The 144179-nt window shown below is 46.6% G+C and overlaps 1 protein-coding gene across 3 annotated transcripts; it reads right to left on the bottom strand.

Annotated features, from left to right (window-relative positions):
- Positions 1–80758: 80758 nt before the first annotated feature.
- Positions 80759–124422, bottom strand: SLC6A1 (solute carrier family 6 member 1). 3 transcript variants are annotated; one of them, XM_059390335.1, is made up of 16 exons: positions 124404–124422; positions 100971–101033; positions 99436–99765; positions 98916–99047; positions 98224–98324; positions 97233–97342; positions 95454–95586; positions 92084–92218; positions 91758–91861; positions 91341–91465; positions 89907–90019; positions 89380–89511; positions 87862–87964; positions 86103–86203; positions 85115–85282; positions 80759–83149 (listed from the first exon to the last, which is right to left on the bottom strand). In XM_059390335.1, the coding sequence occupies exons 3-16, from the start codon at positions 99671–99673 to the stop codon at positions 83045–83047; spliced, it is 1800 nt and encodes a 599-aa protein (XP_059246318.1). In that variant the 5' UTR covers positions 99674–99765; positions 100971–101033; positions 124404–124422; the 3' UTR covers positions 80759–83044. The 3 variants fall into 3 exon arrangements, with proteins under 3 accessions (XP_059246318.1, XP_059246317.1, XP_059246319.1); XM_059390334.1 differs by lacking the exon at positions 124404–124422 and adding an exon at positions 124041–124252; XM_059390336.1 differs by lacking the exons at positions 100971–101033; positions 124404–124422 and adding an exon at positions 124041–124252.
- Positions 124423–144179: the final 19757 nt, after the last annotated feature.

The raw sequence follows: 144179 nt of genomic DNA, 5'->3' as shown, positions 1-144179 counted from the left end.
GGTAAACCAGCTATCACATTGTAAGGACACTCAAGGAGTTCTGTGGAAAGAGGGACCAAGGCCCCCACACTTCCCAACAGCCAGTACCAGGTTGGGAACATATAAGCAAGTTACTTGGAACTGGATTCTTAAGCTCAGTCAAGCCTTCAGATGACTAAAGCTTCTGCTTCATGAGAGACCTTGAGATAAAACTGCCCATTCAAGGTAATCCTGAATTCTTCACCCACTAAAACCATGAGAGAACAAATGATTATTGATGTTTCAAGTCACTAAGTGGGCAATTTGTTTTACGGTAAAAAGTAACTAATCTATCATATTCTTCTTTATCATTGACATTTACTGATAGCTTACCATGTGGTTTTTCATTTGAACCCTCCCAGTCATGCTATGAGATGACAAGACAAGAAAACTGAGGTGTAGGGCAATGAAATCTCTCTGTGCAGAGCCCTTGAGCTTAAGGGCTTAATGGTCAGGTCTGAGAGTCAGAAACTCAGTGTGTATGACTCAAGGCAAATGCAGCTCTAGGATCCCAGGAAGGAGAGATGAATTTTGGATTCTGGTTTCTGGTAGTTTCTCATAGTTAGGGAGAACACTCCAAAAGCAGCAGACACATTCCCTTCCCTTGAGTACCTGACTACAGGAGGTCAGATGCTAATGAATAGCATAGGGTGTTCTGTTGCTGAGAAACACACATGTTTACACAATAGTGATGAGAAATGATAACCCTTCATAGGGTCTGGCACTTTGCATATATAAGGCTTCATACCTGCAGAAATCCATAGACTCCCACCTGGCAAGTAAAGCATGGATTTATGGACTGAATGTGTCTCCCCTCTCTCGAATTCTTATGTTGAAACCTTAACCCTCAATATATGGTAGGTATTTGGAGGTGGAGACTTTGGGAGGTAATTTGGGATAGATGTGATAATGAGAGTGGGACCTCATGATAGAATTAGTGGCCTTATAAGATCAGGCACCATGGAGAACTTTCTCTTCCTCCCTCATTCCTTTCTCCTTCTCCTTCTCCTCCTTCTTCTTCTTCCTCTTCTCTCCTTCTCTTTCCCTCTCTTTCCCTCTCTTCCCTCTCTCTCTCCCCCTCCTTCTTTCTTCCCATGGACACACATAGAGAAAAGGCCACAGCAAGAAGGTGGCTGTTTATAAGCCAAGAAGAGAGCTCTCACCAGAACCCAACTACCTGGTACCCTGATCTCAGACTTCCAGTATCCAGAAGTGTGAAAAAATAAATTTATGTAGTCTAAGTCACACAGTTCATGGTATATCACAGCAGTCTAAACAGGCTAAGACACATGGCAATGTACATTTTACAGATGGGGACACTGAAGCACTGGAAAAGTTATAGGACTCTCAAAGTGTCACATGGGCTTCAAGTGGCAGAGCCAAGGTTAAAGCCTGGCCATTGGGTGTCCTTACAAGTGCAAAGGACTGTCAGGGTTTCCTCTAAGGGAAGTTCTAGGAAGAGGTGAGCAGGGAGCACGGTTCTGAAAAAGGGGGGGGTGGCCTGGTGGAGAGAATGGGGCATGGAGGACCTAAAGGGGCGGGGTGAGCCCTTGGGAGGCTCCTTAGGGGTATGAAGACAAAAAGGGAACATAGATGGAATGGAAAGAATGAGCAAGCCTGGGTGTGTGGAAGAGGCTTGGCTGAAGGAATTCCAGTGGTAGGTACAATTGCAGCAGGAGGTTTTTGCAGAGTGAGAGATCTTGGAGCTGGGGCCAAAGTCAACCATGGTGCCTAAAATGGGAAGAAGAGCTTATTTTGCTTCTTGGGTGGATTTATATTCATAATATTTTGCAACTATCACCACTATTTGTCATTACCTCAGAAGACAATTCTGTATCTTCCAATTCGCCCTCCCTCATTCCTTGGCAACCACTAATCTATCTTCTGTCTCCATAGATTTCCCTGTTCTGCACTTTTAGATAAATGGAATCAACCCTACCACATGCTGCTGAATGTGACTGTCTTCTTTCACTTAGCCGAAGTTTATCTATGGTTCTCAGGGTTTATCTATGTTGTGGCAGTATTTAATTCCTTTCGGAGGCTGAATAATATTCCATTATAGGGATATTCCACATTTTTGTTTATCCATTCATTAGTTGATGGACACTGGGTTGTTACCTCTTTTTGGCTGTTATGAATAGTGCTGCTATGAACATTCTTGTCCAGTTTTTGTGTGAATATGTTTTTTGTTCTCTTGGGTATATATCTGGAAATGGAACACCTGGATCATATGGTAATTCTATGCTTAACTTTTGAGGAACCATCAAACTGCTTTCCAGAGCAGCTGCACTATTCTACCCTCCCAACTGCAATGTTTGAGGGTTCCAAAGTCTCCATATCCTTGCCAGCACTTGTTGTCTTGTGTTTTATATGCCATCCTAGTGAGGGTGAAATGATATCTCATTGTGGTTTTGATTTGCATTTCTCTAATGACTAATGATATTGAGAATCTTTTCATATGCTTATTAGCCATTTGTATAACTTCTTTGGAAAAATGTCTATTCAGATCCCTTGTCCATTTTGTAATTGAGTTGTTTGCCTTTAGTATTGTTTTGTGAGAATTCTATATAGACTCTAGATACTAGACCAATATTGGATATATGATTTGTAAATATTTCTTCCCATTCTCTGGGGATCGCCTTTTTCTTTCCTCCCATTCTCTGATGGGTAGGGCTCTTCTGGGGCTGGTAGGGACCTGACCCCTGGTGCCAGAGCACTGAACACTCTCCCACTGTGGAAACAAATGCTTCCTCAGAGGTCTTACCCAAGAGAACATGTTAGTACCTCTGTACGTTTACAGTGAGTGCCCCACATGCCAGGCACTCAGGGCATAAATCTGAAAATAACATGTCCCTTCCCCCTTGAGCTGCCTGTCTCCATGAATAATACCTACCATCACCCAGACTTTCAAGGGAAAACTCCAGCGCCCCCTCAGGCCACCAGCCAATTTGCCACTATAGCTCTCACTTCCCCCTCTTCTCTCCTCCCCCCACACCCCTGAGGATTTCAGTCATTCCATAATTGTCTGTAGACCTCCCTGCTTTCTTCTTCCAGTCCATTCTCTCTTCCCTCAGTGCAGAAGTAGAGTGACTCTTCTTAAGTAAGTATCCCATCATGGTTCTCCCCTCACCAACTTCTCAATGGCTAAAGTCAAGAGAGAAGACCCACGCTTAGGCAGGGGCATTTCGCTTAGACTGCTCTCTCTACCCTCTTTCTTGAAGTGACTCAGCCAGACTGAACCTTCTCCCAATTTCCCAACTTGCCCCGCCTCCACGCTGTGCAGAAATCACTCACTCTGACATAAAGAGATGGCAGTGGGGAACTCCGAAATAGGTCATGGGTTGGGCAGCAACAGGTCAGGGAGGAGCTGGTTTGTGTGGGGAAGGGGGAGGGGAAGGCTGCAGGGGAAGGGAAGGGAACCTCACTCACACATGTGTAGTGATGCGCTTGGACTTAGACATGCAGGCGGGCTCAGTGGACTCACCTGAGTCTCTGGGGTGTGTGAGAGCCTGAGTCAGCCCTAGGTATTGGGAGGCAGATTCCATTGCCCACCACCCCTACCACTGGCCCTCTCAGATGCCTCAAACCACAGCACTGAAAAAGCCTTAGAGATTCTGTGGCCCACCACTCATCCCTTTGCCTCTACTAAAACCCCATTCTTCCCACCTCAAAAATGGAAATGATAACACCTTCTGGGCTGTTATGAAGCTCAAAGAACATGTGTGCTTGGAAAGCACATCTAGACTCTTCCACTAACTTTTAGAACACATGGGGAAACTGAGGCCCAAAGAGACAAATTGGTAGCTTTCAACCTTGACTGTGGTAGAGGATCACTACGAGAATTTGTTGAGAATAAGGATCCCTGGATCTTACTGCAGTTTCTGGAAGGTGTTCTGTTATCTGTATTTTTTAACAGGTGACTCTGCTGGGAACCAGAGGAGTAGCTGACTACTCTGAGAATACACAGAAAGGTGTGAGAGGGCAAGGGGGCCCCATCTTCTGAGGAGGTCTGGTTGTCTTCCCAGAATTCTGAGATGTGCCTCTGGTGAGAGGTCACTGAGGTCCCAGCTGTGTGTGATTGACCACCTTACTTTCCCAGACTGACAGCCAAAAGCTGGCTTCCCTGATGCCAAGCTTCTGGAAATAATTTCTCCTTGCTGGATTTGGCTGTTAAGGATGTTCTGGGGAGAGAAGTCTCTTGGGGTGCAGACCCTAATGAGATGGGAAGGGGAGGTCTGGGGAGGGAGGGAAATAGGAAGCTCCATCATACAATGAATAGAACTGAAACCAAAATAAACAGAAGACAAGTTTGTCTTGGGTCAAGGTGGAACTGTGGTGAGGAGGGGGCTGGCTAAGGCTTCAGTGGTCACCTCCTTGCCTGTCTCGGGCTCCTGGCACCTTCCTGGTTCCCTGTTCGCTCTTTCCATCTAAACGTGTTCTCTGGACAGGATCTGAACCTCATCCACACTCAAGTGCAGTTGTCTAATAATACAAATCCAAAACATTGTAATGCTTCTTTCTTTTCTCTCTCTTTCCTTCCTTCCTCCCTCCTCCACCCCTTCCATGGTCTGCTTTCTAATTTTGACTCTGGTCTTGAGCTCTTAATTTGAATTGCTTTCCCCAGGTCTCTATTTCTTCATTTATGATTTGTGTTTTCCATACTCACTCGACAAAGCTACAACTCTGGTCATGTCCACTCTCAGCCAACGCCGCATCCACCCCATGCAACTGCAGCTTAACAACTGCTTCGACTGTGATCACCTTAAAATTCATGACCTTGAACATCAAGAGGGCCCTTGGTGCTGCCTGGCTATTAGGCTCTACCTACCTACCCATTGGCTCTCCAGCTCTGCTAGACTACTGCTCCACTCCTCTGCTCCCCTAAACCCTTAGTGTCCCACACCCCACACACTCCACTGCCTCTTCACCAACAAAATCAAAGCCCTCAGAATGTCCACATACCCAGCATGTGCTGACCCTCCCCTGTACTCAGGCTTCCTAATGCTGCCACAGGTGAATGGCCTGTCCTTGTGCACTGGACTCCAGCCCCATTCATCTGCCCTCTTTTTCCACAGCATCATTTTTATTTTTAAATTTTATTTATTTATTTATGTTGGTGGGTTTTTTTCCCCCCATAGGATTTTTTAAATTATTAGGCTCAATTAGCCAGCATATAGTAAGTACATCATTAGTTTTGATGTAGCATTCAACAATTCATTAGTTGTGTGTAACACCCAGTGTTCATCACCACATGTACCCTCCTTAATACCCATCACCCGTTTTCCCCATCCCTCCATCCCCCTCCCTTCTGTAACCCTCATTTTCATTCATGGAGTCCAGAATCTCTCATGATTTGTCACCCTCTCTGATTTCTTCCCACTCAGTTTTCCCTCCCTTCCCATGTGGTTCTCTGTGCTATTCCTTATGTTCCACATATGAGTGAAATCATATGATCATTGTCTTTCTCTGCTTGACTTATTTCACTTAGCATAATCCCCTACAGCTCCATCCATGTTGATCCACAGCATCATTTTTATCTCTTCTGGATCATTCTCATCAGCATACAAACATGCCATTAATTTCCCCCATCCTTTAAAACAACAAAAATCTGGCCACTACTTGCAAGAGTAAAACTGACCCACTTTCTTACACCATATACAAAAATAAGTTCAAAATGGACTAACAACTGGAATGTAACACCCCAAACCATACAGTTCCTAGAAGAAAACATAGGCAGTAATCTCCTTGACATTGGTCTTAGCAACATTCTTTTGGATCTGCCTTCTCACACGAGAGGGAAAAAAAACAAAAATAAATGAGTGAGACTATGCTCAGTGAATTAGGTCAAAGGTAAAAGACAAATATGGTATGATTTCACTTATATGCAGAATCTAAGAAACACAACAAACGGGGGGAGAAGTCAAGATGGCGGAGAAGTAGCAGGCTGAGACAACATCAGGTAGCAGGAGATCAGCTAGATAGCTTATCTAACCATTGCGAACACCTACAAATCCAACAGGAAATCGAAGAGAAGAAGAGCAACAATTCTAGAAACAGAAAATCGATCACTTTCTGAAAGGTAGGACCTGCGGAGCAGTGACTCCAAAGCGACGGGAAGATACACCGCGGCAGGAGGGGCTGGCTCCCGGCAAGCGGCAGAGCAACAGAGCACAAAATCAGGACTTTTAAAAGTCTGCTCCATGGAGGGACATTGCTCCAGAGGCTAAATTGGGGGGGAGACCACACGGGGTCAGCATAACCCCAGGTCCCGCGGGGTAACAGAAGGCCCAGGGATGTCTGAGTGTCACAGAGCTCACAGATATTAGAGCGGGGAAGCATGCTACAGTGATAAAGCTGAGAAGTGAGCTCTCAGCTCGGCGTTTCCTTGAGCCAGTCGCAGGCTGGGTGAGCTCAGAGTGCGGCCGGAGGCCACGGAGACGGAAGTGACCGGGCACTTTTCTCCAAGTGCGAGCAACTGAGCGCTTTCCTCCAAGCACGACCAGAGACCAGGGAGACGAGGGTGGTTGGGCACTTTTCTCTGAGGGCGCACTGAGGAGCAGGACCCCGAGCTCTCGGCTCTTCCATGCTGGAGATTGGGAGGCCTCCATCTTCATTCCCGTCCTCCAGAACTCTATGGAAAGCGCTCAGGGGACAAAAGCTCCTGAAAGCAAACCCCACCGGATTACTTAGCCCAATCCCTGGTAAGGGCGGTGCAACTCTGCCTGGGGCAAAGACACTTGAGAATCACTACAACAGGCCCCTCCCCCAGAAGATCAACAAGAAACCCAGCCAAGACCAACTTCACTCACCAAGAAGAACAGAGGAATTCCAGAGGAGGAGAAAGCAAATCTTATCTGGACAAAATGACAAGCCAGAAAAAGTCACCACACACACACAAACACACAAAAGGCACACACAAAAAGCTGGGGACCTAATCAATACAGACATTGGTAATATGACAGATCCAGAGTTCAGAATGACAATTCTCAAGGTTCTAGCTGGGCTCGAAAAAGGCATAGAAGATATTAGAGAAACACTCTCTGGAGAGAATAAAAGCCCTTTCTGGAGAAATAAAAGAACTAAAATCTAACCAAGTTGAAATAGAAAAAGCTATTAATGAGGTGCAATCAAAAATGGAAGCTCTTACTGCTAGGATAAATGAGGCAGAAGAAAGAATTAGTGATATAAAAGACCAAATGACAGAGAATAAAGAAGCTGAGCAAAAGAGAGACAAATTACTGGACCACGAGGAGAGAATTTGAGAGATAAGTGACACCATAAGATGACACAACATTAGAATAATTGGGATTCCAGAAGAAGAATAAAGGGAGAGGGGAGCAGAAGGTATATTGGAAAGAATTATTGTAGAGAATTTCCCTAATATGGCAAAGGAAACAAACATCAAAATCCAGGAGATGCTAAGAACGCCCCTCAAAATCAATAAAAATAGGTCCACACCTGGTCACCTGATAGTAAAATTTACAAGTCTTAGCAAAAAAGAGAAAATCCTGAAAACAGCCTGGGAAAAGAAGTCTGTAACATACAAGGGTAAAAACATTAGATTGGCAGTGGACCTATCCACAGAGACCTGGCAGGCCAGAAAGAACAGGCATGATATATTCAGAGCACTAAACGAGAAAAACATGCAGCCAAGAATACTATATCCAGCTAGGCTATCACTGAAAATAGAAGGAGAGAGAAAAAGCTTCCAGGACAAACAAAAACTGAAAGAATTTGCAAACACCAAACCAGCTCTACAGGAAGTATTGAAAGGGGTCCTCTAAGCAAAGATAGACCCTAAAAGTAGATCAGAAAGAAACAGAGACAATATACAGTAACAGTCACCTTACAGGCAATACAATGACACTAAATTCATATCTCTCAATAGTTACCCTGAATGTAAATGGGCTAAATGCCCCAATCAAAAGACACAGGGTATCAGAATGGATAAAGAAACAAAACCCATCAATATGCTGCCTACAAGAAACTCATTTAAGACCCGAAGACACCTCCAGATTTAAAGTGAGGGGGTGAAAAACAATGTACCATGCTAATGGACATCAGAAGAAAGCTGGGGTGGCAATCCTTATATCAGATCAATTAGATTTTAAGCCAAAGACTATAATAAGAGATGAGGAAGGACACTATATCATACTCAAAAGGTCTGTCCAACAAGAACATCTAACAATTGTAAATATCTATGCCCCTAACTAGGAGCAGCCAACTATATAAATCAATTAATAACAAAATCAAAGAAATACATTGACAATAATACAATAATAGTAGGGGACTTTAACACTCCCCCCACTGAAATGGACATATCATCTGAGCAACAAATCAACAAGGAATTAAAGGCCTTAAATGACACACTGGACCAGATGGACATCACAGATATATTTAGAGCATTCCATCCCAAAGCAACAGAATATACATTCTTCTCTAGTGCACATGGAACAGTCTCCAGAATAGACCACATCCTGGGTCATAAATCAGGTCTCAACTGGTATCAAAAGATGGGGATCATTCCCTGAATATATTCAGACCACAATGCTCTGAAGCTAGAACTCAATCACAAGAGAAAATTTGGAAAGAACCCAAATACATGGACAGCATCCTTCTAAAAAATCCTTCTAAAAAATGAATGGGTCAACCAGGAAATTAGAAAAGAATTGAAAAAATTCATGGAAATAAATGATAATGAAAAGACAATGGTTCAAAATCTGTGGGACACAACAAAGGCAGTCCTGAGAGGAAAATATATAGCGGTACAAACCTTTCTCAAGAAACAAGAAAGGTCTCAAGTACACAACCGAACCCTACACCTAAAGGAGCTGGAGAAAGAACAACAAAGAAAGCCTAAACCCAGCAGGAGAAGAGAAATTATAAAGATAAGAGCAGAAATCAATGAAATAGAAACTGAAATAACAATAGAACAAATCAACAAAACTAGGAGCTGGTTCTTTGAAAGAATCAATAAGATTGATAAACCCCTGGCCAGACTTACCAAAAAGAAAAGAGAAAGGACCCAAACAAATAAAATCATGAATGAAAGAGGAGAGATCACAACCAACACCAAAGAAATACAAACAATTATAAGAACACACTATGAGCAACTCTATGCCAACAAATTCGACAATCTGGAAGAAATGGATACATTTCTAGAGACATATAAACTACAACTGAACCAGGAAGAAATAGAAAACCTGAACAGACCCATAACCAGTAAGGATTTTGAAACAGTCATCAAAAATCTCCAAACAAACGAAAGCCCAGGGCCAGACAGCTTCCCAGGGGAATTCTACCAAACATTTAAAGAAGAATTAATTCCTATTCTCCTGAAACTGTTTCAAAAAATAGAAATGGAAGGAAAACTTCCACACTCATTTTATGAGGCCAGCATCACCTTGATCCCCAAACCAGACAAGGATCCCATCAAAAGAGAGAATTACAGACCAATATCCTCGATGAACACAGATGCGAAAATTCTCACTGAAATACTGGCCAATAGGATCCAACAGTACATTAAAAGGATTATTCACCACGACCAAGTGGGATTTATTCCAAGGCTGCAAGGTTGGTTCAACATCCGCAAATCAATCAATGTAATACAATACATTAATAAAAGAAAGAATAAGAACCAGATGATAGCTCTCAAAAGATGCTGAAAAAGCATTTGACAAAGTGCAGCATCCCTTCCTGATTAAAACTCTTTGAAGTGTAGGGATAAAGGGCACATACCTCAATATTATCAAAGCCATCTATGAAAAACCCACTGCAAATATCATTCTCAATGGAGTAAAACTGAAGGCTTTTCCGCTAAGGTCAGGAACATGGCAAGGATGTCTGTTATCACCACTGCTATTCAATATAGTTAGAAGTCCTAGCCTCAGCAATCAGACAACAAAAAGAAATTAAAGGCATCCAAATCGGCAAAGTAGAAGTCAAACTATCACTCTTTGCAGATGATATGATACTATATGTGGAAAACCCAAAAGGCTCCACTCCAAAACTGCTAGAATTTGTACAGGAATTCAGTAAAGTGTCAGGATATAAAGTCAATGCACAGAAATGAGTTGCATTTCTTTATACTGACAGAAGAAAGAGAAATTAAGGAATCAGTCCCATTTACAATTGTACCCAAAACCATAAGATACCTAGCAATAAACCTAACCAAAGAGGCAAAGAATCTATACTTGGAAAACTATAAGTACTCATGAAAGAAACTGAGGAAGACAAAGAAATGGAAAAATGTTCCATGCTCATTGATTAGAAGAACAAATATTGTGAAAATGTCTATTCTACCTAAAGCAATCTACACATTTAAGGCAATCCCTATCAAAATCCCATCCATTGTTTTCAAAGAAATAGAACAAACAATCCTAAAATTTATATGGAACCAGAAAAGACCTTGAATAGCCAAAGGAATATTGAAAAAGAAAGCCAAAGTTGGTGGCATCACAATTCCAGACTTCAAGCTCTATTACAAAGCTGTCATCATCAAGACAGTATGGTACTGGCACAAAAACAGACACATAGATCAATGGAACAGAATAAAGAGCCCAGAAATAGACCCTCAACTCCATGGTCAACTAATCTTTGACAAAGCAGGAAGGAATGTCCAATGGAAAAAAGATAGCCTCTTCAACAAATCGTGCTGGGAAAATTGGACAGCCACATGCGAAAAAATGAAATTGGACTATTTCCTTACACCACACGTGAAATGACAGATGCTGGCAAGGATGCGGAGAGAGGGGAACCCTCCTACATTGTTAGTGGGAATGCAAGTTGGTGCAACCACTCTGGAAAACATGTGAAGTTTCCTCAAAAAACTGAAAATAGAGGTACCCTATGACCCAGTGATTGCATTACTGGGTATATATATCCTAAAGATACAAACGTGGTACTCTGAAGGGGCACATGCACCAGAAAGTTTATAGCAGCAATGTCCACAATAGCCAAACTATGGAAAGAACCTAGATGTCCATCAACAGATGAATGGATAAAGAAGATGTGGTATATATACACAATGGAATACTATTCAGCCATCAAAAGAAATGAAATCTTGCCATTTGCGACGATGTGGATGGAACTAGAGCGTATCATGCTTAGCAAAATAAATCAATCAGAGAAAGACAACTATCATATGATCTCCCTGATATGAGGAAGTGGAGATGCAGTGTGGAGGGGTTGGGGGGGTAGGAAAAGAAAAAATGAAAGGTAGGATTGGGAGGGAGACAAACCATAAAAGACTCAATCTCAAAAAACAGACTGAGGGTTTCTGGGGGGGAGGGGGGACGGGAGAGGGTGGTGGGGATATGGACATTAGGGAGGGTATGTGCTATGATGAGTGCTGTGAAATGTGTAAACCTGGCAATTCACAGACCTGTACCCCTGGGGATAAAAATACATTATATGTTTATTTTTAAAAAAGAAAGAAAGAAACACAACAAACAAAACAAAACAGGAATAGACTTACAGTTACAGAGAAGGAATGGTGGTTACCAGAGGGGAGGGTGTGGGAGGGATGAGTGAAATAGGTGATAGGGATTAAGAGGTCCAAAATTCTACTTATAAAACTATAATGCACAACATAGGGAATATAGTCAATAATATTGTAATGACTTTTTATGGTGACAGGTAGTAACCAGACCTATGTTGGTGATCATGTTGTAATGTATAAAAATATCCAATCACTATCTTGTACACTTGAAACTAATATAATACTGCATGTTAACTATAATTTAATAAAAAAAAGAGTGATGCCATCACTACTAAAAACCTTGACTCTTCTTCCCCCTTGATGATCCCTCCATGTCTCCCTGTTTGGATTCCTTACTGCTGTATAGCAATCCTCCCTGAACTTAATAACTTTCAAACAACAACCAGGTTCTCATGTCTCCATACCATGGGGTGACAGGGCTCCACTGGGCAGCTCTTCTGTTTCCTGTGGTATCAGCTGCAGCTGGAGGCTCCTAGAGGCTCCCCTGGGCTGGGAAGTCTGGAGGCCTGTGCTTGGTGCTGGCTGGTAGCTGGAGCCTGATCTGGCCTGTTGAGTGCAGGGCCTCCCTGCTCCCCTCCACATGGCCTGCCCTGTGGTTTGGGTCTCTTATAGCATCCACCTAGGTTCCAGCAGTGCAGAAGCTGCTGGGCTCTCTTAAGAATTAGGCCTAGAACAGAAGCAGTGTGGCTTCTGCCACATTTTGTGGGGTAAAGTCAGTCCTAGGGACAGCTGAGATGCAAGGGAAGGGACTATACAAAGACCTGAATAATAGGAGACAAGGTCCCTGGGGCCACCGAGCAACAAAATGCCACAATATCCTTTGCAACAAAACTCCTCAAAGAAACTGCCCAAGCTCAATCCTTTTGACCTCTCCCTCCCATTCTTGGTAAACCATTCTGACCAGGGGCCATTCCTGCTGCTCCATGGGTGCCCCTTTTGTCAAGGTGGCTAGTGGCCTCCTCGTGGCAAAATCCATGCTCATTTCTCAGTTCTCATCTCTCACATGGGTAACCACAGTTGACTGCTCCCTTCTCTCTTGTCTGATTTCTGGGACACTGTGTGGTCTCGGTCCTCCCTCTGGTCTCTCCTCCTTCTCCTTCTCTTCCTTCTCTCTTCTCTACTCCTTCACTGGTTCTCTTCTCTCCCCTACATCTTAATGCTGAGAAGAGCTGAGGCTTGGTCTTTGATCCTCTTCTCTTCCCCATCTGTATCACTGTCTTAGTAACTTTGCCCAATGTCATCGCTTTCAATACCATTTATATGTAAGTGATCACGCTTATGTCTCCAGCCAAGACTTCTCTTGAATTCCAAGCACAGAGACTGCCTGTTTGACATTTCCGCCAGATACCCAATGCAGAGCTAAACCCCTCATGTCCAAAACTCAGCTACTGATTGTGCCCCCTCCCAAAACCTTGAGCTGACCCCAGCTCTCCCCATTTAGGTGGGTGGCAACTCCTGACTTGCAGTTACTCAGGCCAAAAAGCCCAGCATCAAAACTGATTCCTCTCTTCCTCTGACACCCATATCCAAGTCGCCATGAAATCCTTCTGGATCTAGCTTCAGAGTATACCTAGACCCTGTCCACCCCTTATCCCTTCTACTGTCCGCACTCTGGTGTGAGCACCATCTCCTCTTAGGAGGAGACTTCTCATAGCTCTTTCTGCTTTGATTTCAACCTCCAATGGTCTATTCATTTAGGATTTTTCTGAGGGATCCTTTTAAAATCTAAGCCAGGTCACATCCATCCTCCTGTGGCTCCCATGTCCCTCAGCAAAAACACCAAAATTCTCACCATCACCTACAAGGTCCTATGTGCCCTAGCCACCCCGTGACCTTTGACCCCCCTACGCTCCCCTCCACTCAGTTTGCTCCAGGTGCTTGGCCTCTGATATTATACCTTAAACTCAGAGACACACTCTCATCCAAAACCTCTGCACAGGTCCTCTCCCTCACCTGGAACACTCTCCCCCTAGATCCCTTCAGGACTCCCTTTTTTACCTCATTCAGGCCTTCTACATGAGTCCTTACCTCATCTCCCTGTTTAAAATGGCATTCCATTCCTGCCTCTTTGGCTTTTCCCATCTTTTCCAACCTCTCTTTCCCTACTGTCTTCTCTCATCAATAGCTCTTAGCCCTCTAACATATCTATATAATTTACTCATTTGTTATGTTTATTGTTTATTGTCTGTTTCATGGTGCTAAAATGGAAAGGTCACAAGGGGAAGAATCTTTGTCTCTTGTTCACAGATGTATCCTATTGTCTAGAGTAATGCCAGGCAGAGAGATTGCTAAAATTTTAGTTTTTAATTTTACTGTAATTATCTTGAAACCTTTTGCGTATCTCAAATCCTTTGGGACACAAGGAAGGGTGTAGACAAATCTATTCTTGCATTCACCTCCCCATCCAACCATCTATCTATCCATCTATCCATCAATCCATCCATCCGTCCATCCAATCTACTGCCTATCCATTTGCTCATATCCATTTATCTGCTTATCACCATCCATTCATGTCTGTCCACCTGTCTGTTTATCTATCCATTCATCCCATCCAACATATTTCTGAAACAATCTTTCGACAAACATTTTTAAAGTATTGACTTTGGGCCAAGCACTATGCTGGGCTCTAGAGTCAAATCCATGACAGTAAGATTCTGACCCCTGAGGTGTCAGTAAGGAGATAACTGTTACAGAATGTTTGCCTAAGAAAAAACCCACAACCACAGGGCCTCAAGTCTTACTGTAAAGAATGACACCATAAAGGACAGCTGGCAAATTTCTTGGGTGCAGGTGGACTGGGGCAAGGGAAGAGGGAGGTTGCTGGCTCTTCTCCTGACTCTTGGGGTCTGCTTCTCAGAGGACCTGGACTGGCATCCTATTGCAATAAGACCATGAGTTGGGAAACTGGTTCCAAGGCTCCTCTTCCCACCAGGAAACTCTCCTCCCCCTGGGCCTACCCCCAGCAGGTACAGGTCTGGGATCTCTGTATTCTACTTCCTTCCATGTCCCCAACCCCCAGTGTCTTCATCTGTGAAAGGAGATAGCAACACTCGCTTGAAAGAATTAACTAATGCATGTGGGAAACTTTCTGTATCTGTGGTACTTAATCTGGGCTGCACATTTTACCCCTCAGGAAGCTGATGCCCAGGCTCCACCTCCATACTATGAAATCTGAACCTTCTGGAGTAGGGCCCAGGCATCAGCATTTTAATCATTTGGTGGTGGGGCCTGGGAATTACTATTTTTAAGAAGCTTCCAGGGGATTCTGATGTGCAGCCAAATACTGCACATTAGTGTAGTACACAAGTACACAAGTACTGTGTACTGCTGGAGCAAGAGCCATTTAATCAATGCCCTTTGTCTATTTAATTGATTTTGAATATTACAGCTGGAGAAAAGCAAATTTAATTAGAGGAGACAAGACACAAAGATGCTGAAGACAATGTGTGGACACTTTCAAGGGCCTCACAAGTTGCACATTTCTTCTTATCTTACCCTTGTTTTTGATTTAGCTTATGTCATGGGAAAAACTATGTTCATAAAGCTTTATTTTTGGAGGAGTGAGTTAAACAAAGTAAGAGATGGAGAGATACTCTCAAAGGCTGAGACCCAGAGAGAAGAGAAAGAGAGAGGAAGAGGGAGGGAGAGAGAGGGGTAGAGAGAGAGGAAAGAAGGCAGAGGGAGAGGGGAAGAAGATGGAGAAAGGGAGGGAGAGGAAGAGGGAAGGAGAGGGAGGGAGATATTTTCTTGAGCTAACTGGCCAAGAGTAAGTGGAGAAACAGCAAAGAAAAATCTGTGGAAGCACAAAAGCACTGACCAGAGATTATATTCCCCAGTGCCCAACATGAGCGAGGAGAAAGTATGCTGGGCAGGCCCTCCTCTCCTTCCAGGGGAAGGGTGGGGGTGTGTCTTGATAAGAAGAAGAGCCTTGGACCCAGGTTCCCACCTCATGTTTTTATTGCGATGGTACACCAGTTCAGGTCCTCTGAGAAGCAGACCCCAAGACAAGAGGCATGCAAGGGATATGGGGGCAAGCCACTTGTGAGGAATAATCAAGGAGAAGAGGAGCAGAGGAGACAGGAAACCCTCTGATCCAAGTGCAGTTGGACACTCATGAAAGCTGAGCGAGAAGAGTGGTGCTGAGAAAGCCGAGGGCAGAGGGATGGGGAGCCTCAGGAGAAAGACTGGCTGTTAGAGAGGGTCACCATTGGGAGGGAAGCCCCAGCTCTGGTATCCCCACTGTGCTCACGAGTGGGAGCCAACTGGGACAGCAGCTGGAGGCAGTCAGCCAACAGCATGCATCCCAGCAGGGAGACTTAAAGGGGCAGCTCTGTGGCCCCCACAGACACCCAACAATGGAAACATTCATTCATCCAAGCAATGTTATTAAGCTCATGATAAACATAAAGACAGCATGGCTATGACAGTGAACCAGGCAGGCATGTTCTTGCCCTCCAGGAGCTTTACAACACAGCTGGAGAGACAGCATTACACAGTGAAGTAGTCAGAATTAAGAGATGTTAGAAGGGTCCAAAATGAATGGATGGCTACTTGATTTACCATCTAAATCTAGACACTTTGGAAAGCGAACATAAGGGCTGTTAATAATTATGTCTAGACAAATGGCATGAACTGGGACTATTCTGGGCAAACTGGGATATATGGTAATTCCAACATAGAGAAGCACCATCAAGCCAGGGAATCAGGGAAGACTACCTTGAGAAAGGGATGCTGGAGCTAGGATCTGAAAGACATGTAGAGGTTGACCAGTGGTTTGGGCTGCCATTATATGTGATCAGAGCCTGGTGATGCCCCCTGTATGGTTGGCACCATAGGTGCCAGTTCATCCTTTGCTGATTGATTTCTCAGTCTTAGGGACTCCCATGTCGGGGATGTCTCCATAGCCTGGAAGAGCACTGCCTGGGATTCTTCTGATGGCACTGAAATGGAAACAAGGGCACCTAAAAGAATCTGTCAGTGGCTCTCCTTCTGCCTTTGATTATGTTATTCTGGAAAGAGAATAAGGAAATCTGTTGACATTTGATTATAACCAATTTTTTCCTTTTAAGATATTATTTTAATATAAATTAAATATATATTTAATAATTTAATATAAATTAAGTATCAAAAATTTTTAAATGATTCAAAATTTTTTATTTTATTTTTTGATTTAACATTAAATCTAAATTATAATTTAACAAATACACAGTATTTGAATTATATATTATATATTAATTGAGTCTATATTAATACATTAATTAATTGCATGGCTAATATATTAATTAATTTATAATGATTGATAATAATATATAATTATATATTAATTAATATATAATATATTATTAGTTTCAGAAGAAGAGGTCAGGATTCATCAGTCTTATCTAACACCCAGGGCTCATTACATCACAAGCCCTCTTTAATGCCCCTTTTAATCTCCCAGCTACCCCATCCCCCACGCACTTCCCTCCAACAACCCTCATTTTATTTCCTACGATTAGGAGTCTCTTATGGCTTGTCTCCCTCTCTAGTTTCATCTTGTTTTATTTTTTCCTCTCTTTCCCGTGATCCTCTGTTTTGTTTCTTAAATTCCACATATGAGTGAGATCATATTTTCTCTGACTGACTTATTTCGCTTAGCAGGATACCGTCTAGTTCCATCCACATTATTGCAAATGGCAAGATTTCATTTTCTGAAGGCTGAGTAGTATTCCATTATTTTTGTTAAATACTTTAATTATTAGAGAGGGAGAGAACATGAGCATGAGTAGCAGGGAGAGTCAAAGGGAGAGAGAGAAGCGGGCCCCTCACTGAGCAGGGAGCCCAACAGGGGACTTAATTTCAGAATCCTGGGATCATGAGCTAACTGAAGGCAGATTAACCAACTGAGCTGCTTAGATGCCCTCATTTTTACCTTTTTTGAAACATCAATAAAACTGTTTTCCACTTATCTTTCTTAAAATTGTTGTAAAATACATAAAAAAATTTTCCATTTTAATCATTTTTAGTGTACAGTTCCATGACACTGAGTACTTCCACTGTTGTACAACTAGCCCCACCATCCACCTCTAGAACTTGTTCATCTCCCCAAACTGAAACTCTTGTTAAACACTCATTCCCCAGTCCCCTCCCCCAACCCTGGCAGCCACCATCCTACTTTCCATCTCTATGAACTTTATTCCTCTAGGGAAGTCACAGAGGTTAAGTCATACAGTATTTGTCCTTTTGTGACTGGCTTAATTCAGTTAGCACAATGTCTGTCCTTGGATGCATCCATTTTGTGTCAGGATTTCCTTCCTTTTAAAGGCTGAATAATATTCCATTGTATGAATTTACCACATTTTATTTAACCATTCTCATATCAAGGGACACATGAATTGTTTTCACCTTCTGGATACTGTGAATAATGCTGCCATGAACATGTGTGTAGAAGTATCTCTTCAAGTCCTTGCTTTCAATTATTAGGGTATACACCCGAAAGTGGAGTTGCTAGGTCATAGGGTAATTCTATGTTTAATTTTTTCAGGCATTACCTGTTTTCCACAACATTTACACTATGTCACATTCCCACCAACAATCTATAAGCCTTCCAATTTCTCCACATCCTCTCCAACATTTGTTAATTTCTCTTTTAATTTTTTACAGGGACTTAAAATTTTGAGATCATTATAGATTTACATGCAGCTTTAGGAAATACTGTGGAGAGACCTCAGATACTCTTCCCGCAATTTCTCCCAATGATAACACCTTTCACAAGTATAGCTGAATATCACAGCAAGGATACTGATGTTGATACAATCCGCTGACCTTGTTCAGATGTCAATTTTATATGCACTCATGTATGTGTATGTGCGTGTGTGTATAGAAGCAGTTTTTTGCAAATTTATCCTCTGTGTACATTCATGTGACCCTCTCTCTGTAGTCAAAATACAGAACAGTTCCATCACCAGGATCTACAATAGGGATTTAAAAAAACCTTTTGTTTTGGAAAAGTTAAAACTACACAAAAGTAGAGAGCATAGTGTAACTGACACCATATGCCATCAGCAAACTTCAGTAACTCCCAATTTACAGCTGCTTCCATTTCCTCTGTAGCCTTGCCCCTTCGCATATTATTCTGCAGCAAATCCCAGGCTTCTCATCACCTCAACTGCAAACATATCAGACTAAGTTTAAGAGAAAAATGCATCACTTTTAGGTAGAACCATAATACTACCCTTATGCTCTATCCCCTGCCCTTAGCCAGCAATAATCCCCGAAAGGGATTCCCAGGGAATTGGCTGATACTGTAGCTTCTCCAAGCTACATCTTAGGAAAGGGCACATGTTGGCCACGAATAAGTTGCCAAAGGTTAACAGACAATATAGTAACAAGTTCTTTTTCTCCCAGACCCCACAACCAATCCATCACTCTACCTCCAAAACAGAATCAATATCCAATCCCATGTCTCCACCTCCGCTCCTGTCACTGTCCCGGCCTGCACCGTCTCTCACCTGGGCTGCCGCACAGCCTCCTCTCTGCTCTTGCTGCCTCCACCTCTGTCCCCTACAGCCTCATCTCTGCACTGAGCCAGAGGACCTGTCAAGATGGAAGGGAGAGCATGCCCCTCCTCGGCTCAGCACCCTCCAAGGGCTTCTCATCTCATTCAAAAGCCTAGACAGTCGCTCCCATGCAACCTCCCATTACCTGCTGATTTCACCTGCTCCCCTCACTCTGCTAGAGCTAGAGGCCAGTCTGCTGTGGCATAGATGCCCCAGGCACACTCCCACCACAGGGCCTTTGATCATGCTCTTCCTTCTGCCTGGAATACTCTTTTCCACATATGCCCTCAAACTTACTCCCTTCAGGTCTCTGATTTAATGTCATTGTGTAGCTTCTGTTTGCATGCCTGGATCGACTCAACACGTATTTCTACCCTGCTCTGTCTCCTGGGTATTTACTCTAGGGACTAAACAACAGAGCCTTCACCTTCTGGCTTCCACTGGGTTTGGTCTATGGAGGGCACCTCAAGAAGGAGTGAGGTCAGTTATTTATTCCCTGCACTCCCAGGTAACTGCTGCAGGCAGGCTATGGCCCTGACAGGTGGCCTCTCTACACAGCCTCTGTCTTCTGTCATGTGGCCTGCCTTGCCAGCCTCAGGGTCACTGTCCCTGTGGTTTCTCTCCATCCTGTCCACATCATTATGAATACTTTCTCTGCTAACTCTCATCCAATGATCCACTTCAGTGTGCCAGCTGTTCCCTGCTGGGATGCTGTTAGTGTGGTAATCTTGGTGAGCTTATCCCTGGCACCCAGTATAAAATTGCACCCTCCCACTTGTCCACACCCCCACTGTAGTCTCTGTTTTATGTTCCTCAGCATTTCTCACCATCTACTGTAGCACATATTGTACTTACCTATGTTGTTTATTATCTATCTCCCCCAACTGAAACCGTTGTGTCCTGTTGCGCAGGGTGCGCACTGCACAGTTCCAGAAGTCACTATTTACACAGACTGCAATGTGATAGGACAATGGCTCCTCCTAGAGTTGTGCAGTAGGATGGCTCTGTCCCCCATCAGAATATAAGCTCTGACTTTCCCCCTCCACCATTCTATCTCAAGTGCTTAGAAGAGTGCTCAGCACATAGAAGTTCTCGCGAAATTGTCATTAATGACTCTTAATCTCTTTTACTTTCCTCGAGAAGTGTAAGTGCAAGCATGCTTATAGGGTGGTGTCAGGAGGTCTCAGTGAGTTTTCTAAGGGTTTTCCTTGATACATTGTCTTGCAACTGCAAGGACCTGAGAATAGGAAGCATGTTCACCTTCTATATTACCTACTATTGTGTGTGCTCTTGGTGCCCTTCCCAGTTCTCCTGAGAATTGCCCTCAGCCAGATGGAAGCCCTCTTGCTTGGGAGGTCCGGCCTTCCACACCTGGGAGTGTCTGCAGCCAGGGACTGACACAGATACAAAATCCTGCCCCTTGCCTCAAGGTGGGACCAGCTCAGTGATGCACATTTGCAGGGCCCGGGTGAAGCCAGCCTCCCTGGGATGTCGTGTCCTCACCCAGTTCCCACCCCACATGTACATAACCACCCTGACTGGGGCTCCCCTTCCTGAGCACCTGCCCTAAGATGCCTGGGTGCTCTCAGTATGCCCTAAGTATGCCATGTGTAGCATACTGCCTAGCACACAGCAGGGGTCCCATCACTATTGTTAAGTGAATGAATAATAAATCCGTATGGGTTGGCTTCCCAGCCCTGCCATTCACTAGCTACATAACCTTGGCTAAGGCAGTCCTGATATTGAGCCTCAGTTTCCCCAAAGGCCAGGTAAGCTAGTCTCATTCACAGAGATGACCCTGCACGCTGTGAGGGATAAATACTAGTTAGGGAAGACAAACCCTCACCCTGCCCTGCTCAGCTATTTCACTCCTCCCTGAATGTTAAATCTCATCTGGCCAGCTTCCTCGTTAGCTCCTGGTAGGGAGGCTTTCTTTTTCCTGGCCTCTTTTCTCCAGGGGACAGGGCTCACAAGCGCTCTGTGGATGCTCTTTGCTTGATTGAAAGTGCTTTGGGAAACAGGAGGAACTTGGGGAAAGAAAGCGATTAGAATAGACCATTAGGTATTAACACCACCCACCATCAGTGCTGTGGCCAGACTGACTTCCTTTGAGTCTGCTGAGCTGGAGTTAATTAGCTTTTGGATTTCTGAGCTGTGGGGTGTCGCTTTAATCATCTGCCACCTGGCCCCAGCTCAGCCCTGGTGGGAGAGAGGCCTTTAGAAGCATGAAATGAAGGGAGGCCAGTCTTGCAGAATGAGAGCCCCCAGAGCTGAAACTGTGCTCCAGCAACTGGACTGACCACTTGCTTGTCCCATTTGAGGGAACTGAGGCCTGAAGAGGCTGGACTGAACCTCAGCAGGCAGAAGAGCTGGGATTCAAGCTCAGGTTTCCTGTGTTATGGCTTGGGGTTTTATCCGATTGTAAGCCCTCCCTTCGTTTCACAGGTACTTCCCTAGCACCTCATCAGGGTGGGACACTGGGATTTCACAGATGAGGAAAGCAGAGCTAGTCCTTCCCCTTCTGGGGGCTTATGCTGTAGTAGCTGCCATCAATGGGCAAGTGAGCAGATATGGTGATAATGACAAATGGTGAAAAGGGCCACGAAAGAGACCAACAGTACAACGAAAGGGAGTACTACGCCCTACAAAGGGCAGCCGGGAAAACCTCTCTAAGGGGCTGACTTACATTCCCTAAGATGATAAGAAGTTTTTCTTTATAGAATGGCAGCTAATAAATAAAGATAAAATAATAGCATGCACCTACCCTAATTTTGCAACCCCCAAAGGATTAATGGACCATGCTTTGAACATCAGTGGCCACAAGCATCACAAAAAGGACGGCCAGCAGACACTAAGGCTTCCTGACAAAGAACATGGCATCACCCTGAAATTGCCAGAAAATTGGACCTAAATCTGATCAAATCCTTAGCACAGAACTATTCAGCGAAATACACACAAATGCAAGTCACTTAGGTCACATATGCCATTTTAAATTTTCTAGAAAGCATGCTGAAAAAGAGGTGAAATCAATTTTAGTAGATCTTACTTAACCCAATATATCTGACACATTATCATCTCAATATACAATCAATACAAAAAAATGATCGATGAAACTCGTTTTCATCCTTCTTTCATACCCAGTCTTTGACATCTGGTGTGTGTCGTGTGCATACAGCACATCTCAGCTCAGAGGAGCCACAATTCAAAGGCTCCGTGGCCACACGCGCCTGGCAGCTACTGTCCCAAACACCACAGCTCCGCTCAACAACCGGTTTCCAGGAAATTCAGAAGAGTGAGGACTGTGTGAACACCACCACCCTGATGCAGTCAGCCAAGTCAACAAACTCTGATTTTCTGGAAAACTCTACAGAAAAAGCAATCTAGCTTTTTTTTTTTTTTTTTTTGTAAGAAATACATTTTAAAGGGGGAAAATTAATGGAGAGAGGACCCATAAATTAAGGGTCGTCAGAGTCATACATATCAACCAATCACCATATGTGAACCTTATGGGATCCTGGCGGAAGCAATCTGTAAAATATTTTATAGTGTTTATGAGAAAATTGGATATCTAAACACTGAATATTTGGTGGCTCTTAAGAGTTGTTATTTGTTCTAGGTGTGATAATGGTGTTGTGGTTATTATTCTTTTAGAGTGTCATTATCTTTTAGAGAGACATACTGAAATATTTATGGAGGTACTTTGAAATAATATGAAGTCTGGAATTTGCTTCAGAATAATGTGGGAAGGGAGAGAATAATGGGGGTGGGGTGAAAAGAAACAGGATTGATAATGGGGGTGCCGGGTGAAAGACACTTGGGTCTTCTTAACTATTCTGCCTACTTTATAGAAGTCTGACACTTTGCATTGTAGAAAAAAAAATGTTCTAAGGAAGTTGGCATCATGTTGCAAAGGGATATAGGTAGCAGAGGCCACAAAACAAGACTGTTTGAGGGCAGGGATGTCTGCCTTATTCATCAGTGTCTCCCAGCATCTCACACAGAGATGACACATGGTAGGTACTTAGTATGTTCATCCTTTTTGCAGTTATTTCTGTCCTTAGAGCTCTTCAGTTATATCCCACTGGGGTATACAGTCAAATCATTCTGTCCTTCATCATAATTCTTCTCTGTGTGATTACATCAGCAATGCTTTCTTTTTTTTTTTTTTTTTGCTTTCTTTTTTTTAAGTCTTGTTTTATTTAGTTTTTTACTTTTGGTGATTTTTTTTTACACTTTCATTTTATAATCATGTAAAATATTTGGATGTTTTCCAAGTCAAGTCTACAAAACAAGGCATATTCAAGGGAGTCTGACTCCTGACAATTTTCTTTTGAGGATTTACGTCCACCCTTTGATATAGCTTACAGGAATAAAAGCAGGGACCCTCCTCCGGCCTGAAAGTTTGGCCCATGACCCACCAACAAGCTCACTGATCATCTGTCTTTGCAATAGAAAACTCTGACAAAAGGACAAAAACATGAAGGTAGTTGGATTTGACTCATCAGGTGGTGGCCCCCTGATCAGACTGCCCTTGTTATAGTCTCACTGCAGAGGTCCTAGCATCCTAGCCCTCTGACATTGGTTCCTGCCTCCACCCTAGTCAAGTTCTTCAGCCTTCACTCAGTTCTAAGCCCCTGGTATGAATCCACTAAGTTCCCTTTGTTTCCATTAGTCTGAGTCCCTTTCTACTGTTTGCATCCTAAGAACCCTAAGCACAGATCTCCAGCAACACATGGCATAGTTAAGTACTTAATCCAGATTCTGATAAGACATGCCCCAAGTGAGAGCCCAGAACCATCTGAGGGGTGAAGTGAGCTTGGAGAACGCCCTGAATCAGGCAAAGCTGGAGAAGTGGAAGTGGCAGCCAGGACACCTATGCTGAGGCTAAGCTGGGTTACTGATGTTCCTGAGGATCGCATACCCAGTAGTATCAGCCAAAGGGTCCTGGAGCTTGGGCTTAGGAATGTACTCCCTGAATCCTTCTCTGCCACCCCTCCCCAGCTTATACTTCTCTGACGTCACCAGAGAAAGGGCTGTAATTTTCACTGTAGCTCACCCTTGTTAGCTATTCAGAGGATAGACCTTTGAGGCTGAGGGTTTTTTGTTTGTTTGTTTTTTGGTTTTTTTTTTGTTTTTTGTTTTTTTTTTTTTTGCTGTATTGAGTTGTCCTGACCCTACTCCTGGCAGGCTGACCAAAGTCCCTGGAGGAGCTGGGCCAGATGTAGGACAATATGGAGCAGGGGGAACTGGAGAGAACTTGAAGGGTTCTGCTACTAGGTTCTCACGATTGTCACCAGAGGCTCAGCATCACCAGACCTCCTTATTTCTCATGAGAACTTAAAAATAAGACTTTTATGTTAAATGTTCTTATTTTTAAAATACACTGTGGAAAGAGCCAAGATGCCCTTCAACAGACAAATGGATAAAGAAGATATGGTCCAGATATACAATGGAGTATTATGCCTCCTTCAGAAAGGATGAATACCCAACTTTTGTATCAACATGAATGGGACTGGAGGAGATTATGCTGAGTGAAGTAAGTCAAGCAGAGAGAATTAATTATCATATGGTTTCACTTACTTGTGGAGGATAAGAAATAACATGGAGGACATTAGGAGTAGGAAAGGAAAAGTGAATTGGGGGAAATCAGAGGAGGAGATGAACCATGAGAGACTGTGGGCTCTGAGAAACAAACTTAGGGTTTTGGAGGGGAGAGGGTGGGGGGTTAGGTGAGCCTGGTGGTGGATATTAAGGACGGCACGTACTGCATGGAGCACTGGGTGTGGTGCATATACAATGAATCTTGGAACACTTAAAAAATAAAATTAAATAAAAAAATAAAATACTCTAAAAATGTATCAATGGGATGAATTCCTCCCATGCGCCATCAGTTGGAAACTCCTGGTCTACCACCTACCTTGTGGGCCTTCCTTTCTGTATGGTCATCATCTGCCTGTCTGTCTGCCTCTCCCATAAGTCACAAGTCTCGAGAAGGCCAAGGTTCTCTTATTTCCAGCTGAATCCCACATGCCTCACTCACTCCTTGGCATTCGGCAGAGTTCAATATGCGTGGGTGGACAGATGGATGGATGGAAGGACAGATGGGAGGGAGGTCACACAATTCATGGAGGACAACAATCCCAAGAAAAGCATCAGTACCACACCAGGCAGGGGGAGGGAGAGAGGAAGAGAGGTGACTTGGCTTCTTAGCTAGGATGTGGCTGCACCACTAGCCATTAGCAAGCTCCTCCGTCCAGGGCCACAGGGGCCAGAGCAGTCCCTTTTTGGAGCTGCCAGATTCTATTCTTAAAATAGTGCTTCCAAAGCACTCACTCCAGGCACAATGAAGACCTGCCTTCCTGTGTCCACAAAGCTTACTGCCTGTGGTTACTCAGCACTGAGGGCCCAAGCGCTATGACTCCCATGCCTTCCCCCCTGCCTGGCCTCTGAGCACCTCGGTGCCCTTTGCCCCAGGAGGGAAGCAGCCTGCCTTGCCCTCTGTCAGCCTTAGGGCATAGAAGACAAGGCTGTCAGGCCAGAATGGGGAAGGGAGGTGGGGCTTCCCTGAGTGTGCCCTCCCTTCACTTCCTGCCGGCTTCTTTTGAGGAGCTTCTTCCTCCCCTGCTCCACCGCCCACTTGGCTGTGAGGACACAGAAAGGCTCTTCAGTTGCTATAACAACACCTACCACCTTCCTCTGCACTTAAGCTGGGTTATTTAGTCCCTGTTGGATAATGGATCTGCCTGTAGAGTGACGGGTTCCCCTTAAACTGGCCAGCCACTGGCTCAGGTTTTGGCCTCAGAGTTGGGTCTGAAGCATTATTACTATTAGCAGGGGTGTTGTTGTTTCAGGTGGGCAATTTTTGAGTGCTCACTGCATGCCACTATAATAATGAAGCCTTCACAAGCACTATCTCATTTAATCCTCACAGTGATGTTATTGACATGGGAACATAGCTTTTGATTAATGGCTCAGGGAAAAGCCAGTATGGTTAAATAAGAGTGGGAACCCTGTGACTGGGCTGCCTAGGTTTGAACCCAGCCTGCCAGTTGCTAACCATGTGGGCAAACCAGTCCCTTTGTGCCTCAGTTTCCCCATCTGTAAAAAGAGCTAATCGTGTGGCCTGGAATAGTGTTTGTCTGTTGCAGGTGCTGGTCTTTGTCACCGCAGATGGGCACCCTGAGACAAGCGTACCAGCAGAAATTGTTAGGTGAGATCTGAGGCAGGGAGGAAGAAATGAGGGAGAAGAAGGAGGCAGCAGGGAAAGTGTGCTCTGGTAAGTGACCAGTATGGGCAGCTGGAGAAGAAGGTTGCTGGGAGCCAGTGTAGACACACGGCTCCAAGTTACCCCATCTCAAGGTGGATGGAGTTGGGGGTTTATCCACTAATGCCACCAGCCATAGGTTGAAGGCTGCCCCTGGGTAGGTGTGAGTTCCCCAGCACTTCTGTCCTACTGTATAGGCTCTGCAAGATCACTCTGGCATCTCAGGAAAGCTTGTAGCCAGGGGCTACAGGTGCCGGCAGTGGGGAGCTGGGCTGGACACGCACCAACAGCACCCAAATATCTGCTCCATAGCTCACAAATGTGTGTTGAATGAAGGAATAAAAGAACCATGGAAGGCAGAACAGCCCCCCAAAATGTCAGTGGCCTAATTCCAGGAACCTGTGGATATGCTACATTACCTAGCAGAAGGACTTTGCAGGTGTGATTGAACTTACAGATGTTAAAATAGGGAGATTATCTGGGAGACCCAATCTAATTACATGAGCTAATAAAAGCAGAGAACTTTTCCAAGCTGGAGTGAGAGTGAGGCAGCAGAAAGAGAAGCTGGAGAGATCCAAAGCATGGGACAGACTAGACTCACCTGAGAAGAAGTGCTGGCAGCCCTTAGGACAGAGGCTGGCTCCCAGCTGACAGCTAGCAAGGGAACAGGGACCTCAGTCTACAGCCACAGGATCTGGACCCTGCCTACAACCCGACTCCACTTCAAAGCTGGTTCCCCCACTTAGCCTCCAGCTAAGGGCCTGGGCTGGCCTACAATCTCTACTGCAGCCTTTTGAGACTCTAAGTACATACCCAGCTGAACCCCTTACACTTCTGAGCTACAGACTGAGATAATGATTGTGTGTTATTCTATGCCACTGGATTGTGGTAATTCATTACAAAGGCCCTGGGAAATCAGTATAGATACTGAGGCTCAGAATGGGCAAATAACTTGCTCAATGCTATACAGTCCATAAATGAGAGCTGAAAAGTCATTTACCATCAATACCCAGGTACCTGACCTCTAGGTAATGCTACCTCCTGCTCTTTGAGGGGCAGGAGAAGGGAGGGCACCCCTGAGAAAGGCTGTGGAAAGGGGGAGAACATGTTTAAGAGCACAGATTCTGGGCTGGACATATTTGTATTGAAGTCTGTTCTGTAACTAATTAGCTGGGTCATTTTGGGCGGCAAAATTACATTACCTCTCTAGCCTTAATTTCTTCACCTGTAAAATGTAGGTGATAATGGCACCTTCCTGGTGGGGTGTATCATGAGGATTAGAGGAGATTTGTTGATAAAGGGTTGTCTGTGATGCCAGGCCCATGGGGAGTGCTAGATAAATATTTGCCTAGTGTGGTCATATATACTCAGTATTCATTCTGCGTCAGGTGCCTTAGTGGAACCCCAGTGCACACAACCATTGTGGTTAGTATCGCTGTTCCCATTTTACAAATGAGGCAAAAGGCTCCTATATCCTTTTATTTTTTTACTGTGTGCATTTTGATTTATGAAATTAAAGGAAGTAAGGATGGGAATTCCACTTTCACTGATTAAAAAAGTCAAGAGCCAGGTGGAAAGAAGGCAAACACATGAGTGAACCCTCATGTTCACCCTGATGTTTAGCCTAGAGGCACTTTCCAGATCATAATGTATGATGGTTGCAGACAGCAGTTTGAATCTGCTGAAGTAGCTGACACTTGCAGAACAGAGTGCCGGGTGGGTGGGGATTTATACAGGGGAGGATGGCAGTGGGAAAAGTCCATGTGGGGGTTTCTGATAGGTCCTTGGCCAAGGGCTGGAATGCACATGTACAGGGAGACTCTGAGAGGCCCAGCAGAGAATGAAGACACTGGTTGGTCACATGATGGAGTTCCATCCCAATCTGAGTTGACAGTCATCACTGAGTATCTTGGACATTCAGCTGACAGCTCAGAAAGGCCACACCTTAAGAGTAAAGATCAAGCTTTGGGGCTGTGTCCTAGTATAAAAGACAGAAAAAAATATACAGCCCTAATGGCAAGCTAAAGAAAGCTAGTGATATTATGTAAATACCAGACAAAACTAACTTTAAGATAAGGAGAGCAATCAGGGATAAGGAGAGACTTTTCATAAGGACAAGAAAGCCAATTCAATTCAATGTAATTTTGCTTCCCAAAGTGACCCAGCTAATTAGTTACAGAACAGACTTCAATCCAAAAGAATTTGGATAGAATTTCATAATAAATAAAGCAAAACCCCATAGTTTAAGGGAAGAATAAACAAATCTATCATCATGTTTGGCAAGGTTAAAAACTCTCAGTAATTGAAGAAAAAATAAACAAAAATCAGTAAGGATATAGAAACTTCAAACACTATCAATCACCTTGATCTAGTTGACATTTTAAGAGCACTACCCCAAATAATTGCAGAATACCTTTTTTTTAAGGTACTTGAAATGTTCACTAAGATGGAACATAAACAGGGCCATAAATCTCAATAAAATTCAAAAGCTTGATACATTTTAAAAGACTGAAATCATATAAAGTATGTTCTCTGCTCACACTGGAATGAGATTAGAAAATCACCACAGCTGTAAATACCTATAAAAAAAGGAGAAAGATGTCGAATCAATAACCCAGATTTAATTAGCAACCTTAAGAAACTACAAAAGGAGCAAACTGAACTAAAACCAAGCAAAAGGAAAAAAAATAATAAAGATCATGGTGGAAATGAATGAAAAGAGTACAGAAAAAATAGAGAAAATTAATACAACCAAAAGTTATGTCTTTGAAAAGATAAACAAAATTGACAAACCTTTGGTTAGATGACCAGAAGCAGAAGAGAGAGGATTCAAATTACTAAGATCAGGAATGAAAGAGGGGGCATTACTACCAACCTTACAGAATAAAAAATTGCCAGTGTTAACTTTGATACCAGAAGCCAGAAAAAAAAAAACATAAGAAAACCACAGACCGGGACGCCTGGGTGGCTCAGTGGGTTAAGCCGCTGCCTTCGGCTCAGGTCATGATTCCAGGGTCCTGGGATCAAGTCCCACATCGGGCTCTCTGCTCAGCAGGGGACCTGCTTCCCTTCCTCTCTCTCTGCCTGCCTCTCTGCCTACTTGTGATTTCCCTCTGTCAAATAAATAAATAAAATCTTTAAAAAAAACAAAAAAAGAAAACCACAGACCAACCATTGCATCTTTGTGAATAAATATGCAAAATCCTCAACAAAATACAAGTAAATCAAATCCAGCAACATATAAGGATTATACACTATGACAAAGGTGGATTTATCCCAGAAAGGCAAGGACAGTTCAACATCTAAAAATCATTTAATCATATTAACAGAACAATAAATAAAAATCACATGGTCATCTCAATAGTTGCAGAAAAAACATTTGACAAAACCCAAACGTTCTCATGATGAAAAAAATTTCTCAACCCATGAGGAATAAAAACGAACATTCTCAGCCTGAAAAAGGACACCTATGAAGAAGCAACATCTAATAGCTTACATATTAGTGAAATACTGAAAGCTTTTACTCCAAGATCATGAATGAGACAAGTGTATGTACTCTCATCTTTTCCATTTACTATTGTACCATAGGTTCTAGCCAGGAAAATTAGGCAAGAAAAAGAAAAGTCTCCACATAGGAAAGAAATAAACTGTCAATTTTCAGAAAACATAGTCAAGAATATGGAAAATCCTAAAGGAAGAACACCAGAAAGAAGGTAGAGAAGAAGGAAAAGAGGAAAAGGAGGAAAAAGAAATCACAAAGGAAGAAGGAAGAAAGGAACAACTATTAGAGCCAATAGCTGAGTGCAGGAAGGTTGCAGAATGCAAGACAAACGTACAAAAATCAACTCTATTTCTATGTACTAGCAACAATAACCCAAAAATGAAATAAAAAAAACAATTCCATTTACAATCAAAAGATTAAAATGCTTAGGAATAAATTTCAAAAAAGAGGTGAGAGACTTTTACATGGAAAACTATGAAGTACTTTGAAAGCAACTAAAAGAGACCTAAATAAATGGAAAGGCATTTGTGTTCATGGGTAAGACAGTATTGTTAAGACAGCAATAGTACCCACACTTAGCTACAGACATAATGCATTCTCTATTAAAATTAGAGTTATCCTTTCTCTTTTATAAGCTGATCCTAAAATTCATGTGGGAATACAAGAGAGCCAGAATAGCTAAAACAATCTTCAAAAATAACTACAAAGGGGGATAAATCATACTTCCCAATTTTAAAACTTACTTCATACTTCCAGTAATCAAGACTGTGCTACTGGCATGAGGATAGATATGTCCATCTGGAATGGAATTGAGAGTTGAGAAATAAGCCCCTGCATTTATGACTGATTTCTGACAGAGTGCCAAGACAGGTAAAGAATTGTCATTTCAACAAAATGTAGTAGTAAAACAGGATATCCACATACAAGTTGAATCAGAGACTCCAGTGTATAAAGAGCCAAAGCTACAAAACCCTTGGAGGAAACATGGGTGTTATTTTTGTTGGATTAGACAATGGTTTCTTAGCTATGACATGAAAAACACAAGCAACAAAATTTAAAAAATAGATCAAGTGGACTTCATCAAAATTAAACACTTTTGTGCTTTAAACAACACCATCAAGGAAGTGAAAAAGACAATCCACAGAATAGGAGAAAATATTTACAAATCATATCTCTGATAAAGGTCTAATATTCAGAACACATACAGAACACTTAAAACTCAACAATAAAAAGACAACCCAAGGGCACCTGCGTGGCTCAGTCAGTTGAGTGTCTGACTCTTGATTTTGGCTCAGGCCATGGTCTCAGGGTCCTCCGATCCAGTCCTACATCCAGCTCCATGCTTGGCAGGGAACCTGTTTGAGATTCTCTTTCTCCCTCTCTCATTGTGTGCACATGCTCTATATCTCTCTCAAATAAATAAATAAATCTTAACCAAAAAAATGACAAATAACCTAATTTAAAAACAGACAAAGGATCTGAATAGATAGTTCTCCAAAGAAGATGCACAAGTGCCAAATAAACACATGAAGCTTAACATCATTACTCATTTGGAAATGCAAACCCCAAATATACAGATGTAGTGAAAAGAAGAGCCCATATGGACCCCAATGTTCACAGCAGCACTGTCCACAATAGCCAAATTGTGAAAAGAGCTGAGATGCCCTTCAACAGACGAATGGATAAAGAAGATGTGGTCCATACACACAATGGAATATTACTCAGCCATCAGAAAGGATGAATACCCAACTTTGCATCAACATGGATGGAACTATAGGAGATTATGCTGAGTGAAGTAAGTCAAGAAGATTAAGTCAAACCATTATCATATGGCTTCACTTACTTGTGGAACATAAGGAATAACATGGAGGACATTAGGAGAAGGAAAGGAAAAGTGAATTAGGGGAGATTGGAGGGGGAGGTGAACCACGAGAGACTGTGGACTCTGAGAAATAAACTGAGGGTTTTAGAGAAGGGGGAGTGGGGGAATGGGTGAGCCTGGTGGTGTGCATTAAGGAGGGCACATATTGCATGAAGCACTGGGTGTTTTACATAAACAATGAATTTTGGAACATTGCATCAAAAACTAATGATGCATTTTATGGTGACTAACACAACACAGTAAAAAAAAAAAAGGCAAATCAAAATCACAATGAGGTATCACTTCACACCTACTATGATGACTAGAATAATTAAAAAAAAACACCAATAACAAGTGTTAGTTAGCAAGGATATGTAGCCCCTGGACCCTTGCTAGTGGGAATGTAAGAATATGCAAACTGCTGTAGAAAACAGGTTGGCAGTTCCTCCGAGTTAAACATGGAGTTATCATATGACCCAACAATATCATTCCTAGGTATATTTCCAAGAGAACTGGAAACATATGTTCACACAAAAATTGTGCACAAATGTTCACAGCACAATTATTCATAAGATCCAAAGGGTAGAAACAACCCAAACGTCCACCAACTGATGAATGGATAAACAAATACGGTCTATCCACACCAAGGAATGTTATTCAGCCATGAAAAAGAATGAAGATATAAACATGGATGAATCTTGAAAACATTGTGCCAAGTAAAAGAAGCCAAACAAACGAGGGAACATACTGTATGATTCCATATATACATGTAATTTCCAGAATGGGCAAATTCATAGGGTCAGACAGTAAGTAGATTAATGGTTGCCAGATGCTGCTGGGGGAGGGGAATGGAAAGTGACTGCTAACTGGTACAGGGTTCCCTTTGGGGTGATGAGATGTTCTGGAATTAAATAGTGGAGGTGGTTGCACAACCTTATGAATACACTAAAATCATTGAACTGTATATTTGTTCTTTGTTACATAGTTTAATAAAATAATTAAAAGAGTATACACTTAGCATCTGCAGGTAACACAAACCTCCACTAGTTTAACCAGTAAGAAAGGTTACTGACTCAGGAAGCTTGCAGTCCAAAGGGAGAAGGACCCCTCCAGATAGACTGATTCAGTAGCTGAATGTTGGTGTCAAGGACTCAGATTTTGGTACATCTCTCTGGTCTTGTAGTGCTCAGTGCGAGATTTTTTTTCAAACTTGTAGCAAGCAATTTCAAGTGACTCCAGGCATCACATCTGACAAAGCAAAGTCCTGAGGCAAAAAAGAGAGCTCATCTTCTTAAGATTTTCTCTTCAGAAAGAGGAAAATTTCCTCCAAAGCCCCCAAGATATATGCCCTCACATCTTATGGCCAGAAGTAGATCGTGTGTCCATCCTAAGCCAGTTGCTACAATCAGGAACAGTATTACTTTCAAGCCACTGAGGACCAGCCTGGATCTTGGGGTGCTATCAACCTTCCCTGCAGCAAATGGCTGAGTGGGGGAAGAATGAGAACTGGACAGAGAAAGAATTAGGAAGGAAGAGGGAAATAGATGCTGGATGAGAAGCCAACGGTTATCTCAATAGAAGATGACTGATTTAACTTTTATAAATTTGATTACATAGTATTAGAATATTCAATCAATGAGCTAGAAAAAAGTACGTGCACAATATGAAATCCAGTGTTCTCCATGGAGATTTAAGATGTAATAGTACTAACCAAGGATACAGCATGACTTCCATCCTCTCTGCCAGAGTTTCCCCAGACAGGTTCCATCTTCTAATAACTGGACATCCCCTAACATGTTATGTGTATCTCAACACAAATAAATCAATTTCTAATTGTTCCTAAGACAGGATGAGCTGTAGAGTATTTCTTTTCAATTTATAAATACAAATTATTAACAAAAATAAATAATAAAAAAAAGCTTTTTTGAAAATAGGCAAAAGACTTGAACAGATGCTTCACAGAATAATTTATCCTAATGGCCAATGAGCATGTGAAAAAGTGCTGAACTTCATAAGTCATCAGGGAAATGCCACTTCTAAAATTAAGAGCACTGAAATGCCAAATGTTTATGAGGACATAAAGCAGTTCAAGATGTCGAACATTGCCAGTGGGAGTGTAAAACGGTACACCCACTTTGGAGAACAGTTTGTTTAGTTTCTTATAAAGTTAAACAATACCTACCCTACAACCCACCCATCCCACTCCTAGTTATTAATCCTTAAGAAATGAAAACAAACGCCTTCAGAAAGACTTGTTCAAGAATATTCATAGCAGTCTATTTGTAAGTCAAAAAGGAGAAATAAGGGGCGCCTGGGTGGCTCAGTGGGTTAAGCCGCTGCCTTCAGCTCAGGTCATGATCTCAGGGTCCTGGGATCGAGTCCCGCATCGGGCTCTCTGCTCGGCAGGGAGCCTGCTTCCCTCTCTCTCTCTCTCTCTGCCCGCCTCTCCATCTACTTGTGATTTCTCTCTGTCAAATAAATAAATAAAATCTTTAAAAAAAAAAAAGGAGAAATAACACAAATGGCTATCAACAGGAGAATGGATAAACAAATTGTGGTGTATTCATAATGGGATACCACTTAGTAATGGAAAGGAATGCACGACTGCCCAATATGGATAAATTTCATGGACATGATGTTGAATGAAAGAATCCAGACCCCCCAAAAGTACAGACCGTGTGATACCATTTATATGATTGTCAAGAAAATGTACATCTAATTCATGGTGATAGAAATCAGAACAGTGATTGCCTATGGGGGTTAACTGGAAAGGAACATGAAAAAACTTTCTGGTGATGGAAATGTTTCGTATGCTGAGAATCGTGTTAATTACGTGGGTATGTACATTTTCTCAACTCTGTTTATTGGTACATCCAAGATCTGTGCATTTGAGTGTATATAAATTTTTCGTCAACTAAAAGAAATGAAAAAGGTGGGAGGCAGAAGTGGTGACTAGAGAAGTGTCTGGAATCAAATTTAAAGACCCAGAATTCAAAGTTCCACAGTTTGCCTCTGATGTTCTACGCCCTAGGGCCCTGGGAGGTGTCTAAGCAGGGGTGTGGCTTAGCCTTTGGTGTGTTCCAGGGACCTTGTTTTGCCTCCTGTTACCCTGCTATATAGCTTTGGTGGCTGAGTCAGCTTAGCTCCTAGGACCTGGGCTTTGCCATCTGCCCCGTCCTTCCTGAAACACCTTGGAGAGTTGGTCCCTGGGGAGAGGCTCAACAGGAGGCAGAGGAGCCCCTGGGCCTCCAGTCTCCAGCCCTGGGTGAACTAAGAGTGAAGAGGAGCCACTCCCTCCCCCACCCCATCTCCATCCCAAACCCCTGCTTTCCTGAACTGAGCAGGACTGAGGCTTCTGAGAAATCTCATTTTGAGTGCCAGCCACCTGCCCATTCCTGCTCTGATTTATCATCGCTCTGCATGGGTGATGACTCAGTGTGGGGGAGGCAACAGGAGCCTTGCTGCTGCCAAGTGGCCCAGGGCTGCTGCTGAGGGAGGAAATCTGCCCATCCCTGTGGGGACTTGGGGTTTCTGCTCCTGACCTATATGCTGCCCATTCTGTCCAGACAGGATGAAAGGAGCAGAAAGGGCTTGAACTCTGGGGACAGACCAAGTTGGGGTCATCATAGGTAAGCCTTAGTTTCTTGTTCCGTAAAATGTGGCAGGGGTGTTTTAGGGCTTTGGGTGCATGTGATTTATTGAAGGAGTGCTCTTAAGAAAAACCTATAAAGGGTAAGGGAAACAGGATAGGGAAGAGGGAGGAGCCAAGGGGGAATGTCACCCCAGGTAAGGAAGGTCCAGCCGCAGCCTGATCCACAGGAGGCTGTGGGACAATCACACTACAAAGCTATTCACAGCCCTAGATGAGATGGGGAGCCAGTCTTTTGTACCCACTTTTCAGCACTGACTGTGAGATGTTCTTGGAGGGATGTAACCAACTAGTGAGATTCCTGTCAACCTAGGGCAATTTTCCAGAGAAGGGGTGCAGCTTTGAGCTCTTGACAGCCAACAATTACACAGCTGGTGGGTGGGTATGATGGCCTGGTTATGGAGACCTGATTGGGGCCCCAACAGCACCTATTAAAGGGGTAAAATACCCACTGCCCAAGGCTTCTGTAAGTTCACACAACAGGCAGTGAAGAAATAATAACTACTTCTTAGGTGCAAGAGAAGTGGCACTTAGTACTGCAAATGTGTGTGCCCCGCCTACTGCAAATCCAACACTTTTGGGGACCATGGCAGAGTGGGAGTCGAAAGTCTATGCATCTAAGCAAGAGCAATAGGCAGAAAGAAGCTGGCAGGGTAGCTGGGTCCTGGAGAACCTCTTTAGTTCCTGGGAAGTTTTGGGTTCCTGAAGATAGTGGCTGGGGCAGTGATGGGGAACCCTTTAAGAACCTGGGATGGTGGCTGATAATCATCTGGTCTTACCAGCTTGCCACATCATTCTGTCTTCCTGCCATGCACCTGGATGATCTTTAGGCACACCTATTGGAGACAGGGGAACCTCCACTCACCTGCCCCCACGCTCTCCCCAACCCTGACATTTCTCTATCATTTGCTTCTAAGAAGTTGAGCATTGACCACTGAGCATCATCTGGTCCATTCAACCCAGGACTCTGCTTTTGATGGGGGCTTTCTAGAAACAGTGAGTTTAAAACGTTCTTGGGAGGTCCACATTTTCTCTAATAACCTACTGTATGTACATTGTGGAGGGAAGAGCACTGACTTTGGAAGCAGATAGAACTGGTTTTGAATCCCACTATGCCATTTCTTGGCTGTGTGCTCTTGAGTGAGTTGCCTTATCTTTCTGAGCCTCAGCTTCCCTCTTTGTAAGGAAAAAAAAAAATGTTAAGGGCTAAATTAATGTGCCTGCTCAGAACAATGACAGGGGAGAGGAACCCTCATGATGTGATGTGCTTAGCACACAGTAAACACTTGATAAATGTTTGCTCTTTGCCCCTTTCCTCTTCTGGAACAATGTATTTTTGGTCCTGTCATCCCTGGGCGGGGGCAGCTTTCCTAGGTTCAGCACCTGCACTAGGGGGTCCTGCTCATCCTGCTTGTTTACCCTACTGAAACTCTTCACCCTCTGGGAAGGGACTCGTGTCCTTTCTGTTTCTGGCCTCAGTTCCAGGAACTGCCCACAAAGGTTTGGTTATTTTTTCTTAGCTCGCTCTTACACCTTCCAGAAGACTCATCTCTTTTATGAGCACCCTCATTGTCCACTCCATCCGGCCTCCCTTTCCTTGGAAAGACAGTTTTCTCTGAGGTAGGGCCTTTGCCAATAAGCTGTGTCGATTGTTTGGCATCCCAGTAAGACAGGATGAAGGCCCACGTAGAATCTGCCATCACAGATGACTTCAAAGGGGCTGATGGTCAGTGCCTATTTCCTCCCTTTACTAGAGGTGCTTCTGCAGGAGATGAGACACTCACAGGTCATACATATCAGGGACAGGCAGCAGGATTCCAGCCTGATCTCAAGGTCCAGGGAGGTAGCTAACAAGTCACGTGTGTCTTTTGACAGAGTCTAGAAGTTCAGACCAAGTGAGAGAGAGATCCAAGTGTGCAGGGACCCTGCCCAGAATTCTAAGACTGCCCCCTACAGGGGGAGAGGATCACAGCTTGAGTCCTGGCAGGACCACTGAACCAGCTCTGTGATTTACAGCATTTTACCAAACCACTTTTTGCCTCAGTTGCTACTCCTATAAAACAGATATGATGATAATCAGCATTTTTTCCTGATAGTGGGGGTTTTCCTCCTGGATACACAGGAATTGTCACTTCTGGTAGCAGCACTGCTTCTCCTGGAGAGTAGCCCCTGCACACCCAGGCCCTATGTTCAGAAAAGGCTCGTCTTCAAACTAGGCATGCATTTCAGCCCTGGCCTACAAGTGTACTCCATCCGCAGGCCCTCCTTTATTGTGCAGAGATGGATGCTGGACCCCTGAAGTTTCAGTGGACCTCATTTCCAGGACTTCTGTTGGACGTGTTGAGAAACAGCTCTTTCCACAGGTGTTTCAGGGCTCTCCCAGGAGGGTTTGTACTCAGGGCTGCTCATGGCCATTTTGCTTCCATGAAAGGAGAATTTGACTGACACAAAGCCACGAGATGGAGTAGAATGTGTCTGATAACATCCTTTGAACATCAGGATCCAGCAGGACCTGAACATCGCCTCAGGGTTTTCAATCACTGTTTTTTACTAAAGCCAGTTTGGGTTGGGTTTTCTGTCCTTTGCAGCTGAAGAGTCCTTCAGTAGTGTCATATATATAACAGTAATACATTCCTCTTGAGTTGTTTGAAGATAAGCCGTGAGAGGCTCTTAGCACAGCACCTGGCACAGAGTAGGCACTCAAAAAATGCCCCTTTCTCCAGGGCCTGTTTTCTCATTTGTTAGATGGGTACATTGAACTGTGTCCCAATGCTCTTAGTGGAGATGGAGACCATGGGGAAATCTGAGCAGTCTGTTAAATTAACAGGGAAGGACTGGGGTAGGAAGAACACTCACCAAATGTCCACATCCTAATCTCTGGACCCTGTAAGTAAGTTACACTGCCTGGCAAAAAGAACTTCAGCAGATGTGATTGATTAAGGATTTTGAGTCAAAGAGATTCTCCTAGAATATATAATTATGCGAGTCCTTAAAAATCAGAGAATCAGTTAAGAGCTGCAATGTTATTGGCTTTGAAGATGGAGAAAGGGGACCTTAGGCCAAGGAATGTGGCAGCTTCTAAAAAGCTGGAAAAGGTGAAGCAATGGATTCTACAAAAAGTAATGCAGCCCTGCCAACACTTTGATTTTAGCCCAGGGAGACCGGTGTTAAGACTCCTAACCCCCAGAACTGTAAGATAATCAATTTATGTTGTTTTTAGCGACTGAGTTTGTGGTAATTTGTTAATAGCAGTGACAGAAATTCATACAAGCATTCACACATTTACTTACTCTTCTCATTCATTCATCATTCAGCAACTATGTATCGGGCTCTGTTAGTAAAATGGATTTCATTTCTGCTCATAATCTACTAGGAACACAGAAAATACTCCTCAGTTTGGAAATCTCTGCCATGGGAAAATGAAAGCTCTACAATGGGGAATGTACATGTTGCTATGGGAACATGAAGGAGGCACCTAAAGCAGCATGAGGGTGAGGCTGGTGGCGGCCAGAGAAGACTTCCTGTAGGAAGTGCAGTCTAAGCAGAGACAGGAAGAATGAACAGAATTAACCAGAATGTGAGCAGTCTTCCCTGGGGGGAGCTAAAAAGTTTATGGTGGTGTACTAGTCAGAATGCTCCAGAGAAGCAAAAGCAACAGAACATGCACATATGTACAAAGAAACTTATTTTAAGAAATCGGCTCATACAATTGTGGTAATGTGGTAAATCCAAAGTCTGCAGAGTAAGCCAGCAGGCTGGATACCCAGGGAAGAGTTGCAGTTTGAGTCCAAAGGCCTCCTGCTGGTAAAATTTCTTCTTGCTCAGGGGAGGTCAGTCTCTAATGCTGTTGAAGTCTTCAACTGATTGGATGAGGCCCACTCCCATTATGGAGGGCAATCTGATTTACTCAAACTCTACCCATTTAAATGTTGATCTTATCCAAAATATACCTTCACAGAAATATCCAGAACAATGTTTGGCCAAATGCCTGGTCACTGTCATCCAGCCAAGTTGACACATGACACTGGCTATTATAGGTGGGTACCAGTATACTCCACAACATAAAGACATACGAAAAATCCTATTATTTTGTCTCAGCCACTTAAGGATGTCCCTCTGTCCACACTCACCAGGATTGGCGAACATTTCAGTCTCAGCTATGGTTTTTTTCAGCTGTTTTTTCGGGCTACCCTTTTTAGATTCAAACAAGAATTTTTTTGCAGCCATTTCTGTGGCCAATACTGTGGCCATTTCTCCCTCTGCTCTCCAAGGTAGCTATTTGGCCTGCTGCTCTGCTCCATCAGTCTCTATTGGTTCTGAAGTCTTCTTTCACCACCAGCCACATGCCTGGATGTGGAAACCCTCATGAATTTACTCATGGACTCAGGGCTATTTCCCTAGGCATTCTGCAACTGCAGGGACACTATGGATCTTGCCTCCCTGCAAAAATGACCACCCTGAGAACCCCTCCATTTCCTTCCGTGCCCCTTCTTCCCTAGTCAGATCTCAGCCCCCATCCCAGCCTCCCCACATAAACTTATGAAGTCTAGCTGAAATCTGGTATAGGTGAGGGCCCTTCTAGAGGTCTGGAAAGTTCTGTTTGAGGCTCTGTACCGCAAACACTCCTGGGAGTATCAGAATACATAGTAGAAATTATAGGGATTTGGGGGAGAGAGGAGGAACTGATAAAGACAAGTAACTTTTCTGACTCATTGGCAGGAGTGAGAATTAGAAATAAATTCTCCAATGAATGACTTTGCCACACACACACATTAGACAGAAGGACCTGCTGTGCAAAGGCCCTGGGGCAGTAGGGAAACAATAAGGAGGCAGGGGTGGACCGAGAGAACAAGGGGAGAGTGGAGAGAGATGAGATTGGGATGGTAGGCAGTTGCCAGACCACGTTGCAGCGCGGTGGGGAGGGCTTGTGCCAGACAAGAAGTTTGAAAAGTGTCCTGAGGATGGCAGGGAGACATGAAGTACTTCGAGTGGGAAGCAACACTATCACATTTGTGTTTTAGAAGACTCCTTTTGGCAATTAGGCAGAAAGTGTCCTTGATGGGTATTATGGGCTGAATCATGCCCTACTCCCAAATTCATATGCTGAAGGTGAAACCCGCAGAAACTCAGAATGTGATTGCTTTGGGAGACAGAGCCTTTCAAGAGGTAATTAAAATAAATAAAGAGGCCCTTAAGGTAAAGTAAGGTCATATGGATGGGCCCTAACAAGATGTTTCATCTCCTTATAAAAAGATCAAATTAGGACGACACAGACAGAGGGAGACCATGTGAAGAGACACAGCAGGACAATGGCCATCTGCAAAAGGAAATGAGCCTCAAAAGAAATCCAGCCTGCTGACACCATGGTCTCGGACGTCCAGCTTCCAGAACCATGCAGAGACACATTTCTGTGGTTTAAGCTGGCCAGTCTGTGGTGCTGTCACAGACAGCGGCCTGAGTAGACATGTACAACAAGTTAAGAGTGGCCCCTGGGACGCTGCCAGGGCAACTGTTGTGACTCCTCAGATGACAGCTCAGTCTGGGGATGAGAGGCAGATGGCCCCCATAGGGGCTCAGAAGCCCACAGCTGGGTGAGGCTGGGACCCGACATATTGACTTCCCAAAAACTTCTAGCTGTGTCAAGAAGGGCAGGGCCGGGTGGTGATTACATCTGGAAAACTGTTCTCCAGCATATTCCCACATGCCTCCGCACCACGTGGCACGGATTTGGCTGCCCTGGGCCTTAAACAGACTTCCTCAAACCTGAATTTTTTTTTTCCTCCTGCCTCTTGGACACAGTAGCAATTTTCCAAAGCTTGGTCACACAAAGAAATTTTTATTAAGAAGGATCGAATCACTTTTCTTCCTTTGAGGGCATGATCACACCCATGGGCATAGTCTGTCAATTGTTTTATGAAAACTTGGCACTTGGATGCTTCTAGTGGTTTTAATTATGTATAGTTCTAGAAGCAAAACACTCAGACTTTAATATTTTTATATGTAAATGTTTACATATTGCAATTTATGTAATTATATATATTGAGTTACTATTAAAGTATAGGAAAATGCATATATCTTAGGCATACACCTCAATGAATTTTTAGCTGTTTAGATCGCTGTAACCCCCTCATTCAGATCAAGGTGTGCAACAAACCATCTTCCCGTGCTCCTTTGTATTCAATAATCACCTTCCCCACCCCCAAAGTAACCACTATTATCCAAGTTTTTTCTGTTTTTGAACTTTGTGTAATAAGCTCATGTAATCCATGGTCCTTCCTACGTAATTTCTTTCACTAGGTATGATAGGTCAACATGATAGCTTTTTAAGATTCATCCATGTTGTTGCATTTATCTGTAGCCATTTTTTTTATTATTGCTGAATAGTATTCCACTATACCCCTGTACCTCTCTGTATCCAGTCTCCAGTGGATGAACAAGGGCCAACTTACTTTAAGCAAAGCAAATATAGGTCATGTTAAATTTCAAGGAACAGAATGTCAGGGCTGAGTGGAGGAAAGCTTGAGATCATCTGTTTTAACTTATTTTTTACATGAGGCCCAGAGAAGGAAAGTGAGTAGCCCAAGGTCCCACAACTTAGTCCAAACAGAGCTAAGATCCAAGCTAAATTTTCTACTTCTCTGGCTAAATTCCTCTCCATATCTCACCATATATTTTAAGCAAATATGGAAAAATGAATCCTTTATTTCCTAAAAGGACATATGCTTTTAGGCATGTAAGTGGCAGGGAAGTGGGCATTCAGTCTGGAGTGGGTGGGAGATCATTTTCTCCTTAGAAAGCTTGACATTTTCCTTGGCAAGAGCTGAAAGATTTTCAAGCCTCTGGCACCTGACCTTGTCCATCTGCTCTGCTCTCCCCAGGGTCACATCTTAGAAAGGGAGGCCAGGAAAAGGGCAAGGCTTGTGCGATCTGGAGGGCACAGAACTGGGCAAAGACAGCTGTGGTGTGGAGCCTCAGCCTGGCACTGAACCCAGGGAGGACTGAACAGCAAGAAGAAAGGAAGAGAAGGCCCCAGGTAGGTAACTCTGATTTTTTTTTTTTTTGGTAATTTTTCAGGGCCTTAGGAGACCCCCATGAATAGGGTTAGCCTCAAGAACTGGGGAATCTGGACCAAAGGAGGGAGCCCAGCTTCCTGGACAGGCCTGTGTGGGGATCCCTGCTCAATAAGCCATGTGACTTTGGGTAAATCCTTTTCCCTCTGTGGACCTCAGTTTCTTCATCTATGAGATGGGAAGTTAGGAACATCCAATGACTTGACAATGGGAGAAAGGTGGTGGTTCAGGTTGAGTTCCTTTGTCTTTCCCTACCTGATGATGGATAAGTCTCCAGGCCACACAGCTAGCTGAGCTATGAAGTTACTGATCTACTCTCATCCCAGATCCAGGCTCAGCCAGGCAGCTTCCGCAGGCACCTCCACAGCTCATATCTGTGTAACTCCGGGACAAGGAGACAAGCCCTGCACCCACAATAGAAGGACATATCTGTCATTCTTCAGGGGAAACAAAATAGATGTCTTAGGGTTTTCTTTCTTTTTTTTTTTTTTGTTAAAGATTTTATTTATTTATTTGACAGAGAGAGATCACAAGTAGGCAGAGAGGCAGGCAGAGAGAGAGAGAGAGAGAGGAGGAAGCAGGCTCTCCGCTGAGCAGAGAGCCTGATGTGGGACTTGATCCCAGGACCCTGAGATCATGACCTGAGCTGAAGGAAGAGGCTTAACCCACTGAGCGACCCAGGCGCCCTGTCTTAGGGTTTTCTTGATGGACAGATGCTGCCTGCCATATGACTTGAGCAAGTGTCTTCCTTGCTCCCAGATTCTGTTGTTTTCCTAAAAAATGGGATTAAATAATCCTCCTCTACTACAAGATCATCTTGAGCATTAAGGGAAGCAATGATTGACAAAGCAGATGCATGTAGTAGCTTAAAGAACCAGTATGCGATTCAGGCTGGACCCTGTCCCCACTACTTCCTACCTGTGTAACCTTGGAAAACCTGCTTAAGCCCTTTGAGCCTCAATTTCCTCATCTGTAAACTGGGAGAATGACTGGAACCCATTTCACACAGTGGTTGAGCAGCACCAACAGGTCACAGATGTGAAAAAATAAAACAGTCTGAAGCTGACTAAAGTTCTTGGACAATGGGAAGACACCATCTGGGTGGGATAGTAATGGTTAAAGATTCTTTATTCCTTAATCTCCCTGTCTACCAATCATAACAATATAATTGAGCTATAATCAGAGCAATATAATTGAACTTTATACTCTTACAGCAGAATCTTTTTTATTTTTAAAATTATTCTCTTTTCTAGAAGGGGGTGTTAGAAATTAGACAAGTAGGCCCAAAAGGGAGTCACTTGTGCTTAACCCCACATCAGCAAACCAAGACGTAATACCTAACCTAATAGCAGTTTCAACCACCACCCCTGCCAATCAAATGGAATTACCTTGTCAGCACTAGTGAGAAAAACCCATCTGATAGACCCCTTCCATTCCCCTCGGAGGGTGATCTTCACTATGCATTGCATTCTTCACTAATAATTTCCTCTGTTCACTCCCCTCTGTCATTAAAAACTTTTCCTTTTTACAGCTTTGGTGGAGCTTCGTTCTACTGATAGAAGGGATGCTATATAATTCATGAATCACTGAATAAAGCCTATTTAATCTTTTAACTTATTCAGTTGAATTTGTTTCCTATCAAATTTGGTTGGTAGCTGTAGGAACCAGCTACCAACCAAATCTGATAGGAACCAAAGTGAACTTCTGATGATATTTGGGGACAGTGAGAAATATAGGCATGGTACCCTGTAAACCCTTTTTGAGATCACTGTCATTTCTGAGGGTCATGAGTAAATCAATCCCTCTTGGTTCTGTGCTCTGCTCTCTTTGCATTGAACTCCCAATCTAATGGACTTTCCAGTCAAGAGCTTAATGTGTCAACTTGCTGGCAGAAAATTCCATCCTGAACCCAAATCCCTGGTCTTTGGGTTAGCCCACAATTCCTCGGTTCCAGCCTATAGTCCCCATTTTAAGATTGATTTTATGGAGCCAATAAAATCTCTTGAATCAGCCTCGTACCTTACTCACAAGGTTCTAGCAAAATGGTCTTAAAAAGAGCTTTTATGGTCAATCACTAACCTCACTGCACTTATGATTAGGCCAAGTTTAACACAAACCTATGTTTTACTGTGATTATCTTTAAAAAAAAAACAGGAATAATTACAGGAAGAAAAATTATGTTTGTACCTTTGTAGCTATTAGATTCTAATACTGTTAACTATCTTGAAGTTTGTAATGTATCTTTCACCTGGACTGGATTCTGAGTTCTAGTTTCTTCAAATACCTGACTATGATGCATCAAACTAACATTTCTGTTTCCCACCCTTCTGACTGGAATCACTAAGAACTAAGCCCTTGAATCTCCTTGGAAAGAACTATTCCAGGTCCTCCTCACAACCAAGGCAGCAGTCAAGCCCCTTCAGGGACTTGAACCTTGAGTTCACTTCTCACAGCTGAAGAAGCCTCCACTTGAAGAAGGCTCTGATCTGTGCAAACACTGGAGACCTCCAAATCCAACTGACCAGCAGAAGGAGTTGACATAGAGATAGACTGCCTCTTCCCAAGATGCCAGATAAAGACTTCAAACTTGAAACATAAAACGCTCTCTTCCTTCCTTTCTTTCCTTTACTCTGGCACTGGCCTGGGAAGGTAACAACCTCATGCAAATCTCCCCAGTCACTGCTGAGAAGGGTAGCCTTTACATCTCAGACTGCTGGATTTGTCATCAAAACCTTGCCTGTCCATTAACAATGCCACCTGAGCAGGGAGCAGTGTGTGCCCCAACAGGGATTGCCATTGTAGTTGTTATCATTCTCCGTGGACCTATGAATGCCGAGACAGCTGGTATGTAACTGGACAGTGCCTCCTAGGTTATTTAACTGTGCCCCTAACTGCCCACAAACAAACACAGACACACCTGATTGATCAACTCTCCTGGCTTTACACCATTGAGTTAGGAATTGCCAGGAGTCAGTCCTAACTCAGGATTCACTTGCAATACTTGCCTGATTAGAAATGTAAATGAGGCTATGCTCAGGAATCTCTCCTTAACTCTTGATATTACAGAATCCACTTTTAAAACAATAGCTGCCCCCCCAAAAGTCCTGAGTCTCATCAAAGATGTCTTGATAACAGGACAGCCCGATTACCATTTAGCTGAGCAGGGAGATATCTGTGCAGTGGGCAACTCTACCTGCTACATCTGGATTAACATTTCTGGGGGATGTTGAAACTCAGTCATGTAAGATTACTGAGCAAACCACTTGGCTTAAAATGGTGACCCCCTTCAATAAGTCTTTGTTTGACTTACTTGATTTTGATTGGCTTGGGTGTTGGGTACCATGGTCCTGAAGTACAGTCCAAACACTGGGAATTATCCTACTTATAATAATCATAATAATCTCCCTGGTATATTGTATTCTCCCAACGATTTAAATACCTATTTGCAGCCACTAACCACCGAGCAATCTCCCAAAGACTGCAATGTTAAGAAAGAAAGAAGAGGGCACCTGGGTGGCTCAGTGGGTTAAGCCACTGCCTCAGGTCATGATCTCAGGGTCCTGGGATGGAGTCCCACATCAGGCTCTCTACTCAGCAGGGAGCCTGCTTCCTCCTCTCTCTCTGCCTGCCTCTCTGCCTACTTGTGATCTCTGTCAAATAAATAAATAAATAAATCTTTAAAAAAGAAAGAAAGAAAGAAGAGAACAACTTAAGAATTGTGAAGTTAAGGTCTTGGCCTGTGAATATCACAAAGATTAATCCAAAAATATCATGACCTGTGAATATCACAAAAGAATTAACAAAAGCTTCAAGAACTGGAGAGCAGTAACTGGGAGTAGAGTGGACATCTCTCAGGTAAGCTGATAGGTCAAAAGGAGGAGATTGTTTAAGAGACAGCAAGAAAAATGGAGTCATGCACGCTAAACCCTAAGACAGCAAACCTTAATACCTAACCTAACCAGTTTTAACCCCCCAGAAATGTAAACTTTAATCAGTCATCATAAAACTACCTGGTCAGCACTGGTGAGATAACTTGACAGACCCCTTTTTCTCCCCTTAAGAGGACGACCTTGCCTGAAACAATGCACACTTTGCTAATAATTTCCTCTTTATTTCCCCTTTTCACCTCTAAAGACCTTGCCTTTTCTACAGCTTAGTGGAGCTCCTTTCTACTGCTAGATGGGCTGCCGCCTGATTCATGAATCAGTGAATAAAGCCAATTTGTTCTTCAAATTTACACAGCTGAATTTTTGTTTTTAACAGGGAAATGTGGTAATTGGGAAGAATGGGGACGTGGAGTTCAGACTGAGTGTTGAATCCTGATTCAGTCACGTAGCAGCTGTGGGAAACTGGGCACGTACTTCCCCTCTCTGAACATTACTTTCTTCCTCTGGAAAATGGGGTTGAATATGGCTCCCTTGAGGGTGAGATGAAACAGTTGGGGCCCAATCCTAGCCTACCCTCTGGCCCAGGATCAGCATCCCAGAGTAGAGTTTCCTTGTTCGTCTTTGTGATGTAGTTGTCACGGTAGTAAAAGTTTAGCTCAAGGGCATCAAGATGTCTCCCTGCCTTTCACGGAATGTTGGCATTTGTTTACCGTTCTTCAGGCTCTCAGCCTGTACCCTCCACGCCTGCATTCTGCACGTGGAGGAGAAGGCAAAGAAAGGCACAGCCCCAGGTTCCAGGAAACAATCAAGTTTCCTGGCTCCTAAGCCTTCCTCTGGCCATCTGGAAACATGGTTAATGAGGCCTTCTCCAGGGAAAGGCTGAAGGATCTGGGCTTTGATGTCAGACAGACCTGGCTTGAATCTGTCTTATTTTAAACGGCACGCCCTTGTGGAAGTGGCTTCATTGCTCAGATCCTGCAAAGTGGGGAGACTGATGGTCCTCCCCTTGGAGGGTTACTGAGGCACCCCACTTGTGAGCAGTGAGTGGTATCTTCTATTGTTGTTGGGAGAAATAAGGGTCTGATGCATGGTTTGCTGACCAAACAGTAAATTCTCCAGTGGGATCAGAGGAAGGCCTTCTCCTTCACATCTCTTCCTGGGAGCTAGGGAGTGTGGTAGGACCCAGGGCAGCACATGTGCATTTAACAATGTCAACTGAGTGCTTAGAACATTGGAGATGCACTATAAATGTTAATTCCTCCGCCCCCAACCTCTCACAGGTAACCTAAAGAAGGGCCCAGCACTTCTTTGGGTACCATGGTCCTCATTTCCTTCTGCTCAGCTTTTTACAATGTCAGGGCTTGGAGTCTCCTTAAGCCCCCAAGTCAGCCCTTTGGGGCCTTGTTTCCACACAGGGGAGGACATGCAGCAGGGAGGCTCTTGGTAGCTTCATCGACACGGCAGAATTGGTATGTGATAGCAATTACATCCACTCCACCTGCTGCCCATCCATCAGTCATTCACTCAACAAATATTTATTTAACACACACTATGTGCTCTGGGCATAAAGGAGTTAAGAGGACAGACTCTTCTCAGCCTATGGAGTTTATAGTCTAACTAGGAGGGAGACATGAATAGATAACTACATAAAAGTTTAATTGCAAGGGTGATTAAAAGCTATGAATGGGAAATGTAGGGAGTTGCCAGAGTGTGTAGGGATGATCCTGGCACCTCTGAGGGGTCAAGACCACCTCCATGAGGAGGGTCTCAGCCTGAGTCCCCCAAGAGCAGAGTTTTAGGCAGGGACTTGGTGTTGAGGGGTTTATTTGGTCAGGGAGGTATCCTGGGAAATAGCAAGGAGGAAGAGGGTAGTGGGATAGGGCAGGAGAAAAGCCAATATATAAAGTTGTGTTATCGAGGTTATTACTGTGGGCAGCTGTGCCAGCTCTCGAGATCTCTGGAAGAGGAGGCACAGAGCTTCCTGGCAGTGTCTCCCCAAAGGGAAGAGTGAGATCTTCCTTGCAGAAGGCCTAGCCAGCTTCCTCAGAGTCCCATCCATGGAAGGAGCCCAAGGGCAGCTGTCCAGTCCAGCCCAGGCTGAGAGTCTGGACCCAGATGAGTCAGGCACAGGAGGTGACATTTTCCAAGAAGTTTGGGAGGGCCTTGGAAAGGATGCCAGGTGGAGGGACAATTCCAAATTCACCAGCTTGCAGAGGGGTGACTCATCTGCCATACCCCCAGCCCTCAGTGCTTCTGCTGGTCTGAGTCCCAGAGAAGTATCTCCTGGAGAGGTACATCTTCCCCAAACCCCAGGCTCCTTCCCGACACCCACCTAAAGCTGCATTTCTCACGGTCCAGTGGGGCACTACTGATGCAGGTGGGTGTGGGGTGCACTGGTGAGAAGTATATTTGTTTCCTTCTCCTCCCCTCTGGACTTCTTGCCTCCGGGACTCTCAAAGCCTTCAGAAAGGAGAGACAAAGGTATCCTGGCCTGCTCTGGATGTCTTGGGTAAGCTGTGCTGTCAGATGTCGCCCCCTTCAATTCCAGGAAATCTTTACTTTCAGGCCACCAGATGGTATGCGGCTCCAGTCTGGGTTTGGCATTTTTTTTTTTTTTTTTAGGTGTGTCACGTGAATCCAACAGTCTACTCCCTAGAGTTCAGTGGCACGGGTTAGCAGTTCCCCATAAGGGCCTTTCCAGAGAGGTTGAAGAGTCTTTCTGGGGTGTATTTTTTTAATAGACAAAATCTCTAGGTTACAAGGTCTGATGCTTAAGGTCAACTCCCAGGAGTGCACTGTGAAGACTTCTCTACCAAAGCACGGTTATTTTAAATAGAAGCAATCAGGCCTGTACATTATTGAAACAGACTTCCTTTTATCAACTCTGGGTCAAAGGTGGCAGGGGCTCCATGCTTTGGGCTGTGACCATCTCAAATGGTGAGAGTCTATGAGTTCCCAATAGGGTGGGTTGGAAATTTAGAAGGACTGATGGCAATGCTTTAGGAAAAGGTATTTGGAGGTTCTCTACAAATTTTGCCAGTTGAGTCTTAATAGAACCACAAGTGCATGCAACTAAGCCTGAGGACTAAGAGTGGTGTGCATGATAGAAGTGTGGAAAAACTGAGCAAACAGCAGAGAGTTGTCAAAATGAGTTTGAGAGGTGTTCTCCAGGTAGGGATCTTCTCTTCTAACAGAAGCAGCATTGGACGGTCTACAGGAGAATGTTTTGGTCCCATGAGAAAATATACAGACTGTGGTTAAAACATATTTATGTGTGAGAGGAGGAAGTTGTATAAAATCCATTTGTGCCAACAGGTTTCCCTGGAATGTACTTTGGACAGGTGGGACAGGTGAGGTAGGCACCTTTCATGGCCTTATACATTTTCCCACCAGTGCTGGTCCATGAATGCTATCATCTTGTCAGCAGACCAGTGGCCTGATGCATTACAATGGTAAGGAGTGGGAATTTTAAAATCTTCTGGTAAGGCCAGATTATGATGTGGTCCAAACCAGAGTTCTCTTTTTATTGGCCTGATAATTATTAGTTTTCCAATATTCTTTCCTTCCTCGCTGGAGTCAATTGTTGGGTATCTCTTGTCATTTTTTCTAAAATTATCATCTGTGATAATGTTCCACTGGACATGACAGAGATTTAGCTACTAATTTTCCTGAGAGTGGCAGTTTTTGGTGGAAATATCAGCAGGGTGGAGTCAAGTCTAGAATGCCCAGGAGCCTTAAGAGCCAGTGCAGCCAACAAATGAACATCATTTAATAAATTTTGGACATCTACATTTTTAATTTATTCCCATAGGAGGTAAGGGACATTTGTTGTTTCCATAATATTCTAAAGTCAGGAGCTACCCCAAATGCATACAAACTATCAGCATAAATTCTGGTTGTTTTACCCTTGGCTAAGGTCCAGGCTTGAGAAAGGGCATATTAATTCTGCCTGTTGGACTGAATTAACCAAAATGTAAAGGTGCTGTCTCGATGACTTCAAAAGGAGCTGCAATGGTAAACCAGCACAGTATTTATCCCTTTCATCCTTTTTATAAGAACTATTGGTAAACCATGAAAACCTGCACAGGTTAGAGGAGCTTCCTGTGAATTGTCACAGGGATTCCCAAGGTAACCTGTCAGCATTAAGCAGTCAAGAGGGTTTCATCTGGTTCCAAAATAGTCCTTGTTTTGAGACCAGATGCCCCAAGTATAGAACCCGAGTTTGAGTTAACTGCAATTTTTCTTTGGAAACTTTATGTCCCTTTAAAGCTAAGAGATGAGTGCTGTCTCCTTGTAAATACCCTTAGCCAGGGAAGCAGAGAAGCAAAGCATCTACATATTGTAACAAAGTAGAGCCTGTGGAAAACCTCGGATCGTCCATATTAGTCTATAAGGTTTGTGAAAAGTAAAGACTCTCTGAAACCCTGGCATTACTGTCCAGGTGTATTTCTGTGCTTCCCAAGTAAAAGCAAAAAGATTTTGGCTATCCTTTTCAACCTTCAATACTAAAACTGCACTGCATAGATCAATTACAGTGAAAAATTTGCTTTCAGTGGGAATGGATGTCAGTAGCACCTGGGGGCTAGGAACAACAGAGTGCCAAGGGTAACAATGATATTTATTGCTCAGAGGTCCTGGAAAACCCTCCAACCTCAGCCACTGGGTTTTCTCCCAGATAAAATACAGGTATTACAGGGACTAGTGCAGGGGATAATGAGGCCCTGAACCTTGTAATCTTCTACTGTGGGCTTGATGTCTTAAAGTGCTTCTTTATTTGTACAGCAGTGATTAATTATGAGAAGAGACTTTTGAGGGATCTATTTGAATCTTAATGGGGGTGCACTGTGGATTCTGTCAACATCAGCTGAGGATCTTGCCCATAAAGAGAACAGTAGCTGATCCTACAGGAACAGATAAAAGATGTGAAAGGGTCATTTAATTCTCTTCATTAGCTATTTTGATTACCACTATCAAATTCTAGAATTGTTTCCTCCTTTTTGAAGAAAGAAATTCTGGCATACTCCTAAGAAATCTCAGTCCAGTAAATGACTAGGGGTAGAGGAACTGAGAAGAAAAGGATGTGTGTCTCTCCAAGGGCTTATGGATAATAGGTTCAGAGACAGGAACCTGTTCACACCTAGTTGAGCCACTATTTGAGCTGTTCTAGCACTCTGAGGCAGGAGCTGCTTTACAGCAGTGGGGCTGAGCTGAACACCAGAGAGTATAGCTCTGGTGTTAACAGGGACAGAGAGCCATTCCCAAACCAGAGAGTGGTTTCTCCAAGCCTATGGAGAGGGAGGATTGGGAAGAACCCCTGTAGTTTCTCAGATCCTTCTGAATGGGAATTAGGAGGGCACTGAAAATACTGGCTAGAAGGCTCAAAGTACCTGGAGCACATACATTTCTAACAATCCTTTTTCCAGTGCCCTGGCCCCTTGCAAAAACAGAAACTATGGATTTTTGAGTGTTCGTTTGGGGGTCTTCACTTGCTAGAATGGAAAATTGATAATTTAGTGTTTTTTCTCTTAGATAACTCATCCAGGATGCGAGGGAGCTGGTTTGCCAAGTTACCTAAATCTGGAGGGGCCAGTTTCCCAGTCTATCCTGGCCCTCTGAACTAAAGGAGAAAGATCCCAGATCATCCTGTTAATAAGCATGGCATCAATATCTATGTGAATAAATTCAATATCTAAAGGAAGACCAGAGTTTTCTTAAAAGACAATTTGGAATGGATTGTAATAGTTATGAACAGGTTTATCAGGCTTTTGTGTGAAAGCTGGAACTTTGTTCCAAACAACAGGCTTGGGAAAAGCTACTGCAATTTTGCAGTGGAGATTTCTAGAAAGTGTTCTAGCATCTTGCCAAAAGTTAGCGGTTTCTCTAAACAAGCTTCAGATGTTCCCGTCCAGCTAGTTTCATCCAGTGTTTGGCCCGGCCTTCACCCACAAGCATATGAACTAACTGAAATAAATCTGAGAAACCAGGTTAGTAAGTTGGAATAACTACACTAAAATTTCCGGCAAACTTAAGGGGGTTCCTCAGTCACTTTAGAAAACTCCTTAACTATGGCTTGCAACTCGGCTTTAGTCCAGGGAAGATAAGAAATTTCAGTTTTACTTAGATCTTCAAAAGACTTAACTTTAAAAAGGCAGGTTTTAATGGATTCATAAGAGAAGGGAGCAGGGAGAGCCTCAGGAAAACGGAATTATGGCAGAGAGGACAGAGGAAAATGGCAACAAATGTGGGACCAAAGCAGGAGGTGGCTGCAGACAAAGACGACAAGGGAGGGGAAGAAAAAGCTGCCTAAGAAGCTATTTTGATTCCTTCTCAATTTTTTGTTTACATCAGCTAATTTAGAAACAGTATTTTGCAAAGAGGCAATCTTAGAATCCTGAAAACATCTGGAAGCCTCAAGGTATCTTTTAGGCATCCCAGGACGCTGGGGTGGCTCAGTCCTTAAACATTGTCTTTGGCTCAGGTCATGATTCCAGGGTCCTGGGATCCACCCCCACACAGGGCTTCCTGCTTCATGGGAAGCCCGATTTTCCCTCTCCCATTTCTCCTGCTTGAGTTCCCTCTCTGTCTCTGTCTCTCAAATAAATAAATAAAATCTTAAAAAAAAAAATAAAGTAAAATAGGCATCCAATGCGGTTTCTTGCTGGTTGGTTTTGGAGTGCCTCTCTCACTTAATTTTGAACAAAACAAGCTGGGAGAGAGCTCAGTTCCCCATAATGGCCATTTGTGTTTGAAATTACTTTTTGTTAAGTCAGTCCATTTAATTATATTATACATGCGCAGGTGGAGGGACCATACTTTTTAAATGTAAAACCAGCCAGGGTCCCAAAAGGGGGGGCGGAGGCACCACCCTCAAAGTATTTCAATGACTGGTATCCCATTTCTAGGAGGTTTTTCTCTACGGCAAAAAGAAGAAATTCCTAAACAGCACAGTTTCAACAGGAACCGTCAGGTTTCGAAAAGGAGTCAGACTGAAGGGCAAACGAGTACTCTCAGAGGAAAAAAAAAAAAAACCCAAGACCTTAAAACAGATCCTAAATAAAGCCCAGAGAGCTCAAACAGGAGAGAGAGGCTTGAGATCCAGAAGAAAACTTACCCTCAGACTCCAGCCAGGGTGGGCAAAAAAACAAAAACAAACAAACAAAAAAACCCAGTAAGTTCAAGAAAGCTGGCTCTGCGGTCCTGGCACCGGTTTTGCTTACTCTTCTCAGGATCCTGCCACTTCTGGTCACCAAGTAATGTTAATCTTAAAAATAAAACTGCCGGTTCCTTTACAGGCAAAAGATGAATCTGTTTGGGAAAAGCAGAGAGCTGGGAAGCCAAACAAGCAAGGCCCACCAAAAACCGTAGGCAAGTCCAAACAATAAAGCAGAATGAGGCTCTTTTGTAAAGGAAAGCGCGAAGTTTTGCAGGCTATTATAAACAAAACATCCATTGGATAAACTGGGCACTGGAAGTATAGTGGTTTTTCATTGGCTGAGTCGTCACTGCCTCTCATTGGCTGGGCTGTTGCCAGGGGAGAAGAAAAGCCTTTCTTCCTCTTGCTGAGATGGTAAAATAGTATCCCTGCGCAAGGTCCCATACTATATGTTGACTAATTGAACATAATTTTTTTTTAAAATCCCTCTCTTCCTGTTGGGTCTACAGTCAACAAGGAGAGGTAGGGCGTGAGAGCGACCTCTGCTAGCCTCCCCACTCCATTCTTTTTTTTCCATTTTTTAAAGATTTTATTTATTTATTTGACACAGAGAGAGAGATCACAAGTAGGCAGAGAGAGAGATAGCAGAAAGCCCGATGCAGGGCTTGGTCCCGGGACCCTGAGATCATGACCTGAGCTGAAGGCAGAGGCTTAACCGACTGAGCTCCCCTCCCCAATCCATTCTTTTTTTTTTTTTTTTTTTTAAAGATTTTATTTATTTATTTATTTGTCAGAAAGAGAGAGAAAGCACACAAGCAGGCAGAGAGGCAGGCTCCCTGCTGAGCAAGGAGCCTGATGTGGGGCTCCATCCCAGGACCCTGGGATCATGACCTGAGTTGAAGGCAGCAGCTTAACCCACTGAGCCACCCAGGTGTCCCTCCCCACTCCATTCTATATGAGATTTCCTTTCATTAATTTCCATAGGATCATGGAGGGGTAGCTCTGGAATGCCCTTCGGTGACCAAAGAGGATGGATCTCAAGCACAGTTATCTCTAATGGAATTCAGGAAGTCTGAGATATTTTTCTCCCTTTACTTGTTCTCCCCCAGCCATCCCATTTGCTAGGAAAATGGCTTCTGGCAAGGACTGGAGGAAAGATGACTTCTAGTACGTGGCAGAGCTACACCTAGTCACCTCCCAGCTGACAGGGACAGAGCAATGGTCTGGGAGTTAGACCTCGTTCCAGGGCCACCAACTCTCTGGGCCCTTACTGCAAAAATATCTAATCTGATCTGAAATGCACAATCAAAGTTCTTTTTGGTGGATGACAGCAATAGCCAACTACTAAGACTGAGGGAGGATTTGCTGCTTCCCCACAGTCTTGCTACCAGTCTATAACGAAAGCAAGTGGTGGACAGAATTCTACTCCTTCAGTGGCATTTATTAAGCAATTGTTATGAGCAAATAGGCCCCAAACAGTGCATATAATATATTATTAAGTTCAATAAATCTGAGGCAGACATAAAAATACTCCAGAGCCACATTCTGTGACTGTTAGAATCCCTGTCAGACAACCAGAATCATCCTACACCAATGGCTGAGTGCAGATCCATAGGGACCCACCTGGGGTGCCCTCCTAAGTGTTTGTGGGACTCACACTTTGTTCATGCCAGGGAGGGAGCATTTCTAAAATGTTTAAGCCAGGCTATATCTTCTGAATCTCATCAACTTCAACAACAAGTGCCTGTTTCTAGCATCCATTAAGCTGGCTAACAAGCCACTGATTTCACCTCTGAAAATCTATTTATTTTTAACAGTCATTATGCTAATCAGCAAAACCTCTAGTGTTGATCAACATCAAGGATAAATGAAGCTCTTGTCCTAGTGCCTTCTGGAGCCAGTGAGGCTTTCCTGAAGAGGATGCCAACTGGCCACCTCTGGACTGTGAATTCCAGAATAAGCAACTGACAACTCCTGTGGAACTGTAGCTTGAGCAGGAACACAGACTTATATCATATTATGCTCCTTGAAGTGTGTTACACTTAACTTCCAATATAAGGGTGGTAACCTTCCCACAGTCAGGTACCCCACTGGATCTCCTTGTCCCATCTCTAGAGAGACTGGTGCCCTGTGCCTTTGGCACAAGCTCCTCTTTGAAGTTGGAGTCTTGGCAAGGCTGTTCCAAGCTCTCTGTGGACAAGGCTGATCATTATCCAATGCCCTTATTTTTTTTTTTTTAGAGATGTAATTGACATATAACATACTAGTTCCAAGTGTACAACACGATTCGAAATTTGTATGTATATGTGAAATGTTCACCACAATAAGTCTATTTAACATCCATCACCATACATAGTTATGAATTCTTTTCTTATGATGAGAACTTTTAAAATTTACTCTCTTAGTAAATTTCAAATATACAATAAAGTATTATTAACTATAGTCACCATGCTTGCATTCATGTCCCTGAAACTTACTTATCCTATAACTGGAAGTATGTACATTTTGATTGCCTTCACCTATTTCCCCCATGCCCCATCCCCTATCCCTAGCAACCATCAATCTGTTCTCTTTATCAATGACTTTGTTTTATTTTTTTAATTTTTTATTGTATTATGTTAGTCATCATACAGCACATCATTAGTTTTTGATATAGTGTTCCATGATTCATCGCTTGCATATAACACCAGTGCTCCATGCAAAACATGCCCTCTTAAATACCCATCACTGTTCTAACAGATCCCCCTATCTACTTCCTCTCTAAAACCCTCAGTTTCATTTCCAGAGTCCACAGTCTTTCATGGTTCATCTCCCACTCTGATATCCCCCTCTTCATTTTTCCCTTCCTTCTAATGCCCTCCTTGCTATTCCTTATGTTCCACAAATAAGTGAAACCATATGATAATTTTCTTTCTCTGTTTAACTTATTTCACTCAGCATAATCTCCTCTAGTTCCATCCATGTTGATGCAAATGTTGGGTATTGATCCTTTCCGATGGCTGAGTAATATTCCATTGTATATATGGACCACATCTTCTTTATCCCTTCGTCTATTTGTTTTGGATTCCACATATAGGGACCCCTGGGTGGCTCAGTCAGTTTAAGCATCTGCCTTCGGCTCAGGTTGTGATCCTGGGGTCCTTGGATCGAGTCCTGCATTGGGCTCCCTGCTCAGCAGAAACCCTGCTTCTTCCTCTCCCTTTGCCTGCCACTCCCCCTACTTGTTCTCTGTCTCCCTCTGTCAAATAAGTAAATAAACCTTAAAAAAAAAGATTCCATATATAAGTGAGATCATATAGTATTTATCTTCCTCTATCTGATTTATTTCATGTAGCATGATGCCCTCAGGATCCATCCATGTTGTCACAAATGGCAAGATTTCCCTCTTTTATGGCTGAATAGTATTCCATTATACATATATGCCACATTTTATTTATCTGTTCATCCACCAACAGATACTGGGTTGCTTCTGTATCTTGGCTATTGTAAATAATTCTGCTGTGAACATGGGGGTGCAGATATCTTTTTGGATTCATGTTTTCATTTCCTTCTGATAAATATCCAGAAGAGGAACTACAGGATCCTATGGCAATTCCATTTTTAACTTTTTTGCAGAACCTCCATACTGTCTTCCACAGTGGTTGTACCAGTTTGTATTCCCACCAACAATGCATGAGGTTTCCATTTTCTCCACATCCTCACCAACACTTGTCTTTTGTCTTTTTAAAATAGCCATGCACAGGGAGCCTGGGAGGCTCAGATGGTTAGGCACCTGTCTTCAGCTCAGGTCATGATCTCCAGGTCCTGGATCAAGCCCCATGTCAGGCTCCCAGCTCAGTGGGGAGTCTGCTTCTCTTTCTCCCTCTGCCTCTCCCCCTGCTTGTGCTCTCTCTCAATCTCTGTCTCAGTATCTCTCTCAAATGATTAAAAAATATCTTTAATAAAATAAAATAGTCATGCTCACATGTGTGAGGTGATACCTCATGGTGGTTTTGATTTGCATTTCCCTGATGATGACTGACATTGAGCACCTTTTCACATACCTGTTGGCCATCTGTATGTCTTCTTCAGGAAAATGTCAGTTCAGATCCCTTGCCTATTTTTCTTATCAAATTTTTTGTTAACACCTTGTTTTTGGCAAATCAGTGCTGCCTCCTAGTTGGGCCTCCCTTTCTCAGGAGGCGATAGTCACTCATCCCGAGGCCCCGTCCTCCTGTGCTTAGCCCTAGGAAAACGTGCCTGTTTTTCACTGGTGGAACCAATCCATATTTCCATTCTTTTGTTCATTAACAACTTTTTGGCTATTTTCCATGCATCACTGACTGTGTTAGTGTTCATTTTCTGTCTCTCCTGCTGGATGGACCACAAGCTGAGCGCCCTGTGCCTAGCACAGTGTTGGCACTCAGGAAATCCTGAATGAGCGCATGAATGAATAACAAGAAAGGAGAAAGCATTTCACAGCTGGCAACAGGCCAGCTCTGCCTGTCCCTGAGGTTTCCTGGGCCCCTCCAACTAAATGCCTTTCCCAAGTTGGTGGTGAGGCTTAAGAGAGAGGAGGAATTAAGTGCCGAGCTCCCTTCTCTGCCTGAGCACTTGGGAGAGCTGTGCAATTAGTTGATCCCCTGAGCATGAGGTGTTTTTCCTTGCCTGACTCACTTGGGAGCAGGTGGCTGTGATTCTGCAAGGCTAAGGCCAGGTGAGTGTTCATGGACAGAGGGAGACAGAGGAGTAGGAAACAAAGCAGTAAACAGAGAGACACACACAGTCAGAGCCAATGAATACTGCTGAGATCTCACTCCACGCCAGCCATGCTGGGACACCCCCAAGGTTTAGTGGTGAAGAAGAACATGGAGCTTAGACTAGCGTAGGGTCTGCAAACTCCAGCCCTCAGGCCCAGTCTGGCCCACCGCATGTTCTGGTAAACAAGGTTTTATTGAAATACTGCCTTGCTCATTCATTTGAATAGTGTTTATGGCTGCTTTCTCCCAGTGGCAGAACTGGGTCATGGCAACAGGGACTGTCCATAGCCCCCAAAACATAACATACTAAGAACCTGGCTCTTTACAGAAAAGCTTCTCAGGCGGGATCATATATGTGACTTGGGGTTCATTTGCCTCCTAAGAATAGAGCTGCCATTCCTCCTTCCATCCCTGACCTCGAAGAGCTCTTGCTCTAGGCACACGGAAGCACATGGACAGGCACTGGTGTGTGGCAAGGGTGGTCCCAAATTTTGTGAGGGGGGATTTAAAGTTTACATAATTTGGGGGACACTGTTTAAGTAAAGGATTTCAAAACAATACAAATTTAGGTGCCCATATGAATATTTATTTGAAATTAAAAAAAGAAGTCACAATGTTACAATTTTTTTTTAACTCACAAATGCCAGAAACATCACAGAATCTAGAAAAATAATGTGTATTAATTACCTTCTGGATACTTTCTGAAATGGATTTCCTACTTCTTTTTATCTTTTTGGCTGTATACTCCTGGATAGGCAATCCATTTTTGACTAGATGTCGATGAGAACTGAAACCAATTATAATACTACATATCTGAGGATGAGAAGAGTGTCCCACTTCCACTCCCAAGCCTAATTTCCAGCTCCATACATTACCAGTCTCTTTTCTCTTGTTACCCAGAAATCTCCAGCATAGGAGGCACCAGGGAACACCACTCTCTCAGCACAACCATGGGTCTCACTGCTTCATGTCATGAACCTGGACATAAGCATGATTTCTAGAAGCCATCACTATGTCAGTATGGTTAATAAAAAACTGTCTATGAAAGGGAAGGTCAACCACACGTATATCCCCTCTGGTTCCCAAACTAAAGGTATCCCCAAAATGCTACCTGTCATGTGACCGAGGGGGTTTGTGAAGAAAGAGCTAGTAGTGTTAACAGATTGTAGTTGGAATGTGCTACTTTTCCTGTTTTTCAACCCATTGACTGATGAATGGATAAACCTAGTGTGGTATGTCCATATAATGGGATATTATTCAGTCATAAAATGAATGAAATGCTGACTCAGGCTACAACATGGATGGTCCCTGAAAACTTATGCTAAGTGAAAGAAATCAGACACATAAAAGCCAAATATTGCCAGATTCCCTTTATATGAACTGTCCAGAGTAGGCGGACCTATAGAGTAGATGAGTGGTTGCCTGGGGCTGGGGGCAGGGAGATGGGGGAGTGACAGCTAATAGGTATGGTGTTTCTTTTTGGGGTGATGAAAAAGTTCTGGAAAAAGATAGTGGTGATGGTTGTCTAACTCTGTGAATATGCTTAAAAAAAAAAAAAAAGAAAAGAAAGAAGAAAGAAAACAGCCACCCAGAATTGTACACTTTAAGTGGCTATGTCTTATGGTATGTGAATTATATCTCAAGCTATTAAAGAAGAATATTAATTTTGCAAATTTTACAAAACCATATGACTAGGCAAACACATTGCTAGAATCCCCTCCTAGGGCCTTTAAAAGGCCAACACACCGTGTGACAAATTCCCTTGTGGTGTATGTAACCTTTGCTGTAATAAATCTGTATAACAGACAACCACAAAACCTCAGCAGGTGTTCTATACTTATAGGTATATGTGTATTTGTTTGTGAATATAAGTGTGTTCAGGCATCGGTGTGTGTGCGTGTGAGGTTGCTGTGTGTGTATACTTTCTCTGAGTGCGTATACATGCCCTGCATGCATGAGCGTGTTTTGGAAGCTTTCCTCTTTGTATGCCTGTGCAAATGTGAGCTTTTGCAGATGGGTGCCAAGCATAGTGGGCTGCAGGTAGTGTCAAGTCAAGGCATGTGACGCCCATCCCCCCAAACTCCAATGCCGGCAGGATTCTGGAGTCTCTGTGCCCTTGTCTGTCACTTCCTAAGAAGGACAAGAGCACAGGCTTTGAAATCTGGAAGGCTGGATTCAAATACCAGCTCTGCCACTGACTGGCTTGGCAAGGGACTCCTGCCCCAGTTTCCTGATCTGTAAAATGGGAATACCATTTGCCAGTTACCTTGTAGGATCCCCCACCAGGTAATGCCTGTTAAAAGGGCTTTGTCACAGGCACAGTGCTATGGTTTTGTTAATTATAAAGATTTTGGGGAAGCGATTTCCCTTCCCACTCCAGGTTCCAAAGGCTTGACCCTTTACAGACACAGAAACTGGAGGTGGCTCTGCTTCTCTTAATGTGCTGTCATGGCAACCAGTGCTTCCTGCTCCTCTGTCAGCTGCGTGGGCTGGGGCTCTGTCGCCCCCTCACCACCGGCTGCAGGTGGTGAAGGAGCAGGGTCACCGGAAGTCCCTACCTTTTGGAAGCAAGTCAGGGAAGGATGCAGAGGAGGTACTTATCGGTCTTTGGTGCTTCTGCTCTGCTCCTTTTGCTATGCCTCTTCCAACCATAGCTTGGTTTGGTGCCGGAGCAGCGTCTTCAAACTTGAGCACAGCTCAGCATCACCTGGGAGAAATGCACCATCAAAGATGCACACTCCCATGCCCCGTCCCAGAGAGTCTGGTTCCATGGGTCTAAGGTGCACCTGCATTTTTCATTTGCTCCCAGGAACTCTAACCAGAGAAAGCCCGCATCCTCAGTGCAGGGCCCCGGGGCAGCCCACCAGCTTACACTGCTGCCCCCACACCTGAGCCTGCCCCGCCTCCATTCCTTCACTGATGCGTCAGTTTGCTTCTCCACTCATCAGTTTCTTCACTCACTCATTCAATAATTCACACCCCCACTCACACTTAAATAACCATTCCCTCCTTTATTTACCGATTTATTTAAACCAACATTTATTAATGCCTTCAGCTCTGGGAGACGGAGAGAGAATTACAGACGCAGTCCCTGCAGCCCGGCAGGAGGTCCTAGGCCAGTGTTTTTCAGACTGTAGCGAAATGAATTTAATGGGTTGACTGGCACGTTTTTATAAAATGAAACAGAATAGACCGTAATTGAAAATATTAGTGTGCATAGCAGGTAGCAAGGGAAAATAGTGTTTGAGAAACTCTTGCATCCAGGGTGCGTGTGATTGTGGGTATGGGATTTTGATGTGAAATGTATTTTCTGGGGGAGGGTAGATGTTGTGGAAAAAATGTTGACACTGCACGGTGGGCGCTAGATGGCAGGATGTGGGGACCGGGGGGTGGGGGTGGGGGGGGAGGGTGCCAGCAGGGCTCAATCCCTCTGCTGGGTGACACTGGGGAGGCTTCACACAAAAGGTGGTTGAACCATGAGCAGGAGTTTTTTCCCTAATGGAAGAGGGAAGGGATTGCAAGTAGAGGGAACAGCAGGAGCAGGCCCCAAAGCACAGAGGCAAGGAAAAGCAGGGAGAAGAGCCACAACCCCTGTGAGCCTGGGGCATGGAAACTGTGGCTGGAAATGGTATGAGATCAGGCTGGAGAGTAAGAGAAGGCTGAATCCTAAAGGATCTGAATGCCAGGAAAAGCACTTTTTCTTTTTTTTTAAATGATACCATCTGGGGCCACTAGAGAGAAGTCAGGGAAGTGATGTGCTCAGAGTGGCCACATAAAGAGACCATGCAGGCAAGACCAGGGCAGGGAGGCCAGCGGGAGAGCGGCTATTACATGGTGAGAGATGGTTGCAGTCGGAGCCGGAAAGCTGTCTCTGATTGGAGTTGAGAGAGAAGGATATGATTGTGATGTGGTTTAGAGGCAAGATGCATGGGAAGTGATGACTGGACATGGGAGGGGGACCTTTCAAAGAGTCCACAATGATGCCTGGGTTTCTGATGTAAGAAGCTGGGTGGAAGGGGAAGCCATTTACTCAAACAGGGTCCCACCTGATGTCAGCCCAGACTCTCTCCCTGGGAAGTAGAGGTAGTTACTCAGCCCTCCAATGGGAGTTCTAGAACTTTATAATATTTTAAAATATTACAATAGTAGAAAATAATAATAGCAATTTTCTATTAAAATTGCTATTAATAGAAATATTATTAATATTGCTATTATTGCTAATAATATTATTATTATTATTGCTAATCCAACTTCTGCCATGCTGAATATTTTGAGGATGACACTTTCCCTCCCACTCCGTGATGGCTAATTTAATGTGTCAACTTGACTGGGCCGTGGGGTACCCAGGTGTCTGGCTAAATATTATTTCTGGGTGTGTCTGTGTCTTCTGTTTCCTGAAGACATTTGCATTTGAACTGAGAGAGTAAAGAAGATCTCACTCATCTTTGGAGGGGGATATCACCCAATCCGTTAAAGGCTTGAATAGAACAAAAAGGCAGAAGAAGAGAGAATTCTCCTCTGCCGACTGTTGAGCTGGGACGATGTACTTCTGTCCTCACCCTGGGACCATCAGCTCTTTGGTCGGCAGACATTCAGACTCAGACGAGACCCCACCACTAGCTTTCCCGGGTCTCCAGCATGCAGACAGCAGGCCGTGGGTCTTCTCAGCCTCCATAACGGCATGAGCCAATTCCTGTAATAAATCTCCATATATATAGACACAGATAGAAAGATATATAAATGGGAATATAGATAGACAGAGATATCCATATGCCTCCTGTTGGTTCTGTTTCTTCGAAGAATCCTGACTAATAAAGCCCTGGGCATGGGTCCCTGACTAATTCTGACCCCCGAAATGCGAGAGACAGAGATATAGACCATTTCTAGTCAGAAGCCTCTAGTTGCTGTTCAGCTTTTCACCTTCTCTTGAAGGACCCTGAAGGCTACTGTCAAAGCATCAGCATCATAGATTGAAGGCTTGAAGGATTGAAGGCTTGTAGGCTTGAAGGACCCTGAAGGCTACTGTCAAAGCATCAGCACCATAGATTGGTGGCACTGAAATCCGCTGGACCCTGTGAAGAGAACCCCAATCCACTGGGGCCAACTCTTTGTCGGACATGCAATACAAGTTAGAAATACACCTCTGTTGCTTCAAGCAGTGGGGACATGGGGTTACAGTTGGCCTAGCACTACAGTTATTATTTGTTCTGACTGGCATTAACCCCCCCACATCATTTATTGAGCACCCACTATGCACCAGGCTTTTTCCTTATAGAGCAGCTAGAAGGACCCTGGAGCTCCGTAAGAGTCACGGCACTCCACTGTTGAAAACCTTCTTGGCTTCCCATCTCATTCATAGTGGAAGCCCAATTCCTTCCACTATGACAGGGAAAGCCCTTCATTTTCTGGTGCCCTGCCCAGACCCCCTCTCCTCTGACTCCCCTACTTACTCCACTGGTCCTGCTGGCCTCCTTGCTGTCCCCAACACACCAAACATGCTCTCTGCCTTGCTATTCCTTCTGGAATGCCTGAAGTGATATGGCCCTGTGTTCCCTTATGGTTTACCACCTCACCTCCTTTTCTCAAATGTCACTTTTTCAGCAAACTATTCCTTAGCTCCCCACACGAAGCATTTGACCCCCACTCCCCGATTATACATATCCCACCTGTCTTCTCTGCTTTATTATTGTTTTTCCTTATCACCTTTCCCTGAGTTAATGTTTGCCTTATTTCTCTTTGCTGTCTGTCTCCCCACTGGAATAGGGTGTCCCCTAGAGCAGGGATTTTTGTCAGCTTTGATCCCTGCTGAATCCCAAGGGTGGGGCATAGAGGAGGCAATTCATTCAAATAAATGAATGCACGAGCTCTCTGAATCCTCCCAATGACCTGTGAAGGATTGTTAGCCCATCTTCCCAGAAGGAAGCAGAGAACCAGCATCTGCCAGATTTCGGCTTCAGTGACACAAGGCTGACATTCTGACCCTGGGCCTGTCTCTCTCATTCACAGCACCAGGGCAATACTGTAGGAGCCTTCCATCTTCATCTGAAGCGCCCACCTAGTCTCACTTCAGGCGGATCCCATACCCCCTAGATGTCTCGCCCCAACCCCTCCCGTGCAGCCTGGGTGGACCTGTGGCCTGTGAGAGGTCCGCAGCGGGCTCTTCCGCAGGCGGGCGCATCTGGGTCGGGCAGCAGCGCCACCTGCTGGACACCAGCAACCGTCTGCACCTCTGTTGCCACCTGATGGTGGGGAGGGGAGCACCAGGATCAGGCTCTGAAACAGCCTTGAGGCCCTCAAGGATTGAAGTATTTAGGGGCACCTGGGTGGCTCAGTCGGTTAAACGTCCAACTCTGCTCAGACATGATCTCAGGATTGTGAGGTCAAGCTCTCTGCTTGCTGTCTCTCTCTCTCTCAAAAAACACACACACACACACACACACACACACACACACATAAATTTTAAAAAGATTTGCAGGCCAAGAAGCTCTATCATGTACTCATTTACTCACAGTGAAGTTAAGACCTTCAGGGCTAGGCTCCAACAGATCTGGATTCAATTCCTGGCTGGACCACTTCCTGGTAGGGCAATCCTGAGCACCTCTGCCCTGTGCCTCATCTGTAAAATGGGTATAACCATAGTCCCTACCTCACAGGCATGTGGTGAGGATCAAGCCAGGATGCCCAAATACCACTTCTTCGGAGAGGTCTTCCCAAGTTACATCCACCTGAAAGCTCCCCCATCTCCATCCAAGATGTTCTTCATTCTTTTTTTTTCCCCCTTCCTTCATTCTTTTACTTTGTCTTCTTTTTCTTTTTCTTTTTTTAATTCTTTTTTTGACAGAGATCACAAGTAGGCAGAGAGGCAGGCAGAGAGAGAGAGGGGGAAGCAGGCTCCCCGCTGAGCAGAGAGCCCGATATGGGGCTCGATCCCAGGACCCTGAAATCATGACTTGAGCAGAAGGCAGAGGCTCAACCCACTGAGCCACCCAGGTACCAATTATTTTTTCTTTATAGCACTGTCAATTGACATTCAAAAAAATTTTGTAAAGGGTTTGGTGTCCTTTATGTAAGGGAAACAATCCATGGATTGGGGGAGGACAGTGCCTCGAAAGCAGTGGAACACGGTTCTGGGAGGATTTTGGCCAACTGCGAGTTTTATAGAACTTTGGAAGAGGCAATGTGGAAACATGACACGATAGACTATGAGATGGGGGATTTCCTTAGGAGCCTAGCAGGTCCTACTTTCCAAGGAAAGGTGAGCTAGCTAAAGCTGAGTTGGAGGATTGGATGGGCACACGTCAGGCTTTCTTGGCAGTGTGTGTCCTGTAAGCACAGGCCAGGTTAGGGTCACATTTTCTGTGTGGACCCGGCCACTGGGGCAGCCACCATATCGAGGCACCCAATACACAAACTCATGTCATCAGCTCACGGCAGCTTTGGACACTTTCATATTCCTTGTTTGCTATCTTCCCCACAAAATGCCAGCTCTGTCAGGGTAGGGACTTTGCTCACTGCTGTACCCCAAGAGCCTCTAGCCCTGAGACATATCCTGATAGAATTCCCTCAGAATCAAACAACGTGTTACAAGGATGACTGACATCCTGTGATTATGCATTCCTTTGTTCATTTGCTCCGCTCTTAATTTATTCATTCATGTATATTTCTCTTTTTTACTGCGGCAAAATGCACATGACCTAAAACTCCCCACTTTCACCATTTTGAAGTGTGCGGTTCTGACGCATTACTCTGTTCACCCTGTTGTCAGCTATCCCCACCGTCCATCTCCAGAACTTTTTCATCTTCCCAAACGGAAACTCTGTCCCTGTGAAACATGAACTCCCCAAATCCCCTCCCCCCAGCCCCTGACAGCCACTGTCCTACTTTCTGTCTCTTAGAATATGACTGCTCTAGGAACCTCATATAAATGGAATCATATGGCATTGATCTATCTGCTGTATGTATTTCTCGTGCCCCTGCTACATACATGGGAAGTAGTTCTTACAGGGCTAAAGTGTGTATTGAATGAGATCGGTGCAGGTGAAGCACCTACCATGCATAGGGCCAGTCACAGAGGAGGAGCCCACATAAAATTGGCCTAACCCTACAACCCACCCCCACCCCACCCCGGCCCTGGGCGGCGAGGTGGAATTCCCTGGGCAGGGAATGCTGCCTGCTGCCCGGGTTCCCTCTGTGGCTGCTGTACCCGACACCAGGTGGCAGCCTCGGGCCGTGAAGAGGACTTTGCCGCCTGGAGGGGAGCAGCGGACTGCTAGGGGGAAAGGGAGCCTGTCTGGGATGCCACCAGCAGCAGGAAGTGATTAAGAAGGTTTCAGGAGGTGGGATACAGGGGGCTACATCCTACAGGGTTTGAATCCTGTGGGTTGGTGTCAAATAAGCATGAGCTCCTGCCCCGCTCAGGCTCTTTTCTGCTCCGAGGCACTGGATGAGTGTCTTCACCTCTCTGAGCTTGCCCTTCCAAATCTGTAAAAGGGGACTTCTGATAGACTCTCTGCCAGGTTTCGGGGAAGAGTAAGCGAAAAGGCGTGGTGGAGTTTCTGGCATGCAGCAAGTAACCTATTTTTTTTGCATTTATTGGTGTTTATCGACGTAGAAAGAGAAAGTTCCCCTCTGGGACTATTACAGAACCAGAAGGTGAGGGGAATCTTTATTCCTCCTCATGCCCTTTATTTAACTCCAATTCCTACTTCTCAAGCCCTCACTGCCTGCCAGACCCTAAGCCAGGTGCTTGGCAAACCCTGTGAGGTCAACATGTTCTCCATGCCCACTTCATAGCCTGGAGCCTTAGGGTCCTTCTGCAGGCTTCTCAGCCCCCACTGCTTCCACCAGTCCTTTTGTCATCCTAGCAGGAGTGCCGGGCCAGGGCGGTCATATTCCCCTTTTGTGGATTCCTCCCCAACCTCAGATGCTAGTTTTTGTTGACCACGAGGGGTCTGATTTGAGAAGCCAGACAGGGGAAGTCACATATTGTATGATTCTATTTCTATGAAATGCCCTTTACAGAAAGTAGGTTAGAGATCGCCAGGGGCTGGGGGAGGGGAGGGTGGTGAGAAGCAGCTTCATGGGGTTTTAGTTTGGGGTGATGAGATATTTTAGAAGCAGCTAGATGTGACAGTTGTACAACATTGTGAATGTATTAAAAACACCACTGAATTGCTCACTTTAAAATGTTAAATTTCATGTTATATGAATTTCACCTCAATTAATAAAAAAGAAGCCTGGTTTAAGAATATGTTAATACTATTGTTGTGGCCACTGAAAACAAGAGCTAGGGGCAGGCACAGAGCCTTCCAAACCTTGATATCCAAGACTGGAGCTTTCCACCTCTAAGGATAGAGGAAGGATCAGCATCCAACTGTGCATGTTGGACTAATGATGGACTAATTGTTCATCTGTCAACTAATTGTTCATCTGTCCAACCATTCACCCACTCATCCACTATTGATTTATTAATTTATCCTTCCATTATTCATTTCCCAATAAATCATTCCTTTTTTCCATTCCCCTACTTATCTATTCACCTATCCATCTATTCATCCATCCATCCATCCATCCATCCATCCATCCATCCATCCATCCTTCTATCCACCCATCCAGCAGACCCATTAGCATCTTCTCTGTCCCAGGCACCACCATTTCAGCAATAAGCAACTCCAACTTGCTCCCCATCCTCGAAGTCCTCTAAGTCCAATGGAGACACACTTTTCAAACACTTACAACAGAGTGTGGTAAATTCTCAATGAGGGAAGCTTAGAAGGTTGTGGAAACCTTTGGCAGCTGACTTTGGGGAGCGCTGGGAAGAGTTTCTTCAAGGAAGTGGTGTAGCAGTCTCAGTGCGGTGGGGAGGGGGAGTGGGCAGGAGGGGAGCTTCTCAAAGAGGGAGCTATATGGTCAAAGGCAGAGGTGAGAGAGCATGGCACCAAGCAATGTTCAATGTTGTCTGAACTTAGCAGATGAAGTGGGAAGGGCAGAGGCCAGTCAGGATGGAAGGACCAGACCAGAGGGAAAGAGGCTTCAGAGTCATGGTAAAGATATGGAACATGATGCAGAGTGGGGAACCTTGGAGAGCTTTGACCACAAAGTGACAAGATCAGATCAGACCCACCATTAGACAGACCCCTCCGCTGTAGCACAGAGGCTGGATTGGAGGAAGCAGGCCTGGAGGAGGGGTGTGGGGGGAAAAACATGGTGGCAATCTAGATGATGGAGTCTTGGACTGTTAGCATATCTGTGGAAGTGACAGGAACGAGAGGGTCCAGCAAGGAGGGCCTTCTCACTGGTCTCCTCCCATCCCCTGCCTTTGTCCCCACTGCCCTCAGCAGGGCCCCCCCTTCTAGCTCCTTTAGGCTCAGCCTGCTATGCCCCTGCTGGGATCTGGTGCAATGAGGGGGCATCATGTTTCATCATTTTATGTTGGGCTGTCATTGGGGGTTTGGGGCTCTGCCTTGGCTCCTCTGTGGGCTCTGGGCGGCTGTAAGAGGCAGAGAGTAGAGGAGGGAGGAATCCCTTCTGGGCAGGAGTCCAGGACCCAGAGGGGATAGGCCCTTCTCCTGGTGCCCCTCACATCCCATCTCATCCAGGAACCTTTCCCAGGAACTGTTCTTGCACTGCTTCTTACTCTACTTCAGCCCTGGGAAGGGACAGGGTTCCCATTTTGCAGATGAGGAAATGGAGGCCCAGAGAGGCCCAAGGGACTTGCCCGAAGGCACGCACCTAGAAAGCAGCCCCCACTGAGGCCTGAACGCAAGTCTGTTGGACTCCTGAGCCCCGACCTTCAACTTTGATAGCCACTCCTCTAATATTCATCATCTTTTTTAAAAATTGCAGCTTAGCACTATATATCTATGTTTCCACATTCACATATCCGCACTGGGAAGCAGAACAAGATGAGGCCCGGAGGGCCTGGGTCTGAACCCTCCCCCTCTCCTTACTAGGGGAGCTGTGTGAACTTGGGCAAGTTACTAACCTCTGCGCCTGTGTTTGCGTCCGCTAAGAGACCTCATGAAAATGAACCCACATGGGATATTGGGACGGATCACTGAGTTAACTGGTTTAAATGTAATGCTTTAATAACAGCTAACATTTACTGAGTGTGAGCCACGTGCCAGGCACTGTTCTTACACTGGATCCATGTTTACTAATTTTATTCTCTGTGAGACAGGTCTCACTAATTATCCTTACAGCTGGGGAAACTGAGGTCCAGAGAGGTGAATTAAGTTTGCCCTTAGCCACACAGCTCAGGAGTGGCAGAGGTAGGATTCACATTCACACAGGCTGAGCCCCACAGTCTGTGCTCTTCCTGATGCACCCCCAGGGGCAGTAGTTACAGTCAATAGAAGTTACTGCAATGATTGTAGCCATCCCCACCCACTGCCTGGTGGGCCTCCAGCTCGGCTGACAGGCCTCTGGGAAGTTGGCTCAAGAGAAGTCACAACCCCACACTGTCTCCTTCCTCCCCTTCATTATGTCAGAACAGATGCTGAAAAACCAGGCTGGCTCAGCAAGCCAGAGGAGTAAGCAAGCCTGGAGACCCAGAGCCCTTCATGGGCCAAGTCCAAAGCCCTGTTCCAGCATGGCTTGCACCCGCCTGGTCCCCACCTCCACCACCACCAGTCAGAAAGTTGCCAATAATCCCATCTCTGGGGATGGGCTCTCTCAGGGAGTCCTGGCTTCTGAGATCAGCCACCTTGCCTCACCTCGGTGAGAAGATCCCAGTGCTGCTAAGGGGATCAGGAGAGAACTGCTGGGACAGGAGGGGGGCTCCCTCCCCACACAATCCTGCTCCCTCTGGCACCCACCCCTGCCTACTCTGCCTTCCTGGCCAACTGTACTTTCATCAGAAAGGGATTTTGAGGGCCGCCTGGATCCTCACTTTAATTAAAAGGAAATGTCCTCCTGGAGTTGTTGGGCTGATTTTCCTTTTCTTCCTTGGAACATTTGCTCAGCCTCTGAGCCGGAGCCTGGTGTCTGGTTAATTGAAAGTTACAGATGAGCAAGGACATGGCCCTCTTGGGAGGGAAGGAAGAAAGACACAAGCTGGTGCTGGCTTTCCACATTTCCCGTGGGAAGGAGCAGCCGTGGCCCAGGCTGGTGGGCAGGAGGCAGGCAGGGGTTTGGGGTACCCCCTTTTCCATCAGAGCCTTCCCTTCCCACCCCAAAGCCACTGCTGATCATAAGCAAACTCCAGATGCTAAAGACATCCAACTTCTAAACAACTCATGTGCTTACTTTCTCCGGAAAAATGACAAAACAGAGCAAAATAAAGAGCCCCGGTGTGCTCTTGTCCTTCTGGCAGCTTGAGATAATCACGGCTAACACCTGAGTGTGTGTAGCCTTCTGGAACTTTCTAACACTTTGCATACATGAATGATTTTATTGCCTCCCAACTTTGATCATTATATAAAGATGGATGTGTATTATAAACAGCTTAGGAAAAAGTTTTAAAAGCCCAGAAGTTTCAGCTGTCTACCTATAGTGTCATACTGAGACACCTTGAACAGAGAAATAGGGGATAGAAGGTGTGGGTCTGGGTATAGGCTCTGGAGCTGGACAGTTCTTGCCTTGGTAAGGAGCTTAATGTCCTATGCCTCACTGGTCCCATCTGTGGGATGGGAATACAATACAACAGTGGTTGTGTTAGGGGCTGATAGGAGGAGGAATGAGGTCATTATGTACCCAGTCTAGCCTGTTCAATAAATTCAGGCATTCTGCTGCACAGGTGTCAACCTTTGGGGATGTTTCCTTCCAAGTAGATGACAATACAGCACAGCACAATGTGAATGATATTATATACACATAATTTTGCATCTCATTTATTTTTAATCATAGCTGAATTTTGGACATTTTTTTAAAAAACGACTTCTACTTCTCTTTCCTAACATCATCTTCAATGGCTGAGTCATGTTTTGTGGGCTGGGGGTGCCATGGTTTATCCCACTAATGTTGCTCTTAAACTTCTAGGTGAATTCCTTTCTTTTCACTGCAATTCTGCCCCACATTTCTGGTATCTCCTAAGAGATTTCTAGAAGTGGTAGTGCTGTGTCAAAGGGAACAGATACTCTCACTATGTATCCTACTGTATATTATTGCCAAAATGTATCCAGAAAGATTTTAAAAAGTCAGTTTAGGTATTGGTCCAACATACATGAATGTGTTTCTTTTCCTTGCTGATACCACTGTCTATGATTCTTTAAAGTTTTATGGACTTAATGGATGAGGAAGATCGCTCTAGTTGCTTTAATTCCTGGGTGAAAAGAGGAGTATTTTGGGACTTGATGAAAATTTGGTAGTTGGGAAAACAAGTTTCTCATCTCTCTACATGTTTGGTTCTTTACTTATAAACTGAGGATAATAGTATCTATTTCGTAGGTTGTTGTGAAGACTAAGGGAACAAATACATATAAAGCTTTTAGATCTCTTCTCAATAAATGCCAAATAGCCCTCAGCGTGTACTATTATCTTTGTTGCTATTGTTGCCAAATTTCACAGGCCTGGTCTAGGGCCTGTATTCTGACAGCAAGAATGCTGTGTGATTTTATGTAGGTCTCCTGTCCTCTCTGGTCCTCAGTTTCTTAATCTGCCAGGTGGGGCTGAGAAAGTCTTGCCTGGTCTGGGAAGTCACTGGAAGAACCAAATATGGACTTGCCTCTCAGAGAGCTGGGCATATACAGGTTTACTGTCTCTCTTCTTGCTTCATGGGTTTCAGATTCCCAAGAGATTCGTTGGCAGCCCAGGAGGTCTTCCTGGAGGAAGGGCACCTAGACCAAGACCTGAAGGAAGAGATGGAGTTAGCCAGCTGAACAAGAGGATGAGGAAGCTCCAGGTAGGGCAAACAGCATGTGCAAAAGCCAAAGGTAGAAGAGCCTCAGGGGTTGGGGACCTCAGTGACCCCAGTGAGTGGGGGGGACAGTGAATGGGTAGAGAAGAGAAGGAGCCTTTTAGAGGTGACTTGTGAGGAAAGGCTTCTTGGATACCTCAGCCCACAGGAATCTACCCATCCCACCCCCATGGAGCTCTCCCTGCTCTGCCTTGCATGTAACATCTTTTCTGTTGAACTTCTGTTTGGCACCATTACTCCACTCTTGCCCTAAGAAAACTAGAATGTAAATTGCGCGGTGGTATAGGGACTTTCTAAGCTTTTTCTGTAGGCCTCTGGGTCCTGGGGGGATAAAGCAGGAATGATGATAGCATCTACTCCTACCACCCACCACCTACCCCCTATGCTGGTAGTGAGGATTCAATGAACTCTCATGTGTTAGGGGCTCATAACACTGCCGGCCACAGAGTAGGTGTGCAATGAATTGTAGTTATTATTGTTACAAGAATATTGTGTGAAGGGTGGTTAGAGACTTCGAGGGAGGGACCTGGGAAAGGAAGTGGTATATGGGAGTGATCTCTGGGGAATGTGGCTTAGCAAATAATAACATTTAGTAGTAGCTCATTCTTGGGCACGCGCTGTGTGTTGAATGCTGACCTTCAGAGAAAGTACCTTGTCTCTTTCTCACAGCTTCTCTACAAGGTGGTCCAAATGAAGCATGGGAGAGGGAGAGACTTATTTTCAAGTCACAAAGCAGTGGGTGGCATAGCCAGGATTTGAACCCAGAAGGGTCTGGCATAGTGCTACCCAGAAGAGTTCCAAGAATGAAAGGAGGGACTTTGGGGCAAATATATGGGTGTAGAGGGGGGATCTGAGAGGAAAGATGTTTCTGGCTAGGTAAAAGGTCCTAGTAGGGGGCCAGTAGGAAAAAGCATTCACTTGTTCATCCATTCTCTTATTTTTTGGTATTGGTTGGTATATATACAACTACAGGTTACAGAAAATAATAGAGGCTCAAACAGCATAATTAATTATCTTGCATAACTAGAACTCAAGAGGCAGATTTGATTCAATAGCTTAATGATGTCATTAAGCACAAGTGTCCTTTGCTTTTTGTCTTCCTACCTCATGATCACAAGATGGCTGCCACATCTCCAAACATCACACTCCTTGCACCTGTATTCAAAGCAGGAAGGAGAAGAGTGCTCTGTCATCTTTTCCTCAGGAGAAACATCCCTCCCAGAAACTCCTTTTCCCTCCTTCTCCCAGATACTTTCTCACTTCCCACTGAACACAACTGTGTCACAAGCAACCCTGTAGCTAGGAGAGACTGGGAAGTGAGCTTCTGGCAAAGGAGGGTCGGTTTACCATGATTGGTTTACACCAGGGGTCCTCAGCTGTGGTTGCCCTTCAGTGTAATCTGAAGAGCTTTCAGAAAATCCTGATGCCTAAATCCCCAACTAAACCAACCTGAATCTTTGGACTCGAGGCATGGACTGGGTATTAAAATCTCCCTCAGATGATTCAGATGTACAGCCAGAGTTGAGAACTACCAGACTAGGCCAGGAGTGATCTGTCCTCAGTGACAGAGTCCATTGCTGCCCAAATACATTGGGTCCCCTCAGCATGGAAGGAGGGAAGAATGATTAGAGCTGGGCAGTCCTTACCGTGAGCCCCACACTTCCTCTGGTTAACCAAGATCCCCTGAGCACCTACTCTGCCCCACCCTGCCCTCAGGAGATCCCAGCCTGGACAGGAGGAGGCAAGCTGGTCAACAACAGAGAACAAGGTGGGTTCTGAATGCAGCAGAGAAGTAACTGCAGAGGAGAGGCCAGCTTTTAGCCTTGGGGGCATGGCCCTGGGAAGCATTATAAGGGGCCCAGTGCTCTACCCCTGAACCTCCCAACTGTGTTTTAGGCAAATTGCACCCACTCACCTTTCTCAGCATCTACTTTCAAGAGCAGAACAAAACAAAACAACAGCAAACCAAAAAAACAACAAAACAAAAACCCTCCATTTACCATAATTGCTCCCCCACCCCCCCAGGACTCCAGCAATCACTGCCCTGGAGAATGGAATCACCTAATTGATTTAGACCAACCAAGATTTACCTTCTGGAGCTGGGCAGAGCCCCACCTCTCCTGTAGACCTAGGGTGCCTGATGCCTGAACAAGATCAGGGTTTCTTCCCGCGGGAGAAGTGGGGGAGCGGCTGTTGCTTTCCCCAGCCTGCTGTGTCTTTCACAGTCTCCAGAGACCACCTTGGCAGACAGGAAAATGGACTGTGCAGGCACGGAGCTTTACCCAAGGGAGGCAGCATCCTGTGTGGCAGCTAGCCGGGAGCCTCCAGTTGGCTGCCTTGCCTCCTTGGCTCCTCATCATTTTCCCCGTGGGTCTTGGCAGACCCTGGGAGCTCAAGAAGCGGAGGATAAATCTACTTTTTGTACCAGAGTATGGGAGGAGCAGGAAGCCTGGCCCAGCTAACGTGGAGCTAGGGCCGCCCCAGAGACCTCCCACCCCCAGGCTCTGCCCTTGGGATGCTGGTGTCAACTCCAAAGAAGCAGGACTGAGTTAGGAGGCCTGATCCCTGAGTTCAGAACCATGTCTGGTACTTACAAGGGCTCAATAAATATCCTTACATTATTTTTTTTAAGATGTTATTTATTTATTTATTTGTTTGACAGAGATTACAAGTGGGCGGAGAGGCAGGCAGAGAGAGGAGGAAGCACACTCCCCATGGAGCTCGATCCCAGGACCCTGGGATCATGACCTGAGCCGAAGTCAGAGGATTAACCTGCTGAGCCACTCAGGCGCCCCCTTACATTATTTTTAAAAAGGTTTGATCCCAGCCTTTGGGCAAATTGCTGCTCCCCACAGGCTTCAGATTCCTCATCTACAAAAATGAAAAAATAAAGAAAAAGGAAAAAAATTGATATAATAATATCTGCACACCCTCCTTCCATGGGTTCCTGACCCCAGAACGGCAAACATCATCTGCCACCCCTTCCGTCCTTCTCCTTCTTCTGATCGGGACTGGAGAGAAAGAATGCCTCTAGAGCTCTGGGCTTTCGAGTGTCACCCCCACCAACAGCATCTGGGAATTTGTCAGATAAGCAGATGACCAGGACCCACCACAGAGCCCAGGAATTGGAAGATTGCCAGGCTAAATTTGAGGTACACGGATGCTTCCAGGGGAAGCCGTTGCTGCTGATTCACGGACCACGTCAAGACCCAGGAGAACCAGGAGAACCACGTGAACCACGTAACCCTACAGTGTGTTACAATCACTTGCTTTGAAAACCTGAACCACCCCCATCCCCACCCCGCCCTGCCCCGGCCCCACCGCCCCGCCTGAAGATTCTGAGCTAACTGATGCGGAGGAGCCTGGGCCAGGATATTTCAAAAGCTCCCCCATGTGAGGGCACCAGGTGGCTCAGTCAGTTAAGCAACTGTCTTCAGCTCAGATCCTGATCCTGGAGTCTGGGGACTCTCTGCTCGGCAGGGAGTCTGCTTCTCCCTCTGACCCTCCCTGCTCTCATGCTCTCTCTGGCTCTCTTAAATAAATAAATAAAATCTTTAAAAAGACAAAAAAGCTCCCATGAGGTTCCAACATGAAGCCAGGTTTGGGAACTGTTGTTATAAATGTTCTGTCACTTACTTGTTTACTTACATGTAAGCATTCATCCATGTGAGGTTTCATTTGTGTTTATGTGGTATTTGTTGATTTGTTCTTGTGGGGAGTACAGTTTAACCTCCCCTCTGGTATTCTCACTGATTTGTACCCACTTCAGTCAACACATAGTTAGTGGGCCTCTGTAATGTGACAGGCAGGCACTTGGTGTGGGGGGAATGATGGTGAGCAAGACAGCCCCTGTACTCGTGAGACTGACAGTCTAGCTGTAGAAGGAGTGAGCTGATGGCAACACCGGCATCTCTCTGCACAGCCCATGGGGCCAGACACCGCCGGAGTGCAGAGAGGGCCCTGGCTCAGGGATGGGCGCTGGAGGGAGAGGGTGCTCCAGAAGGCTCTTGACATATGAGTAGGAGTTTACAAGGGGAGTGGGGACAGGTGACAGCCAAACCAGACATGCCAACAGCTAGGTGAGTGTGCAGAGAACAAGGGGTAGCTGGTTGTGGTAGGGAGGAGACCAGGTCAGACAGGGTCTTGCAGAATACAGCAAGGAGTTCGAACATGATGTTCAGGGCCGTGGGAGGATGCTGGAGTGTTTTCCGCAGGAGTCTCACCTCCTGACTTAAGCTTTAGAAAGAGCTCTCTGACTGTGGGTAGAGAATGGGTTGGAGGCAGAAGACAGAGACCAGCCAGCAGGTCATGGGTGGTCTGCACTGGGTGGGGGCAAGAGAGACTGGAGTTGAGATATATTGAGGGGTCCCCCCCCCCAGGTAAATGTCCCACATCGAGGGCTTGTGGGGACCTGGAGCAGAGAGCTGGCTAGGGATGGGTGCTGGGAGCTGGCCAAGGCTGAGAGGATACCGTTGTGAACGCCCCAGTTGGCCTCAAGCCCCAGATGGAACCAGCTGCAGGTCCCAGGACCAATAGGAGTCTGCTTGAGGGTCAGCATCCTCGTTTCAGATAAGTCGAAGGAGGCCATTGTTTTGTTGCAAAGCCTCAGCCTAAAAATGTTCTAAGGGCAAGGGCAAATTTTTTAAATTCATGTTTTGATGGGCAAGGACTTGGCCACATGCCCTCAGGGAAATGCTGCTCTTGGAAGGGGTTGAGGCAAGGGAGAGGAAGGGGCACAAAGGCATATCTTCATGTATCCCACCCTTCATGTATCCCAGTCTCACGGCCCTTCTTCCACCAGATCAGCTCAGAAACCATCTGTTGCTAGAAGAACCACAGAATGGACCCCTGCTGGCTGTCAGCCACCTCTCATGTTCCTCTCATCTCTGTCAAGGTAGGACCTGCTGCTTGCATGAGCCCAGGGATGGGGAGCTCACTCCCTACCATGGCAGCTGGTTGTGTTATAGGATAGTCCTGAATGTGAGAATGTGCTTCTTTCGGTTGAGCTGGAGTATATATCCTGTGGACCCTCTCTCACTTCTAATACACACACCTTTGGCCTCTCTGGGGTCAAGGAACACTCTGCACCTTCTGTCTTATTTACTTATTCATTTATACATCCAATAGACTTTTTTCCCCAAGGAAGTCACTTCATTTTCCTACACATTTTTTCATCCATCAAATGGGAGTAATCAGACCTACCTTAACAAGTTTTCTGGGTGCTAATGAGACAGGGAAGGCAAAGCTGTTAGTGAGTGTGTATTGCAAAATGTTGGATTTCAGCCATAGGAAACCAAAAGCAGTCTTTTGAGCATGGGTCTGTGGCAAACATTGTACCAGGACCGGGGATGCAAAGGCAAATGAGACACAGTCTATTTCCCTCGGGCCAGTGGGGGAGACAAGTGAGCAAGCAGGGAGAGGAGCGCCTGCCAGGGAGCATGGCGGGGGCACCCAGCACCCTGGGCACTGCTGCCCCTGAGAGGTTGCAAGAGGGACTTCTCACTTGAGACCTGAAGGAGTTGCTTTCCAGAAGGAGGGGGCAGTTACAGGATGGATGTGTGCAGGTGAGGAGTGACCCTGTTCCAAACCGAAGCCTGGGTATCCATGGCCGGGCCCCCTGAAGCCCTGCAGGGACCCCTGGATGGCTTTCATCGAATGCAGGTGACACCCAGCCTCCTTCTCGGTCATGTGTTTAAATAATTTCAGACTTAGAAGTTGCAAGACTCGTGTGAAGGATTTCTATATCCCCTTCACCCAGATCCCTCAAGGGTTATTTCTCCATGTTGTCCTGCTTCATCACTCAAATTTTTCTCACCCTAGCACACATACACACACATGCACACATGTGTCTGTCATTATGATTATCTCAATCATTTGAGAATAAATTGTAGACCTGATCCACTTAGCCCAGAATACCGTAGCGTGCGTTTCCTGAAAACAAGGTCATTCTCTTACATAACCACAGTGTGTTGCTCAAAATCAGGAAATTAACACTGATACAACACAATTATCTCATCTACATAGCTTATTCAAATTTTACCTATTGTCCCACCAATGCCCTTTGTAGCAAAAGAAAAAAAATTTTTTTCTTTTTCTGGCCCAGGATCTAACTCAGAACCATGTGTTACATTCAGTTGTCACTTCTTAATCTGAAAAATCCTCCCATCCATGTTGTTGAAGACCTTGACATTTTTCAAAAGCAGAGGCTAGTTGTTTTGTAAAACGACCCTCAATCTGGGTTCCTGGATTGTTCTGAACAGTGTTTCTTGATGCGATTAGCAGTCAGTTTTCTCAGAAAACTGGGGCTGCTTTTTAGAAGGCAATTTCTGGGTCCCAGCCCAGGCTTCCTGCATCAGAATGTTTGAAATGGGCCTGGGTATCAGCTTTTGATCTGGCAGCCTTCCTGATTCCCCTGTACATGGCAGGCTTACAGCTTTCTTCTTCTGAAGGTGCAGTTAGCACCCTCTGTGCTTGGGGCCTCCGGGCGGGTGCGAGGAGGCACATTCCTTGTCGACTCCACTGGGCATCTGTACAGGGGAGCTCCCTGCATGCTCGGGGCCAGCCCAGGCCCTTTCACCCACGGAGCAGGCACAAGGGGTGGGGCTAATCCGTGAAGCTCCATCAGAAAAGAGTCAAGAGCCCCTGAAGTTCATGCCATGGATTTTTCCTAACTACCTTCTGGCCTTAACTCTGCCTGCTCTCAGACCTTTGCCCGGTGTCCTGTGTGGGTGTTAGGTCCCATGATTTGTAGCTGTATGGCCTTGGGGAAGTTGCTGTCCCTGTCTGAGCCTCAGGATACTCATCTCTTAGAGGAAAGAATAATCTGTGATTGTTGGCAAGATGGCCATGGGAAGACAACAGCATCTCTTGAGAGGGTGTTGGGCAAATAAAACATTTTTAGGAAATGTGGCTACACTTTTCTTGTCCTTATACTTTTGTATTTTGCGGAACTGCAGTGGAGAGTACAGTTACCGTGACCTCCGGCTGCAGCACCTTTGATCAAGTCTGCACTCCCCCTGGCAAGCCACAGTCAGGGACCAAGCCTGGTGGACGTGCAGGGGCAGGGACAATTCTTTAGCGTGGGATTCCTCTAATGACAGCCGCTGGCCTGGGGTTCTTCCTGGGCCTGGCCAGAACTGTCTTGTAGCCCCGTGGCCTGAGGCTCTCCCCACCCTCCGTTTCTCTCCCTCCTTGCACAGGTGCTCAACCGCCACCGTGGCCTGAGTGCCTGCTCCTGCCCTGTTCCCATGTCCTTCAGAGATATTTACCCCAGTAAATCTCTTGTACTTCTGACTCTGTCTTGTTGTCTGCTTCTTTTTGGACCTGAACAGACTCAAACCTCAAGGAAAACACCAACAAATCCTCTTGAAAACATCAGATGAAAGAAATCTCCAGTGATCATGTCACTGGAGCCCCTGATTTCTTCTTAGATGGTGTTCCGATATTATTAGATATTATTAGAATTCCCTGTCGTGCCTGGGCTGCTCACCCATGTCCCCATTAGCCTTTTTTTAATACAAGAAGACTTTCCTCCAAGAGTAAAATATGCACAGTCTTTAATTATATGTGCATCATAATGAGATGGGCTTGTCAGTAAACTGTCCTCCTCCAGATTGGCAAACCCATGTGGCTCGGTGATTTAAAAAAAAAAATAAAAAATACAGTTTATTATGTGGTTCCCATTTTAAAAAGTAATGTCTGTGTCTGTGGCACAGACAGGAGGTGCCGGATATGGGAGTGAAGGCACATGTGTACAACATGAAAATGGGAAAGGGACCCAAGGGGGCACCAATAGGAGGATCCCCTACACTTCATGGAGTGTCCTAAGGTTCAATGAGAAAGTGCTCCAAGGGCGCAGGACCTCATAAGCATTCATTACCACTGTCCGCTACCCATCAGGGGGTGGCGTCTGAAGAGGTCCTGCAACAGCTCAGCCAGCTTGAGGTGTGACCCCGGGAAGCTCTTTCGAAGATCACTCACGAAAGGGATGGTTTGTGAGGATGGATACAAAAAGGAATATCCCATTGGCACTCTAGACTCGCCAAAACCAGTCGTGATCACCCTGCACACATTTTATTGTTCATCTTTATACTGCACAAATGCCACTAGGAGAGCATTTAATTCATGTGTGAATTAAAACTTATACGTGCATGTGCATATTTCAAAACTTATACGTGCATGTGCATTCTGTTCTTTCCAGAACAGGAGAGACCTGCCCAAAACTAGGTTGTTTTGATTTCCCTTCTTTAGATGTGCACATGCCGCCCATACTCACTTCTTCCACTTCCTGATGCTTGGGGAAAGTATGGGGTCCCATATCCTTCCCTTCCCTTCTAGGCCATCATTTTCAGTGTGAGTGGTTGGCTTGAATGGGGAAGTAACTGGAGTAAGAAAGCACGTGACGGGGGTCCTTGGGTGCTGAGCGTCGTCTCTTAGTGTACCGCTGCCTTTTTCTGCATTGGAGGCAGATACTGGTTGGAGCAGGGTGTGACCTCTCAGGGCCCTGCTTCCCAGTGAAAACACCTCCCTTAGGGAGCTCAGAGTCATTTGGTAATCACTCATTCCAGGACTTTGGGGAAACCCAGCTGTATCTTGCTGGATTTTTGAGCCCCAATCTCTCTCTCTCTGTTGGGGAAGAAATAGTGCTGTGTGTATACGTCGTTGTTGCAATGAAAGAAGCTATTTTGCCCCCAACCCAAAGAACTGAAGGTCTGACATCGTGTATCATAGAACCTTTATTATTTTTCCTCTAAATTCTTAGAAACGTACATAACGCTCGTGCTCTAGTTATGACACCATTTATAGACATTTAAAATGCATCTTCATTTATAAATATTTTACATTTGGTCCATAGAACAGATAATTTTTCTAAATAATACTGTAATTTTTTTTAAAACAGGCTCTGTATATAGTTTGAATAAGTATATATTACATATATTTTTTTATATAGAGATAGATTTACTTGGTGTTCTGAGAATAAATCCTTATTGCAAAAAAAGCATATATGATAATACAATATCTTTCCCCCAGGGCAAATACTAAAAAAAGGTACACGTATTCACAGTTCTCACTGGAATTGTACGACACGTAATATTGTGCTATATTAAGTAGGTTTGGATGGAAATCGGTTAGGGGATTTCTTGCCAAACATCTCCGTTAGATTTGCATACAAACATTAAGTACACTGCATTTGTCTTAGAAAGACTTGGTCTTAGTTTCACACAGAAGAGAACAAAGAGAAAGTCAGAAGTCTTCCTGCCCTTATTCTAAAGGAGTTCACACAGGATTGGGGGGGAGGGGCGGGACCATGAGACACAGTGAAGGGTTCCTTTCATTCTAAACCCTATAATTTAACAACACATATGCATTTTGATCATGGATTCACCAGTTGGCATTTGGGATGCCTTAGCAATGAGACTATTTTACAGATGACCTCAGGAAAAGGGCTGAGATTTCCTACACGATATCAAATAAGACCCTATATACCACGCGTGAGGATGAACGTTTATGTGTGTGCCTTTATATGTGTACACGTACAGTATGTTTTTCTACAAGAATGTGCTTACTATTCTGAGGGTAATACCTTATTGCAAGAACGGGTATGCTGGTCACTGTCGGATGAGAATGACAAGAGATTAAAAAACCCACAGTCACAGTTATTTACCATAATTATTTAAGGATTAGTTGTAAAACACAGTTTGTGAGCTAACTAGCTAAGGAGCTACGGGGCACAACATACGATTTGCTACATGGGAACCCATCTTCCTGGCAAAGGAGAAACGCTGAGTCACTGGAGCTTGCCAGAAACTGTCTTTGCCTGATTTGCCACCTGCCACCGCCGCCATCGCCGCCATCGCCACGGAGCCCAGTTCCAGAAACAAATACTACTTCTCGATGAAGCAGTTTAATCTTGGAAGCACTTTGCGGGGAGGGGGCGTGGGGGGTGGTCTGGATGAACCCTAGCTCCTCAGTTAGTGGGCTGGGGAGATTTTAGTGGTAGTGAGGGGATTCCCGCTGAGGAATATGAAGGAAGAAGGCAGCATTTTTGACGGGGACGGCAGTGAGCACACAGCTGACGGGAAAGCTGGGAAGATAACCACATCCATTTGGACTCAAGGACAGACACACCTTCACCTTGATTTCCTCTGCACCTGATTTGTACTCCATAAAACGGGGCCGTCTAAGAGAAACTGGGGCTCCTGATTAGGGAATTTCCCCAGCGGGATCTTAGGCCCCCAGAATGGCAATAATAATAAAACAAAAATCAGTTGTGCTTGTGGCAGTTTTCCAAGGAGGGAGTGAGGGAGCTGGGCTGCCTGGAATGATCTGGAATGATCGCTGTTGGGCCAGGTGGATTTGGCCTGGCTAGGAGGGGGCAGGGAAGGACGCTCAGCAAATTGCTGGGGACACGGGGGCAGTTCCAGGGGAATACTGATGGAGGTCCTGGGGGGTTGTTTTGTCAAGCTGCCTCGGGAAGGATCAACCGAAAAAATGAAAGTCAGAGCTCCGCGGGCTCCCTGCACTTAAGAGGGAGCTCTCCCTGGAAATCCCCATTATACAAAATGCCCTTTTCATGTGTACAGAGCGGCGTTCCAACGGAACCGAACTCCGGCAAAGTCCGAGATAAGAGTCATGGGTTTCGGCAGTAAGAGAACAGTCAGGAACAGGACTAAAAGCCAGGAGTGTGTGGCCTCGCCGCATCGCACTCGCTGGCAAGATAAAAATGATCTACGGCTCAGTCACGAAGGCTGATTGCTTGATGCTTATGGGGCCCGGATTCAAAAGGTCACCAGCCTGCAGGTGCTGGAGCCATCAGGTAACTTTGCCCAGGGCGGGGCCCACCAGGGGTGTGACTGTCCCCCACCTCCCCTCTCTTTGCTTGGTGATGGTGTCTGGACTCGCCACTCGAGGTAGGTTGAGATAGACGGTATCTTCAGACATCAAGTGGTGGTCACGTTCAGCCGGGCTGGGGGGTGAGAGTGGCGGGTCGGCAAGCCGCCAGACACCCCTAGATGTAGGCCTCTTTGCTGGCTGAGCCACTGGCCTGGGGCTGCTCCGGACCATTCTCCGGGCGAACGATGTCTTCGCTGGGCTGGATCATGACCTGGATGCGCTGCAGGCACCAGGGAGAATTTGGGTGGGGAGGAGGAAGACTGGAGGCTCCATCCCCCCACCTCTTTCTAAGTCTATCCTGCCTGGTCTGCTTTCAAAATGCACCCAGACTCTGGCCTTGTCCCTACACCCTCCATACTCTCTGGCCCCCTCACGTCTCCTCACACATGCCAAACATGCACCTGCCTCAAGGCCTTTACACTTGCTGTGCCCTCTGTCTGAGACATCCTGCTTTTTAGATAATTACACAGCTTGATCCCGCTCAAGACCTCCTCAGGTCTTGGGTCAGTGTTACGGTTTCAGCAAGACCTCACTCAGCACTCCCTTCAACTCTATTTTTCTCCACAGTACTCATCCCCATCGAACATGTTTTTATTTTGTTAATTGTTGGCCGTCCTCTACTAGAATAGGAGGCTGGGAATTTTGCCTGTTTTTCTTATGACTGTGTCTGTAGCCCTGAGAATACTGTCTGGCACAGAGTAGGTGTTGAATACCTATTTCCTGAATGGATTACTTTCCCCCTACCTTCTCTCCACATATTCCCTGAAATCCTGTCCCCCCAAAGCATGTGCTGTCATCAGATGTGCCCACTCCTGGGCCTTTGAACAGGCTGTGCTCCCCTCCTCAAATGAGCCTCCTCTGCCTCTCTGCCCCTCCCAGACCTCACTGCCTTTTGCCACTCAGCAGAGGACTGTGGAAAATGAAAGCACTGGGTCTGGAGCTGGAAGAAGGGGCTACAAGCCTCTGCTCTCCTAATAACTTATGGCAAGGGGTGGGAAAGTGGCTTCTTGCTTGACCTTAGTTTCTGCATCCGCAAAAGGAGGAGGCTGGTCCGGGTGCTGCACATGGACCCCTACCTTCCTTAGGCCACAGACCATAGAGCTCCCTCTTCTGGCTCTGATTGGTCTGGAAGGCCCATCTTCATAGAAATAAGGTTGAGAGCCACAGATCCAAGGCCTCCCAGCTGTGGCCCTTCATATTCTGTTCATCCACTTCTCCCCAGTAAAATCTTCTCAGCTTACTCTTAATCTAGTGATGTCTCTTGAGTACCTGCAGCACTGCCTTGTGTCACTTGAGAATTCTACATAATTTAACAAATAGCTGGTGTGGACCTAGAATGGGCCACTAGGGCCCCTTCTAAGGACAGCATGCCTTACATTATATTACCTTGAGGGCAAGACCACATTGTGTCTCTATCAAACACACAAAAGGGGTCTAGAGTAAGCCCACAATACAAGAACCCCACCCTTCATCTGTTTCAAACCCTTGAGGCTCCTCATTAACTTCAAGATAAAATTAAGAATTCTTGTCCTAGGGGCGCCTGGGTGGCTCAGTGGGTTAAATCCTCGCCTTTGGCTCAGGTCATGATCTCAGGATCCTGGGATCGAGCCCTGCATCGGGTTCTCTGCTCAGTGGGGAGCCTGCTTCCCCCCTCTCTCTCTGCCTACTTGTGATCTCTGTCAAATAAATAAATAAAATCTTAAAAAAAAAAAAAAAAGAATTCTTGTCCTAGTTTTCAAAGCCCTTCATGAGCTGGCCTGACTTTCTTACATCCCCAACCTTCTCTCTTATCACCCCCTCTGCATCCCTCTCCACTCTACCTTCCAGCCACATTGATTTCCCTTCAGTTTACGGAAAGCTGTTTATACCCCTGGGCCTTTGCACATATTTCTCATCCCCTTCTAAGGAACATTCTTTCTGCTTCTACTTTTATCTCGGGCTCATCTGTAGGCTTCTTCTTAGCTATCCCCTCTTTTAAGAAGCCTTCCTTAACCCTCCTCAACCCAGGCAGGGCTAACTCATCTCCCTGGTTTATTCAAATAATGGTACTTCCAACATTCTGTTGTCAATGGATATTGAGTTGTCTGTTTCCTAACTAGACTGTGAGCTCCACGAGGGTAGGGGTCGTGCCCAGCACAGTAGGGGAAGGAAACTAAGCAATCTGAAGGGTGAAGAAGGGACTTACCTGCTTCAGGGAGCCCTTTAAGGTGAGGAACATGTAGGCCATGTATCCAGGGATGAGGACCATGGAAGACAGAGCCATGAGCCAGCCCACGCCCTGGCCCCACTTGGGGAAAACGTAGTTTCCCATGGTGAGAGGAGTCATCTGCACAGCACTGAAAATGAAGACACCCTAGGGAGGGGAGAGGAGAGGGGATGGGACACAGTCAGTCTCCCCAGTTGGACAATGAAGACCCCTCCCTAGACTCTGAAGTTGATAGGTCTACTGACCACCTCCCTTGACATGAGGCTGACTCTCACAAGGGTCCAGCCTCGTGGGAATCTGGCACCGAAGGCCACTGTTACTACATAAGACATTTTTGTATGGAATAGAAAAAGGCACCCCTTCTGGGAGAAACAACTTGAAGTTAGTGCCCTCTGCCCACCAGAAAAAGGGATCCTTTCTGGGAGGACAATAAAAAAGGCTCCTCTTCTTCCAAGTTAACCAGCTTGGCAAACAGAGCAAGGGCTGGACTTTAGGCTCTAGTCTGCCATCTGCCGAGTGCACTTGTGCAGGACACAACTTACCCCGTGGCCCAACCCACCCCACGCACTTGGGGCAGCCGTCCCAGGCCTGTTCACATCTCAGCTTCCTCCTGCCTGAAGGAATCAAGGAAGCTGAGAATGAGAGGTCTCCTGGAGCCCACGGCCTTGGGTTTCAGAATCAGGCCCACCTGATTTGAATGCAGCACCAGCTAACAGGGTGACGCTGGCAGCGGGGAGCCTAGGGCCCTCAGCAGTCAAGTGGGGCAAGAAGGCCTATTTTGTTGAGGTTTACGAGGATGATGTAATGTTTCTGGTGTCATGCAGGGCACAGAGCAGATGCTCAGCAAATGGGATGGAGTAGTATTATTAGGGAATGGGCGTTTTTGCCTCCAGAAGTTTCTCTCTGGGCCGGAGTCACTGTAGGGCCTGGCCTGATCCCAACAGGGCTGGCCAGGACTTTTCCTTACCGCCACAATGATTGGGGTGAAGAAGGACCAGCAGAGTTTCCACCAGATGCAGGGCCTGGAGCCAACCATCTCTTGGATGTTGTCATAGAATCGGTTAACACCTGTGACATTCAGAGTGAGAGCAGAAGGGATGAATGAGCTGTGGGCACTGCAGGCTCAAAGTCTCAATCTGCCACTTTCTGGCAGTATGACTGCAGCACGACCTCTAGGAGCTTCAGCCTCTTTGTAATAGCAGCCAGAGCTCTGAGGGGCTCCTTGTTCGCTAAGCACTCAATAACACCCAGCAAGTGGGTTGTGTGAGAAAGCCAGGAACCTCACATGAAAATATCCACCAACAAAAGATTATGCTTATAAAGCGTGTTCTCACCTCTCTGAGTGACCCTCCCACCCAATAGCTAGCCCAGCCATTCCTTCAAAGCTCTGCTGGACAGAGCGGTTTTCCCCAGAGCTCTGATGCTATAAGCAACTGGAGATAGGCTGCAAAGAAGAACCACAAATATTGCAAAACACCACCAGTGTCATGAAGTTTCCAAGACTGTTACTGGCCATCCCTCAGGTTCTGTGCAAAGCCCCTTACCCAGCAAGGAAACTGATTTGAGGGGAGAGAGGATGACAAGGAGGGGTAGATGGAAAAAGAAAAAAAAAGTACAGTGAATATCAAGGACCAAGGAAAACATTTCAAACACATTGTCTTGCTGGGATAATCAAAGCGCAGGGAAGGACAGCCTTTTGACTATTGTGCAGGGGGGATTTAGAAACTCAGGCCACAAAATAAATAAAATCATTGTTTCTTCCATTTTTTGTTCTAAGGGAGTGTGTACCTTTCACCATAGCCCCATTTTTGTTAAATATTTCACTTTGGACTTTTTCTTTTGTAGTTTTGGTGTCACTTTTTCTAGATAAAATCTCAAACCCTCTTATCCCCAAATTTATGAAGACATTTTGGCTCCCACTTTAAATGAATTTATTTAACCCGTCTAATGGTGTCTCCTAAATACAAGACCCCCCTGCTAACTTCATTAGATTGCTGTGAGGACTGAAAACAGTTGACCCCTGAACAAAGTGGCAGCTAGGGCCACTGACTGCCCCCCCAACTGATGCAGTCGAAATCCACATGTAACTTCTGACTCCCCCAAAACAGCCACCAATAGCCTACTGTTGACTAGAAGCCTTACCAATACCAAACAATTGATTAATACATACTTCGTATGTTCTATGTGTTATATACCGTGTTCTTGCAATAAAGTCAGCTAGAGAAAAAGAAATGTTATTAAGAAAATCCCAAGGAGGGGCGCCTGGGTGGTTCAGTGGGTTAAAGCCTCTGCCTTTGGCTGGAGTCATGATCCCAGGGTGCTGGGATGGAGCCCCACATCAGGCTCTCTTCTCGGCGGGGAGCCTGCTTTCTTCTCTCTCTCTGCCTGCTTCTCTGCCTACTTGTGATTTCTCTGTCAAATAAATAAATAAAATATTAAAAAAAAAAAAGAAAAAGAAAATCCTAAGGAAGAGAAATTACCTGTAGAGTACTATTTTGTATCAAAATGAGTACGAAAAAATACTGTATTGCATTTACACACACAACAAGAAGGCTGTGCTGTTGCAGCTCGGGTTGTTCAAGGGTCAGTTGTCAGCTAATGTACAGAAAGGTCTTGGTATTCAAGCTCTATCTGTTGAATGACGATTGAAGAAATGAATGAATGAATGAATGAATGAATGGAGGGATTAGGGAGGGGGGGAAGGAAGGAGGAGGGTGGACACTCACCATAAAACCAGGAAATGGAGACACATTCGAAGAACACGAGGAATAGCAGGCTCATACCACTGGCAGAGTAGTAATCAAACAGTTTGAAGACATAGATGCCCCCCTAAAAGAGGAAAAGCAGTGAAGGGGTCCACTTCCCACGGGGGCCCAAAACACTCAGTTCACAGCCAACAGGGGCTCTGCAGTCTGGCGAGGTATATGTGAGATAAACACTGCAGCGAGGAGGCTTAAGGGAAGACTAAAAGAAGCGCGAGAGCCGAGTAACTAGGAGATGGTGTGATCATTGACTCCCTGGGAATTGGGAAGAAAATGTCCGGGGAAGAGAAATGCCCCATTTCTGGGAATGCTGGACTAAAAGAGGAGCTAGATATCAAGGCCATCTCTCCACAAAGTTAAACCAGTTATGTCTTCTTTCTGCTTAAAACCTTCCATGGCTTTAAAAGGACATAAATTTAACACATCAAAAAGTTGAGAGAATAAAATAAAACGCAAAATACAAATGGCTTTGTCCTCTAAGTTCTTGCATGATCTGTTTCTGTTCCCTTTACTTATCTGATCACTCCCTCTGCCCCTCAAACTTAACATGCCCATGCCTACCTCAGGGTCTTTGCACCTGCTATGCTCATCTTCCCATGGCTGTCTCTTCATCATCATTTCAGTCTTAGCTCAACTGCCACTTCCTCAGAGGGCCCTCTCCTGATGACTTTGTCTGAGGTAGCATCCCTCCCACCCTCACTGGTCATTCCCTGTCTCATTATCATCTTTTCTTCATGGCACTGAACACACTCTGAGATGATTTAATTTGTCAGTCTTGTCCACCAAAGCATAAGCTCTAAGAGAGCAGATATTGTGTCTGTCCCGTTAACTGCTGAATCTCCAAGGTCATGACAGGCCCATGGTGAGTGTTTAACAACCATGAAGGAATAAACGGACAAATTAATAATATTCTGGGGATGAACAGTATTTGAATCCAGGGGTAGTTCTGTGGATCATAAAGCAGACCCACAGGGCTGAGTTCATGGCTTTCAGGTCATTTATGTTTGCTGTACAATTCATCGGTTATGTGTTTGCCTTCTGGCTAGACCAGGAGGGCCTTGAATGCGGAGAGGACTGATCATCAATATCAATAGTAAAAGAAAAGTGGGAACAAGAAGAAGAGGGCAGTGTCAATGTCAAAGGCCCAACTCCAAATGGACTGTCTAATTTTTGTGTGTTTTTAAAAAACTCAGTTCTTGTATCCCCTCCTCCTGGAAGCAGTCCTGAGTGCCCCAGGCTGAGTTAGGGGCTGTATTCTCCAGCTGTGTCTTATCTTTTCTAGCTCAGTATCTGTGTCTCCCACCCTCTCACCTTGAGGACAGGGTCCCCATCTGCCTCGCTGCTGTTTGTACAGGACTTGGGACAGAGACGGTGCTCAAGGAACAGAAGAAGGGTCGGATGGCATGAGGCTGGGGTAGAGAGGACCTGGGAGTGGGCCTGGGGGCAGTGCACCAGAGGTGTGCTCGGGGCGGGTGAGCTCACCTGGGTGATGTTGGAGAGGCCAATCAGGTAGGAGACGATGCAGACAGCCGCGATGAAGAGCTCCCTGCGGTTGCGGAGGAGCCTGGGGTACTCATCCACCAGGGCCGTGATGAAGCCCTCCACGGTGCAGAACTTCAAGGGAGGAAGAAGGTCAGCCAAGTGTGGCAGATCCCAGCCCCGACCCACCCAGGGCTTGACTCTCTGGGGCAAGACCAAAGGGGTCTGGCATTCTCGGGACGGTAGAGCCAGAGAAGCCCCAGGATCCAGGCCTGATTCTGCCTCTGCCTCTCTTTGTGACCTCAGGAGAGTCCCTTCCTTCTGGACATCAGTTTCCCGAGATGGAAAATGCGGAAGGTGGTTGAGCTGCTCTACCCTAAAGTCTCATGTGGAACAGTCTAGGGGTCTGAAACTCTTGGTCATCTTCCTTTGGGCCCAAGACAATGGCCAATGGCCTCCTCTCCCTGCTTGTTCCCAGACCAGCAAGGCTGGGTGGGGGCTCCACCAGGTGCCAGGGAGGGCGTCCTCACCTGGCTGTCAATGCCCAGCATCAGCAGCATTGAGAAAAAGAGGATGGCCCAGAGGGGAGAGATGGGCAGCTGGGTCACCGCCTCTGGGTATGCCAGGAACGCCAATCCAGGGCCTGTGGAGGAAAGGATCAAAAAGAAGCCAAAAAAATAAAAAATTAAAAAAAAAAAAAAAAGGGGAAGAAAAGTACTGAGCACCTACAGCATACCCCCCACTTTCTAAACTTTATTGCATTTCATCTTCAGAGTAAATTTTTGGGTGAGTGTTGTCAGCACCCCCTTTCCTAGGTGAGGATACAGAGTGTGCGTGAGTGGGGGAGGTGGTAGTGTTGGGTCCAGAAGCCAGGGCACCGGTGAGATGAAAGGATGGACTGTGACAGGGATGGTGATAGTGCAGAGAGGGGGCCAGATGGAGAGATACTAAGGAGGTGGAATGGGCAGGTCCTGGTATTGGTTGATTTGTAGAGTGAAGGTGAAGGAAAGGTCCAGGATGATGCTGGGGCTGTCCTGGATACAGGACTTTGGCACTCTCTGCTGCAGTGGGGAGCACAGGGAAGAAGTAAGTTTAAGGAGGTCAGTTTGGGACATACTATGTTTGAGTGTCTGGGTCCGGGTTAGTCAAGAGAGGAGGAGAACCACTGGAAGGAGAAGGAAAGAAATTGTAAGCTCTCTAGGTCTGGCTCAGGAAAGAGGGGTGGTGGTTGGGGAATGCCAGAGAAATGAGCTAGCCCTTGTAGAGAAGATGAGGACATCAGTGGAGAAAGGTCCTTTCCACATGAGCAGCCCAGTTCTCCGTGATGGGGAAGGGGCTAGTCCCATTGCCTCCCCAAGTCTCAGGGCCTCTGCTGTATACAGATTGGGTCCCTCCTGCTCACTGCTTTCCCAGCTGAGCCTGGGGCTCTCCTCGGACCCTACAGCATTGCTGACTATTTGGTGAGAACATATCTGGAATGGGACTAAAGCAAAGATTTAAGCATGTCTGAGTTGGAAGGTTTATATCTCGGGGGCAAGAGTTGGTCCTCTCCCTGCAAAAGGCAGGATTGTGCTGGAAGTGCCAGTATGGGCAGGTGATTAAGAGCCCAAGCTTTTTGATCAGCCAGGTCTGTGCTCAACTCTAGTTCCATCACCTCTCTAGCTTGGTGAACATGGTCCCTGGGCCTCATTTCCTCACCTTGTAAAGGGAATAAAAAAACATGGACTCCACGGTTTTGGATAGTTTCACATAAAATGCTCCCTGCTCTGGTACCTAGTGATGCTCCCAGCCCTGGAGCCAACACACTACACTCATCCCTGTCTCACCGTCCTTCTACAGGCTTTTCTCTCTGTCAACACGCTCATCCTCTGGCTCCCACTGGTGAGGGCGATAATGACCACAGAAGCCCACGTGTTAGCCCCTCCCACCCCAGGAGCCCCGGCCCTTCCATGTGTAGCGCTGACCTGAGGCCGCCACGTCAGCAATGGACCTCTTGGTGACATGGGCCATGAAGCCCACGATGGAGAAGATGACAAATCCCGCGAACATGCTGGTGCATGAATTGATACAGCAGACAATGATGGAGTCCCTGCAGAGAAGAAAGGGTGGACTCAGGGACGGTGGGGCTGGCAAAGGAGGTGAGCTAGGAGCAGTGGCAGCGAGGGACAAGCGGCAAGGGCAGAAGAGGGTGCCTGGGAGCAAAGCCGCAGGGCCGGAGGGAGGGTGCCCCCACCCCACCCAGGGAGCTGGTGGAAAGAGTGGAAAGAGTGGAAGTGCCATAAGAATACCCCCCGGGGCGGGGTCTATAAGGGGCGTGGCTGCGGGAGGCGTGGCGCTGGAGGGGCGTGGCCAGGAAGAAAGGGGCCCCTGGGCTCTCACACCTGTAGACATTGTTGTGGAAAGAATTATAGCTCCCAAGAGCGATCAGGGATCCCAGGCCCAGTCCGTAGGAGAAGAAAATCTGGGTTGCCGCATCCAGCCACACCTATAGGTAGAAGGAACAAAAAACAGTCAAAATTATGATCCTAGCCACCGGGCCCCATGGCCCTTTACATGTAACCAGCTGTACCTGGCAACCATCTCCGTTTACATATGAGGTTAGAGAGGTCCAATGACTTATATCCTAAAGCTGGTAAATAGTGGCTCAGGACTCATGCAGGCCCTTAACTCAGCCGCTGGGGGCCAGGAACCTGGGAAGGCCACTCACCTCTGAGTCGGACAGCTTGCGGAAGTTGGGTGTGATGTAGAAGAGGATGCCCTCCTTGGCCCCAGGCAGCGTAACTCCACGGAAGAACAGGATGATGAGCATGATGTAGGGATAGGTGGCGGAGAAGTAAACCACCTGGGGGTAAAGTTGACAACGATGCCCCCTCCAGTGCGCCCATTCTTGTCCTCCCCCCACTTCACTGACATCCGTGTCCGTTGTGGCCCTGGGCTTACTCCCAGTTCGTCTTCCTCCAGGAAACCTTCCTGGATTCCTAACTGACTGTGTTTATCCACTTTTCTGAGGCCTCTCCTTAGAATCTCAACCAACCAGCTCAGCACCTGATTTTCCCTCCCCCCCTACCCCTCCTTTATTTTTTGACTTTTGTCTAAATTGTTCAAGTAAAACATGGTGTCAGGAAAAATTTCAAGTTACACACACACACACACACACACACACACTTAAAGTTCCCTTCAGCAGCCCCTAGAATTTAAGTTATGTGAAGGAGAGGGCTTTCTTGTTCACCTCTGTTTTCCCAGTGCCTAGAACAATCCACAGTTTATAGGAGACACTTAATAAATGCCTAATACATAAATGCATGGATGTTAACATTTTAATGTTCCTCTTTTGAGACTTTGTTATGCATGTATGATCATATTTTCTTACAAGATGATGCTCCAATTATGTGCTTGCTTTCTCATTTAACATGTTTAAAATTAAAAAAAAACAGTGCATACTTAATTTCTTGTTTACTAAACATTGTTTTATTGTCTCATAACAATGTGGTTTTTAATTATGCAAAATAGTCCTCCAGGAGGTTCTACCATCCTCTTTAAAATCTCTCCTACTGTTATCCATTCATGTGAATCTCACTAATACTATATTGGAAACCCCTGTGTATAAAACTTGATCTACAAAATTATTATACCATTCTTGGGAAAATTTTCTAGAAGTAGAATTACTGACTAAAAGGGATGAACCTCTCCATGGCTTATGATTCATATTGCCTAATTATCTTCCAGAAAGGGAACTTCGTCTAGCATTTCAGAGCACACCTTCCCCACAAAGTTGCCAGCACTGAGTATAATAATTAAAAACATTTTTTTTGCCAAATTGATAATCAAAAGACTAATGTCATTGTCTGAATGTCTGAAATGACATTTCTTTGTTTGCTGTTGTGAAAGAGCCATTTTCAAGTTTAATAACCCTTGTTATCTCACAGTCTGATGTGACCCTATTTTCTGGGCAGCATGAACTGTTCTCTGGGTTAGGTTCATTTCCCTGGTTGGATCGAGATTCTTCAGGGTTAGGAAAGGAAGCCAAGATCCACTAGAAAAGCCACTGATCTTGGAATTAGGAAAAGGAAATTCAAAACCATTTGTGGCACCTATAAGCTGTGTGACATTGGGTCAATTTCTTATCCTCTCTGACCCTTGTTCTTTCTGGTCTGGAAAATGGATACAATCAACCTGCCTACTCAGAAAGGTCAGTTGTATGAGAATATAGAGCATGCCTAATATATATTGCTTAGGTCTTGCACTTGAATCTATCTTCCATGTTTAGTATGGAGCCAAGTATGTAGAAGATGCTTAATAAATATTTACTGATGGCTTAGATGACTCAGTCAAAAGACAATTGATACCATGTATTGTCTACCTACTAGGTGCTACATATTCCACATAGATTATTCTCCTCAGTCTTTATGCCAACCTTTGTAAGGTATTATTATTGTACCCATTTAACAGATAAGGAAACTGAGGCACAGAGAGTTGACATGACTTGCCCAAGCACACATAGCTAGGTATTGGAAGACTGAGACTCAAGCTCTGGTCTATCTCTTGTAGAGGCTTTAGGCTCTATATTCTTCTGCTTCTTAAATTTGGGTTCGGAGACACCTGTGCCTTCCTCCTGCCTGTTAAAATAGGGATGCATCAGAGAGGTTTAGACACCGGCTTCAGATCTGAGAACTGGTAAGTCCATAGGTCCCACCAGACTGGAATTGGGCACTTATTTCATCAGTCATATTCATGTCCAAGTATGGCATTTGCGAAGATTCTGTTTTGTTCATATCAGCTTGGGTAGTCTGAACCTCCCTGCTCCAGCATGATTCAGTTCAAATTCCTTCTCTCTCTTACTTGCTGTCAGAACTCAGGTTTCCTCTAAGTCTCCCTCAGGCCAGGGTCCAGTGAGGGCCTGGGCTACCTTCTGTCCCTACACCCCTGGGGTGCAGCTTTAAGAGGAAAAGGGTGGGAGTGAAGCCAGGCCCCTCCCCCTAACTTAATTGGAAAGATCCCCAGGTGTCCCCAGGCTGGACCCCCAGCTTGACCTGGTTCTGCCCTTACCAATATTAAAAACAAAAACAAATGCATTTCCTCTTGTTAGCTACCAAGTGCTTTAACCAATCCCATTCGATTTGACTCTCCTGGCAAACAAACAGATAAGCCCCATTCTTCAGAGGAGGAAACTGAGTTTCAGAGAGGTGAAGTGATCTGCCTGAGGCCACCTAGCCAAGTTAACAGCCAAGCTGGGATCTGAACTCAGGACTATTTCAGTACAAAGCCTGAGAATTTAACCATTCATTGATCCATCTCTGTTCCTCCTCCAAGGCTGGGATGTGGAATGTTCATCTCTGGATCACCCTGGAACAAAACCTGGTATGGTGGCTGTTGGAGCCAATTCCACATTAAAACCTGTTAAACCCCTAGGGCTTGTCTGGGCCTACTTAGCCATAGTGACTCCATAATGCCTAGGTAGCCATTTTGTTGTTACCAGTTCTGGCATCAGTTAACCGTTTAACCATTGCCAAAACACATACCTAAAACAAGTCCATTTTGTTGTTTAATAAACGCCTCAGCAGTTCTGGGTAACCATTACTAAAACACACAGGTAGGAGACATCCAATCAGCCAAAGCCACATACGTAGAGGTCTGAGGTTGTGCCCTATAAAACTGTAAGACCAAGGCGGGGTCGCTCTCTTCGGAGGCGGCCCTGGCTGGTCAGTCTGACTTCTAATGCTTGGCATAGAATAAAGCTTTACATAACTTTCACTTAGCCTCAGTCTCGTTCCTTTGATAATGGACCCATCAGTGGCAATGCTCAGGGACAGTCTGCTCAATGGTCCTTGAGCAAAGTTTACTATTTTGTGATGGCTCTGTGTAACTGACTTACATTATTGCATTTCATCCTCACACTGCCCAGAAGGTAGGTAATGTTATTATTCCCATATTACAGGAAAGAAAACCAAGGCAGGGCAGGATGTAGGGACCTGCTGCACTCCAGGTTCAGTGGGGTTCCTGGAAGTGCAGACTCCTTGTGCAGGACGGAAATCCCCTTGTAGTCCCATTCTCTGGTCCCCACTGTGCACATATCTTACCTTTCCAGTCCAGCCAACACCCTTCCAGATACAGAAATACACAAGGATCCAGGCGATGGCCAGGGTAATGGCCAGAGGCCAGCGGATCTGTCCTGGCTTATCCAGCCCATCTGTCATCTGGTGCATGTTCCGCCTGGTGGAATAGTGGAAGGAGCAGAAAGTCACATGGGGCTGGTGGGAGCTGAAATGGCCTCGGGGTGCCCAGGTAGTGATATCCTCCGCTGTGACCGTGCTGACATCTGTGATCAGTGAGACCCAGGAGCTGGCAGGAGACTGTGGGGTCCATTATACTAACCGGTAGAAGTGTTATTTGCTCAAGGGACCTGATGGTTCCTTATTTTGTCCAGGATTATTGCTCACCTGTTTGGTTGCTGGTACCCTCCTAGCAAGACCCTCACCTTCACTTTTGCTCTATCCCCACTCCAGCTCCAGGGACCCTTCTAAATCATATGTCTGACTGTGTCCCCTCCTGCTCAAAACCCTACAATGAATAGCATCCTACTGTCCTCAGGATGAAGCCCAACCTCCCCAGGTCAACCCTGCAAGGCTCTCTGAGCTTACCCTGCTTCTCTCTCCAGTCTCAGCTCTCCCTGAAACCCCTCCAACGCTCATCAGACTGATGACTCCCATTCCCTCACCCATGCTTGGCTTGCTGTCACCTGCCTCCAAGCCTTCATGCATTCTCTTCCTCTTGCCAACACTGGTCTCACCTATGTGGTTTTCACCTTAGACATCGCTCCTCACCTGGGCTAGTCCAGGTACCATCTTGGGGTCCCTACAGTCCCCTGTGCATCCCCTCCTGTTAGTACTGGTCATCTGGCGTTGCCACTCTGCTTGTTTGCTTTTGTTTGCCATGTCTCTAACCAGAATGCACATAGTAGGTGTTCAAGAAACGTTTATTGACTACATGGTTCAATGCAGTGCTGAAGGTGCGTTAGAGAATTGTATGTGGCACATGCTGGAAAGAAGAAGCAGCCGGAGAAGAATTTGATTCTTATTTGTAAGGAGGTAGCCTCATTAAGGACATTTCTGCACAAAGAGACTCGCATCATGTGTTCTGACAGCTCCTGAGTATGGCTCCTCCTGGCAGCTTATGCAAGGTGCCGTGGAACCTTCCTGGGTGCTCCCAGACCCTTGCAAGCTGCCCAGCACAGATGCTTCCTTCATGCCAAAGAGACTTGGATCCCAAGACCTCCTTTTGTAAAATCAATACCTCAACACACATCTACAATGTGCTCTTCTGAAGATACAATCAGCACAGCCCTCACTATGAACCGTGTGTGCGTACTTGTGGATGTGTGTGTGTGTGTGTGTGCACATGCCTTTATTCCAAACATCTCTGCGTTTCTCAGTAGAGTGGACTGGTTTTCCGGATGAACTGAGATTTCATTGGCCTGTCCTAGCGATTCTTCTTGACCTGTGCTATTGCCCTCCAGCAGTATACCCTCCACCCTCTCCACCCTGCTCCGTGTCCCAGGAGGCTGGCTGCTGGGGCTACCTCATTGGCTCCCTGGCCCTTTGGCTTCTAAGTAGGTTTGACGGATGGCAGGAGTCACTGGGCAGAGGAGCAAGAAGGCAGGAATTCATTCTCTCTAGCTTGTGTCTAGTGGCCCTTTCCACAGCCCAGCTCTCTACAGGGGAAGAGAAGGCTTCACTATCTCTTGTTTCTCCCTGAGGCTGGAACACTTCACCAGCTCCCATTACCTTTTTGAGGGTGCCTCTGTCTCCTGCTGGCCCTGGCTGACAGGCACCCCCTACCTCTGACAGCCCCACACTTACTCCCAGAACTCAACCACGGCGCTGGTCATGTTGGTGGTGTTGACAACAGTGTAGTTGGAGAAGCAGCGGTCTGTGTTCCAGGGGTTGTCGCACTGTTTCCATGGCAGCGTCTGCAAAGGCACAGTGGCAGAGACAAGGTCTGCTGAGCCCCCAGGGGATGGCAACAGTGGTCTCAGTGCACTTTGTCCATCCTCACCGTCCTCTGAGCCTCTTCCAAGCCATCCATGATCTCACCTCCCCTTCCCAACAGCTCCCAGATGCAGGTCATATTGAGATACCCATTTTGGGGATCAGAGAGGGGGAACCACTTGCTTGAGATCACACAGCTCCTGAGTGTCAGAGTTGAAATTTGAACCTTGATCATTTCGCTTTGAAAATCAGCTTTCCAAGCTGTGCTGTAACTTCTTGTGTGTTTGCCCTGGGGCCACTTCCCAGCTCTGTGACCTCAGGTAAGAGATCCCACCTGTTTGACACTCTGCACACCGATGTTAACAGTGACCACTGAACGGTGCTTGTTCTTTGTGAGGTACAGTGCTAAGCCCTTTACACATATTTACTCCTTAGTCCTCACAACAACTCTATGCAGCAGGTTTCATTTTCACCATCATTTTATAAATAAGGGCTCTGTGGCTCAGAGAGGTTAAGTCTCTTTTCCAAAGTTGAATAGCTGGTATATACTGGGGTCAGGATTCAAACCCAGGCAGTCTTGAGTCCACACGAAATGAGCTAACAACAGCTACCTTAAGAGGGGGAGTCAGGAGGATTAGAAGTCAGTCCACACAAAGCCCATGGCTCAGGGTCTGGCCTGGAGCAGGTGCTTGGTTCACAGTGCTACAACTTGTGGGGACACAGGGGCTGCTGAAGACACACCATCCCACCCCTCTCCCCCAACCCAAGGAACAGCCCTATTAGCAGAATGGTAGTCCAGCGGATGGAGGGTGGGCTCTGGGTTTGGCTCCTTCTGGAAGGAGCGGTCCAAGGGGCCACTCACTGTGGTGAAGGAATTGTACAGGTAGTAGATGGCCCAGGAGATGATAACGATGTAATAGATGTTCAACCAGAATGACAGCACAGCAGCGGCAAGGCCCACACCTGCGGGTGGACACGGCATCATGACATTGGTCTAACAGAGCAATAACAGTAACTACCCTAGGAAGTGTCATTCTTATTTTCCATGATGTCCACCAGGTCACTGGACCTTGGAAACAGGTGTTATGGAGGCACTGAGGCTAAGAGAGAGGGAGAGACTTAGCTAAGGTCACACACATCTGGCAAGGGAGGACTTGGGTCTGGGGCCTAGCACTGGCAGGTTGCAAGTGGGGTGGGGGTCTTGGCTTGCCAGGCCCTCCATGTATCCATCTGAGGGTCTGTCGAGCAATTGAGCAAGGAAGCAAAGAAAGTCGTACCCAGCCCTGGCTGGGGAAATGAGCTTACAGGACAGGGCAGGCTGATGTGTGTACAGGGGCGGGGGGGCGGGTGGTCGTCTCTGGATTGGGGCCTCCTGTCCACCTAGATCCTAGCTGGGGCTGCCATCTGCCACCTGGCCCCTTTGAGGGCTCCACTCTGTTCAGAAGTGAGCAAGGTCCCTCTCTCCAGGAGGGCTGAGAGTGTCGGGATGGCCCTGGTTTCACCACAGTTCTGTGGGCAAGAGCACTGCCACGTGGCCCCATTCTGCAGACTTACCCTTGAACATGGGGGCCAGCTTCCACACCCCCAGGCCTCCAATGGATGTGTACTGGCCCAGGGAGCACTCCAGCAGGAAGAGTGGGACCCCCGCAAAGATGAGTGTCAGGAAGTAGGGGATCAGGAAGGCCCCTGTGGGGGAGAGAAGAGAGATGCTCATGGTCCCAAAGCTTTGGAGAAGCCCCATTCAGAGAGAGCATAATGGCGGGGCATTTTAGGGTCCCAGCCACAATCTCCCTACCCTCTGCCTTCAGAGTAGCACCCACAGCCAAAATCCAGTCCAGGATGTCCTTTGCTCAAACTACATCCCTTGTTCTTTGCAAAATGAAGAGGTGAACTGTTTGGTATTGTTAACAAAGGGCAATTGTCCTTTGGGAAACTTTTGGTAAAGGGACAAAAACAGGAAATGGTACCTGGTCTTTAGGGGGCCCTTCCCCTAAGTTTCCCTCAGAAAATGCCCAAGTGTGACACTCTTCAAGGGGTCCAGACCCAGCTGGGATGTGGCCAGGACAGCACCTACCACCACCGTTTTTGCCGCAGAGATAGGGGAATCTCCAGACGTTGCCCAGGCCGATGGCATAGCCCACACACGACATGAGGAAGTCAAAGCGGCCCTTCCATGTGTCCCGGTCTGGAAGGTCTGCTGCCTTCTTCTGCACCTTGACCACCAGAGTTTTGGGCTTGTCATTGGCCATGGGGGCCTCGCTGACCTCTGTGGAGATCTGCCCGTCGGCCACCTTGCTGCCATTGGTTGCCATGTCTCGGAGTTTGGACACAGAAGTCCTGGCAGATGGACGTGTGACGTCTGCCCCAGTCCACGCAGACAGCAGTTTTGCGGCTCAGGGTCACCCTAGGAGAACAGAGGGATGGGGTGACAGGCACGGAAGAGTGGCCAAATCCTGAAGTTGTCCCAAAATAACAAGAATAAAATGGCCCACAAACCAACCAGGGGTCAGAGAAGGCTCTCTCATCACCCTCTTTCTCCTGGAGGAAGCACAGTGCCTTCTGTTCCTAGACTTGTGTGGGGAGAACATGGTGATTTTATGGCTCCTGGACTAGCTTCACACCTGCAAATCTATGTCATGTGCCCTCTCTTATGTGTCTTGCTCAGCAAAGAAAGCTGAGGAGACCAAATTTCCAGACAGGAATATCAAGTGTTCCTCATCTTTGCCTCTCAGGATACAATTAGATTTTTCATACCCTGAGGCACAGTAACCATAGTCACTGTAAGCCATGGAGGGGCTTACCACGGGGCCAAATAGGGAGTTGACCCAGCTATGGGTAGTGGCTGAAGGTGGGAGATAAGCACAGACTCTAATCACGATCCAAGTCCTCTTTCACATTTGAGCTGTGTGACTTTGAGAAAACCTCTTCACCTCTCTGAGCCCTGCTCTCCCTACCTTTTAAACTGAGTACGATAATAGTACGTCAGGTTGTTACTCAGCAAGTCTCTTGTGCCTGGCAAGTGGTGTTACTATTTGTCAGCAGTCCCCAAACCTTGCTGTGCTTCCAAGTTGTTTGCGAAGCTCTGTAATGATAGAGTCCCAGGTCCCACCCCAGATGTCACACATGAGAATCTCAAGGAGATGAGTCCTAAATCTGGAGATGAGTCCTGAATCTATACATTTAACAAATTCTGCAAAAGGAGATTCTTATGCTGGGAGCCAATCGCGGCCCTCAGCTGAAAAAGGACCACTGATTTACCTGACCTCCCTGACCCAAGAAAGTCCATCTACACTCTTTACTCGCTTGTCTCTTTAGTTCCAGAGGCAGCATGGAGTAGAAAATGATTTATGACATCGGACTCAGCCCAGGCCTAGGTTCAAATCTCCAGCCTGCCTTTTATAAACCGAGTGACCCTACGTCCTGCTCTAGCCTCATGCTTCTTGATTGTTCTAGTCTCAGTTTCTCCACCTATAAAATGGCAGTAATCTTATCTGGCTTGTAGAATTGCGGCAAAAACAAGCTTTCATGGTTGTACAGGTATTTTTCACCGGACTGGTTTAGAAAGAGAATTCTGCATATGGTTGTGACTATTTTGGTTGTGGATGTTACCTGATGATACTTGCTGGTGGGTCAGCTCCAGAGTAGCTCCCTCGGCCACCTCTGAGTGCACGCCTGCAAAGCAGAGATGGGGAGGGAGCCCATTGAGCTGGCAGGTGGTGGCTAATGGGCAGCCCTAGGGAGAGAGTACCAGGGCTGCAGGAAGCCCATGGGAGCCCCCCACACAGGTGACCACACGAGCCTCCATGCCAGCCATGGGGCACTAGAACATGCTGGAAGGGGCCTGTGGCCTTCTCGGGATAGCTGTGGGGATGGGCATGAGGGCACTGCAAGGACGGCCTTCCATCATTTCTTCAGAAGAAAAAGAGAAGTCAACAGAGGGGCAAAAGCCCTTCAAGGTCCAACTGGGAGCCAACAAACGCAGCTGAGATTTTTCTCCATCCCCTAACCAGAACTACAGAAATGTTGTAAAAGGCCATGTAAGTAGACCTCAAAATAGTTTTAGTATGATCTTTTTTTGCCCATCCCGTTGCAATCTAGTCATTAAAAAAACCCCTCCAAAACCCTAAAGATATATTCTAAGGCATACACAGTGATTAGTTTATATGTGACTTCTGTTTCCTTTTTTGCACTTTTCTGGATTTTTATAATTTCTAAATTTCTACAAAATTTTTACATTAATCAAGTAACACAGAATAAACTTATAGAACGCTTAGAACAAACAGGACTGCGTGAAACAATAATCTGGGGCCTCTGAGATGTAGTAGCAGAGCAAAAGCAGCACATGGCCCCAGAAGGTCTCCTCTCTCAGCTCTGCCCCACTGGGGGATCCGGATTGCTGTGCTCTCACCTTCTAGACCCCTCACACTCAGTCCTTATCCCCAGACACCAATGTCTCTGCCTAGAGTTCACAGAAAACCAGACTACTTCTAGACAGTTTCCAACCCTGTTTCTCACTCTTCAAGAGGACCCACAGGCTTGTCTCAGATGCCTACTACCTGCTTCCTGACTTTGGTCTGGTACCATCAGAAGGAACTCCTGACTCAGGTAGGGTGACCTCCCATTGTCAGGAGTGGTAGCCCATCTTGTGGTCTACCAGAAAGTCTTGGCATATGCAGGGGAGAGAGAAGCCTTAGGAAAGGGTGTGTGTTGGGGGGAGGTGGTTAGCCATTAACTGTCAAATCAAAGATGACCCTTAACTGTCCCTATGACCTACCCTTGTAGGTTCCAGCCACTATGTTTTTTCAGAAGGATCCAATTACCTTGGACCAGGGCTGATCACCTAACTCTGGGTAGTCTTTCAAAGCTCCTTCCCTGGAAATTTGGCACATGGCTGAGAAAGAAGGCCAGCCTGTCCGGGGAACTGGGAACTCATAGGCAGCTGTCTTCTGCCCACCCGCACTCAGAGTATCAGGGAGAGTTGGTCTGCTGAGGAGGAAGGAAATGAGAAGTCAAAAGATGGCGAGTCTTGGGCGCCTGGGTGGCTCAGTGGGTTAGGCCTCTGCCTTCAGCTCAGGTCATGATCTCGGGGTTCTGGGATTGAGCCCCGCATCGGGGCTCTCTGCTTGGCGGGGAGCCTGCTTTCCCCTCTCCCTCTGCCTGCCTCTCTGCCTGCTTGTGATCTCTCTCTCTCTCTCTCTCTCAAACAAACAAACAAACAAATAAATAACTTAAAAAAAAAAAAAGATGGAGAGTCTTGAAAGCATCTATCTTTGCCATTCCAGGCTTTCTTAAGCCTGGCTACATTCCAATGCTCAGAGTTCATAAAGAAAGCATTTCCACCATGCCAAAATAAAATTCCCTCCTTTTCCTCACATTGGCACAGGGGATTCCTGCTAACGTCTTGAATCTCTGTTCTCTTACCACTCAGCTTAAGTTCTCAGGAAGGCCTGTAGCCCTATGGGAACAACAACTTCTGGCCTCTGCCCTGGATATCTTTGTTGACTATCCATGGAGACTCAAACCTATTCCAACACCTACTGTGCACTAGACCTCAGATTGCCCCACACCACTCAGGGAGAGACAGACAGACAGACAGGTGCAGGTCCGGCTCACTCCCAGCAAGAAGGAGAGATAGCGAGGTGCATTTAATGGGGTGAAATGTGGTGTTTATGTCCTTTGAAGAAATCATTCGACACCAACACAGAAGAGAGGTGGAACGCTGGGAGGAAGGAGAGCTCCGGTTCACCAAGAGGTTTATTCCACCGTCCCCTCCCTGAGCACAGTTAGCATCCCCTCGTGCAAAGGCCAGAGAGATCAGAGACCACGGCTGCTTGAAGAGCTCAGCGTGAGGAAGGCATATGTGTTATCTTCAGAATATGGGAAAAGATTTGGGCAGATGCCTGTGACTACCCTCTGAAGAGCCACATAGCCAGATAGAGCTTTCCTTTTAGAAGACAAAATGTGAAGATAACAGTAGAAAGCTGAGAACAGATATATCTTGTGCTTCCTCGGGGATTCCTAGGGAGGAGGTCCCCTGGGTCACAAGACAGTGAGATGGTGCTACATCAGAGACCTTGGCTCCCCTTGAGGTTTACTAGCATTGGGCATGTTGCTCCCCTTTTTGATCCTCATCTGTAAAATGGGGAAATAATAATAATCTTTTATTCGTAGAGTTGCAGTGAAGGATAAATGAGATCGCACACATAAATCATTGCGACTACAGGGCTCAGAGCGAGGGCTCAGGCTATCTCCGCCGTTCTCATCATGGTGATGATTACCAACTATATACGGGTTGTGGTTCCTAACCTGGGAGGTACAGCAATGATGACACTATTACGACTAACATTTATCATGGGCTTATTATCCATGCCCTCCAGAGACGGGCAGCACTTTCAGAAGACTGATAGAAATTGTCCTTTAAGCCTCCATGGGGGAAACTAGCTAATAAAGATTTCACATCTTCCTGCTTTGGGCTCTCTGTATACCAACTGATGAGTGGTCTAGCCCATCACCCTGGGCCAGGCAGAAGGCAGGAGTGGTACATTTGTGTGTCTGGTCAATAAAATAAGGGATTATTCCTTAATAAGTCTGGCAAGAGCAAAAGTCTAGTAGATGGGAGGAAAATGAGTAAGGGATCCCCATTAGTTAAAAAGCCTGGGACCTGGAGCTTACAGACAACACTTCCGGAAGCTGCCTCGCTCAGACACTCCAGGAGTATAGCTGCTGGTGAATTTTCATTCCTGACACCAGCTGGTTAACCTGTTGCTTCCCTGTCTCATCAAAAATGGCACATGAAAAGCACAGGCATATACAAGTGCCCAATAAAGGAAGCTGGCTCTCTTTCTAGAAAAAGAATGATCTCAGAAGGAGGAGCCACCTGTCAGCCAGGAGTTACTTCCCCTCTCCTGAAACGGACTCCCTTGCTCTGCCAGGCAGGGGCTGTCCTGTGTCGGAGGACAGCTCTGCGGGTCCATAGCAGAAGGGCCATGCATCTCTTCACCCCCTCTGCAGCGTGGGCCTCCTCTACCTGCTGGTGGAATGGGTAAAAGGAATGCCTTTCACCCCTTCGTGATGTGGGGCATTTTGGGCATTTTTCCAAGGCTTTCTTCCAGAGTCTTCTGGTTCTTCCTCTTCAGATGACAGAATTCTGCAGATGAAGAATCTGAATACACGTTCCTCCAAGTCCTTAACGTTTCCCCATATTGACTGAATTCCTTCGAAGCAACGTTCAACGGGGCATCGTTAATGTGAGACCCCCGTGACACGTCCTCTGTACTCACTCGCCTACTCATTCACTCCTTCCTTCATTCAGCAACTATTTGCTCAGCACGCGCTGTGTGCTGAAATGGGGATGGAACAATCATTTCGAGCCCTTTGTATTCTGCAGCAGAGTCTGAATCAGTGAACTAACAGGAGCCAGCAGAAAGATTCCATTTTGTAAATATTTACCCAGGGCTTAATGTGTTCGTGGAGCTGGGCTGGACACGTGGGTCGCAAGTATTAATAAGACAAGGTCCGTGACCTTCACAAGGTCACAGCCTATAATGAAAAATATCTCTGCCTGTAGCCAATCATAGTACCTGTGATATGTGTAGCAAGAGTATATGAACTCATATACTCTAGCAAGAGTATATGAACTCATATACTCTAGCAAGAGTATATGAAAAGAGGCCTTTGTGCCGGCCTTGAAGGAATGATGGAATTCAACCAGAGAAGACATCCTAGGGGTATTGGCTCAGTTGGCTAAGCCTCCAATTCTTGGTTTTGGCTCATGATTTCGGGGTCATGGGATCGAGTCCCACATCAGACTCCATGCTGAGCATAGAGGCTGCTCGGGATTCTTTCTCTCCCTCTGTCCCTCTTCTGCTCTTACTCTCTCTCTCTAAAATAAATAAACTAATTTAAAAAAAAAAAGGCGGCATCTCTGATGAGGGGACATTTGAACTGGGTTTTGAAGGTTGAATAGGTGTTCATCAGGCTCAAAAAGAGGGAAGGGCATCCTAAGTGGAGAGAATGCAGGAACAGAAGTAGAAAGATTTGAAGATAGGAAGGTCAGTTTGTGAAAGACCTTGAAGGCCAGGCTAAGGAACTTCGGGACCAGTTGCAGGGATGCAACTGGGGTGATGATGTGAACAGATTATTATTATAGAAGACTCACTCAGGGAGGCTCTGGGAAGGAGTGAAAGAAGAGACTCAAGGCAGGAAAGTGGTGAAAATGTTCCCATGAATATGTTCTTTCCTCAATGTGCAGTTGGAGACCAAGTCCTAAAGCCATTAATAAAAATGGGGCCAAACCAAGCAGAAAGAATACCTCTGCTAATCCCTGAGTGAGGCAATGCTTTGTAAGAGAAAAAAAGAAAAAGAAGAAGAAGTTTGGAAGCTCTAGACCAGAAGTGGCAAAATGGGTCAAAACTGGCCCTTGGGCTTATTTTATTTGGCCTGAACAAAATTTTTTTCAGTTTGAATTAGGATTCAGAAATATGACTCTCTAGGATACATGATTTCAAACAGAGGGAACAGCAACTGCAAAGGCCCTGAGGCTGGAAGAAGCTTGGCATGTTTGAGTCAGCATGGAGGCTGGGCTGGCTGGAGTCCAACAAGGGAGGGAACAGAACTAGTCAGAAGCAGGCAAGCCCCACATCACACATGGTCTCAGAGACCACAGCAAGGAGTTTACACTTTCTTCTAAACAGGATGGGGAAGCGTAGAGGGTGTAAGTGGTGGGAGAAATCTGACTTATATTTAAGAGTCTCATTGTAGCTGCCTAGAAGAGGAGGCAAAGGGACAGAGGTAGAAGCATGGAGGCTCCTTAAGAGGCTGAGAGTCCAGGTGAGAGAAGACAGTGACTTCAACTGTGGCAGCTAGGGAAGAGGTTGTGAGGAGTGGGACCAGGGATCTATTTTAGAGGTGGGCCCTGCAGGCCTTGCTAGCAGACTGGCTATCAGCAGCCTAGGCCTGCGCAGATGGCAGGCTGGGGGGAGGGGAGCGTGTGGCAGCCACCCTGGACAATCCCCCTCTGTCCCACTGCATCAGAGGGACTGGTGGCTGCGTGGGGTGGGGACTTGGGCAGAGGCCAAAAGGCCAAGGCCAGTGTCTCAGGGCTGCCATTGTCCAAGGCTAGCGCTGGGCCCAGAAGGAGGCTCAGAGGGAGTATGGCACCATGAAGAGCCAGGAAGGCAAGAGGGGGAGCAGCAGGCTTGGGAGTAGGGGCCCCCACTCCCTCCCATGACACTGTGCATACTCCTGCTTTGTCTTGCTCCCATTCTGTAATTACAGAAATTACAGAGGCTTGCTTCAAACTGCAATCACTCTACTTGCTTTTATTTCTTTTTGGAACTCTGCAGTTCAAGAAAAAAATTAATATTGGGTTTGGCTTCATTCCAAAGAGAAACATAATGCAGTTTATTCTCTGCTTTAGGGAAAAATGCTAGGCTCAATAAATTGGACAGGCTTCATTGAGCATCTGTTGTGTATCCAGACCCATGCCAGCTCCTATCAAGGGAGAAGAGCCAGCATTTACTGAGCACCTATTGTGTGCCAAGCATTTAACAGGTGCTATATCACCCAGTACTCATTCCGCCTCTGTAAGCCAAAGGCTATTTCACCCATTTGACAGATAGGGAAACTGAGGCTTGCCCGTCTGTGGCTATGGTAAAGCAGTCTCAGCCGGCTTGGTGCTTCAAGCCCTTACTATCCAAAGTGTGGTTCTCCAAGAGGTAGCATTGGCATCACCCAGAGGCCTGTTAGAAATGCAGAATCGTGAGCCCCATTCCAGCCCCATGAGATCAGAAGACGCATTTTAACAAAGTCCCATGCAAGCTTTGCAAGGGTGCACATGGAAGCTCTGGAGGTTGTAGGTTAGGGACGACCCCGATTATTTCACAGAGCTTGCATCCATTCCCTGCATGGGCAGGGGCTAGATATTTAGTGTGTTTGAGTATCAGGTATCCTCAGTGGTAATTGTGGACTCCCATGCCCCACAGGATGGCTGTGAAACTCCGAATCAAGATAATGCATGGCAAGAGGCTGATGAGAGCAGAGGGCCTCGTGCACAGGAAGTGCTCAGTAAACAGCAGTTTCGATTGCTATTCAAAGAGATGAATGGCCGGGGAAGTGCTTTGTAATTGAAAAACATTGCACAAATATGAGGACCGATTAATAGAGGATAATCATGTGCAGACAGTTAGAGGGAGGATGGATGTGGGCAGGTGGATGCAGGTGCTGTGGGCAGCCTTTGACACCACCTGCCCTGAAGGTTAGGGAGGGATCCCTAGAGAAGGTGCTCTGATGGAGAGGGGGCAGCTGGAGAGGGTCTATCAGGCCTCAGGACTTAGGTCTCAGAGACCCGAGTCTGGGGGCGAAGAGTCAATCTTCACCAGCGTGTGAGCTGCAGCAAACTGGCCGGCCACAGGTCTAGATGGTAAGTCCTTTTCCTTGAACCCTCAGCCAGAGCCAGGACCTATGCAGCTTCCTTCCTGCTCCAGGCTTGTTCTCTGCCACACTTGTACACCTGGTCTATACCAGCAGTCTACAGATTAAGAACAAGGCCAAGAGGGGCACCTGGATGGCTCTGTGGGTTAAAGCCTCTGCCTTCAGCTCAGGTCATGGTCCTAGGGTCCTGGGATCAAGCCCCGCATCAGGCTCTCTGCTCAGCAGGGAGCCTGCTTCTCCTCTCTCTCTGCTTGCCTCTCTGCCTACTTGTGATCTCTGTCTGTCAAATAAATAAATAATCTTAAAAAAAAAAAAAAAAAAAAGAACAAGGCCAAGAGAGGGCTGGTTGCTGGCCCAAGGTCGCACAGTACACAAACAGTATGATCCTTGGAGACCCCCACCACCCCAATTCTCAGCTCATTACACATTCAGAGTCAAGAGATGAAGGAAAGCAGCTCCACATCTTGCACAAACTTCTCATCTGACTCAACATACCTGAGAGGTAATTTGCAGACCCAGGTGCATTTCTTAATAGCATCTATTGTATACCTATGCTTCACAATATCCCACTGTGACTTTCAAGTAAGTCACTTATCTCCTTAAAGTGTTCGTCTCCTCATCAGGAAAAGGAGCCAACAGTAACTACTTCATGAGGCATAAGGACTGGATTTGAATTTTCTAGTGCTGTGCCCAGCCCAGCAAGTGCTAAATACACTGAAACTAAAATGATTACTGGCTCCATTTTGCAGATGACAGTACCGAGGCTCAGAGAGGTCAAATGACCTGTGCAAAGTCACATGGGATTTAACTCAGGCCCCCTGGCTCAGTCTGGTGGTATCTGCTCACCCAGCAGGTGCCTGCCAGACACAGGCCTGTATGAAATTCTCTGAAGCCTCTAGATGTAGCCTTACCACTTACTCAAGCCTTCCTGCTGGGTCCCAAGGAGAAGATATGTGACCACAGGTAGATGAGTTTCCCCAGCCTCATAAACCCATGCAGATAAGAAAACCCAAGCTCAAGCCCTTCCCCACCACTTGCAGCCCCGAGAGCCTGGAATTACAGTTTTCTGGGGTGCTCCCAAAACCAGAATGTGGGAGCTGGCTAGAGAACGCACCCGCCCACCCCCAATAAGCAGAGTGAAAGGGCAAAAAAGTCAGCTTTATAACTGCTAGAGGCTTAACAGACCCATCTAATGGTGAAATAAACTCCAGGAGTCAAGCTTCTCTTTCGTGGTGACACACAGAGAAAAAAATCCCCAAATTTCATTAACAAAGAAGGAAAGAAAAAGAAGATATCAGAGCACAAGAAGGAAGTGAGCCCAGCACTTAACTAACATGCCAGGGTCTGCTCTAAATGATTTATGTATATTAACTATTCTCACTCCCTCTCCATTTACTGATGGTAAACTGAGGCACGGAGAGCTTAAATTGGCTTGCCAAAGGTCTCACAGCTAGGAGTGAGGGGACCTAGGACGAATCCAGGCAGCTGGGCTCGTGGTGTCCATGCTCTTAAACACTCTATTCCGCTATCTCCAGTGGGACCCCCAAAACCCATCTTTTTTTTTTTTTTAAGATTTTATTTATTTATTTATTTATTTATTTATTTGACACAGAGAGAGAGAGAGAGAGAGATCACAAGCAGGCAGAGAGAGAGGAGGAAGCAGGCTCCCCGCCAAGTAGAGAGTCCAACGCGGGGCTCAATCCCAGAACCCTGAGATCATGACCTGAGCCGAAGGCAGAGGCCCAACCCACTGAGCCACCCAGGCGACCCCCAAACCCCATCTTTAAGGTGTGCAAGAGTGGCCCATTTCCAGCAAGCAACTCCCTCTAGGACAAATCCCCACAAGGACAAGGCCTGCTGTTCTTTTTATGAAACTGAAGGCAGGCTGCTGAGGTTTGGCTCCCGAGAGGTTAACTTGTTCCCATGGCCATACTGGGCAGAACTGCCAGTGTCCCGGGAGCCAACAAGAGGCCACATGGGATCCAGGATGATCAGCTCTCCCCAGGCCCTAGGGGCTAGAGGCTCTAATTAGCGTCCCCCAGAGGGGCAGGGGCAACCAGGCTCAAGGTGTGGTGATCCCTTCTGGGAGTCCCCAGTTTTCCCCCCAATTGCACATATGGGTCCTGTGTGCTGCTGGAAGGAGGCCTGCCTTCGGGCCATGTCTGCAGGGCAAAGAGGGAGCATGGCCAGCTGGAGACTCTGGAGCCTCAAGCCGCATGTGGGAATCCACTCCACCCATTACCAGCTGTGTGGTCTCCAGCCAGCCCCTTCTGCTCTTTGTCTTGGCTCTCCTCCGTGTGCAAGGACAGGTGCCAGACTGTGCCTTCTAGTGCCCCTTCTACTCTGTGTCCTCATTCTCATCTCACCCTGCGAGTCTAGCTTACCCAGTCAGTGGTGTGCTAACATCTGTCCTGGTCCCTAACTGTCTGCAAAACCCGACTGAGCACCTCCTCTCATCCAGGCAATTTTCAATCCAATCCAGCCCACATGGACTGTGCACACGAGGGTAGCAGGACCCACATTAGGTGCAGGGGAAGAAAGATACCAGTCGGAGTCTGGGCCTGCTGCCACTGAGCTCTCGGGATGGCTGGGAGCTCTCAGGACAGCTGGGACACAGGTAACCAGCATGCATGTGATAAATTCTTCATCAGCCCAGAGGAGGGATGGCCCTCTCCACAGGCACCTGGGAGAGAATGGCACTGTGCTCCCTGACAGAAGGGGACAGAGGTGGGGAGGTTCTCTTTATAACCACAGCCAGAGAGAGCAGGACTGGGATCCTTGCCTTTCCCCAAGCCTAGCTGCTGGTCCATTTCAGGCAGAGAGAAAAGGGTGAACATGCATAATGCACTTAGGACCACTGAGGAGCATGGCGTGGCTGGCTAGAAGCTGGGTTGATTGAAGGAGTGTGACTGGAGAGGTGGAAAGCAGCAGCAAAGGGCTTTGAATGCAGGAAAAGGGCGGGCACTGTGTCCTGTAGTAAGAGCAGTGATCACACTGAATGCTTATTAAGTGCTTAATACGGTTAGTGCATTTCATAGATGATCATATTTACCTCTCACCACACCCTACTGCACAGATGTGGAAACTGAGGCTCAAAGCAGTAAAACACCTTGCCTGAGGTCCCAGATCCAGGAGGCTAGATTCCAGAGCCCATACTTCTAACTGCCCTTCCACACCTTGGGTATTGGGGGAGAACTGGGGGCCACTGGAGTCTTTAAAAGTGGGGAGATCTGATCCGGCGATGACTTGACAGGAGATTGGCACCTGGGGTGGGGGAGGACAGCACCACAGCTGGGATCACCGTGGAGGTGAAGGGGAAGGCCCTGTCACTATTCACAACTCAACTTCTATTCTGACTAATGGCTATTTGGTCTTATCTCCCCAGGTACATTGTATCCTCTACACAGATGGGACTCGGAAGTCCAAGACTTGCTCGGTTTCCCCCACACCCCTCAAACAGTGATAGATGCATACATGCTGTCCTGAGTTCCACCTTCCCTCCCCACCTGTCCCTCTGTCCCTCTCTGTGACAGCAGACCTTGTTATTAAAAGTCCTCAAGAAATGTCTGCCTCGGAGAAGGTGGCACTGGTCTCCAAAGCAGCGGTGTGCTGTGTTTACCAGAAGGCCCTCAGGAAAGCAAATGGAAGGCTGATTCTGGGGTGTAAATGCTCCCACTGCAGCGGGTTCAGGGAGCCACCATGAGGTCACAGGACTGGGAGAAGATGAGCACACTCTGGGAGCGGACTCTTGTGTGCTTCCTGTAGGGAAGCTCACCTCACCTCCTCCACAGTCACTGGAGTGGACACTGCTGCTTCCGCAGGTGTGTGGAGCCCCAGTCCAGCCCTCTGTGGTGCTGAGGAGATGGAAGGGACATAGCGAGGAGGGCAGGCAGGAGGAGAAGAAAGGAGAGCAAAGAAAACCGGAGGGAGGGGAGTAGCAGAGAGGTGAGAACAGGGGCACGGGAGGAAGACAGAGGAAAAAGACAAAAGGAAAAAGAAAAGACAGTGGAGGGAGGGGGAGACAGGGTGCTGTCCTTTTCCTGTGGGCTGTGCTAGGCTCTACCCTATGATCTCACAGTAGCCTCTGGAGAACCAATGAAGGAGGGGGCCTGCATTTGAGCAGAAAGAAACATGGTGGCAGAGCCCACAGTCTCAAGTGGTTGAGGAGCTGTGACCCGGGACGCAGGCTACAGGGTCTGCCCCGCTGCTTTCCTCCTTTTGGTAACTGGACTTGCTGGGGGCCAGCCCATCCCTCTGTGCCTTCCTAACAGCTCGGAAGGCTGGAGGCCCCTAATGCCAGGTACCCTGCGCGGGGCCCTGGCCGTCCTGTCCTGTTCCAGGCTAAGCCTTTCCCCCTCCCTTCCTTGGCTGGCTGCGTGCAATTTTGCAGCTCTGCGCTCCAGGGGCTGCCTCAGCAAAGGCCCCGGCTCACCCAGTCAGAAAGGATTCACCGCAATTGGGAAATGAGAGTGACAGGCTGACCACCTGGCATTCTTGTACACCATTCTTCATCTTTGCCTTCTAAGACACTCTTGTAAGAAAACCAGGGGGTTAAATCACTGCTCTCTCCTGTTGGGAGATGTGCTTGAAGGACTCTGAAGGGCGTTCTGAAGGGCGTTAGGATAAACGGCCTTTAGAAACTCAGATTGGAGGTGGGGGGAGGAAAACACAGTACTGCAGAGACGGGCTGAACAAAATGATGATCTGTAATAAGTCACATGCAGACACGCCGCCTACACAGAGAGCCCACTCGGTGTCACGGACTAGCACTTCCGCCGCAGGGGCGCGGGCTATTTCTTCAGTTCCCTATCAAGCGTCCACACCTGGGGCTCCATTTCCAACTCTGTGGGCTTTATGGGCTCCATTCTATGGATGAACACACTGAAGCCCCAGAGATAAACTGTGTGCATCAAGATCACACAAACTCACAGTAAGAACCCGCGGGGATCTCAAACGGATGGCCTGTGGGGGCCAAGTGGGTCCCCTATATGTGTCTGGTTGAGTGGTATCAGAATTTTAAAACTTGCATTTGCAGGTTTTGGTGGGGGAGGCGCGGGGGGAATAGGCATGTGTTTTCCAATTTACTGCAAGTCCTGCCACGAGTGATATCTTGTCCCTGATCTCTTGATTCATTTCTTTGAACTGCCTGGCTCTCTGCTCTCTAGTTTGCAATCTAGACACTCCAGAAAGCTCTTCCTCTCAGAAAGCTCTTCCTCTAAGTGGTAGAAGGACAAAGTTACTCTTTCTCCTCTAGGAGATGGGCAAAACTATTGGGGATGGTAGGGATCAGAAAAAAAAATCTGTATTGTAATCGTAATTTTGTATCTGAGAAACAACAAATCCTATTGTTCTCAATAAAAGCTCAGCTGGATTTTAAAACAATGTTGAGAGACACTGCTTGAGAATATTTTGCAAGAATGAGGAGGCTGTGTATTTTCAGAGTTGATTGTGGGTCAGATTCCAGGGTCTTGAATATTTCCCACAAGAGAAAGCTGATTTTATTTTTAAGAGACTCAAATGAATGCTCACTTTAGCCAATGCATCTGTTCTTGATTCATTTCACTTAGCTTTCTAAAGGAATCTTTAGAGTATGCATCTCCCTTCTTTGTAAAGTGAAAAAACCACATGCAGCAAAAAAACCTACCCATTTGGGAAAATGGGATTTTTTACTGAGCACATTTTAAGTCCATGGTCTATGAACAAATTCATGAACACCTTCCGCTGGGCATGTCAAAGGGTATTTGGAGGTTGATCTGGCTGTGAGGACAGAGACAAGCAGAACAGGGGAGTGGTTAAGGACAATGGCCCCAAGGGAAAGAAAACCCTCAGATGCTGTGTGACTATAGGTTAGTTCCCCATCCTCTCTGAGACAGAGGTGATGATACCTACGTTTAGCTACTATGAGGATTAACTGAGATAATACGTGAAGTGATTAACACAGAGCCTGGTACAGAGAAAAATGCTTGCTACCTAGCAGGTATTATCATAAATCACTTGATTAGGGCTAATATTATTTGTTTTGTTTTCGATAGTTATGGGAGAAAGTCCTGGGCAGAATGCCGCAGTTATCTTAACCTATAGGCAATCAATAGAAGGGAATGGTGCCAGCATTGGGAAACGCTGATCAAATCAAAATCTCAGAGCAAATACTTTTTTAAACATGATTCCCAAAGTGGATGTGTGTACCTTTCCTGCAATTAGCACATCTGTTCAAATCTCAGTTAAATGTCAGCCATCTTCATGTGTCCATTGGATGAGTCCCCCTGACCCCTCTCCCGCCGCCTGAGTCGGAGTTGTGGGAATCTGAGGTCTTCAGGCTCCTTGCTTCACACCCTGTCATCCAGCCCCAGGATCAGCAGCAAACAAATGACCCTTTCTCTCTGGGAATCCAGAAACAGGTTGCTATCTCTGGGGGTGGATTTGCTCGGATAGGTTTGCGGAAACAAACAAAATGGTTGCTTGCCTCCGAGCCTTCAGGATCCCAGCTCTCACCATTGCTCTTAAAGCAGCCCAATAACCAAGTCCGGCACCCTCTTTCTGCTTCCCAAAAGGAGTGGGCTTGTCTGCCAGCTCCATCACATCTTTGCCAGCATGCAAATGATACACTTTGGGGTTTCTCAGGGTGTTAACCCCATGCTCTCCAATCCCCGATGAGGGGAGTAAATATTTTGCACCAGCTGCGCAGGAGGGAGAAATGGAAGAGCGTGGGTGCGAGTATTTATTTTCCAAAAGGGTTCACAGCATGGGGTCATTTAGATAGCTGGCAGAGAGAAAAGGCAATTTTCCCCAGTGTGGTGTGCACATGGGCTTTTAGGGAGAGTACGTTGCAGTGAGGTACATCAATCATGCTTTCCCAATGCAAAATATTGATGTATATTTTTGGTGATGGGGACTGTTCATTTGTTCCACTGATATTCACTAGCCTGAAATGAAGAGCTCTGCTATTCATCATTCTCATCCCCATCTTAGCCAGTTCCACCCCTCCAACACCACAATTTCCAAGCTGCTACCCAGCTGGGAGTGGCTCCTTCTCCTAGCTTCTCCTCTTTGGTTAATAATCCTAGCTACTGTTGACTGCACTGTGCTTAGGAGCCGGGTTTGACGAGCTCTCTACCTTACCTTATTTGATCTTAGAACAATCCTATGAGGGAAGTCTGTCATTGTCCCCGCTGTGCAGATGAGGACGCGGAGGTTCAGACAGCTAAAGTGACTTGTTCAGGGTCACGCAGCTAGGAAGTGGTAGGGCGGGATTGGACTTTGGCTCCCAAGTTGATATGGGTAGCTAGCTGTCTTGCCATACTATTTCCCCACTCCTCCCGGGCTGGAACTGTCATCCCTGGCCCATCAGAATCCCCATGAGCACTCTCTTCAGCAGTCTTTGGAGGGGTTGAGGTGCCCTGAGTGCAGAGCTCAGGGCCGGCTCCCTTCCGGTTCCCACCAATTGCTTGTACTCTCCAGGTGCTGCTCCAGGCCCGCCCCGGGGCCTAGTCTTCAGTCACCAGTCTGAAATTTAGATCCCAGCTCCACCTCTCCCCTGGCTGTGTGACCTGGGTGAAGAAGAGTCAGGCCACCTCTCTTTGCCTTACGTCATACCTCCACGAAGGGCTGGTAATTATCCTTTTCTGCCAAGGCTGTGGGAAGGATGGAACTAGGGGAGATGAGTGTCCCCCACAGCTCTCTCCATCCACCCAGCTTCAGTCTCTTTGGGGAAGCTCAAACCCCAGACCCAGTCCCCTCTGCACTCTTGCTCACTTCCTCCAGCAGGTCCCGAATCAGCATTCAACACACATCACTCTGCCTGTACAACGCCATTATCTCCCGAGGACACAGGCTCCGTTGTCACGGCAACCAGAGTCCTTCCACCAACTCTATTTAATAATTTCTCAACAGTGAAGCTGGGCTGGCTTGGGGCAGGGGAAAGAGCACTGGGTTAGGGGTTAGAAGCTTTCGGTCCTAGCGCCTGTGGTCCTAGGACTCCTCCCCTCTGGGCCTCAGTTTACTCATCTATAACACAGGGGGGTCTGAAAGGAGTGGATTTTGTGACTTTCTCTCGCCTAGAAAAACCTAAGAAACAGTTCTCCAGGTCCAGGAAGCAGAAGGCAGGGAACTGGAGCCACTAGACAGTGGGTGGAGGTTTAAGTAATATCCTATATCCATGAGAAGAACCAGAAGCTACTTTAGTGACCAAACACTCTCCTTCTACTGAATTGCCCACCAGAATGTCACTTTTCAGATGTTTATGCAATCTCTGAGTTCAGAGCTGGGGTTGGTTAAGAGACACAGTTTTGCCTGCAGCCATCACAGCCCCTATTCTCCCCATTTTGAAAATGTGTAAACAGAGGCTCAGAGGGCAAAAGGATTGTCCATGGTCACCCAGCAGGTGTAAAGTCCAGCTGTCCAGGAAGGCCAGGTTGGTTTGCCAGGGAAAAAGAGCCGGTCCACCTGCCTGTCGTGCCTCCCCGTCAGCCCACAGCTGAATGTGCTCTGGTCCCCAGCTTGTGGCCTCTTGCTCACACTGAGAAAGACTTGTAGATCACAAAAAGCAAGAGGTAAGTACCTACGATGTGTCCCACTATGCTGGGCACCAGAGATGCCAGAAGACACTGCATTCCTGCTGGTAGGGTATGTACAGTTTTGACTGTGAGCAGCTCATCAAAGGCTGGAAACAATGTCTGATTTGTCTCCACAATCTACGGTCGGACGTGGCATATAGAAGGTACTCAAAATTTTACCGGGCACAGTTGTTTGTCCGCTGCTACCCCTGAAGGTAACCTGTTTAGGCCCCCAGAGGCCTCTATGAAAATGTTCCAGAGTGGCCACCAACATCCCTAGCCACAAAGTGCCACTGTGGACCCCATGCCAGGGAGGGGACCAGTGTGGATAGGCTTTGTTGCTCTTGTCTTGGCCCTGCAGTTGGGGAGGGGGTGGTTCTGCCTCAGCCTGGGTCCACAGCACCGCTTTTCAGCATGGCCACAGCCAGCCCAGTGGCGCTATTAAACTCATCCCGGGTTGGCATTTTCATTTAATACCCGTGGCATAATTAACAGTGCTGCATCTGCTCTGTCATTAGTGGCATTCACTGCCATTTGGAGAAAGGGCTCTTATCTTCCCCAGTCATTAGTCTCGGGAGGCTATTATGGGGGAAATGGAGGAGGAAACGGGGCGTGCAGCCACCCTTCCCCTGCCTGGAGAACCGGCGCCCGGCTTGGGGAGCAGCCCATCGTCCAGTCCAGTCCAAATCCCTTGGCTTTATGGACTGAGAAAGCAAAGTCCAGAGAGGGGTAAGGACGCTGCCCTTTATTCCTTGCAAGTTCAAGGCCATCCCGGAGTGCAAACACAGGCCTCTGGGTCCCGCAGACCTAGATCTGAGTTGCAGTTCTGCAGCACATCAGTGGGACACCCCTGGGCAACCATGTGAGCTCTGGGCCTCATTTTTCTTATGGAGGATCCTAGAATAGTGCTTGTCAAGTCCTCAGCTCAGTGCCTGGATCATGGGATCACAACCAGAGCTCAAAGGCCAGAAAGGGCTTGTAGCTATCTGATCATTTGCTACCAACCTGTTAAAAATGTATGCAGTTAAATTCCATCTTCATATAATACTCTCGGTATGACAACTTCTTCCCTGTTCCCAAGCTCACTTTTTTTTTTTTTTAAATCCTAGGTGATCTCAAGTTCTGAGGACATCTGACATGAGAGCAAAGGGGCAAAGGGACTCGGGCAGCAGGGGAACTGGACCCAGGACAAGGGCATGGGAGCCTTTGGCTTTGGTCACTTTTATTTTGCATAGCTGACATTCTGCCTCAGTGAGACAAAGCCCCTGTCTCCTCCACTGTGACCTCTATTCAGGTGCTTTCCAGAGTTAGTGGTAAGCATTAAAAGGCATATGGGGGCTGGCATCAGCAAGGCTTGGGTTCAAACTCTGCTGTGCAAGCCAGGGTAAGTGACTCCATCTCCCTCAGCCTCCAGATCTTCCTCTGGCCAAGGAGACCGTAGAACCTAGACCCCCTACGCCTAGCATCTTTCTCATCTGCCTCAGGCCCAGGACTGGTGCCCAGGGGGTGTGCCAAACTCAGTGGCTGGGGAAAAGCTGGCTGGGTTGGGGGGGGAGAGTCAAACTCTCAGGCATCCCCACCCCCCAACACCCTAGTAGGAAGCTCCCAGAACTTGTGATTTTTCATCATCTCCAGCAAGAGCAGAGGGGAACTGGGGGTAATGGCCAGAAGAACTGACTGACACCCCCCCCCCTTTTCTACCCTCTTGTCCGGGAAGGACTCAGAACTAATCAGCCTGCTCCTCCAGCAGGTCCCAAACAACCCAAGGCTCACCTAGGAATACTGCCCCACATGCTTCCTGGTTGCCAGGGCCCTGAGATCCTTCTAGACAACCTCACAGGGCCCCTGGTATATTTGTTTTCATCCAAAATCACCTCGATATTCAAGCACTGTCTGAGAGTAATCATCCCTTCCTTTCCTCCCAAATCTGGCTACTGCTGGGGGCCCCCTGGCCAAATGAGCACACGTCAGACTCCACAAACTCTGGGCATAACTGAGGACATGTTAGCCTCTGGCCGGAGCTCAAACAACAGGGAAGACTAAAACGATGCCGGGGGCCTTCTCTCCCACACTGCATGGCTGTGCCTTCCCACACGATCCTGCCGTCAGTCCCTGTGTGGCTGGGGTGCTGCCCGCCACAGATCGGGCTCGTTGGGCTCCTTCTCAAGGGGCAACCTGCTGAATTTGAACTTGGGTTTCATCAAAGTGAATCCCATCAGCTGGCAATCCAGAGGTCAGGAATAAGTGTGTTCAGGGCTTGTTGAGCTGCAGTTTCCCCATCCAAAGGATGGAGATAATAATGGCAATAATAATAATAATAATAACAACAACAATAACAGTTTCACTTGGAACCCCCGGGGCTATTGCAAATTTCAACTATAAAATTCTATCTAAGTGTTGGGACGCCTGGGTGGCTCAGTGGGTTTAAGCCTCTGCCTTCAGCTCAGGTCATGATCCCAGAGTCCTGGGATCGAGCCCCGCATTGGACTCTGCTCAGCGGGGAGCCTGCTTCCTCCTCTCTCTCTGCCTGCCTCTCTGCCTTCTTGTGATCTCCATCTGTCAAATAAATAAATAAATAAAATCTTAAAAAAAAAAAAATTCTACCTAAGTGTTAAGTGTGCATGAACTCATGTGTGTACACAGAGACCTCATTTGAATCAAGGTCATTCTGACCTGGGCTTTACGAGAAAACTAGCTTTAAAAAAAATGTCTCTTTTTGTTTGACATAGGATTCTTCTCCAGGATATCAAGGACCTTATTTTCTTCCCCTGGAATACTTATAGGATCAAAAGACACACCAGCTTCAGGAACATTTTTCCGCAAACTCCAAAGTACTTTTCTGATGATCCGGAGTTTTCTCGGCACTAAGCTTCGGCAAACTGCAATTCTGATACCAAATGTTGTTGCTCACCTCCCGTGGCTGCTGCCCTCTCCCTGGACAGAACCTCCTTACCAAACAATAAGGTACCAAAACAGCCTGCTGTCAACGTTTTTCGGGGTGTCTTTGACCTTGAACATCCCTCTGGTCAGGGCTCAGTTGTGTTAGGAGCTGGCATGCAACATTGATCTTGCAGACTCTGTGCACTGACAGGTGGGCAGAGCTGCAGGTCACCATCTGAGACAGCCACCAACTCCTGCATCCTCCAGCCAGGTCTGTATGCCAGGATTCCATCCGGCCCCGGAAGCTGGGGGCCTCTCTTGGAGCCAAGAGGGCCCCCGACACCCTAATGTGGCCTGTTCCACCTAGCTGCATACCCCCTGCTTTCAAAGAGCCACGGCCAATCACTCAGCAAGACCTGGCCTCCTTGTAATTTCCAATTTGTGACAAATGTAAAAATAGAAGGCCATTCGATGCAGGCGGCTCACATCAAATTGGATGCCGCTTTTCGTGTCATGTCAGATCACGGTAAACGGAGCTGACTGACTTAGTCGCCTGCTCTCAATGGCTTCCAGAGCAGTGAGAGGGTAGGAGACAAATTGGGGGACACCTAAGAGTTAGGGAAAGGTGGCTGGGTGCACAATATTGAAGCCAGCTTTCAATGAACTTGGAAGTCTAGCTCACAAAGACTTAGGACACTAAGTCGCAGATCCCAGGGCACTTGAGTGCAGATCCCAGTTTGCACCCTAGCAGGTGAGGGACCTCAGGCACAAACTCATCTCTCCCTGCCTCCGCTTCCCCTAAGGAACACCACCAGCCTCCCAGAGCTGTGGCAAAGCTCAATTGTTGGAAAAGGGGGGGGGGGAGTACTTTCCAACCGTGCAGCTCCATAAATGGGGTGTGTGGTCCTTGCCAAGTGAGCAGCACTGGGGGGGGTGGGTGGGGGGGAGCTCTTCTGGGGCTGGGATGTCAACATAGGGCTGCTGAGCTGGGGCTCCAGGGGCCACTTACTAGCCTAGCAATCCTGCAGCAAGCGCCCTCACCTCTCTTCCTCTCGGTTTCCTTACCTGCACAGGGACAATCCTATGTACCCCACGGGGTTTTGTGAAAATTAAATGCAATGATGTAAGTAAAGCACACAGCACATTCCCTGGCAGATCATCAACGTGCAATAACTGTTAGCTATTATTATTATTATTGATGATATTATCGCTGGAATAATATTTAGTGGGGTGTGTTTGTTTGTTTTTTTTTCTTTTTGCTGTTTGTGACTGAATCCAAGTCTGTGCTGAAATATCACAGCTTGTGTTCACACCTACCATCTACGCCAGGCAGCCCTTATCCCTACTATTAGCTGGGTTCCTTACTGACTCTCTCGCTGACCTTCCCCCTGGCTCTGAGGTCGGCAGGTGAGCTCCAAGTGAAGATGTTACATGTTCACAAAGCTCCTGGAGGCACGTTTCCTGGGAAGCCCTATTTCGGGGTCCATATCTGGCCTCCCAGCCATTTCCTGCTCTTAGATACCACACACTCTTTCCCTCCATCTCCCAGCCACCTTCAGGGAAAGGGGCAAAAAGGCGACACAAAGAAACACATGCACCGGGTCCCTTTGAGGCGAGAGTGCAGAGGAATGCTACGGAGAAGCCAATCTCCTCACCAAGAGGGGCCCCCGCTGCTCTTTGCAATTGGAGTCAATTCAAGGTTGTTTTCATCCTGGCAGGGGCTGGGCTCTGTCCACTGTTCTCTGGGCACAGAGAAGCTCAGACAGAGAAGCTCAGGAGACTGCGCAACAGGGAAATTGAAGGGGCAGTCTGAAACGGGCAAAATCATGCCTGCTGACACTCACATCTCCATTTCCTTCTGGGGAATAAGGCGATTAAGGGGCTCTAACTGGGTTTTGTCCTGTAGCTACAGCGGAGGGAGGAGGGATGGAAGGACAGGGCTGCTGGGGTGGTGTAGCTTCAGTGATCAAAAGCAAGGAAGCTGGGCACACCTGAGGCCAGGTGACAGAGAGGGCCTCCCAAGGACAAAGGGGGCAGACTTGGGGATGGACTTCAGATGCAGGGGGCTAGAGGTGGTGGACAAAGCTTAATGACTGGCACCTGGCCTGTGATGCATATACGTGCTAAGAGAGGACGGAGAAAGCCATCTCCGAATTCCAAGTGTCTTGAAACAGCTCTGTCTCAGCTGCTGAGCTCACAGCCAAGCCTAGGAACAGTGTCTTCATGTGATGGCAAGAAGCCATCTGACATTAGTGCTTTATTCAAGCTCTTAGCATATGCCAGGAGGTAGAGAAATAGCCACTGGTCAGACACCAGACCCCAAGGCCTAACTGTCCACCATTCAGTCCCAACCACCCTTCCATGTCATTCTGTGGAGGTGAAAACTGAGGCCTAGAGACCCAACAGTGGGGCTGAGTGTTGGCCAGGAAATCAGAAGAGCGGGATTAAAATCCCTGTCCTGCCTCTTCCTAGCTGGGTGACCTTGGGCAAATCACTTCCCCTCTCTATACTGCAGTTTCCTCCCCTCCGAAGTGGGGATTAGAAGAGTACCTACTGTGCAAAGTTATGATAGGAATTATGAGCTGGCCACACTGGACTCCAGTCTTTCCTTTCAGTGGGGATGAGAACTTATCCAAGGTCACCACCGGGCCAGAAAATGGCAGCACCCCAGCTCAAAGCCAACCCAGCCAGGGCCGGTTCTGGTCTCAGTGTCTACTTTTCAGAGCCTCCTGGCTCAGTGACATAGAAAGATATTGCAGGTCAGTCCATGCTGGCACCTTCCATCCATTCAGGCTTTATTGTAAGACACTTTGTAAGTGCTGCTCTGGGCTGGGCCATGCATAAACAAATGGCATTTGGAGTTCCTGATGGCCAGGCATGAGAAATCCCTCAGAGACAGAGCCATTGTGCTTCTTTCGGCTTTGATGGAGTTGCTCTTTTCTCTTTACCCTCTGAGTTGCTTCCTTCTGGGCCTCTTGATGCCCCTCTCAGCTCCATCCCAAGTTTCTGGGGACCCACCTCCCACACCTCCAGCCCCAGAATGAAGGGATGCACACAAGAGAGCTGGTCCCTGCTTCCTCTCCCACAGCAGCTGCCCCTCTCCCGTGTGGTTCTCAGGAATCGCCCCACTCTCCAGAGGCTCTGCCAGACAAGCCCGGCTGTGTGCCCCGGCCTGGGACTCACTGTTTGTCCTCCAAGCCCTGGCCACCGAGCCAGCGCTTGGCTGGAGAGAGAGAGAGCGTTTTCTTTGTTTGCTGCTTGCCTGACAATTTATTTCCGAGACTCAAGAGAGGCTCAGCCATTTTGCCCTGGATGCTCTGGGGAAAGGTCCCTCCCACTCCTCCTTGGACTTGTATCTCTAAGGGCTAAGTCTCCTCTTCCTCCTCTGCCTGGGGGAGGGCCAAGACTGCTCAGACCCTGATCAGAGCAGAGGCTGGGTCAACCCTTCCCAGAGAGAGTGCTCCAAACAGAGAGAGAGAGAAAGAGGGAGACAGAGGGTACAAGTTGCCTGTAGTTCCCACTGATCTCCTTTGTTCTGGACTTTGAGAGTTGGGGCAGTCTTTTCAGACTCCCTTATGAATACATTTTTCCCAAAGTTCCCAAAGAGAAAAATCTAAGCAATACCCAGCACCCAACACCCCCTCTCACCAAACACCCACTTTGTGTGTCACAGAAAAATGAAGGTCGACCCCAAAGGCCATTCAACATAACTTGACAGCCTCTGATTTGGGGGTGTCACCAAAGCTCAGGAGCCATTTTACTCAGTGTTTCCCCCTCCACCTCAGCTCTTCATGGGCTGGGGTTTCTAGGAGACGCAGGGAGCGCTCCAGCCCCATATCGGGAAGAAACAGGGCTTTATCATTTGGCTTTTTTAAATCCAATTTTCTCCTTGGGGTCCATGTCTATTTTGGGAAGAGATTAGCTAAGAGCCTCAGTGGGGGACTGCCCGGTCTAAGTTCCTTGTCTGAAGACTAAGTCAAACTGGAATAGGGCATCTGTGGGTGCCCCCCATAGGGGATGGTGGGCACAAAGGGACCAGACACGGAGACCTAAGGGTCATTGCCCTGAGGTAAGTAACCCTGGCAGGCAGTTTCCCTTTCCCCATCCCCAGTGAGAAAATGCGGGACACAAGAAGGTGAAAACAGTTTCTGCGGCGACAAGGGGACACTGTCCTCAAACCCTCGGAGGGAGTCCCCTCACCCCACATTCCTCAGGGAAAGGAGTGGAGAGCGCGGCGCGAGCTAGTGTGCGCTAAGCCCAGACTGAGGTAAATGCTTTTTAGCCAACGTCTCCCCAGAGCTTGAGCTGCCCCAGGATGGGAAGCGGGTGACCCACCCCCAAGTCGCTCGCCCCAGAGCCCTTAGAGAATAAATGAGGCGCACGGGCTCTACCTCGGCGCATCTGACCCCGAGACCGACCAGTGGCCACGTCCTCCGCAAAAGCTCTTCGAATTATTCACTCCCGGGGTCCCGCCATCCCCTGAGAAATAAATGGACGCGGCGCTTCGACGGCTCCAACTAGGAGAATCCAGCGCCAGCTAGGAGGTGCAAGGGGACTCCGCGCCAGGGAAGGGGCAGGAGGACTCTCGCGACGCTCGCGCGAGTCCCCATGCCCCCCGCGCACCCCGGGTGAATCGCCCGGGCTCACGTCGGCGGTGGGAGCGGCGTCCCGGGCTCCTTCTTGCAGCCCTGAGACGAGCCGAGGGGAGGCGCGGGGGTTGGAATCCGGATGCCCGCCCCCACCCCGCCCGGCCGAATCTGCCCGGGCCGTCCGGGGCTCTGCGCCCCGCGCCCCGACGCCGGCCGCCCCTTCCTACCTGCGGCCCGGGCTGGCGCTGCCCGCAGCGGGCGCTGCGCGGGCAGCTCGGCCGCACCGGTGCGCTCCGGGCGCGGGGCCGCTCCGGACTCCGGCCGCGCTGCGCTGTCGGCTCCTCGGCTCCTCGGCTCCGCGCCGCGCGGCTCGCCCGCAACCTCGCCGCTCGCTCGGTCTTCCGAGGGCGGGCGGAGGGACACCGGGAAGGGGCCGGGCGGGGGAGCCAGGGACGGAGGGCGGGAGCGCGCGCGGGCGGGGGGCGGGGCACTGCTCCGGGAGCCCGCCCAGCCCGGGGAGGGGCGTCGCCGGCCGCCCGCCCCCCGCCCGCGCTCCCTCCACCCCCTGGCCCGCGCCGCACTCTACCCACCCCGCAGCCTCCTTGCCGGCAGCTTCCCCCCTTCCTTCTCCTTGCGGTCGCCGCTGCTCTCTCTGCGTTCCCCTCCTCTGCCCCCTTCTCTCTCCATCCCGCCTTCTTCCCCTCTTCCCCTCTTCCCCTCCTCCTCTTTTCTTTCCTGCTTTCCCTCCCCTCTCCCTCCTCTCTCTCCCGCTCTGCCAGCCCACCTCCATCCGTTTCGCCTGCTCCCCTCTCCCCCTCCTCTTCCCATTCCCCTATTCCTTCTTCTGTCAGTTGGCCTCTTTCCTGCCTTGCCCTAGGGTCCTCAGCCCGCGTGTCTTGGTCTGTTTCCCATTCCTTCTCATCACTGATTTACCTCTTGGCTTTTTTCTTTCCAGCCTTGCAGACCACTTCTGTTGGTCTGTCCTTTTTATTTCTCTTTCTGGCACCTTTTTCCCTCTGTAGATCACAAGGCCTCCTCAGTGGAGGTGGGGGTGGCAGTGGGCTCCTGGCCCACTCTCCTCTCTTGGCGGGTCAGCCTCCTGCTTCCTGTTAGGAGGGGAACACAACTTCTGACCTGAAGCTAACTAACTGGCTCTTGGTGCCAGGCTGGGGGTGTGCCTGTGGCAGGAAGGGGCAGTTTGCTACCAAGGCTTGGTCTTAGAAACACAAGTCGTTATGTACGTGGATGGACAGATGGATAAACAGACTACTAAAAAGGGGAAAGAGCCTGGAACAACACCCAAGGGATGACCTCAGAACCCCCAAGACATCTTCCTATTTCCAGTTTCTGAGGTTTGAGGGATTGTCCCAGAGAAGCGTCTCTCTTAGCGGGTCCCAACCCAGTGCCTGAGGACTCCTTCCCTCCCCTTTGCCAAGTCCTGACATCGCCCCCATCCACCTCCATTTTCATAAAGGCTCCTGGGAATGGGGCCATGACTGCCCTTCCCTCTCCGTTCCCCCAAGGACTCATAGAAAGGATTCCTTCTCTCCAGCCCTGACCTACTCTTTGCCTCCTCTCTTTTCCCCTAGGCTGGCATTTCCTGATTGACTTGCTATCCTCTACGCCACCTTGCCCTTCGCTTGGGTCATCCATCCTGGCATCCCATGACACACAGTGCTCCCCAAGGCCACCCTGGCTTCTCCTGGTTCTTTGCCCACACTCACCCACAAGCATGGAATCCTGATACCTTTCTTGATGTCTTCCATCCATCCCTCCCCCCTTCACAGGTCACCAGCTTCTATATGCTTGTAACCTCCACTGGTACTTCAGATAAATATATATTGTGCTTCTACCTCCCAGGCACCGTCCTATGCTCCAGGGACACAGTGGTAGACAAGAGAAACCTCAGGATGGTCTTGGTCAGCATGGGAGATGGGCCAGATAAGCCCAGGGTGACTAGCTCTTCCAGGAGCATACATTTCAGGGGGGAACTCAGACCAGCTTCGGGTGGTTCAGGAAGGTTTCCTCAAAGAAATGCTATTTGAACTGAGGGCCAAAGGATGATTAGGAGATGTGTGGATGGAGATGTGGGGCACAGCTTTGAGGGAGGATAAGAGGCTAACTAAAATGGAAGCTGTTTTTGCTTGCCTGACATTCATTTCAACTTTTTAGGTGATAGCACCTCAGTTTTTATTTGGAGAACTTGCCCTCCTCCACTCACATTCCTGTGGCTGGGTGGGGTTCCCTCCTTCCAGGGTTGGACATATGGCCCAAGCAGGGCCAGAGTACAGCACCCTGACCTCTGTGGGGAAGGGGGGATGGAACACATGACATCGACTGGCTCGGTGAGAACTCTTCCTGGGACTTTTGCTAAAACTGTTGTCAAACACAAGCTTGATCTCTACCACAGCTCTTAAGCCTGGAGCTGCTAGCAGCCATTTTTGTCAGAAATAGGTCTCCATTAAAAGAAACGCAAGGACAAATGAGCCAAGCATTCAATTCTAACTAGATATTGTTGTCTACCAAGGCTGGCATCCTAGGGCTTATCTCTCTCTTAAATGGGATTGGTCAGTACTTTGTCACACCTGGAGCAGACCTTACCTGAAAATGAAACCAGCATAGAGTACGGAAGAGCTGGGAGATGGAGAGGGGACTGAGTTCTGATGAATAACGTCTGAGTATCTGAATCTAGACATGCCTGAAGGCTGTATAGTTATTTTAAAAAACCCATTAAGTTCCTTTTAGTCAATTATGCAAGTTTGAGTTCAGTTTCCGGTGCTTAAAATCAAAATTGTCCTGATGAATCCAGGGCTGGATTGAGAAACATGAAGCATCACCTATATAAAGAAATAATCATAAGCACTTCCATCTTCCCACTTCCATCCTGCCTTTAGGTCTCCTGGACCACCTTGTTTGCAATTGTCTCTCTCTCTCTCTCTCTCTCTCTCTTTTTTTTCTAGATTCCTGATCAGAAGTTCATTCTCTGCTGTTTTCATTTCAGTACATGTGTTTTGCCTACATACCAAAGCAAATCCTGGCTGTCAGGTCAGTTTCATCGGCTGCCATCTGATGCTTGAATTATCTTCACAATATTCCCTGCTCCCGGTCCCCTCTCCCCCCATGACTGTCTAGCATCTGTCTGCACATCTTCAATGATGGGAGCTCTTTATTCCATCAGGCAGATGGTTTCAAATAACAAACTCTTATCTCAGTGGAGTTCTGAAAACTGTCACCTGTGCCGTGGGGTTTGGGTAAGAGCCGTTGTACTAGAAAGCTGACGTTGGTGTATGGAGGACCTTCATGTCCTTCTTAAAATCCCCAGTTAAAATCTTCCAGAGAACTCACAGGTGTCCCCCATGGACTAGCGTGGTGGGTTCCATTAAGTAGCGTTTCCAGAATGTGGCCTGGCAACGAGGGGTGCTAGCTAGGATAATTGTCAGAGGAGTGGAATAATTTGGAAGGGAAAAGCTCTTTTCTGTTCATCTCCTTGTAACATTCTTGTGATTTCTGCTCATGGGTAAGTCTCAGGTTGGTGCTAATTTTTCATTAACACCTCTCCAAAGTACTGACCAATCCCATTTAAGAGAGAGATAAGCCCTAGGATGCCAGCCTTGGTAGACAACAATATCTAGTTAGAATTGAATGCTTGGCTCATTTGTCCTTGCGTTTCTTTTAATGGAGACCTATTTCTGGCAAGCAATACTGATCTTCTAGTTATAGCATGATGTACAATTTCCTTTTGGGATACATTTATTTAATCTAAAAACGAAAAATATTTAGGTAAATAAAAATAGACATGATGCACAGATTTCACAAAACTCTTATAAGTGGTTTGCAAATGACTAAAGTTTGAGTAGCCTAATTTAGAGAAACATTACACCCACGTGTTCATTCACTTAACAAATGTTTATTAAGCACCTCCGAGTACCAGGCACAGGAGAGGACCAGGCAAAGAGACAATACAGTTGATAGGAAATTCCACTAGAAGGGCATGGCCTGAGCACATTAAAGAATTGGACTTGACCTTGGGGGCACTGGGGAGCCATTGACTGTGCTGAAGCAGAAGTGAAAGGTAAGGTCTAAGAGAGCTGAGGCTGGCCAGATGTGCAAGATGGATTGAAGGGTGGAAGACCAGAAGCCAGGAGATGAGCAGGGAGCTGCTCTAGCATTGTGGATGGAACATGGGGTGGGCTAGCACCTAGCAGAGCTCCCACAGGAGGCACCCAATAAATGGTTGAAATTATTACTGGTACTATTATTGTTATGGTCTTCCTCCTTCCCTGACTTGAGGTAATTCAGGAAGTCATATTTACAGGGCTTCCGATTGGAGTTGACCCTTAGATAATACCTAGTCAAGTCCTTTTGCTTTAGAAATGGGTAAATCGAGGCCCAGAGAGAGGCAGTGACTTGAGTGAGAGCCTCTTGCAGTGTGATGGAAGAGTCAGAAGTCGATGACTTCCTGCAACATTTTGGAGCACTGGCAGCATGCTAATCACTGACATGTAGGGAAACAGAGGCCCAGAGAGTCACTAGCCCAAAGTTACACAGCAGGAGAGGAGCAAAGCTGGGAATCCCAGCTCCACCTAGGCCATTTCAAATCCACTGAGCCATTCAGCTCATTAATCTTGCCCCTTTGGGGTTTTCTGCCATCTCTGGTGGCCTCCCTTTGGGCCACAGGTGATGCTGTGGGAAGAGACCTGATCTGGGGATCAGGATGCTGAGATCTGTCACCCACCCTCTGGGTCACCTTGGGCAAACCCTTTTCCCTCTCTAAGCCCCAGGTTACTCACCTACCTGTAAATTAAAAAGACAGCATGCCTTTCGGCCCATCCCGAGTCACCAGGCTGCTGGGGGAGGGACTTAGGGCGAAGGCCACGCACAAGTCTCCTCACTCCCCACTGCCTTGCCCAGGCCTCCTACCCTGAACCCCCATCTGCTGCTTGTAGTGAACTGTCTCCGTGGACAACAGAATTCCCTCTTCGAATTTCTCCAGAATTATAGTAAAACAGAGAAGCATCCCTTCCACCTGAGAAAATCTCCCCTGTGGGGAAACAGAGTTTCCTGTTTTGTTTTCTGAAGGGATGCTGTTATCTTAACCACACCCCCCTCCATGCCAGAAATTCCCCCATTAGCTAAAGAGCCGCAGCTTTAATGTGTGTAATCACTTGAAAAACCACAATAAACCTCAGGGGAGATAATAGGACATAAGATCGTTTTGTTACCCTGCCCGTGAGTCACGCTGGGGCAGATCCTTGGCTGTGGCTTCGCTGCCAAATGTTCAAATATTTGTGTGTGTCATATGGGATCAATACTTTCATGCTTCTACAGAAGGCCACTTCCAAAGAGGCAACCACCCAAAAGATGGTTGGAGGCGGAGCCTGTCCCTGAGGACACAGCCCAATAAACATTTCTCCACAGCCTGCAGCGTTTTGGATAACATGCAGGCTTTGCAGCTGGACAGATCTTAGCCAAGTGACCTCACCTTCCCTGGCCTCAGTTTCCTCATCCATAAAATGAGAATCATAATAGCATCCACCTTGACAGCGTTGCTAGGAGAAAGCAAGCTAGTGAGCTGGTGCACAGAGTCTGCTCAATATACTTTGATTATTCAGGCGCCATTCACAAGGAATCTCCTTTTTCTCCCTTCACAATCGACAAGATCCTAATTGAGGGTTGAAGACGATCTTAAATGCTACCACCTCCGGGAAGCCAAATGGTTGTGATTACTTCTCCCTGAAATCCCCTTGTAGGTCTTGTTCCTGCCTCCTTGCAGATACTTACCACTCTCCTTTTGGTGGATCCAGGGACTGTTGTCCCTTGGAGCCCTGCACACAGTAGCAGCTCAATATCCACTGATGCTTCTATCCTCTCTTGGTGCAGAGAACCTAGAATTTGGATTCCTTCCACATTCATTGCCTGCATCCAGCCATGAGGCTACTTTTAGTGCTCCCTCAAAAGATTACAACCTCTGGACCTTTGCATATGCAGTTCCCTCTGCCAGGGACACTGTCCCCTTATCCTTCTCTCCTAACGGACACTTCTTCAGTCTGCAGGTTTCAGATTGGATGCCAATGGGACACCTCTTGCCCTCCAGGTGTGGGCCAGTTTCCTGGTATATTCAGTCTGTGTATAGTCATCCCTTGTACAGTGGTTTTGCTTTTGTTTTCCTCTGGTTCATTTACCCAGGGTTGGTCAACTGCACCTGGGAAGCAGATGATCCTCCTTTTGAAGAATTGTCCAATGGCCAAGTGGTAGCCTAACATTGTGTCACAATGCCTATGTCATTCACTTGACTTCATCTCATCACACCTATGTAAGGAATTTGGGGGGAGCTTTATCTATAAAGCTTTCATACATGAAGCAGATGCAGGTGTGATTCCCTACAATTAATTAAGAAAGGGGTAAAAACCACATCACCCCTTCCCAGCTGGCTGACCTCAGGCAAGTTGTTCAAACCTTCTGCCATGTCTCTGCTCCTTGGGCTGGTGGTCTGAGTTCAGTAAGGTGATGGCCACCAAGTGCCTTGTGCCCAGCCACGGTAGCAGTTTGTACAATGGCAGCCCCTCACAGAGAGCTTTTGGTGGCTTTCAAACTGATGGAATCTTGGTGCAGCTTTTGAGATCAGCATCGGTGATGACATGGGCACTTCTAAGAAAATGGAGAGAGAGTAGTTCCCCACCTGCCATGCTCTTGGGTGCCTCCTTGATCATACCCTAACCCACAACTGGGTGACAAAATCCACCAGCAACCAGATCGTACCAACCTCACTTCTTCACCCATAGCAGTCAATTCACTCTACCTGCTGGCTCAGCCAGCAGCTGGTATACGGTTTTCAAACTGAGGTGTAATATACATGTGTTAAAGTGTCAATAATATTATATGGCTTTGCATGGTGACAGATGGTAACTACACTTGTGGTGAGCATTTTGTAATGTACACAATCACTATATTGTACACCTGAAAATAGTATAATATTACAGGTATCTATACTGCAATTAAAAATTTTTAAAATAAAGTGCACAGAAAGTACTTACCTTGTGTGGACAGCTTAGTGCAATTTTACACATGCATACTTCTATGTGCAAGATATAGAGCATTTTGAACTCTCCAGAGATTCCCACTTCATACATCACCCTAAGAGGTAACAACTCTTCGGACTTCTGGTGTTAGAAATAGGTTGTGATCTTGAACTTCATATAAATAGACTCACACTCTATATGTGCAGCTTCTTTCACTCAGTATCACAACTGTGAGATTCACCTACACAGTTGGGTATAGGACTTAGTTTATTCTTTTTCAGGGCCATATGGTATTCCATTATATGATTGTGCTATAATTTCTTTATTTTTTTTTCCCGCTGTTATGAACACTTATGTTGTTTTCCGCTTGGGGCAATTATAGATGGTGCCGCCGGGAATCTTTTCATATATGCCCTTTGGTGCACATATGAATGCATTTCTGGTTGGTGGTTTTCTTTCACACTTACAGATTCGCTGATAAAGTGTCGCATATTTTTAAGCCAAGAGTCACTTGCAGACTTGCCTTTCACATCCCTGGAATGGGATTGTCGGTCATGAGTGTGTGTTTAACTTTGGTGGGTATGTCAGCAGCCTGTTTAAGAGCTCTGGATCCTTGGTGGTAAGATCCCAGACCTGCCTCTTTTGACAGGGAAGAAGGAGCCCTTGAAATGGATTCCTATCTAAGTCCCCATCCAGTCATGGGGAGACTAAAGATGATGTGTGCAGGGCTCTGGTTTCACACTCCACCAGTGCCAAAGGGAGGGTCTACACCAGTGTCTTTGATTGAGAAGGTTCAATGGCTATTTAATTCCCTCATCTGACAGCTGTGCTGCTTGACCCATCAAAATGATTACCCATTTGATGTGATTCTTGTCCCTGCTGCATTCTATATCACTGTTTTTATTTATATTTGTTAAAAAACAAAAATTTTTAGATTCCAACCTTAAGCTGCCTAAGATGGCAGGTGGCTTTATCTTCTTGGCTTCCTTCAGCTCAGCTTCTGGCTGTCACATCAAAAAGAAAGTCTCAGATTAGTGCTACCATGCCTTTAACACCTTTCCAATGCTTGCTAATCTCCCTTTTTAACAAAGAACTAGCTTCAGCCTCCCTTCTGTAACATAGAATTTAATAACATTGCTCTTTGCTTATTATTGTTATTGTAATTGTTTTAAATTGGTTTCTATTTTGGCAAGGGATTATTGGCTTTCCATTTGCAGTGGCAAAATGTTTCCTTTTAAATAAATTTACTGTCATTTAAAGGAGAATTGCTTTAAAGAGAAATCTGAGTACTGCCCAGATATGGCAAAATTCCTAAATTGGAGTGTGAATGTTGAAAACAGAAATAAAGGTGACATGTGAATGGCTGAAACTTAAGAAACGCGGGGGTTGAGGGTGGAGTCAGAGAATCACCTGAATTCCAGTTGTTGCTCTGAATGTGTAACCTTGGGCAAGTCACAGGAGGTGAGGGAGAAGTCATGGGAGGTAAAGGGAGATTCTGCCACAGTCTAGTGCTTTGGAAGGTTTTACGTGCCTATGAATTTCCTAACTCCTCAGCAGGAGAGTTCTAGGGCTGGGATAGGAGAGTAATTTGAGGTCCCACTGGTCCCTAGATCTTGGAGGTACCTCTGCGGAGCAGTAACATGTGAGAGGTGGTTGGGGGTGGAGGTAGGCAGACTCAAGGATCCACATCTCTGATTCAGCCAGAACAGTTCCACTTTTATAATCTGGGCTTCTACTTATAATTTTATTTGACACAATTTATGTGCAGCTAGAGATAAAAGTTAGAAGTCATTGGCTTTAGTATCTTAAAGGACTGTCTGGCTCATTCAATTTAGTTCTTGAGCGAGTTTCCTTTCCAGATTCCTTTGGTTGCAGGAGATGAAATCTGAACTCAAACCACCTGAAAACCAAATGGAATTTATTGGCTTGCATAATCAAAATGTCAAGGATATATCCTGGTCACATAACTGGATCTATTCCATCTCTCTCTCTGTCTCTCGGTTCCTCTGCCTATATGTGTCTTTCTGTCTCTCCCTCTCTCCTTTCCCTTTCCTAGTCCTGCTTTCTTCAGGTTTGGCTTCTTTCTTGGGCAGCCTCTCCCCCATGTGTTAACAATATGGCTACCAACAGCTCCAGACAAACATCTTTATTTTCTCATCAGGAAAAGCCATCTCATTCCCAGTATTCCTAGAAAATTCCCAGGGTTGACATTCATTGGACTAACTTGGGTGTGTTTCTGAAACCAGTCACTATGGTCAGAGGTATTTCATGTTCCCTTTGGCTAAACCTGATTCATATGCACTCCAGCTTCATGGAGTCCGTGTGGAACCAACCCACCTGAACCACAGACCAGTCACTATACTCAACACTTTGTGTGTATGAGCTCATCTAATCCACACAAGACTATGTGGAAGGTCCTCTCCTTATTGCCCAACATATGAAGAAAATACTTAAAGAACAGATGCTCCATCACCAGACAGGATTCGAATCCATACACTCCTAAACAAGGTCTTGTCAAGGATGCTATCTATCCAATATTCTCTTTGGACTGAGTTTGGAGAACTAATTCTCCACCCCCACCCCCAAACTGAGAGGTTGTAAGCAGACCAGGGAAAAGGATTACCAAGTGGGAAAATCCTCTAAATGTCCAAATACCACCTTAATGAGTTTGAACCTGAAATTGCCAGAAAAGGGGGAGTGGGGCATGGGTGAAGGGAGTGGGAAGGTACAAACTTCCAGTTATCAAGTATCTAAGTAATGGGGGTGAAATGTAGAGCATAGCGACTACAGTTAATAATATTGTAATGAACATCTGAAAGTTGCTAAGAAAGTACATCTTAAACATTCTTTTCACAAGAAAAACGTTTGTAACTATGTGTAGTGACAAACAGTAACTAGATCTATTGTGGTGATCATTTCACAATAAATACATATATCAAATCATTATGTTGTACCTGAAATTAATATAATGCTATATGTCAATTGTACCTCAATTGAAAACAAAACAAAGCAAAACAAAATAAAACTGAAAAAGCTTGAACTTAACCTAGAGAGAATTGAAGGATGTGATTAGATCTGAGTCTTGGGAAGTTCCTGCTAGGAGATCTGTTGTGAGTGACTGATGTTTTTGTTACCATGTATTGGATCTTGGCTTCAAAGGGGCTCGTTGTTTGGGTCCCCCCAGAGACAGCCCCCAGACAAGGTCTTGAATGCAAGTGATCTATTTGGGAAACTCCGGGAATACAGTAAGGAAGTAGGATGTAGGATTGGGAAGGGAAGGCAGCCAGCATGGAGTGCATGACCCAGCCCACTGGCTGGTGGACAATTGGTACTCAATTCCAGGGGGAAGCTCTAGGAAAGAGTGTAGCACATGCACTTCAGAATCACCCCCACCTGAAAGGAGAGGGAGCTGGGGTATCCACACACCCACTCCTGACAACCATTGTTAGAGGACTGCTCTAATGGTGTTAATTTCCTGACACTTCTGGACCAATGAGCATGTGGGTATTGTGTGGAAGCCCCCAGGCAGAGATGCAGGTGAAGGAGTAGGAGGTTGGTCAGAGTCCCTGAGAAAGGTCAAGCCCAGGGTTATGGTAATATACTGTGTATCTTCTCTACTGGGGAAGGGGTGGGCTAATGCCTGATTGGGGTGAGCCAGGAAGCCCCACTCTGAGTCTACTCATTTCACTCATCTTCTGAAATTTCTGCTGTCCAAGAGTAATGGGCAGCTGGGGTGTAGAGATGTGAATTCTGCTCTTGGAGAGAGAAGTCCTCAGTTCATTCTAGGACTTTGAGGGTGGATGTTGTCACTGGGCCATAGTTATTCCTCTCTGTAGACACAGCCACGACGACCCAGAAGAGGTGGAAGGAGTGCATGGACTCAAAGCCTGGCGCAGAGCCGATGCCCCATCAGGGCTTGTGGCACCCACACATCTCTATCTTAGGAGATCCAGAAGCAGCAAATGCATGCTCTACTTTCATTATCTGCCATCAGAATGGCAGATAATCACAATATCAGTATTTATGAGAAAAATGGATTCAGCATTTTTATTCCAAACGGAAGCTATTGACATTCCTAGAATAGTCCTGGGAGAGGGAAAACCCATTGCTAAACACGCCTTCAGAAACAATTTGCAATCAGTGGGCCAGGCATGGGGCCAGCCATGTGGTTCTCTCAGATAAGAGGAATAAAGGTCTTTGCAGGGGGCCAGGCTCAGGGCAGGTGGGGGGACAGGAGAAGAGTTGACATCTTAATGGGAGAGAACACTGCAGAGCCCTGGGATTTCACCTTGTCTGCCTCAGGCTGGTGGGGATGGAGAGCTCTTGGCAGATGTGGAGGAAGTGGACTGCAAGGGGTTTCTGCAACCTGAGTCCTCACCTCTGTGGCCTCCCCTCCCTTCCTTACTCCCTGACCCTCTCTCTGTCCTTATAACTCCCTGGTCTCTCTTCCTCTCTCTCTTTCTTTCAGTTCCTTATTTTGTTCTCCTTCATTTTCCCTCTTTAAAAAATATTATTAATGACCTAATACTTCTGGTACATACTCCTTGTAAACTATTAGAATATGTAAGACCTTTGGATTAACAACTTAATCTTCATTTCTTCTTCCTCCCTTCCCAGATACAACATGAAGAGTGTGCTGTGCTGTGTAAAAAAGCTCTAGACTTTTCCCTTTCCAGTTGCATACATCTATATATACCTAGAAAACATGTAACAATGGGTTTTTTTGGTGAGTGCACTTATATTCTAAATATAGCACCGTACTCTAGTTATCATTCTGCCACTTGCTTTTTTTAAAAAAAGACTTTACTGTAGAGTAGTTTTAGGTTCACAGCAAAACTGGGAAGAAGGTATAGCAATTCCTACATTCTCCTCACCCTCACACATCCATAGGCTCGCCTATTGCCAACATCCCCCATCAGAGGGTACATCTCCTACAGCTGACACATCATAGTCACCCAGAGATCACAGTTTACATTAGGGCTGTCCATGGTGTACATTCTATGGATTTGGACAAATGTAAAATGACATGTATCCATCGTTATAGGACCATACCAGGTATTTTCAATGCCCTAAAAATCCTTTGCTCTGCCTTTTCATCCCTCCCCCATTCCTCAAGCCCTGTCAGCCAATGATCTTTTTTAAAGCTTTTTTTTTTTTAAAATATTTTATTTACTTTCTTGAGAAAGAGAGAGCACAGAGGTAGAGGGAGAAGCAGACTCCATGCTAAGAAGGGACCTAGATGTGGGGCTCAATCCAAGGATTTTGAGATCATGACCTGAGTCAAAGGCAGATGCTTAACCAAATGAGCCACCCGGGAATCTCAACCACTGATCTTTTAATTTTCCCCATACTTTGGCCTTTTCTAGAATGCCATGTAGTCAGAATTGTATAGTATGTGCCCTTTTCAGATTGATTTCTTTCACTTAGTAATATGTATTTCAGATTCTTCCATGTCTTTCCTTGCCTTACTAGCTCATTTCTTTTTAGTGTGGAATAATATTCCAATGTCTGGACTTTCCATAGTTTATTTGTCTATTCACCTACCGAAGGCATCTTAGACTGTGTTATATCTAAAAACCATTCCCAAAGTATATAGATTTCCTTGTCTGTTATCTTCTAGGAGCTTTATGGTTTTCACTTTCCATTTAAATCTATGATCCATTTTGTGTTAATTTTTGTGAGCTATACATGTGATTTCTGTTGATCACACAAAGGCACAGGTACAGCCAACATGACTGTGGTTTGTTACCTTCATTCATAGCGGAAGGGAATTAATGAACATAAAGATGTGATGCTTTACCCATGCAGGACCACAGAACCCCTGAGTTCTTTGCACCATGGTCTATAGGCCAGGAGGAAGGGGTTACTGTGGAAGCTGGAGGGAGTCCCTTCCATGGGGGTTCTCATGAGGCTCTGGGTCCATGTAGCTCTGCCCAGGCTTGGGAGCAAGTGATGGAGAAGGAGAGAAGGCACTTTCTTGTTCCATTTGTGCCTTGCCTGAAGCACCCATCCAGCAGCTTGAGAGACACGTGGGGACAGCACCCCGGGCCCATAGATCAGCAAAGACAGCTGGGGACAGCCTTGCAGGCAATAGCCAGTGTACCGCTAGAGAGGAAGAGCACAGTGGATGCCTCTGGTGACTACCACTGACGGGCTGGCTGGTGAGCACTGGGGAGACATCACAGAGCCCACGTGAGGGGGGTGTAGAGCCAATGAAACAGGAACTAGGACTGTTTCCAGGGCCCCATCTGAACCCATAAGCTGGGGAGGCCTGGGGCAACTCAAGCTATAATAATCCTTCTTATTTATAGAATATTTGACTCACATTTTTCAAGACGTAGCCATTGTCACCCACAATTTATAGATGAGGAGGCTGAGGGCTCAGAAAGATAGAAATTTGCTTAAGGTCGCACAAGGTCACTGTTCCCTGGAAGTCTTGGATTCTTAGTCCAGCATAGACGATTAGAAGAGAAAAGGTTGAGAAGGAGAAGTAAGGTGAGATCATGTGGGCTTGAGCATCAGACTAAGGTATGAAGTTTTATCCAAGGAATGTTCTTGAGCAGGGGAGTGACTTGGCAGATATGGGAAGATTAATCAGGTGGTGGTGTGTGGTGGGGGTTGGACAGAGAGAGAGTGGATAGGGATTAAGAGGTCCTCTAAGGAAGAATGGTGACATCTTGAGGAGAAACCCTGATTATAAGTCCCACACCAAGAACCCCCAGCTGTCAGTGGGAGGACCACATGCACATTTTGTGATGTCCACTCTGACTATATGTCTGCTTCATATACTGTGGTGCATGTCTTTCATCACACTCCACCATTGGGGCAAGTGGGTCTGAAATCCATTCTGTGCTTTGCAGGCCAATCTAAAGTGTACAGCTATGTCCACACAGAGGACAAAGCTGTTCTATTTCGCATGAAGGCACACTATAGGTAAGTACAGCCCATATACTATCCCAAATTCCTTCTGGGGAATCACATTTCTACCTCTGCCAGCTCATATAAACCTGGTGGGACTGAACTCATCTCCAGCTCTTGAGATGAGAACATGACTCAAGCCTGGCCAACTGGAGTAACTACCTCAACCTCACCTGGGTGATTGGTACAGAAAGGAGCACATCACCAAAGCTCATCCAATCAGAGCGAACCTAAGGGATTTTGCCTTAACAGCCATGTTGCTTCCATAAGAAGAGTGTCTATCTAAAATCATAGCCAGAGTAGAGGCAACTGTAGACAAGGGATGGTGAGAATGAAACTTAGTCACAATGAGTCCTAAAGATATCATCTGGGCCCTTGGATCCAGCCATGCCTGAGGTCTACTCAGATGTTTCTCTTGTTTGAGAGGGTAATCCTTCCTCCCCTAGACAATGTTTAACTTAAGCCAGTATGCACTGGGATTTTGTTGCCTGTAACCTAAATTGTCCCAACTGATATAATAGGAGGGTCACCTGGATCAGGGGTAAGTAATCTGTGTTCCATGGGTCAAGTTTTGGCCTACCACCTCTTTGTTATAAATTAAGGTTTATTGGAACATAGTTATGCCCATTTGTTTCCACATTGTCTATGACTACTTGCACTACAATTGACTTTGCACAACACACTGGAGTTGTGACACAGACCCTATAGCCCACAAACCCCAAAATATTTACTATATGGACTTTTATAAAATGTTTGTCAATTTCTGACTGAGACAATCTCTTTCACCTCTTACTGAGCTACAAAGTGGGTCCCAGAGTAGAGCTAGCCTAAAATTGGGGCAGAGCCAGAGCTAGCACCCAGGTTTTCTGACTCCCAGCCAGAGCCCTCTGCACTGTCTCTTTTGGTCTCTCAGACACTGAAATAACCATGGGTCCTTCTGGGGATATTTGATTCATTTGACAGTTGAATCTTTCTTCTAGTCCCAGACAAATATGTTTTTGCAGCCTCCCTCGGATGCTCCTGGGAGTCACAGGGAGCCAGGGAAATTGAAATCCATAAATAACCAAGCCTCACATCCCAGCCAGTCCAGCCTGCCTCCCCATAGACCTGCTAACTGGAGCTGGAGCTGATGTGGAGGACAACTGCCCTGTTTGGTACCTATCCAAATCCTGCAGAAACTCTCCTGACCCTGGGACCCAGGACTGGAGGAAGGCCCAGTTGTAAAATGTTTTTACCATCCATTGAATAAGACAAGGCAGGGGTTTAGAGACTCCTCCATCTAAAGGGCCAAGAGATGATTTGGGTCATGAGGGTAGGGACTGGGAGAGCTCAGAGGTATAAGGGGTGGCAATCCAGAGAAGGTTTTCTGGAGGCTGTCTAGAGCATTCAAGGGCAAAGTTTTAAAATGTTCAGAAAATGCTTTGTCACCGCTCTGAATCCTCTCCCCCTACCCCCCGCTCTAGCTCTCTATGCTCCAGTTACCTGGGCATAGCCCAAATGCGCCAAACCTACTCCTACCCCATGGCCTTTTCACTTGCTCTTTCTTCAACCATGAGTGCCCTATGTACGCAAAGGGTTAGAGATGAAGGAGTGTCAGTGAGGAACTCAAAGTAAGAGGGAAAGGAAGATTTGAGTGATAAGCCTAGACAAGTGGGCCTGATACAGTATGTTGGGGGGACTGGACTTTGTTCTGAGAGTAGTGGTACCCCAAGCAGTAGTTTAGCTGGGACATGACAAAAATCAGCCATGGGCTTAGAAGGTTCACTTCAAGGATGTGTTAGAATCAGAAGGCAGGGTCAAGGGGAGTAACCTGTTCAAGGGGATGGTTCTTTGGTTGCCAGAGAAGAAGATGGGGTGTCTTGGACTCTCTCCTCCACCCCCTTTCCCCAGAATCCACACTGAGGGCTACTCCAGCCATAGACCCAGGCCTGACCCCTCCAGGCTGTGAACTGGGACAGCTTCTTGGAGGAGATGACCTGGAGCACCCCTAGACTCACCTAGAAGAGCTGAACAGGGAGAAGTTAGCATAAGACCCAGTTTTGTTACAAGTGGGCTATGAAAGCTTGGACAGATCTTTGTGTCTGTTCCCTTATCTGTCAAACAGGGAGGATAGTATCACCTGTCTCTTGGGTTTTGTGAGGATTAAATGAGACAATACATATAAAGCACTTAGCACAGAGCCTGGCATCAGATCAGCACCCAGAGGAGGCGACTCTCTCAGCAATGATTAGGGTCTGGTTTGTTTTGGCCAGGGCTCCCTAGAGGGGTGGAGGGATGAGCTGGGTGATGGAAAGGGCTGCTGGAGGTTTGGGGGAATCAAAGCATTTTGGAGACCTTTAATTCCCTTCTACCCTTGGGGACTGCTCTGGGCTGCTATCCTATTGGGATCCCATCCCCCAAGGAAGCTCCAAGAGATTTAGTCCTGGGCTGGAAGGGGGACCCATTCTCTGGAGTTGGTAGCTAAAGGCAGAATGCCTGTCTTCTGGTCCTACCAGCATCCCTTTGCAGCCACATTGTACAGGCCAGGTAGAAACAGCCACCGTGTGGAAGGTGACAGATGGCCACAAATGAGGGGTGAATGAACCTGCTAAATCATCAGCTGGGAAATTGAGCATCTCACCACCCATCTGCGAGAGCCTCTTCCCTGTGGAAGGGAGCATATGTTTAGGTGTGAGTGTGGGGGGCATTCGGCATACTTACAAACAGACTCAGATGGTGCTGTGGCTAGGGCGAGTGTGTACACACATGTGGATACACATGCATGTTTACATATGCACACATGCCCACATGCTTACATATCCATATACACACATGCATACATGTGGACACGCATGCACACACCCCCACATGTTTACACTCCCCTAACCCACATTCCTCCCATCACACACACACTCACATTTGTCCATTCATCCACAGGCTCTTGTACACAACTCTTAAGCACTTTTTTTACATCTAGAAATGCCAACCTACCCCTGTCTACATTCTGAACACAAAGCACCCCAACAGGTAAGTTTGCACACCTGAATTTTTTCACACAAACCAATACCCATCAAGATGAAAACACTCATTTGAATTGGCTTTGCACAACCCACTGGAATCACAGTGCATTAGACAATCTCCTTGTTCACAGATTTCTTAGCTCTCACTGGGGAAGGGCTCCACTTCCCATGCTATGGAAGTCAGGTCTGGTCATGTGACCAGCTGTGGCCCATGAAAGGAAAGTGGGAGAGCTGTGTGTGACTCCTGGAGAGGATATTTCAAAGCCCATCCATGGTTCCTTGTGTTCTCTGTTCCCTCTGCCATGGCAACCAGTTGTGTTCCAGGTGAAGGCTACCCATTTACTCCTGATTCAGGGCACAGTTGAGAGGAAGCAATGGATTAACCTGTGAATTAACTCGGAGATGCTGGGGAATAAATCTCTGCTGCTGTGAGCTACAGAGATCTGGGGGCCATTTGTTACAGCAGCATAGCAGTCTTCACTGACTGAAACAACAGTTACACACATACACTCACATATATGCACACTCCTGCTGGGCTTATACATTTCACACACACAGGTGCCCACCCACTACCCTGGGCTCACACATCCCCCCAGGGCACTCCAGGCTAGTCTGGCATGCAGGGATAGGACAGGGACAGGGTAAAAAGCGAACAGATATGGGCTTCTGTGATCAGATTGAGGTTGAATTATTAAGAAGAGCTTTTATGTAACCAAAGGATGCAGAACCCAGCCATGAGTGAATGGTGAGGTTTCTGAAGGCGAAGGAGCACTAGCCAGGGAGATGGGAGTTGGGAAACTGAACTTTGAGCCTCATGTGGCTATCTGATCTTCTCTGGTCTGCTCCTGGAGGCAGGAATTGCTTTGTATCCAGGAAGGGGGGCTCAGCGAGTCCCAATAACAGTGAGCAGCCCAGCAGTGGCCTCCTCCTGTGGTAAGTGGGACGGTCACTTCATAAGGGTCTACTCATGGATTCCTCACAGCAGTGTTCTGTGATCTTAGGTTCCAACGGATTAAAGTCCCCTTGGTAAACATGTGTGGATGGTAGCTAGGCTGTAACATTCCCATGCTGGTGATGCTATGATGAACCCCATCTTAGACACAGATGACTGGAGCCAACAGAAGAAGAAGGCAAGTTTGATCCTGGGATGTAGTGACATGGGCATCCTAAGGCCTGAGTGGTCATATCCTGAGAGAGTTTAGGAGGACTCCGTTTGGCAGGGGCATTTGAGCTGGGCCTCCAGATGCTGGTGAGAACATGGACTTCAACAAGAAGTCCCATCTCCTTTGTTTCCTGGCTGTGGAACTTTGAGAAAAGGACTTACCCTGACAGTGTCTCAGTGTCATTATCTGTTCAATGGGGATAATTTTTACTATGGTTATAATTGGGTTGCTGTTGTGAAGATAAAATGAGAAGGTGCCCAGGCAGAGCAGTCTATGTCTCTTTACTTGAAGGCCCACTTCTGATGCTCCTTCCTTCAGGAAGCATTTCTTGATCTCTTCCTCTTCTAAACTCACAGGGCCGTTTGTACACCTGTCCGCATTCTGTCATGACCAAGCTCACTCATTCATGGATTTGCTCTACATTTTATTAAGCATCTTCACTATCCCAGGCCTTAGGCTGGGGGCTAAGATATGGAGTTGATTAAGATGATATGGCTGAAAAAAAAAAAAAAAGATGATATGGCTGGCCTCCCAGCAATGTCCCCTCCATCCATCTGCCTGCAGTTGGGTTGAGAGCTCGGCCAGGCTTTTTTTTTTTTTTTGCAACTGCCTGGCGTGGTGCTGGCATATACATGTACCTCAGGGACTATGAGACAAAGGGACAGAGTGGAAGGGCTCAGGTCTAGAGTCAAGTCCAAGTTCTGCTACTTTTGTGCTAAGTGGCCTTGAGGAAGTCCCTGTCTCTTGTTGAGCCTTAGTTTCTCCATCTGCAAAATGGCAGGGGTTGGGCCTGATCATCTGTAAGTACTACTGGGCTCTGTCTCTCAAGAGTTGCCAAGCATGAGTCTCACATTGGAGGGTTTCTGACAGCCCAGAGCCCACACCCATACTCACCTCCTCTAGGCTCTGAGTGTGTGCCCTGCCAGGGGGAGTGAGGCAGAGGTTAATCCCAGACCTTTATTCAGATGGCTTGAATTAGCATCTGTGGCCGTATCAGAATCTGGGTATTAATGAACCATTGAGTCAGAGCCAGTTGTCCCGTGGGCTGTGCTGCTGATGAATTAATCACTTCTGACAGCTTCGAATGCCAAATCTGTGTTCACCTCAGGCACGCCTAGGGTGGCCACCAGCTGAGTCACCCAGAGCCAAGTCTATCCTAGCTGCCCACGGCACACACTTCTGCCAGCAGCATGTCAGCAGCTCAGCCCGGGGTTCTTGGCCTTCTTAATCTGGACCCAGCCTCTCTCTCCTTTCCATTCATCACTTCTCCCTGCACCCTACTCCACTCCCAATTTTAGTATATGTGCTGCCGAAGCGGGCACCCCAATCCACTCCCATAACATGATAAATCATCCAGCCTCCCCAGCTAGATTGGTGGCCTCTTCCCCTGCTCTTGTTCCTCAGTTGAATGAAATAACATTTTCCTAGCTCTTGGGTAACCATGTGCAGAAAATCCTACACTCTCAGAAGCTCATTTTCTATCCAGGAAGACAGGTGATTTATTTGGATGATTACGTATATATTTGGGGGGGATTAGGAGTGAGATCCCCAATACTGGGCAAATGACCAGTTGAGGAATGTAAGCTGAGTGCAGAGTGGGCACGCTCTACCAGTAGAGAGGACTTTTAGAGACTATGTGGCTAGAAGAGAAGGGAAGAGATGTGGGGCATGCCTTGAAAATTGTTCCTTCTGCCTTGGTCTCCTGGCGATTCTCTGGCCACATCATGACCTTCATTGTCCTTGGACTTTGGCCCAGGCTGTACCCTCTTTCTGGAATGCTTGTCCTCTCTTCCTGATCTGAGAACACTTGTATTCATGCTTCAATCATGCCTCAAAGCCCACTCTACTTTCTCCAATCAGCCCTTTATGGATTTCCACTCAGGTCTGAAAAGATGGCCTGAGAGGCATTTGTAAACTTTTATCTGCATATGTTTATGTACATACCTGTAGCCTGGCAGAGAGCCCCTTGAGGACAGAGACCTCATCTTATTCACCACTGTAGCCCCAGGTTCAGAGGTGCTCCAGGAAATGGGAGGGGAATGGATAGACTTAGTCAAATCCTGTTGAGGATCAGAGGAGTTTGGAAGTAGCTGGAAACTTCCAGCTTGGGTTTTGGTCATGTGTGCCCCCGGAACTGATAACCCCATGAGCTCCATGGTATCTTAGTCAGCTCAGAGTCCCTAGTATAGCCCAGCCTGTGACTGGTAGTTGAGTGGGGAAACCAGGGTGCTTGGAACTGAGTGAGACCTGGTGCCTGGATGCTAGCC

Source organism: Mustela nigripes, chromosome 2 (assembly GCF_022355385.1).
Source record: "Mustela nigripes isolate SB6536 chromosome 2, MUSNIG.SB6536, whole genome shotgun sequence".
Taxonomy (NCBI): domain Eukaryota; kingdom Metazoa; phylum Chordata; class Mammalia; order Carnivora; family Mustelidae; genus Mustela; species Mustela nigripes.
Note: the sequence above shows the minus strand (reverse complement) of the source record. Positions and strands in the feature narration are given on the sequence as shown.

Excerpts from the sequence above, each read along its gene's own strand:
- SLC6A1 (XM_059390335.1), bottom strand. The coding sequence starts at position 99,673 with ATGGCAACCAATGGCAGCAAGGTGGCCGACGGGCAGATCTCCACAGAG. Across the intron at positions 97,343-98,223 it reads TGTACAATTCCTTCACCACA|ACGCTGCCATGGAAACAGTG; the intron begins GTGAGTGGCCCC and ends GTGCCTTTGCAG. Across the intron at positions 86,204-87,861 it reads CTCCATTTCCTGGTTTTATG|GTGTTAACCGATTCTATGAC; the intron begins GTGAGTGTCCAC and ends TGAATGTCACAG.